We start from the raw sequence: 129,368 nt of genomic DNA on the forward strand, positions 1-129,368 counted from the left end.
CGTGACTTCATCTCAGGTTTTCCTAAGATTAATGAAAGGTTGTGTTAGACATGTTGTAAAGTGCCTTTTTTTGGTAGAAATGACAGTTTTTTTTTTTTTTTACCTCTACATAAATTATTTTTCGTATCAGGGTGAGGGAAGTGCTTTTCTTTTTTTTTTTTAAGTGAAATTGTGTCCAAAATAGAGATGGAATTTTGTAATCTTTTTTTTTGAATATAATGTAGTTTTGGTTCGTACTTCGTAGGATACAGTTTCGTGTAGAAATTTCTATTAGTTAAGTTGCAACTTGCTCAAAAAAAAAAAAAAAAAAGTTGCAACTTGCTCATCACAAAGACATAATTACGTTTGATAGAAATGATATATCTTTTATAGCTACAAACAAGTATTTGACCTCCTATTTGCTTCAAATTTTAATATTATTCAACAAAAATTAGGACTGACTAGTGACTACCCTCCTCGTGTATGGGGCTTTAACCAAAGAAAAAAAGTTTTTAACCTAAAAACGGATTAAGAATTTCATTTTTATGTGAACTAGATAGGATTTCTGATGCATGATTGTATGAATCAAACTATCTTCTTTTGCTGACTTCAAATAAAGTGAAACAACCCACTTTATAAATTAGAGCACAGGAGGAGTTGGGATGCAAGACTTAGGTGGGGCAAATATCTATCTATAGTCAATGGATGTGTTAGACGGTCATCTTAATATGTGGGAAAAGATCTACAAGGAAAGAGCCAATGCTCATATTATTGGTGCATGGAAAATTTTCAATTTTCAAGTTATAGAGACAAAACTTCAATTGACTTTAAATTGGAAAGAAGAACTATGAAATCTTGGTGTATGGGGCCTAATACAAAACTAAAACAATATTTAAAAAAAAAAAAAGATCAATTATTGTGTTATCTAACCCTAGCTCAAATTCTTGGAACCAAATTGCAATGGCCTCCCCTATTATTCCTCTAGAATCATTTGCCAGACCCTGGTTGACAAATTACTACCATGTGTATCTTTGTGCCAAAATCTGCATTGGAATGTCAAACTGATTGCACCTTGAGATGGGCATGCCACTCATTTTCAGATAAACAAAGAGGATGATTTTACACACAAAAAAAAAAAAAGAACCACCTATTTGAAATATTAAGAGAAGTAACAACTAGTGGACTAGTACTACTTTTTTTGTTGATAATTCCGAGAATATACACATAATGAACTCCAAACTTTATGACAAGTATTAAAGGAACTTCTTTATCTTCATCCACCATGAACTACCATACCACCTGGTTTACAGAAGATAAGGGTTCTTTACCATATCAAAATGCCACTCTTCTCTTTTCACTCAGCAGATTTGCCTTTCGTGGAATAAAAGCAGGAGAAGCAACTTGTTAAGAAGCCACTTCTTTTCCTGCATCACATTCAAGAAACAATATGACTAGTTTAGTATTCATGCTGTATATGTAAATATTTGGTGCGAAAACAGAAACAAAACATATCAATACAATTTTTTTTTGTAACGAAATGAAAATGCAATTATTAATGGCACTTCCAAAATCTTTTTTTTTTAATCATGTAGTACCTTGTTGTGAAAAATAAGACAGTAGAAGCGATAATTACTAGTATTAACTTAGCAACAATTACCATATTTTCTTACTAGGTGCTTGCCTTGTACGTTTGTTTGTTCATATCTGTGCCTCAACCAAAAAATTGTAATCAAATACTCGAAAATTTTCAAATAAAGTATACGCCTGGAACTATTCCCACCAGCAACTGCTAAATTTATTCTTTCCAAGGCAGTAGTTGTTGTTTGTTCTGTTCTGCTCTGTTCTGTTTCCATATAGGACCCAACAATACTTGAATACAAAGGATGCTACAGAAAATCATTATTAGATTGTCTTATGTGCACCAACTGGATCATACCTTTCATGGCACAATTTTGTCATTCTCCAAAAGAATTAACAAGTGAGCAATGGATAGCCAGAATATCAGATTTTCTTGTCTTCTCCTTGGCTCTAAACTTCAAATTATAATCATATACCCCAATCCAATTAATCCACTATTCAATTGTCCATATGCCCCAATCCAATTAGCTTAGAAACAAACTATTCTGGCTGCTTTACTTGACATTAATGTTAAACCAGAATATGATAAAATGTACATTCATACCATGCTTTTTGTTCTAATCAAGATCAAATTTTGGATTTAACACCTATGCTCAAACATTGTTAGAGCAGTTCTTATATGCGCTGACATAACCTAAATTACATAAGAGCATAGAATTTCTAAATTAATTTCAAGAACTTGAAGGAAAAGCTAACAGATTCAAAGGCATGAAGGAAAAGGGAGAAAAAATCAGGAAAATTTTACCTGCCACTGTTGCTGCGACTACTGCTGCTGCTGCTACCACTACTTCCAGTGCTTCCACCATTGCTGCTTGTTCTACCACTTTCACTCCCACTGGAGCTTGAAAATTTTTTCTTCCACCAATCTTTATCCACACTTTTTGATGTTTTATCAGGGACCTCTGGCTTAGGAGAAACTTTGGCAAGAGTATTGGTCATCAGATTCTTCTTCTTTCTTGATTTGAAAGAAAGTGGAAAAACCATCTTCAGAAACAAATCCCTGTTTTCCATACTTTTACTTCTCAGAATCTGTGCTTTTTTCTCACTGTTCTTGCTTTCTTGCCTTCTTATTGAGTTCACTTTCTGATTCAAAACCTGAAGACGATCATCATAATTTTTCTGCCCAAGTAAATATGATTCTTCTTTAGGACTTTCTATTCGGGGATGTTCGACAAGATCTTTTAAAGACAGTTCATAGCAAGATTCAGGCATGTTCTTGACCATTTCCATGAGTTCCCTTTGTCCTCTGGCTATGGCCTGTGTTCTTGAAGTTGGAGATAGTGACCAATAAGTATTGGAATTACAGCGAGAATTCAATGGACTTGTCGGTGGACTACTCTTCCACAGAGGTGGTGATTGAACCCCTGATTCATCTTCTGAATTTTGAGGCCTGAATTGAACTCCATCACCATTCAAATTCCAATAGTTCTGATAGTTTCCCCCTGTTTTTCTTGCTCTTGCACCAAAGCTCCCTGACCTCCAACTACCATTTCTATCATTTATGCTTCTGAAGGGATCAAACGCCTGATGAGGGTTGTCATCAGACTCAGTTCTTGGATCAAGCATGGTTATCTTGGAGGAAGATTATGGGTTGAAAAGAAGGGGAGCAAGAAGCAATCCAGGAAGGAAATGACAAAAAGAAATGGGGGAAATGAAAATGAGCCGTGTGAATAGAGTTTGGTGCGGTTGCATTGTCATCAATGAGTCTTGGTCCATTGTCCCTTTCCTTTTAATAACAACAATATTTTCCTTCTCGTGGCTAATTTGCTTTTAGGCTCCAAAAAAGTCAAGCCTTTCTAGATGGCTGGACACAGAGCCGTGCTTTTCCCCAAAATTTCTCGTGCTTGTCTCTCTTGAGCATTTACTTCTAATTTCCCATTTCAAATGGAAGCAAAGAAGTTGGCCGTCCCTTTCATGATTTTGTTGAGGAAACTTACAGAAAATCTGTGTCAAGAAAAATTATGATATCGGGTTTTCTGTTTTGAAGAAAATGATGACAATGATACAACGTTTTTGAATGTACTCAAGCTCACAATTAATTCTGAATTTATCAAATTCCATACGTGTTACTTAATTAGTGATACAAGTTTCTATGCGGAATATTGGTACATCTAGCATAGCCCATCTTCTTAGATCTGGGATGTCTCTCTTTCAACGAGCCTTAAATTGCCCCATGCATTAACTGATTCGAAGATCATAAATTCACTGAAATGCATGCTAGAAGATTTGAATAGAACCAGTAGGACAGGAATAAAGATGGGACCAAATTAAAGTTAATTACAAGTTTGAATTAATGACCAAGAAATTGACAAGTGAAAGAGCTTGCTGCGATCTAATTATGATGGTTTGTTTAAGTGGTGTGGAGTGTTGGGGACTGGTTGAATGGCTGACAATATTACTTTTTCATGTAAAAAGCCATAATTTGCTGGCTAATCAAATAATTGTAGGTCTTGTTATTGTTTGCTTTGGAAGTTGATTATGAAAAATGATTATAAAGAATAATCAGAATCAGTAAAAACTACTCCTTGATAGATTATGAATTTTGACTTTTTTTATTGTTAAAAAAAATATAATATAAGTACAAAAGCAAGCGAGAACATAAAAAAAAAAATTAATTATTCAAAATCAAGATCTACAATCAATCAATCGACAATAAACCGTGCAGTATCACATCTCATTATTTGAAAAAAAAAAAAGAAAAAATTTTAGTATCACACTAAACATGGACAGAAGTAGAGATACAAAAAAATGTATTCTTCAGTTAAATGGAAGTATGCTGTTTGTAATTCTATGTCAAACATCAAAGTTTGGAGATTATGCAGAACTTTTAGGCCTTTGGTCATTTAGTCCGGTAATGTAGTCTTTCTAGTCAACAAAAAGCTAAAGCATCTTTATCGAAAATATCACAAGGCTGTCGAGAACTACCTTTAGTAATTTGGCAGATTGAATATGGAGATAAATAATAAAGAAATTTTCGACTTTTATTTTTTTTAAAAATTTTATAACATTTGTTCGACTTGGTAATGGGATGGTAGTCCGGGTATTCTGTACCTATTTGAAGATGCAAGTGATCATGAGTTTCACTCATGGTGGTCTCCTCCTTTTCTTAAGGATTAACCCAAAAATGTAACCCACCCAAAACTCCCCCCACCCCCCCCCCCCAACAAAAAAAAAAAAAAAGAAAGAAATAGGGATACTAGTTGTTGGATTTAACATAACCTAATTTGGTAAATCAGAGGAATATTTTGAAGAAATAGTTTTACATTCTCATGACTGCAAAAGTCCTTTTTTCTAATTTGATATGTATATTGTCATGAGATTAATTTTTTGTTCTTTTAAGAACAAGTTAATCTTCCTCTTTTCAAAAAGATAATCAAATGGTATTTTAGGTGGAAATGCGTTTATTAAGAATTGATTAGTATCAACCATTAAGCTCCTAAAAAGATTAAAGCAGCAAAACATGCACTTTATACTTTTTATCAACATGTTGGTAGGTTTGTGGAACTTTATTTAATGTGACTTTTATGGCCTAAGGATTTTGACTATCCTTCCTTGTAGATTCTTGTGAATGTGACCCTTTATTGCAATTGACACGAAATGATGTAGAAAGGCCAAAAAAATAGAAGAATTTCTTTTTCAAAAAAAAAAAGAAGGAAAAAATTTATTTAAAAAAACAAGAAAACTTGAGAACAAAACTTTCCAAACCGCGTTCCTTTCCTTTTTGTCTCAAAAAGATGAAATCGTGGCTCTTGAATTCAATAATACGTAGTTCCCACGTTATTTGGGAGAAAATGAGTAGTTTCAGCATGTCCCTTTTTCCAAGTAAATAGTCATGATTTGACGTTTAGTTTGATAGGTGGGGTTTATTTATCTTAATTACTTTTGTTTTAAATGCCCAACATTCTTGAAATGTTCTTTCTTCGGTAAAGCATTCCAGACCACTGGATCAAGTAAATCAAAAGCAGAAGGAGTATTATTATTTATAGTTTGTAATTTTGAATGAGGGGGTATAGGTTTTTTTTTTTTTTAAGTTTTTTTTTTTTTTTTTTGTAAGCGGGAGGACTCGAACCCGAGACCTCTTGCTTACACTCCCTCCCCCCGTACCACCCAACCCAACCCAACCCTCTCCAGGGGTATAGGTTGAAGAAGAATGAATTATCAACAAAAGACAAAGGACTAAAATATGGCTAATATTAACAGCTGCCTCTCAGGCACACCTGTAGAAGCCATATTTTTCTTGCCCAGACAACTACTAGAAGCCATGCAAATCCTTGTCAAATTTTCTATCTCTTTTGTACCATTTTGATAACGTATTTCTGATAGTATTAATTAATAACAAGTTGGTCATAAACAATTGTTATCAGGGTTTGATTGGCTAATTTACAGGTAAACTAATTAATTACAGCTAGTCAATTCTATTTCTGAATTCTGAATATTGGACAGATTTAATTACTCAAAGTTCTGGGCATCTTATCTTCTTCACGTCTTCTAGATCATCTAGATGGAGAATTGACAATCTTATTGACTACTTGAACAGATTTGAGCACAAAATTATGCGGAATATCTGTACATACACTGGTACATAGGAGTACGCAATTGTCTTCATTGTGAATTTTGCACCATGGAAATTAAAGCTCGATGGGCCCCATAAGAAGTATAGAAGCAATATCATAGTATTTTTGTTCCAATTTTGCTGCCTTTACAAGTCTTGAGGTAGTGATGAACTAGTTTCATGCTTGTTGAGATTACAAGTCTAAAGAGTAGCTTACAAGTTACCAATTTTTGTCAAGGAGAGGTACGATAGTGGCGGTTAATTTAATGAATTAATGTTATATACATTGTTAGTGTAAAGAATTTTAACACATTCAGGTATAGATATATGACACACAGGTAAAAAGTGAATTTAAAATTTGAACAGTAATAACGTGGCATTCATCTAAATCTACTTATTATGTAAAAAAATCTCTATACTGACAGTGTACGTAATTGGATCTCTGTTCTTGTTTTTAATTGGCTAGGTGTTAAATAACATCATTAGAGAATTTCACCTGAATATCTGCTAGTTAATTCTCTCTTTATTGCTTGTTTGTGGATGGTGGATACGAGTAGCAGTATTTCACTCTAAATTTAATATACTGTATAAAAATAAATATGTAATATCCACATTTCCTAACTTTCTCAGCAAGAAATGGTACCATGTAGGCATAGGCTTCCTATGTGTTTATTTATTCTTGTATCATTTAACTAAACGACATACTGAGTATCTATGACGGTGGTTGACAACTCCCAGGATATTTCACTTTCCCCATGACATATGCAATGAAGTTTTAGAAACTTGACTTCAGCCAAATTTGTCATTCTATTGTGAAAATTCACTTGGCAATATAAGGTCAAGAAATTGTTTATATTGTAAAGTCTGCAAACACATTACGTGCACGAAGAATCCTCATGGACTACAACTAATTCCAACAAATCTGAACAGGGCTTTATTTGTCTGAACATGCGAGAAGAAATAGGGGTATCTGTTGGATTCATTGTGACCTAATTTGGTGAATCAAAGAACCTTTGTTTTTTCTTTGTCATATAATAGCTAAATATTCATCTTTTGGTCACAAGTAACTAAATTCTCAGTGGATCGAAATGTGTAACTTGGGATGTATGTTGTCCAAAAAAATATGGATATTTTTATTTTGAGACCAAGTTAATCTTCTTCTTTGCAACTAAAAAAACAAAATGCCTTTTTTTTTTTTAATAAAAAATGACAAATCCCATATACGGAGACGGATACCAACCCTAAATTTTATTGATTATTATGAAAAGATACATGAGGCGGACGTTAACCTAACCTCTAATACAAAGCGGTGTATTTCTTTGTCCACTTGACGGGATCATCCAAATAAATTTATTTACGAATTAATTTTATCTATTTTTAGCTCCTAATTAAAGCAGCATAAATGCACTTTATGCTTTGATTAATCAACACGTTGGTTGCTTTTTTTTTTTTTTGGGAACTTTATTCAATTTGATTTTTGTTGCTTAACGTTTTTAACCATCATAGTTGTGGATTGTTGTGAATGTGACCCTTTATTGCAGGTAGCTTGAAATGATGTTGCTGATCTGTGAATTAATGCGCCTAACAGAAAGACAACAAGCAAGTAGAAGGAAAAATAAAAACTAAGAAAACTTAAGAACAAAACTTTCTAGATTGCATACTTTTCTGAAACAAAAGATGAAGTTATTGTTCATGAATTCGACTCCTACGTTGTCCCCACTTCTATTTGAAGAAAACTAATTTCAGTATGCCTCTTCTTCCTTGTCAATAGTCATGATTTGACATTTAGTTTGATAGTTGGGGCTTATCTTAATTACCTTTGTTTAAATACCCCGGTCTTCAAATGTTTGATACTTTAGTTAAATATTAATAAGGATTAATCTCCTACACTCTGACATATAATTTTAATTTAAATTTAAGATTAAAAATTTTATATATGTGTCACGCATTTAATCATAATAGTATATACACCGTAATGTATATGAAATTAACTCTATTTATAGGGCCTTCCAAGCCATTAGATCAAATAAATCAAACGCAGAAGTACTATTATTAGTTTTAGTTTTTAAATTTGACTAATGGGGTATAGCTTGAAAATTGAATTATCAACACAAGACAAAGGATTAAAATATGTCTAGAGCTGTATGAATAATTAATGTAAACAGCTCACACTCAGGCACACATGTAATACCATATTTTCTTGCCCAAACAACTACTAGAATTCATGCGAATCCTAGTCAAATTTTGTCTTCTGTTTTATACCATTTTATCAAAGTACTTAGCATATCAAGTCCATGTTGGTCTTAAAACGGCTGTAAACAGGGTTTGATTGGCAATTTTACAACTATCCCTATTTCTGAAGTCTGAAAATTTGAATTCTCCTTTTACTACGTTTTTTGTATCTTTGACGCACAAAACCTGCATGCAACAACTCAAAGTTGTGGTTTTCTTCTTCACCTCTTCTACATTTTCCAGATGAAGCGTTGACATCTCATTTGACCACTTGAACGGGGTTGAGCGCAAAAGTGGAATATTTGAACATATACTAGCATGTCGGAGTACTATATGGTTGTCTTCATTGCTGATCTTTGCACCATGAGAGAAAAAAAGAGTCTACCTACAAAAAATGACTCTAAATCACGATATTTCTAAACGATAAATACAAATATGAGAATTTCTAAAATCAAAATGATGGATTATCCATTAATTTGTCTCTATCACCTAAGTAGTATATCGCTCAGTATAGAATTTTTTTTTTAAAAAAAAAAGGCTCGATGAGGTAATTATGAAGTACATCTTGATTCTTGATTTTGAACCCTTTAGAAAGTGTAGAAGCAATATTTGCTGCTTTCTCAAGTGATCATCAAGTTGTGATGAACTACATCTTGATCTTGACAGCAATCAAGCAAGCAAGGGCACGCTCTGATAGATCGCAAAAAATTATTTACTTGCATTATAAACATATTTTTTAAAGCATATTTTTATATTTCAAATCATATTTTTATCTTACATACATCACATCGTAAAAATACTACAATCATTATTCTAAATAATATGTCAATAATCTCCTATCCAAACACACCCATTAATGTTTTGAGACATATTTTGGCGAATTATGTATAGTAAAATCACAATCAAGTTGCATCTACATGACATGTCAGATTGCGCGAGTGGGTTATGGGTGTTCTGATGCTCGTGGCGTGGCATATAGTATTAGAGGGATTGTGAAGAGCCTAATTGTATTTAGTTGGTGTAATACTTATAAACTTTGGTGATTTTTTCTTAAGTTACTGTTCATAATTACAACAAAGCTGCATGAATTAACACCAAATTCTGTAATTCTATTTTCACTCTGGGCAAAATCCCAATGAACCTGTGCTGCTCCAATTTTGATGCATTCCTGGTGAGGTATCTAGCCATCTTATGAGGGATTCATGTAGTCATTGATGTAGAACACCATCTGGGGATCTCTCCCAGGGGACGGATCTCCTGCGCCGAATCGCGAGCCGGATCCCACAACTGCCAAATTCAAGTCTCTGACCTTATTTCGAAACCTTATTCTATTACGAGGAGGGGTTTTGGAGAAGGAGAAATTCTATTCTATTACAAAGGAAGACGTCTCTACTGCTCTTGTGATGTACCTTCCTGCTGACTTATCAAATTACAATAAAATTTGTGACAATGATAGAGATAGGAATCCAATCCCGATCATTGGGGAGGAGTTATAGAGTTCAAACCGTCCGACCCACTATTTGTTCCTGACTTAGATTCGGATCTTGCTCTGAATCCGTTAAGGATGCTAGATGCATTTTTCATTCTATGTTTTTATTTTTAGTTGTATTTTCTTTTCTTTTATAGGGTTTTAGTTGTTCAGACTTTTATTAATATTAATCAAAACACTTTGATTTTTACCAAGTTTTCTTGAGTTCTTTAACGTTTAAGAGTCTTGTTAAATTTTATTTGAAGCATTGATTGTAAATCATCTTTGGGTTTGGGTTACTTTTAGAAATCGTTCCTGTAACACTTGGTATGAAATAAGATCGGAATTGGCTATATAAATTTTTTTTTATTTTTGATATAATAAGAGGAATTTTATCAATAAATAAGAGGAAATTCAGCCAGCAGAGTATACAAACGCAAATATTTTACCCAAAAAAAAAAAAAAAGAAGAAGAGTAAACGAACGCATATCAATTGAAGTATGCAAAAGTGTACATGAAACTCACTAATGACTATACTATTTGGGATAACGGTTTTACTGCGCTTGTATGCCCTTTTCCAATTGTTCATAATTTGTGAAAAAACAAATTGTTCCAAGTTGTCCGACCTTAGGATTCTTTCTAAACAATTTGAAACTAAAATGTCTATAAGCAATATACAATTTACCAATTCTAACAAGGAGATTGGAGTTAATTTGATAAGATCTATGTTCTATTCGCACAAATTTATTTAGTTACGTCATAAATATATTTTTATTAATTACTTTTTATTTCACATACGTCGCATCTCAAGAGAATTGTATCTGTATTTCTGCTAGTTCTCTCTCTCTCCTTTGCTCGGGGATAGTAGATACGAGTTGTTGGATTCCACTCTAAATTGTATTTATCTCATATCAAGTACCATGTTATATCAACATCTCCTAACTTTTCTTCGCAATAAATGATAAAATGTAGGTATTCATTTCCTATCTTTTTATTCTTGTTCATATAACTAAACGACATATTGAGTGTCGGTCATGGTGGTTGGCAACAACAACCAGGATACATCACTTTCCCATGACGCATGCAATGAAGCTTTAGAAACTTGACTTTAAACCAATTTGTCTTTCTATTATGGAAATTAATTAACTTTAACAAGAAAAGGTTGTACAATTGGTTTTTTTTTTTTTTTCTCACTTCTTATATCATTTTTATCCCCGTCATCCATTAAAACAATTCGCAATATTTTACATGCATGATTTGAAATAGTAAATCAATACGATGGTGAAAGATTCTAACCCTTTTGCCTTGAGTAATGTATGTCATAGAGGACTATAATTTAGGAAATTTCTTCAAAAATTTGCAATTTTACATACTGAATTGCAATTCTTCTTCTTCTTCGTACCCCACATATCATCATGGTTTTTTATCCTATTCCTTTTTTTTTTTTTTTTTGGTTATTTTGACCAGAAGGTCTGCAAGGATTTAATTGACTAACAATAGTAGGATGTACTTATTGGGCATGTTTTCTTGTAAATCACGACCTCACGCATAATCTCTCCTGACTTAAAGCTAAACACCATTTTTATTACATAGAATTAGAAGTTTCAAAAGTAACTAAGTTTAAACCCACTATAAAGGAACAGCTAGTGATAGAGTCAGGATCTCATGGCGAGAGAGTACAAGGTAAAAAAATATACTATGGACTATGATTTGAAAGGCCAAATTCTATATTTTTCTTAATGTATCGTCAATATTTAATTTGAAATAGGTCCAAATTTTTGTTAAAGCATGTGATCAATAAAAAAAAAAATCTTACTTTTTTAGGGTCAATATAGAATGAGGAGAGAATAAATAAATGTTAAGAGGATGGATAATCTATGAATAGGAAGGAATTTTGTTAAATCTAAGTGGAGCAATACATGAGAGAATTTTATAAAATTCAAAGGTGAAAATATGGTGCAAACTTAAAAATCTTAAAAAGTTTCAACGTCATTGTGGACTTTATCAAATTTGAGGGGGATTCTATGTGGCTCTGCCACCACCCATAAAAAAAAAATGGTTAATCAGTTGGAAATTTTTAGTTCAAAGAAAACATAATCATAGAAGTCTAAGAGCCCTCCCCTAATCGCTAAACTAATCCCAATAATTATCTTATTCACTCTTTGTCACTGCATAACTTTAATCTCCGCAGGTGCTGAAATATTCTCAAACTTTTCATTCTTGTGATATCCATGGAATAAAAAAAAAAAAAAAAAAAAAAAAACAGATTCAGTATTAACTTCACTAGGGCCTTGTTTGAAAGTCAAGTTTTTTTGCCAAGTTTATCTGCTACAAGTTTTTTAAAAACTTTAGCTACAGTAACTTCAAAAAACTTTTCAAAGTTTTTAAACTATACACTTCAAAATATTAAAAAAAAACACACTTCAAAAATTTTTTTAAAAACTTCTACAATAAGTTACAGTAAAATTTTAGACAGATACCCAAAAAACCCACCTTCCAAACGGAGCCCTGCATAAAATGCACACAAGGAAATTGGGTCTGGGACATTTTATCAAATTTGTTGTGGACAAAAACCTGTTCAGCCCAAAAATAGTCTCCTGTTGGATCAAGACTTGAATCTAGGTTGTAGCCCAAGATAATCTTCAAGTCCAAGAATAATTATCTTCCAATTGAGGAAATTGTTCACTAGATTCAAAGAAGCACAACTTCATCCAGGATGTCAGCAAGATCCATTTAGGCCCATTAAGAGAATCTCCACGAGGTAAATTTTCATTTTTACAAGTTTTTTCTTTTATAATTTTTCTAAAGGAGGAAAAGTGGAATTTAAAAAACAAGAAAAGAAATGGAGGATTTGTCCTAAGACTTCCAAATCCTGAGCCCCTCAACTTTAGTCACTAAACTAAAGTCTCCTCGACTCATGTTAGTGACTTCCATTTTCTCACTAGAATTTTATATTTAGAGAGTTCTCTCTCTAGATTTTATCTCTCTACATAAATTCTTACTTAAACATTACAGCTTTCCCTCACCTTGTAATGGTTAAGCATTCGAGCTTTATTGACTATTCACTTCTGTGGACCATTGGTCTTTCTTTTGGAATCAGCAATTTTGTGAAGTCTGTGTGGCTGTTACCATATCTTTTGCCTACATCTACAAACAAATAAAAGTAAGACAAATTTTGGTAGGATCAAACAGTGCACTTTGGTAGTGGATAGAAATGAACGACGGATAAATAGAGTCGTTGAGTGATTGACTATTTCCTGCAAGCACATATGACCTATCATAATAATGGTTTCGAGTTAATGCCCTACTTTAATTATTATAGAAAAAGAATAAAATTTAAAGGATTTATTTTTAACTAATTAAAGAAGAAAATAGATAATCAAATCTAATAAATAAAAATGAGAAAACAATTGGTAAAAATTTGGGTCTCAGAATTTGATCTAGAGTTTGAGTTAATTATCTAGTTAATTTTTTAACAAATCATGAACGCATCACACAATTGTATTTTAGATTATCTCTCGATACATCTAAAAGTTTGCTTAATTAAATCCTACATATCTCTCGATATCGCAAGTATTCAATCAAACCCTTTAAAAACTTTGGTGATATAAGTGCGTCATACAAATCATAACATGCTCTCGTGATTAGAATAAGTATGTATATCTATCTAGTGTACGGTTGTATATCTCTTCTCATTCAATACAAACCCTAAAAGCATGTTTATGGTGGTCAACTACAAACATGTAATTGAATCAAGATAAATAAATCATGGCAAAAGTTAAAAGTTTAACTAAGATAAATATTCAAAACTCTTTCACAAAACCCTAATCCTAGATATAATTTCGTTCAACATATTCATAATTAAACCAAGAATACAAAGAAAAGATACAAATAAGAAGATAAAAGTAAAGAAAACTTCTCAATTTCCCTTGCTTCGATCTCTGTCTTGATCTTCCTCTTTGATTCTTCCACGGTTCCTCCTTGATCTCTCAAGAAAGGAAGATGTAAAAGGATGAACTAATACTAGCCTAATGGTTTCTCTCCTAAAAAATGACTAAAAGAACCCCTATTTATAGTTTCTTGAAAATATATACTAAACAGGGTAAGAATAAACTTTATTAGACTTGAAAAATTACATTTTCACCCATTTTTCCGATAATGACAGGCCCAATGACTGGCGGTGGTCATTGGACCAAGTTCAAAACACAAAAGAATTTGAAGATGTCTGACACGAAGTTCCTTGCAATGTCCGGTGCCAGTTATGGATCTGTCCGCGGATCGGTACAGATCCGTGCGCATATCACTTTTGAAGCCCAAAAACACCATCAAAGAGACCAAATCAGTTCTTACTCAAAACATGAAAATTGTAACTCTTTGAATTAGCTTTCCAATGCTGAAGAATCAAGTCATTTGGAGTATAGATGTTGAGATATACCTAAAATACCGATACCTGATCGTAAGAGCATCGCGGCACAACTATGCTTCAGTAATTTGAATTTTTGACTATGAAAACATGAGAACCAAACTTTGATGTCTGCATAAGATTTGCAGAGCATTCCCTTAGGTTCAAACTAAATCAAGAATTATGTCAATTCAATTTGTGTAGCTCAAGTTATTGCCAAAATACTAAAACATGTCAATCCTGTCAAATCCCTTTCTTTTGACTTTTTCCTTTTCCATTACTACTTCATGTCACATTTTTAGTCCATTTTCTTTCCAATTAAGCTTTTCACCTATTAGAATAATATAAGAACAAAATTAAGTAGTTTCTACTCAAAATAAAGCCCAAATAACATTGCAACTTATACATATAAATTCACTATATTTTCCACCCTATCATTGAGCTTCTGGAGGAAGTCTATCATTCTACCAAATTAAACTTGAACGGCTTGGCAAATTGGAGGTTCCTGTGGTTGTAGGATACAGATAATGATACCATTCCCCCTTATGAGTCATGACAGGTAATTTGATGGTCTTGCTCTACTGGTTTGCAGCTAATGCAGACAAACTCTGTGCCACATGTGGATAAGGATTCATTGCCAGAAAATTTAACTATAGAATTGTAGATCACCGACGGAAAGATGGATATCATTGTAGCCTGGATTCGAAGAGCTTGCCTTACAGTTTGTTGACATGTGGAGGCATGCATACTCCAGGAAGATCCAGGGGTTCGGTGAACCATGATCAGTTGACCAGGTAAACAGCCGCCATTGCTTGTAGTTGAACGAAAAGCATTATAATTTCAATAGTAATTCCTTTAGCTGTAACTATTTCTCTTCCACCAAAAAATAGAGCATACATAAGGATTATAGCATATAACTCCATTGATTTTTGATCGAATGGCTGACCAAGATTTAAGAAATTATTGCTAATTTGGCTATTTCAATCCTAATCATCAAGTGCATGTTTAACCATGTTGTAGTAAGCACATTGCCTGAGCTGGTGATATACTTTCAGTGCTTGCTCATGTCCAACAAACACTTGCCAGTTTAACAAAGCTACCCCGCAGCCCAGAAGCATAATTAGTATAAAAAGGAAAAAGCAAATTTCTGCTACAAGATAGTTCTTATGCAAATTTCCTTGTCAATCATTAATCAAGTTCCATGATCATTTTGAGGTACTATGTAGGTAGATTAAGTGAAGCCTTGTGACAATTAATAATTCCGCCATCAGAAATAAAATTTAGGCTTTCTCCTTAGGATTTGTGCTTTTGCGCTGTGTACAGCCAACAATATGAATTTCTAACTATATATTATGTGCCACCAAAACCCGCAATATAGACAGATCTTTTTTGCTTCATATAGAATAATGGAGCAAGAAAATTGGACCCTAAGGAAAATTAGAATTACATCAGAAGGAAAAGGCAGGTGGGTATAGAGAGACTTTCTGAACAGTATTGAGGCGAATTCTCAACGTAATCACTGTTTCTCCTCTGCCTTCATTTTGGAAATCCAATGTTTAGTACTAAAACGAGTTGGAACTTATAAACAAAATTTTCAATTAAAATTGATACTTCCATTCAAGAATTATTTCAACAATGGCATTAAAGCCGAAACCAAGATTTGATCTGAATGTTGTTGTACACCGAAGGAACTAAAAGATTAGTCCCTTGAGCTTGATAAAGTGACAGTCTCCATGAACTCCTCATCAGACTCAAGAAGACTCATGTAATGTGGTAAAAGGCATATCTCCAAGTCCATGCTTCCACCTCCTTCGATTCCCGGATATAGGGAAACTTTCCCATCGAACTTGTTTGCATAACCACTTCGAATTGCCACCGCTTTCCCTAGGCCAAATTCATTGCCGTACATGTTGAACCTTGGAGAACTGCCCATCATTATGCTGCAAGGATCAAAGAACTGAGCAAGTTGGTAAATGAAGCGCGATTGCAGCCATGATTCAACCCAGTCACGAACGATTTCATCTGTATGGTTGTGCACTGCCAGATGCAATTTCCAGGCAGACCATCCGAGCCCGCGATCAAGCAACTCACCAGCAGCAGCAGTTGCTCTCACTGTCTGAATACAGTTACCTACATATTCCCGAGGCACAGGCGGATGCAATCTTGTCCTGTTATTGATTGCCAACCGACAGCTTGTTTCCTGATCAGGTGAAAAATTTCGAGTCCTCGTGATGCACCTCCAGACATGAGCTGACAACGCCTGCAATGAAGAAATCTTGGTGGTGTGGGAGGATTCAGCATTTGCTTTAGCTTTCAGTTTAGCCAATGACTCTGATGAGAAATGGAAGACTCTTTCCCTCATTTGGGGTGCTTCATGTCTTCGTACGAATTGATCATGGTGGGTGAATGGAAGGCTAAGTATTGGACCATGCCCCTCAGGAAACCAATGCTTGTGGATAGGTGGTCTGGAGATGGCTATCTTTTGCCCCTTGGCACTGAAGATCTCGGACCATGTGTTGAAGAAATGCCAAAAAGCTGTCCCATCAACAATCATGTGATTGATCGAGCAACCAATAAAGATTCCATCAATTAACCCGGTGACTTGAATGGTCAGCAACGGCCTGGTGTGACCGTCATGGTTGATAGCCCTGTCATGATCAAAGAATGATTGAACAATTTTTGGGACGTCAATTGGCGAAAGAATATCATCGATGGTCGAGTTCAAGGATGCATGAACAAATCTTGCCCCAGGACTATTGTTGCAATCAACATAGATGGAGTAAATTGGGGGATTTTCTTGTTTCAAAGTTGCAAGACGACCAGCTAATGGATAGAAATGATCCAGGGCGAGAGCAAGAGAGTCCTTGAGCTTCTCCAACAGGTCCTCCATCTGGTTTTCACGGTCGAAAGCTGGAGGCTTGGCAAAAAGAAGGCCCTTCTGAATGTAGTTGGCGCAAACCATTGCTAGATCCCACTGTGACAAGTAAATCGGTTGCTTTGCCTCTTCTGGTGTGTTTTTTGGTTTGATAAAACATTGTGAGATATGATGAATCCCAGGAGAACTCATTGCTGCTGCTACTTTAGCCATGTCTTTCTGTAATTAATGGCCCTTTGGTTTTTCCAGCTCTCTTCTCATATTTAAATGGTTGGGCAGGTAAAATCCACTTGGAATTCTCGGTGACATATTTTTCTATGTCAATCCAATGCCACCTATAGTATTGCACCAAATGTCCTGTTATTATTTACACTTTAATTTTCTAATAATTCAACTTGGTTTGGTTTAACATAAGTATAAATAATAACAGGACATTTGGCACACTATTATAGGTGACATTGAATTGACGTAGAAAACATGTTACCGAAGATCCCAAGTGGGTAACATCTGCAGAGTGGTTGGCCGTTGACATGGCCAAGTCTTTGGAAGCAGTTACTTCATTGACTTCAGCACCTTCCTCCGAAATTCAGTTCGTGGACAAACTGCACCGAACAATCAAGTCGCCAACCTTTCGTAAGTCATACGCCACCTATTAATAATAGCCAAATTAATCCCTGGGGGATTTGTTTTGTTTAGCCAAATCTTGTAAATCCTATTAAGTCTTGTATCTTATTAATATGGTAAATATTTCTTTTTGGGAAAAGCAGCAGCAGCGATGAGGCAAGAAGTTACTTAAATCAAAAGCGTTTAAAATTGTTGCCTGGCCAAGGAGGGTCAGTTTGGGGTAGGTAGGTCGGTTGGTGAGGGAACGGAGTCGGCCATCAACTTGTTTGCCCGTTCTTGCCCTAATCTATTCTCAAAACTAGAAGTGGCAAAATGGATATATGGTTGATAAATGGTTTTAGTAAAATGGATAGTGGATCAAATTGATCCAATCCAATTAAAACCATTTAATAAATGGATCTAAATGGATGTCATTTAAATGGATAGTGTAAACCATGATCCATCCATTTATCCATTTGCTCTTCCAAATCCTAAATTTAAGATCCAAATATTTTTTTCTAAAAAATACAGATCCCCAAAGTTTTATCCTTAAATCACCTAAAACCTTTTGGTAATAACAAATGATTGTACTATTACTTTATTTCAGTTCTTCATAAAATTAGTTTAGTTCCAAGAAAATTTAACTGCTGTGGTCAATTTAACCTTTCGTCATTACTTTAAGTATCATTTTGTAAAGTAATGAACAATTAAGAACTTAGCTATATTTTTATAACTTTTGAATGAATTGAATACGGCTTTACAGTGAAAAAAAGTTTACGTTTCCAATTTTTTGCACTCTTGTTCAAGAGTGATGTCTTGAATAAAAGTGGAGTTCTAATAAGAAATCTTATGTTATTTGACAAGTAAAATATTTTCGTCACATGTGCACGTAGTACCTAAACATATATAAAACTCCTTATTATACCATTGATATACAAGTTACCTTATATTACTTAGTAAATTAGGTATATATATATTTTTTGGATAGTTGGGTTGGGTGATAAGGGGAGAGGGATTGAAAGTATGAGGATTTGGAAAAAAAAAAAAAAAAAAAGGTGTCATTACATATCTTAACCAATGTTGCGGGGACACTCGTTAGAAAAATTCTTTTATAATTAAAAGAATTAAAAAAATAAAAATTATTTTGACACTGCATGATGCGTTCTCGCTTTTTCTTTACTTAAGAATATAAATGTTTGCAATCATTACTACATGAGAGTTTAATTAAAAAAAACAAGAGTAGAGACTAAAATATAATTTTGAAAAGTATGGAAGAAGTCTAGGAACTAGAAGCAAATAAAATGTAATTAATGTTATTGGCAACTTGGCATGTGAGGAAGTTATGAAAGAAAGAATAGGTGGTCCCACAAAATTAATTTGACATATGAGGAAGTTATGAAGAAAAGAATAGATGGTCCCACAAGATTTTATCTCACATTTTTATAAATGTGTTTTCTATTTTTTAAGTTAAATGGATGTATATGAATAAGATGGATAATCCATTTAAATCCACCAACATAATTGGATTTAAATGGTTATCCATTTAAAACCATTGAATTTATATGGATAATCCAAATCCATTTAAGGTTGGTTTATATGGATGGATTGGTGGATATGAATCCATTTTGCCACTTCTACTCAAAACTAAAGTGGTATTCCTAATTCTTTTTTGGGTAGGTTTGATTTTTCTGTAGGGATAATTGCAGAAACCTCACCTGAAATTTTTGACAATTGCACTGACCTCCCATGTAGTTTGAAAAATTGCACTGACCTCCCCGAAACTTACTAATCCTTTCTAAATTTTGTCCAAATGATTAAAATATTGTTTTAGGGAGTGAAATTAGAATTTTGTATTAGATTTACCCTTTGTGCTACATGTCCCATGAATGACAAAGTACTACAAATCAATTAACAATTAATAAACTTTAAGGGGTGTAGTTTATGGACAAATACGTATTATCCATTTAAAGTACCGGCTCTTTATAGATATTTTACTTTCAAACATTTAATTTATGATAAATATATCAATGTTTGTAAGTAAAATTCAAAAAGTGTTACAGTAATATTTTTACAAAAAGAAAATCAGTAGATTATCTATTTAATATAAATTAAATATTTTTTTAAAAAAATAGCCCATAAAGTATTAATTCTTTATAGTTTTCATCCATTAGATGAATAAAGTATTGGCTCTTTATTGGTTTTCATCCATAAATTCAAAGATTAAAAATTAAATGCTCATAAAGAGCCAACAGTTTACTTTAGGGATGGTTTCTGCAATTATCCTTTTCTGTATTACCATTTACCACCCACCCGTGCAGGACTTCGTAACAAGTTAGTTCAATTTTCAACATTAAGATTGCTTGACATGTCAATAAAATAACTAACTTGGTCAGACAAATAATGTTAGATAGTAGCTTTTACTATATTCGAGAGTACTATTTTCGATTTTCAAAGTACTTTCTTTTTGTATTTTACGGTACTAATGCTACTATTATTAATGATCTTTTGAATGCTAAACAAAAATTTAACAATTTATTTGACACTATATACTCATCAAATATGTCGTTTACAACAATTTCATCATCATTAATACAATGGTTGGACAAAATCTCATAACACTATCAAGATGGAAGCAGTTTTTATCATATTTAATAATATTTTTATTCAAACAATTGGACAGTATATTTTCAATATATTGGACAATACTACTTTTAGTATTTAATAGTACTAATATCATAGCCTATTGATCTTTTGGACATTTTAAAACTTGAGTTCTTTTTGGCACTTATATTCTATCACAAGGTTGCATTTTATAATTACTTTATGGCCATTAGCACATACCATGGGAGTGGAATATTAACATACTAGTAATTTAAAAAAGACAATTTTTACCATGCCTTATAGTATCTCTATTCAAACAATTAGATAGTAGCTCTTACAATATACAATCCTATTAAATTTTACTTTTCATAATACTTTATTTTTTATTGTTAACGGTACTAATACTGTAGATGAAAGATCTTTTGAACGCTAAAACAAATTTAACAATTGACTTGGCACTAATATACTCATAACATTTATCTCTTACAACTATTTTATGATCACAAAAAATCTTATATCCCATCTTACATAAAAGTCTTTAATTGTCTCTTGCAATTTGGTTTGTACTAACATAATCAATAACTTATAATATAAATTTTTAATGAAAAATAGAATTGCTGGTACCTTCTTATATATGAAATAATACAGCATGAATCTCAGTTTACAGGACTTTCTTTGTAGTCAAGGATATCATGGTATTAAAAAATATAAGTATATTTTTGAACAAACAAATTAGTAGTTATTTTGTTAATTTGATATCTTAGAGGATAAAACACATCTATCATGCAAATTGATAACCATAACCTATTATAGCAGGTTGCCATGTACCTGGGAGGAAATTTACTGTGTAGCAAACTCTACCATGACTAAACAACGCGGCATCCATAAATTGGATTTGCACTGAAGGAATGGTTCCTTTAAAATTACTGAAGAGGCTGTGGAATTTCCCTTGTGTAAAGCAGAGGGGCTGGAACAAAGTGGAAATCCAATCTGATTGTAAACTGATGGTTGATAAGCTCAAGGATAGGAATGCTAAAGACCCAATTACGGGGACTATCTTAGCTGATATACTGATGTTAAGCCAAGGTTTTGATGAATGTTACTTCTCATTTGTTAGAAGAGATGGTAGCTGTGTGTCTCATAAGTTGGCAAAATTTGCCATAAGCTTGTATGATGAAATTTGTTGGAAAGAATCTTTTCCAATATGGCTTACTAGTTTAGCTAAAAAAGATGTAAGAGCACTCCAACAGTGTAATTAGTTTCTGGAAATGGAATATGTTATCGTTTTGAAAAAAAAAAAAAAAAACCCCAGTCTTGAAATGTTTGTTTCTTCAACTAAATGTTAATAAGGATTGGTCATCTATACATCGACACCTAATTTAAATTTGAATTTGAATTTAAAATTTAAAATTTTTCATATTTATCATGTATTTAATTATAATAATGTATACACTGTCGTGCATATAAGATTAATTTTATTTATAAAGCCTTCCAAGCCATTAGATCAAATAAATTAAATGTAGCAGGAGTATTATTAATTTTAGTTTTTAAATTCGACTAATGGGGTATTGGTTGAAAATTGAATTATCAACAAATGACAAAGGATTAAAATATGTCCAAAGTCATCTGAATAATTAATGTAAATTCTACTATGATTCAATATTAACAGCTCACACTCAGGCGCACATTCAGTGCCATATTTTCTTGCTCAAACAACTACTACTATACTAGTATGCATGTCGGAGTACTATACAGTTGTCTTCATTGCTTAATTTTGCACCATGGAAAAATGAAAAGAAAAAAAAAAAAAAAAGCTTGATGAGGTAGTTATGAAGCACATCTTGGTTTTGGGCTAATTTCTTTGTTATTGCTGAAAAAAATATCTCAAAAATGTTGACCTGGCAAAGCAAAATTTTCCTGAAAAGCTTAATCAGCCCAGCAGGCGAAGCAAAATTATTTTTTTAAACTGTTGGGGTTGCCGGCCGGGCTGACTAAGTCCAGTTGCCGGTTGGAAACTTTCCTGAAAAGCTGTCGGGCCGGTTGCAATTTTTTTTTTCTTTTTTATAAGTTAGTCTGCCCGACGGCCAGTTAGGACCTTTCTGACATTCTACTGCCCCAGACTTACAACCAAGGTTTGTAAAATCGGAATCCTACGTAGGATCGATTTTAGTTTCACAGGATTGGATCGTAAGATCGGATCGTAGAATCGTAAGATCCTACCAAAAGCTCTTAATTGCAATTAAAGGTTGCAATTCTTTGATAAATTACAAATATACCACAAATATTTTCATTTATTTGCAAAATGGAGTTTCGCATTTCACAAATTTACAAAAAAATTGTAGGATCGTACGATCCTACGATCCTGCACGATCCTGCACGATCCTGCACGATCCTATGCGATCCTGTAAAAAATTAATATGATTTGCGACTCTACATACGATCCGGATCGATTTTGGTTATCCGGATCGTAGGATCGTACGATCCTACGATCCGGATCGCGATTTTGACAACTATGCTTACAACTAGCTTGCTTCCAATACCAAATGATCAAAGCTAGAAAATTTTTATGGGATAATTTCAAACACCTCCCTTGAGGTTTCTGATGTTTCACTAAGCATCCTCAAATTTAAAAAAATCTCACTTGGTTCCACTGCTTTAAACTTTTTGTAATAGTTAAAATCTATTTCAAAATATAATACTAAAAATCTCATTTTGGGAGAGAGAATATAATTTCATTTTTCAAATTTGCCCTTTTCTTGTGATTTCTTAATTGTCATAATACACGAAATTTATTGCTTAAATTTAATAAATTGATCGATATAGTTCTTTAATGAAATTTTAATATTTGAAAATTTTAATATTTAACATTTTTGTGTCATTGGTTCAGAAAAAATTTAAATTATTTAAAATTATGAATGATTACGGTACTCTTAAAAATAACTTGCAATAATTTATAACCATGAGAATACCTTTTTGGACTAACTTAAAAAAATCAAAACAAGTTTATATATAAATTTTAACATGTTGTATCATTTTAGTTGCCAAGCCGTCGATTTAGACAACAAAAATTAAAAATTCAAAAATATGTAAATGATTTATAAATTAGCTCAAAACACTTTACAATAAAGAAAAATATTGTCTTTGTAACTTGCGAAAACTTCAAAAAAGTTTTAAATATACACTCTTGGCATTTAAAAAAACTATATATTGTTAGCAAAATATATTATTTTGACTGTATTATTTTGATGTGACAAATATAGCTTTGACCATTTGGTATTGGAAGCAAGCTAATTGTACTCTTAGGGGCAATAGGATGTTAGAAAGGTTTCTAACTGCCCGCCGGTGCGCCCTGCAGCCCAACAATTTTTTTTTTTTAAAAGAAAAATTTCATGCGGCTGACAGCCTGGCAGCTTTTCAAGAAAATTCCCAGCTCGCTGCAGGGCCTAGTTAGCTCGGCAACCCAAGTTACCCAACAGTGTTAAAAAAAAAAAAAAAAAAAAGAACCACTTTCCTGTCAGGTCAACATTCTTGCAATATTTTTTTCAGCAATAAACAAAGAAATTATCAACCTAGTAGGCATAGTTTTATACTACTACTTCCCTGTCAGGTCAACATTCTTGCAATATTTTTTTCAGCAATAAACAAAGAAATTATCAACCTAGTAGGCATAGTTTTATACTACTACTTCCCTGTCAGGTCATATTTTTTTTTCAGCAATAAACAAAGGTTTAGAAAATATAGAATCAATATTTGCTGCCTTCTCAAGTGATCATCAAGTGGTGATGAACTACATCTTGATTTTGACAGCAATCAAGCAATTAAGGGCATGTTTTGATAGATTGCAAAAAATTGTTTACTTGTATTATAAACAGATTTTTTAACACATATTTTTATATTTTAAATCATTTTTTCTATCTCTCATTCACATCGTACAAAATGCTATAGTTCCTATCTTAACACACCAAATGTTTTGAGACATATTTTGTCTAATTATGGATAGCAAAATCACAATTAACTTGCCGGTCTGATTACCTTATGAGAGGATCAGTGAGAGTAGCAGATAGGTAGATCGCAAGGAATAAAATTAGGGTTAATACCACTTTGTCCTCCCAAATTTTGGACGATTACCCATTTCAGTCCCTAAATTTCAAAATGGGACACTTAAGTTCCTAAACTTATAAATACCTCCCACTTAAAGAAAATTATTAACAAATCCTGAAAGTCATTGGTGGTTAAAGTGTCCCATTTTATAAGGGTTTAGAGATTTAAGTGTCTCATTTTATAAGTTTAGGGACTTAAGTGGAAGGTATTTATAAGTTTAGAAACTTAAGTATCCCATTTTAAAGTTTTGGGACTGAAGTGGATAATCGTCAAAAGTTTGAAGGGATAAAGTGGAATTAACCCATAAAATTACCCCAAACTTTATAGGTACTCCAACTGACCCCACCTCCTTTTCTTTGAAACAGAAAGGCAAAGGCTCTTTGTTCGAATGCGTGATTGCGTCCGAACGTAATCGACTAGCAAGTGCTCCAGGACTCTATTATGTTTGTACTTTTTTTTTCGGAGGTGATAACTATTGTATAACCCATTTATCATAAGTTAAAGAAGAGGAAAAGTTTAAAGAGACTTTGTATTAAGAGTTAGTAAACACATAGACTTTATTAGATCAAAAGAATGCTTTTATATAACCTTCGAATTTTTTGCTGCAGATGGAACGTGAATCCTCACCTACCACCTAAACAAGGTCGTAAGACCCATAAGCTCATCCTTTCTATCAAGCAAGATTGATTAGGATTTTGAGAAGATAAATTAAGACGTACCTCGTAAGGGACAAAGTGGTTCTCTATTATGTTTGTACTTGATGATGGATAAAGTGACAAACGTAGGTCAGAGCGGAAAGAGGGACCAAGAGCCTCTGTATATCTTACATATAAAAAGCGGGAGTTTAGTTTAGGGATAGTGGCTTTGGTCCCCTATGGACACCTTGAGTGGGTGGACCATTTTGTGAATTCAATTGTGTATGCTATTGGTCAAGGTTAGTTTCAACTCTAACAATGTGAGACACAATATGGTCCATATATTTTTTGTGACTACATTAACCTTATAAGTCAATTATACCTTTTGTTTCTTCTATACTCTGTACTGATTGGGATGATATTGAGTGGGTGGACAATTTTGTGAATTCAATTGTGTATACTATTGGTCAAGGTTAGTTTCAACTCTAATCATGTGAGACAGAATATGGTTCAAATATTTTTTGTGACTATGTTAACCTTTGGATTCGAACCTCTAATGGTGTGCTTAAAGGTAAATATTTTTTACAACTGTTTAATAGTTGCATGAAGTAATATAGATGGTTGAATTGATTTTTTTGTATTAAATTAAAAGTTTAGTATAGAAAAGTCAGTGCTCTGAATATCTTAGTGATTAATTATAAAAAACTGGATCTTATCGGTAGTTACATGTATAAATTGAACTTATATTCCTTAGTTTCCCAAAAAAAGAAAAAAAAAAAGAGACTTGTACTCTTTAGAACAGCTGCTTAAGTGCAATAATTTAGTTATATAAACTGTACTATTTAATGTGTAGCTATGTTTGATTGATGAATAGATTTAATACTTGAAGTTGCACTACTTTAATATTGCTAAATCAATGATCATTAATCTTAATTGATTTCAATTCAAAATTAAATTACATTAATCGAAAGGGGATATGCACAAGTTTGGTGTATGTTTGTGTATCGCTAAAAAGTTTCAGCTTATTCAAGTCAATTTGTATCATCAAATTTCTCTTTTCAATGTTCCTTTGGTTTCTCAACTATGAGATTGCGTCTCCTAGATGGTTGCAACTTGCAATCTGTAATGTGTTAGAAGTAAATACCTTGCACGCAAATAAACCCTCCAATTTATGGATACTTAGGAAGTAAATTAGCTATGGAAATTATAAATTTTCAAATTAGCCGTCTGCTAATAACTTTCTTCCTATTTGGTTTGCTAATAAGTCAGTTTTGTTTGGGCGACAAATGCTATTGAAATATGAGATGCCATTTTAATTATTCTTGGTGATTAGGTTCAATGCCTTGATTGTCTAATTGTTTAGCTTTGGAATCACGTTGGTTTTCCAAGGTATTACTCAAATAACGATACTTTTTCCAAATAGCTCTCGACCAATGATGCAATTGAAAGAATGCACTTCATGAATGCAGTTTTAACAAACAATGCATTCACTAAGTATGACTTTCAGTCTTTGAAAAGAGATTTTAACACTCACTGTTCGGTAATTCTTTTAAAAAATCATTACTCCTTGAAAATTTATTTGGATTTTCAATCCCACATATGAGTATTGTGCATGCAATTTAAATTCTTTCAAAAAAATTTGGAACTATCTTTTGTAAAATGCAATAAAGGTATGTTTATCCTCCACGCCTTTAGTTTTCAAAACTTCCTACTAACTCTCAAATTTGGTACCTAAGTACACTCTTATTGCTTTACAAGCTTCACTAATCTATGAATATTCTGTTCCATTCTTTATATGCACAAATTCTTTTATAGCTTCCATCTGGGCAACATCATGCATGATGGCCCAACAAACTAGTAAATATTAAGATGCCTTCTCATTATGGGTCTTGAGTTATAAATGGACTCAACTTACTAATGGAATGTCATGAAAGAGTCTAGATACCTTAACATAGCTTTTTTTTTTTTTTTTTTTTTTAATTGACGCAGCGGGTATCCGAGCCTTCGGCCCGACTAATCCCACTGCAGACCTACAGAGCCCGTCCAAGGATGCAGATCATGGTAAACCCCGGGACTCGAAACCTAGTGGACATATCTCAAGAGGAACAACAGCACCGCCCGAACTACCTCGAGGGGGCTTCTTAACATAGCTAATTAATGGGATGTAATTTTAATAACATTATACGTCATCATGTAGGCCACATAACTATTCTTACAATTATGAGTTATGACGGGTAATTTTATGGTCTTGACTCTACTGAGCTAATGCAGACAAACTCCGTGCCACAGGAGGATAAGGATTCATCGCCAGAAAATTTAACTATGGAATTGTAGATCACCGACCCAAATGATGGACATTATTTTAACCTGGATTTGATGAGCTTGTCTTATAGTTTGTTGACATGTGGAGGCACGCATACTCCAAGAAGATTCAAGGGTTGATGAGCCATGATCAGTTGACCCGGTAAACAGCAACCAGTGCTTGTGGTTGGACGAAAAGCAGTAACTATTTCTCTTCCACCAAAGATAGAACGGTATATAAAGATTATAGAATATAACTCCATTAATTTTTGATCCAATGGTTGACCAAGATTTAAGAAATTATTACTAATCTGGTTAATTCAATGCTCATCATCAAGTGCATGGTTAATTCAAGCCTATTGCCTGAGCTGGTGATATACTTTCAATGCTTTCTCGTGTCCCACAAACATTCGCCGACCTGTTTAACAAAGCAACCCACAGTACAGAAGCATAATTAATATAAAAAGGACAAGGCAAATTTCTGCTAAAAGATATTAGTTCTTGTGCAAATGTCCTTCTCAATCCTCTTCAGTAGTCATTAATCAAGTGCCGTGTTAGAATATCTTAAACCAAGCGTTATTAGTTTATTTAATTATGCGTGGGTTTGACAAGTTCAATGCTTCCTTTTAGTTCTTAGTAATTGTGTCCAAGCACAAATTTGACTCTAAGTCCGGGGAGTTTCCTTTAATTTTGCTTAAGTCGTTTAAACAATGGTCAACTCTAAGTCCAAATAAGTTTCGATTTACAATTGTTATCTGTTTAGAAAATTTTGCAATCTATAAATACTACTGTTACTTGAAAGGTTGAGTTGAGTCAAGTTGTGAGATGGAGGAAAAGTTTCTAAGTTGATGTTTGTGAGTTATCATAAGCGAAAAATTACGACCTGATATTGTTATCGTTGAGTTTTGAGTTAATAAAATTATTAAGTATTTGTTTGTATGTTATCCTCCTCATCTTCCCACGTATTTTTGTATGTGTTAAAATTGTTTTCGCTGCACTTTTTTTTTTTTTTTTTTTTTTTGCCGCGCCAACAGTTTTGGGGTACTAGAACTATGTAGGTAGATGAAGTGGAGCCTTGTGGCAATGAATAATTCCCCAACCAGAAATGGATTTATCTTTTTGCGCTGCGCACAACCAACAATAGGAATTTCTAACTATATTAGATGCAGCCTAAACACGGACGATAGACAGCTCTTTTATGCCTCATACAGAATAATGCAGCCAGAAATTGGACCCCAAGGAAAATTAGATTTAGATCAGAAGGGAAAGGCAGGTATTGAGGCGAATTCTCAACGTAAATCGCTGTTTCTCCTCTGCCTTCATTTAGGAAATCCAATGTTCAGTACTAAAACGAGTTGGAACTTATAAACAAAATTTTAAATTAAAATTGATACTTCCATTCAAGAATTATTTCAACAAAGGCATCAAGGCAGAAACCAAGATTTGATCTGCATGTTGTTAAACACTGAAGGAACTCCAAGATTAGTCCCTTGAGCTTGATACAGTGACAGCCCCCATGAACTCCTCATCAGACTCAAGAAGACTCATGGAATGTGGTCGAAGGCATATCTCCAAGTCCATGCTTCCACCTCCTTCGACTCCCGGAAACGAGGAAACTTTCCCATCGAACTTGTTTGCATAACCGCTTCGAATTGCCACTGCTTTCCCTAGGCCAAATTCACTGCCATACATGTTGAACCTTGGAGAACTTCCCATCAATACGCTGCAAGGATCAATGAACTCAGCCGCTTGGTAAATGACGGGCGATTGCAGCCATGATTCAACCCAGTTGCGTACGATTTCATCTGTATGGTTGTGCACTGCCAGATGCAATTTCGAGGAAGACCATCCGAGCCCGCGATCAAGCAACTCACCAGCTGCAGCAGTTGCTCTCACCGCCTGAATACAGTTACCTACATATTCCTGAGGCACAGGCGGACATAACCTTGTCCTGTTATTGATTGCCATCATACAGCTTGTTTCCTGATCAGGTGGCAAATTTCGAGTCCTCGTGATGCACCTCCAGACATGAGCTGCCAATGCTTGCAATGAAGAAATCTTGGTAGTGTCGGATTCAGCATTTGCTTTAGCTTTCAGTTTAGCCAATGACTCTGATGAGAAATGGAAAACTCTTTCCCTCATTTGTGGTGCCTCATGTATTCGTACGAATTGATCATGGTGGGTGAATGGAAGGCTAAGAATTGGACCATGTCCCTCAAGAAACCAGCGCTTGTGGATAGGTGGTCTTGAGATCGCTATCTTTTGGCCGTTGGCATTGAAGATCTCGGACCATGTGTTGAAGAAATGCCAATAGGATGTCCCATCAACAATCATATGATTGGCAGAGCAACCCATAAAGATGCCATCAATTAACTCGGTGACTTGAATGGTCAGCAAAGGCCTGGTGTGACCGTCATGGTTGATAGCCCTGTCATGATCAAAGAATGATTGAACAATTTTTGGGACGTCAACTGGTGAAAGAATATCATCGATGGTCGAGTTCAAGGATGCATGAACAAATCTTGCCCCAGGACTATTGTTGCAATCGACATAGATGGAGTAAATTGGGGGATTTTCTTGTTTCAAAGTTGCAAGACGACCAGCTAATGGATAGAAATGATCCAGGGCGAGAGCAAGAGAGTCCTTGAGCTTCTCCAACAGGTCCTCCATCTGGTTTTCACGGTCGAAAGCTGGAGGCTTGGCAAAAAGAAGGCCCTTCTGAATGTAGTTGGCGCAAGCCATTGCTAGATCCCACTGTGACAAGTAAATCGGTTGCTTTGCCTCTTCTGGTGTGTTTTTTGGTTTGATAAAACATTGTGAGATATGTTGAATCCCAGGAGAGCTCATTGCTGCTACTTCAGCTATGTCTTTCTAATGGTTTTTCCAGCCCTTGGAGTAATGGAGTAAATGGCCCTAAAATATGCAGAATGCTTGCCGATTGACAAGTCATTAAAAACCATTATTTTTCTGAGTGCAGCAGTTTCCCCAGAAATTTCTCATTTGTTGACAAACTGCACTAAACAATCAAGTTGCCAGCTTGACCATCTATAAACAAATCTTCGGATACTTTGGACCAAGACAACCAATCTATAAAACTACACACATATATAGTTATTAGGATTTCAAAGAAAACTCGTACTGCAGGAACCATAAAACGTTTAAAATTGTTCCCTGGCCAGGGACCCTCAGTTGGGCTAGGCAGGCTAGTGAGGGACCAGACCCGGTGATAAACGAATGCGTGTCAAACTAAACAACATATTTGGTCTACCCATCATCTATCTTTATCACCTTTTGGCTAAACTACTTGAATACAGGAAGAATGTTTTCTCAATTCTCATATGACTTGGACTATTTGAGTCTAAACGTTGATATTACAATGAACACCCTTTATTTTTTTAATTTACAACAACACACCACCATCCCTTCACAGCTTCCCCACAGTCCTGACAGTGCCTCCTCCCCAAGCATTTACCCAACCCTTATCTCTACAATCTAATCATACCAAACCACGCACGGTTTTATTATTGAAGTGAGCAACAAAAGTCTTCTTGATCAGAATTCAAACATTTATTCATCCAAAAAAAATCTAAAATTTTGTTGTTGGTTTAAGATTCACCTAAATCAATAGCAACTCGATCATTATCAACCAAATGAATAGCAATTCACTAATTAATCATGATCATGGCAGCAGTTTCTCTTTGGTTCCAGTGACAATTATTACTAGCAATAGTACAGAAGCGTGGTCAGTGAAATAAACCCTGAGAAAAATGAACAATAAACAGAAGAGTTGTCGGTACCTGAAGAAGAGAAGAGGAGAGAAGAAATCATAGGCTAAGAAGATACCGAGAAGGGCAACCACCCTTGAAGAAAATCTCCAATCTCTTCGATTTAGCCTTCAGTGGTTTCTTATACCAAATGAATATGCACTTGGAATTCTTGTTAAATGCATCAAGAAAAGGATGGTTGAGGGCCACTTTTAATCACAAACACAAAAAAGTTAAAAATGAGATTGGTTAAAAGAGATTTGGATAGCAAAAAAACTAGAGGTGGAGCTGGGGAGCTGGAGGGACCATGGGAAACTGCGTTTGAGGGAGCAGGAGTAGCCAGCTCTGGGAAGAGAAAACGAATGCCATGTTATTAATTTTTCTTCATTTAAGGAACCAAAGACAGCATTAGAGTGAATACAAATTTTGACACATTTAGCTAGAATAATAAAAGTATATTTGTGCAATTGAATAATCCAAATATGTACCCAAAAATAAAGTGGTATTCCTATTTGGTATTTTGGACTACTAAATTGTGATAAAGCTTAATTTGCCTCAAATTAAAAAAAAAGCAGGTGAAATAAAAAAAAAAGGGTAAAGTACTTAATACCCCTTTGTGGTTTTATAGAATGCCAAATGACATGCCCTAAGGTTTTAAAATAACCACATAACTTCCCATGTGATTTTATGTAAGGTGAAAAATGAACGGAATGTACAATCAATTATATCGTTCATACCAAATGCGCTTTAAAAGGTCGCGTGATAAATCTTAATATCCAAGTAATTTCCTTGTGATTTATATAAATATCCACTTTATCTTCTGTGATTTTTGTATTTATCTGCATAATCCCCTTATACTTTTATGCAAGGTGGTTTAGCTGTCAATTGATTTAGTATTTAAATAATGACACTATTGGTATTTTAACTAACGGCATTACATAGTTATTTTGCGTCAAATTTTCACTTTATATAAAACCATAGGAGGTGAAATGAGCATTTTTAAATGTTAGGGGTCATGTGATAATAGATGAAACCACAGGAGGTTATATGTACTTTATCCTAAAAATAGATAAATAAGAAATAGAAAATTAAGAAGCATACTGAAAATGAAAAAACAAACAAAAAAGTGACATTGTGGTATGGTATTTTCTATTTCTTATTTATTTATTTTTATTTATGATAGGGTGTAATTTTATTATTTATTTTATTATTAATTTCCCCTATTACCTGACTCGATGTGAATTAATTGTTGGATTCTACTCATTTTTAGTATTTTGCATTTATTCAGGAAGTAGAACGATGATAACAGGGGGATACGCGGGGTAATCTAAAATAACCCTGGTAGTGTGTTATTTGGTTAGAATAAGACTCCTCTAATACGTAAGGCAATTGGAAAATTAAATCTTACGGGCGTATCTAGGATTATTTCCTAATTAGAGTAGTAATTAACGGGCGTACCTTAATCACCGACACAATAAGGAGGGGTTGACTGCTATCGCTTGTTTGGTAGTTATAACCTATTTATTGATAAATAATTGGAATTGCCTTTGCTTCGATGATCAATTAAATATACCATTGCTGAAGTTATTTCTTGGTTAGAGCCTTAGTTATCATTCATTTGATTTTAGTTACTTGTTATTTAATTTTTAATAGTTTCTTAGATTTTATTTGAATTTCTTTGATTGTCATCTTCTGCACAAAAACACCCCTTTTATTACCGTGGATTTGAAAAGAAACAATTACTCCCAATCCCTGTGGATTCGACTTTGCTTACCACTATTTACAAAAATTAACTTTAGTTGAGCAGGTTTTTATTATTGCACAGGTTGACAACCTGTCAATTTATCTTTCTTCTTTTTATATTTGGGGCAAATTAAGATTTATTATGATTTTGTAGGGCAAAGTACAATTTTTTAAAATCATCTCTTTCCTATCCAAAGGTAAAAGAAGAAAAGAAATGAAAGGAAAAAAGGGGAAAAAAAATAGTGAAATGGTGAATTAGTCAATTCATTAGTTTTTGTTTCACTTTTTGACATTGATCATTAGTTTCAAATGAAAAACTAATCATAATTTCTTTAGTCCAAAAATTATGAAAGGACTATATATAAATTTTAAAATATAGGAAAATAATGTAACAAAGCACCTAATCACAGGAAGATAAAAGATAATTCACTCTTCTTTTCTTGGGTGCAAAATGGAACTGTAAAGCAACAATGAAGCAATCAACAGCTAAACATAGACCTTGTGGGAATAATAACCTGAAAGGACTGGAAGTCCAGAATCTGAAAACACTGACAAGGATATCATAAGGGAATTGTCTTGGAATACATCCAATTGACAACTGCTTTTCTTTTCCTTTACAGGCTTTTGGAGAGTAGACAGAGAGTTTTTTTTTTTTTTTTTTTCCGAAAGAATGTAGAATGAATGATGAAGGGGCCAGCATATGGCAAAAGCTTCTTGCTACTTGCTACTGCATTGTCTTCAGTGTAATCGAAAGACCAACAAATTCCAAATGCTAACTGCAAGTACTAAGTAAGTTGATGACCCCAACATATGAAACTCACCACATTCTATGCGAGTATTTATCAGTATTTTAGTGTCTCGAGTACCATTGCTACTACTAATAGACCATTAGTAAGACGTCTCTCAAAAACAACTGAAGCTACCATAGCTTTCTTTTCATCACAGATTAGAATAATGCATTAGCACAACTGCTGTTCTGTACTCAGAATAAGGTCTAAATTACTCTCTAGCAGTTCGCAGTTGTTTCACTGATGGATGAAAAAGGATCAAAATCTACATTCTTTTTGTGTGGCATTAAATAGTTTTCATTTGCTTAATGGAAATTTCCAAATGAAATGACACATTTTTGTAACAAAACAAGAAGTCATAGTATTAAGCTGAATACTAACACATATAATCACTCACAAATACAGGCAAAGTCCATCTGGAAAACAAGAATCTTGTCCCTCCAAGCTTTATCAAGAACACAGGATATGAGCCAATTACAAAGTGAAGATATGGCAGAGTAAATCTTCCACCGCCAGTTTAACTTGCAGTAGATAGAGTCACAGACTCTCAAAGTGAAGAAGCACCAATTGAAGCACAAAGGTAGACGAACACCAAGCAGAACAGGTAGAAGGTTGTAGACCAGCTTGCTTGTGGACATTATTGGAGAAGCATACATAAACCAATTGAATCCATCGGTGATCAGCATTCAGCCAGATTTTTTTTTTTTTTTTTGCCTTTGCTGTCATAAATCACAGAGGACAATATTACCCTGGTTACTTGAAAAACAAAATCATTTAACCAGGGCAAATTCAGATGCAAATACATGTAGCGACTCCATCTCACAAGAAAATGGAGTGGGATAAAGGTGGAATTCGTGAGTACCATGCTCAGCATTTTGAAACATTTTCATCCGACATATGACTCTTTTCACCATAATGTGCAAGAAAAAGATTGTTGCAAAGAATATAATCAGTTCCAAGGAACAAAGAAACAACAGATGTAGACTTTTTCTTCCTAATACAATGAAAGAGAGGTAATATTTAGGCTTGGACGAAATTCAAATCTCTGAATATCTGTTTTTGCATTTTGAACACATTTCCATCCTTCTGATCTCCTATGAAAAATGAGCATGCAGTCTCCAAGGTCATCTAAACTTTTTTTTTTTAATCTCAAAATAGAGGTAAAACTTTTCTGATAAGGACTCGTACTATATATCATAAATCGAATCCTATGCCATATGCATGTGTTCTTCCTTGTCGATAATCAAGTAGTATTTGCTAGATTATGATCATGAAGTGTACTCATGTGATACTATTTGTGCACGAATTCTCTCAAAGACAGGGTGCATCGAAATATAGAAGAAAATAAGATAGACAAAAAAAGGCAGAAACAAAGAAACATAAAGTTTATTACCTGCTAATATGAGCAGACATCTAATCCACTTCCTGCAAAGAACTCTATTGTTCCATTCCAGATATTAGGACCATAAGCTCCTCATTTCCAATGTCTCGTTGCTCATCTTCAATTTCCTTGACGGAAACTGCAGCAGATTGGCTACACCAATGTACTTCAATTCTCTCCAATGTACGGATATCCCCAAGACTGGACGGAACTTCCTCCAGTTTTTTACACCTTTGCAATACAAGATGCCTCAGGCAAGGCAAGTGATCGTTGGAAGCTTTCCATTGAGCAATCCATAGGTTGTCAAATTTCAGGTATTTGAGACTCTGAAATTCTCCCTCCGTCATTTCCCAAATTTGTCCATCAAAGGCTCTTGACAGTAACTTCAGAACTTCAAGGTGGGGTAGCTTCCCAATTGTCGATATTTGACTCCATGGTAAGCGAAATTTTGACAGAGTTAATTTTTTGAGATTCAAGGGCAAGTTGAACTCGCAAGGCTGACTAACCATGCCATGATAAAGTATCTTCAGAGACTCAAGGTGAGTTAGAAAATCCAATACAGGAAATTTGGTGAACTTCTTGGAGTAATCCGAAGATTCCACAAAAATGCATCTTAGTTTCCGAAGACTCGGAAACCTTCTCAACATCTTTTCTGTAACACTTCCATATGAAAGAGCTGGAGTGGAAAACGTTTCCATGTTCTCTACTAGCGAAGAACAATCAGATTTATCATTTAGCGAGCTGAAAGCAACACGATCATTTATATGTACACGCCTCAATCTCTTCATATTCAAAAAGGAAGATGGCACCAGAACCTCACCCCTTAATGCCTTCACAAGAAATGTTTCTAAATTCCAGAGCTTGCATATTGATGATGGAACAGATTTGACATCACCTCTAACTGCCAAATACTTCAACTGAACAAGTAGTTCTAGTCCAATGGGAAAGGAATCACCCATGTTGATGCTTTCCACATCTAACACTCTAACAAGTTTAAAATTCTGACAAATGAATGAAATATCATATGGAGTTCTTGGGTATATCTCATTAGAGGCAAAAAACAATAGACTACGAACCTGTCTACCACAAGGTTTCAGCAGACTAAAAAGCTTTCGCTTAGAACAAATGCACAGCCGTCGGTCTTGGTATTCCAGGGGAGTTGATGAAAAGCTGTTATTGGAATCTGCATCATAATCCAGACCCTCGGCCTCACGAGAAGGCGAAAAAAGTTGTTTATACCCATGTATCAGCTGGAAAAAGTTTTCTTCTTTGGCTTTTTTCAAGCACAGCTCCCGTAACAGATCATGAACTCGAAATGATTTCACTTTGCCATTGGACCTTTTTTTTGCCACAATGACTAGGCTCCTAGATACTAATTCTGACAAGCAATACTCTGCAGCATCCTCCAAGCTCTTAGAGTCAGTATTTTGTACAAACCCTTCTGCAATCCATAGGCATGACAATTTCCAGGCTGGAATTTCTGCGTCTTCTGGGAATGCACCAAAATAAAGAAAGCACGACTTCAAATTGTCTGGCAAGTGCTCATAACTCAATCCTAGTGCATGCATGCATCCTCCCTCTGGATCCGCAAAAATATAAGAGCTCAACTTTTCCAAAACTTGCTTCCACCTGTCTGGAGTCTTCTCTGTTCTTGCAAGGAGACCAGCTATCACAACAAGTGAAAGAGGTATCCCTTTGCAATTTTCTGCAATTCTCTCTCCAACTTCCAGCAATGTGTTAGGGCAGTCTACTTCACAGAATACCCTCTTTTGCAATAACTGCCAACTTTCATCCTGAGAAAGTGGACAAAGAGGGAAAGTTTTGCCATCTTCTTTAGCTTGTAAACCCAAATCTTGCTGTCGACTTGTGAACAAAACTCTGCTACCATTCTTATCATCTGGAAATGATTGCCTCATGTCACTCCATGCTCCAATTTCCCACAGATCGTCCATCACAATGAGATATCTTTTCCTTTTCAAAGATTGGTACAACTTTGTAGCTATATCATCATCATCCAGTCTGCGGATCTGATCAGTGATCTCAATAATTTGGCACAAGATATCAAGTAATAACTGTCTCCTCTGATGCTTTTGAGAGATGCAACACCAAGCACGAACATGGAAGTGAGAGGCAACAGAGGGAGAGTTGTACACTTTTTTGGCCAGTGTTGTCTTGCCAAGCCCTGGCATTCCTACAATGGAGATGATATCCATCTTCATTTCTCCTCTTGTTAGAACACCTTTAATCTCCTTCTCCTCATTATTGAAACCTACAACAACTTCATCCAATTCCGGAGTACTAACCGATGAGGGTGCCCGATCTGAGGGCTTGGCGATGTCTTGAACTTCATTGTAATACTTTTCCTGAACACAAATGGCCTTTGCTTTGATAAGCTTAATGTACTCCATGACGGCAGAAAGCCACAGCATGTGATAGGTAAAAGGGCCATCTCTAAGGACAAATGAGTCAATGACCCATTCTGCCTCATAAGCAACTTTGGTAATGCACGTCCAAAGATCTCGAACTTCTGCACGGTCATTTTTTTGCTTCACACTTTTTACGAGGAAAGATTGGAGGAACTCTAATTCCTCGCATACCATTTGAAGATGTTGCTTTGCGAAAGATGCTGCATGATTTGCATCGTGATTCAGCAACTCCCTCAGATTTTGCAAGAGAGAGTTGATAAATCCTAGATCATCAGTCCTGGGAAGATTTGACTGCAATGACTTTACATCTTGGAGATATATCTGTCCCATATGAGCCTTGAAAAGCCCAAATAACTGTAGCACTTCAGATGCAAATGGATGAATTTGCATACCTTTTTGCATCATACTTTCACCAACTGAACAGTTTTGAGATCCTGAATCATTGGCAACAGCGTTGCCTTTCGCCAAATATACATCTACCAAGTCTTCTGTTATTTTGTTGACACGAAGTGGCAGATCGAGAGGTTGTAATTCACTAATTGCAGCTTCTAGATATGTTAAATACAATTTCCTATCCTCCCTGTTCTCGTCATTGTCAGGGATATCCATGAGAAATGCCCTCAATGACCTCAGTCCCTTGTAAAGAATTTCAGTGTCACCCCTCATGGGGAACAACGAATTGGCCTCTTTATTTTTTAGCTCATTCAAATGGATCTCTGATCTAAAGAGCTTAATCTTTTCTAGCAACCAAAAAAGATCAAGATTTATTTTTGTAACCATTTCTTCGTTAAATTTTTTGCCATGAATTGAGTGGATAAGAGATGTAACCTCACTGGCAACCGTTTCAGCTTGTTTTAGGAAAGATTCCCCGTCTTGCTTTGGATTCAACAAAAATGACTTGAAGAATTTCAGCTCCTCATGGATTGCTGCATTTGCATCTCTCATGAGGACAAACAGACTGTCCTCTGAGTGTAGTAGCTCTATCAGAAGTATCTCTGCTTTGACAAGCTTCATCTTTTCAAGCAACTTATCAGCCACATGCTTCATCTCCTTGATCTGGTCCTCTGTCCCTTCATTGAGAAGGTGCTTGTACTCCAAATATCCTGCCTCCCTTGCAATGGTTTTAATATTTGCTGAGATCTGTCCCAAATCTCCTGTGCACTCCTCTTGGAGACCAATCATAAAAGACAGCAGGAATATTAGTTCCTCCTGAATCATTGAAGCTTTATTGTCCGTGAAACTCACAAAGTTTTCCAATAGAAACTTAGCAAAACTCGCAACTTCATCTGTCTTTGCATCATCAGAAGTAGCCAACTTTGAAGCTTTCAGAAGTCCAACATACATCTCCATGAGCTCTAGAGTGTCAGGCATAATCTTCCACACCAGCTCAGAGAGCTTAATGTTCATTCCGCCTGCTACGATTTCATCCATTTCATCAGTCCAGCAACAATAGGACAGAGATGCTGCAGTGGAAGCTGAGAAATGAACATATGACAAAAAAGACTGCATTATCTGGTCTGGAATGCTTTTCTTGGCAGTAATGTCCAGGAAATTTCTGAGGAACCTCAGCTTCTCCTTGAGGACTGGTATTTGTTTCTTCAGAGAAGCAATCAGATCTTCCGAGTCAACAAGATCAGTTAAATTCTCTGCGAGAGAATCAATCAACCCCTTTAGTAATTTTGGATCCAGCGGAATGTTGTGTTGTTGCCGGGACAGCTTCAACAAGCTGCCGTAAGCTTCCCGGATTTCAGGTTGAAAATTTTTGGCCATTTCCAGCATGGCACAAGCTGCTTGGTAAAGTTCTTTACCTGAAAACTTCTCTTGCATGGTACGACAAGCAGAGATAAGATCCTCATTTGCCTTTCCAAATGCATCTTCGAATCTCCCAATGATTGAACTTGATTCAGCCATTATGTCCTTCGATGTTCCAATACAAATAAGAAAAGTTCTCAGGAATCGCAACTCTTTTTCTAGGGCCAAGACCTGATCCCTCAAAAGAGAAGGCAAGCTCCGGTGTTTCAGGGCCCATGCCACACTCATTAAGGGAGTTTCAACACAAGTGAATAAGACATCCATGCCTTGTGTCTCTCTCGAATTAGTTTCTCCAAAGAAATGATAGTTCTCCAAAGGGAGGGAAGGAGACTGGTAAGCTTGATAAACTGATTGCAGCAGAAGTGATCAATTGGATTGTTTCAGGCCTAGAAAGTTACAACTCAAGGATGACATTATTAAAATGGACATTTCAATCAAGATGTTATCCTTACTACCCATTTACTATCATGTGAAGAGCTCTGACTTACATATCTTATTCACCAAAATATTCAGAAGTGGCAGGCCAGAGAACCTGAAGATGGAAATAGAATATTTGGCTTCTACTATTATGACACCATGTGAAAGAAAAGAAAGAAACTTGATTAGTTGCTCAACGTTTTAGCTTTACCATTTTGTCATCGACTTGCAAAGTCAACTTAGTCCAGCTAAAGTTCGGATCAAGGACTCAATAATTCTTATTGTTTTATATTATCTGAAGTATAAAGCTTGAGGAATTCACGGGGACCGACTCCACCATGGTTGAGAAGGTGGATTAGTCCTAGATGCAAACTGGCATAAACAGCGCACGGACACTGGAAATTGCTTGACAACCAAAAATAGTGACCTGTAGCTGTGAATAATGTGCTATTTAACTTTGATTTGACTGAGAACCGAAGTGTCATTTAGCTTCCATCAGATGCTGGCTAAAAAATTTCCTGTGGAAAGAGAAACAAACAAAATTAATTTGATATTCTATCACCAATTCTCTGTCTGTCTTCTTATGTTCTGGTTAAGTTTATGATGACATAATCCCAAATCCAAATACCACTAATTCACATTCTTGAATCTTGAAGATTGCTGGGACATGTAGTCTGAACTGAACCGAGGATATTGCCTTTTAAATTCTTGCACTCAACTTAGGGTTGCCGTGCATTACTTTCGAGGTCCAGCTTTTGTAGATTATTGTGGTGGTTACATTTGGAAACTGAAGGAAACGCAACGAATTTCTTTTGTACAAGTGATGCTAATTGTCGCAAGTACAAGGGCATTTTTTTTTTTTTTCTTTCTTGAGTACATTATTTTGTACATCTGTTACTAACTGTCGAGTTGTGTCATCATTTACTTTGTTCATATCACTTTAGTCATGTATATCGCTTAGAATAGGATTTGCTTGCTAACACAGTCACACACAGTAATATTGAGCAAATTATATATAATCCCTTGTAATTTCATCTATTGTTACGTGACCTTCCTAATGTTTTAAAATGTCTACTTTACCTCTTCATAATTTTATGTAAAGTAGAAATTTGACGGAAAATAACTTCTATAACATCGTTAGTTGAAATACGAATTGTATCCCTATTCAAATACCGAATTGAATAATGACCCAACCACCATACATAAAATCGTAGGGGAATTATTTAATAGTGGACATTCATGCAAATTATAGGGGAGTTAAGTCGATATTATACTGTTCAGGGTGGTTCATTCCATCTATTTTTCATTTTATATAAAATCATAGAGAAATTATATAACTATATTAAAACTTTAGAAGGGTCATCTGCTATTATGCAAGTCACAAGCGGTCACTTGTAACTTGGAGATATGTTTGTCTGCTGTCTTTCTTGTTCAAGAGAATGATTTTCTGAAGCTAGGGTGCAAAAGAATCAATTTGATGGGCACATCATGACGTTTCAAAACTGTCTCAGATTAAATATTGGTAGTTTTGAACTGATCACATGACTGGAATAGAAAGGATTTGATACTTGATCATAGCATTAAAAACTGTCTCGGACTAAACAGAAATTGGAAAGAGATCTTTTGGCATTCCATTAAACATGAAGGACTGACAACTTCACATTTTCACAGAAATTGTAGCAAAAAAATTTCAAGAAAACAAAAACATGAAATTAACAGGCAGGCAACCTTGGGAACCAATAAAGTTCAATGGTAAACAATGAACACTACACAGCCATCAAGCTGCAAAAAGAGAGGAGACTGGCATCAAGTTGTCTAGTCCTTCTCAGAGAACTTAAAGGGAATGGGAGACCATGAAATTATCCAGGTCGCATGTATCGACCAGAGCTACAAGCTCAAGAATTCAGATGTCTCTCAAAAAATCAGAATTACAAGATCTTTTCTGTTATCTCAAATTAAAGGAAGTGATTTCTAAATTACTCACCAGTAGCACAGTTTGTAAACTATACTTGTAGCTTATACGGGTCATTAATGTGTTAATATATAAATAGGTAGCGGTCTATGCCAAATTGTCAACAAACTCAAGGTGGCTTTTATTTATAAAAATGGCAAGTAGCCTACAAAAACCGAGTATGCAACAATTCTACCAATAGACAAAAGATAGAGCAAAACAGGAATGATGATGCTGGTGTCTTAAAACCAATTACTTTATAATAATGTTAGTTGACTTAGGAAACAGCACTTTCTTACTGCTCATGTGGCCAACTGGCCATTGGCCTAAAGGCAGGGAAAATGTCAGTTTTCATCCTTAAACTTTGGATCATGGATACATTTCGTACTCAAATTTTTTAGCATATTACATTTAGCATTTGAACTATCAAGTTTTTTAATCAATTCCATCCTTAAACTGGAAATTAATCAATATGAATGAAAATTGGAGTTGGGAAGAAAGTATTGGAGTTGAGAGAGTGAAAATAGCTATTTTATTTTGTTGAATTTAAATCATGCATGGTTTTTTACTTGAGGGGTTCATGCTTATCACGTGTCCAATTTCTGTTCAAATTGATTAAATTTTTTATTTGAGGATGAAATTAGTCGAAATTTGATAGTTCAACTCAGATACTAAATGTATTACACCAAAAAGTACGAGGATGAAATGCGTTCATGATCCAATGTTTAAGAATTAAAACTAGCATTTTCCCCGCAACGGATCTTCTGTCTCACACTCTGTGCCATTCTCTGTCCTACTTTTAATTATATTGTTATTTCTCCTTCATAAACATCATGTTTTAGTTCTATTTTTGTTTTCTTAAGATCCAATAACTATTAATGCAGTAATACACAAAATTTAACAAACTCAAAAAATCAAAATGCATAAAAAATGAGATTTTTTATGCATTTTCTGCTGTATTTTTTAATTTTCTATTATATATTACTTTTTTGAAACTGTTGTATTTATTTTTTACTGAATTAATAGTTATTAAATCATAAGAAAACAAAAATAGAACTAAAACATGATATTTATGAAGGAGAAATAGCAATATAATTAAAAGTGGACAGAGAATGGCACAGAATGTGAGACAGAAGATCCGTTGCGCATTTCCCCCCCCCCCCTAAAGATCTAGTCCTTTGAGAAGCCGTTTCAAGGATTCACTTTATGGTTGGCACTCTTCGACCATGCTTACCGTAGGAAGTGTGTGGGTGTCGAAACTCGAAAGAATGAAGACGCACAAAATACACAGTCCAATCTCATCAAGTGTGTGGCAGGGAAGCAAGTTGCGTGTTCCAACCCACTGCGGATGCGAGGATTGTGTTTGTGAGCGATTTGTAAAAATTTTTATAAAATAAATTATAATATCGAAGTCATGCCTTAACTCGTGGTAGTGATTGAAGTCAAATCCATTTAAATTTTTTTCTACCCAAAAAAAAGGAAGTAAGTCGCGTAAAACATTTTTCTACCTGAAAAAAGGTGTGCCTCACAAATAGAATGTGTGACTCACTTGCAAAATTAAATTGCCCCAAAAAATTGTGCTATATTTACTGCATTATAAATTGAAAATTGCCTAACATATTCCATTTGTTTTCTGAATGACGAAAATTATTCCCTTTCTCAAACATATAGAGTTCCGAGTCAATTGACGAGGTTTAACATTCATAAATACCTCATTTATTCATTTTGGACCAGACACTCCTCACCTACGACACTTTGGTCGATTAAGGGCCGGAATGATCTGTCAGAGGGACCTCTCGCAAATTGACCTTGTCGTTTTGAAGATTCATTTGTGTGGGATTAGTGCTGTTAATCGAGTTGAGTATTTGGCTGCCGAACTCGACTCAAGCCTGGCGGACGAGTTTTGAAATGTGTTTGGACTCGACTCGTCAAGTGGGACATGTGCAAATTGACCCCAATAAAAGTCTATAATTTTCAATTTTTATGCTTTTGAATTGTGAAATGACATATATACTCTTCTTTATCGAGTCTAATCGAACTACTCGGATAACAAACAAGTCGAATTTACTCGGCTTGTTAATTAAATGAGCATATCTCCAGTTCGAGCTTGACTCGTTTACCACAATTAACCGGCCAAGTTTGAGTCTTATCGAGTCGAGTTCAATTGAGCTTTCGAGCTGCTCGTTCCATTTAATAGCTCTATGCGGGATGTTGTGGAATGGACTTAACGCTTCATCACACGGTACGTCAAGTTTTTTTCCGATTTTCCAATCACTAAGTTCAACGACATCGTTCTGGCCCTGGCTGCTTACTTGACCACGTGGCTTATTCCGGCCCCTTCGTTCTACGCTGCGCGGAGATAACAGTCCTCTGGCAGACGGACCGTTCCCGCCCTTAAGCCCACTTTTGTTTGTTGCACTATACTACAGTGCTATGCAATGTTTTCAGAGTTGAACAGGGCCGGCTGGTTTGACTAATTGGACTGCGAACCGGATATATCACCGGTCCGGTCTAGTGCTAAAGTCACAAGTTAATGAAAAATTGTTAAAAATCGAGCAAACCGTATGAATCATTGAAAACCGTTCCAACTGTAAACCGACGATTTTTAAAATTTTCAAATATTCATTCAAAATTCAAAGCAATAATAGGAAAAGAGCTCCCGAGATTCAAACCCAAGTCTCCACGGTCACAACAAAGGCTTGTTAACTCTGGACTACACTCACGAGACAACCTTTTTTTGTATACAATACTACTTATCTTAAGTTAAAAACTAAAATCTAATTAAACAAAAGGAAACCCTAGCACTAAGACACAGACACCAGGCAACACTTTTTGACTTTTGCTTTACTTATCTTCGATTCTCTGTCTCTGCTTCTTCTCCTGTTTTTTTTTTTTTTCATTTTTTTCTTTGTAACCTTTCCACCTCCAAATCAAATACCCATGACAAAATCTTTCTCAAGCCTCCCCCATTATCATCAAGTTATTATCTTAGCGGATTTATAAGCACGTTGGAAGCTTCAACTTTCATAAGAGTTTTTCCATTTTGGTGAGTATAATTTTTTCCTTTTTAAGATTTGTGTTTTCTATTTCCATTTGCAAATGATTCAGTACAAATATTTGAAAATTTTAATCAAAAGAAAATTTTCAACTAGTCCATGACAGAGATGCCATTTGTCTTGTCATAATTGTATTATCAGTTAGACGTTGCATCAGCTATCAAATTCAAGTGTAGAGTGAAGACCCGTGAAGTACTTAGCATTGAAGTAGCAAAAAAAAACAAAAACAAAAAGGCAGAACCGATAAACCGGCTGGTCGGACTGGTGGTCGAACTGCGAACCGTGCCCCTCTCCAGTTCACTGGCCTATCCAGGTTTAAAAACATTGGTGCTATGACCGGTTTGTGCGAGTTGTTGTTCGTATTCAATATTCAGTTTTACTTTCAATAGTATGATTTTCCAAACTTGAACGAAAGTTAGCAACTAACCTTGCGCCTATATCACGCCATATTACAATTGAGCCATCAATTTTAGGCAACTCGAATTTAATTCACTTTTGTTTCATTCACATAGGGCTGCAAACGAATCGAGCCGCTCGCGAGCCGCTCGAGTCAAGCTCGAGTCGAGCTCGACATTAATCGAGTTTGAGTCGAGCTCGAGCCAGCTCGAGTCAAACTCGAGCTCGAACTCGAGCTCAGAATATTAAGCTCGTTAGCTCGCGAGCCGGCTCGCGAGCTTGAGTATATATATATTTTTTTTTATTTTTATTTTTATTTAATAATAAAATTACGTATATTATATATATATTTTTTTTATTTTTTATTTTCATAGTGAAATTACGGATATATCCTTAATAATTTATTATTTATTCAGAAAAAAATATTATTTTATTTATTTTTTTAAAAAATAAAATAATTTTTTTTTATTTTTTTCGAGCTCGAGCTCGAAAATTACCAACTCGTCGAGCTCGAGCTCGAGCTCGAGCTTGGTAAAATTTAGTCGAGGCTCGGCTCGATTAGCTCAAAACTCGACTCGGCTCGGCTCGTTTGCAGCCCTACATTCACATAATTGGAATTCCATTTTATCCGACAACTAGATATATTTACTTTCTTTCTCCTATTATTTATAACATGTGGTTTTCAAATCCCACTCCCCCAAAGGGCCAATCTAGCCTGTTCAGCTGTCAATCAGTCTACTATTTTGTTCGGGTCTACATTAGTACTCAAGTGATCAAATCTATTTAATTATTTTAACAAGTTTAAAATTTTGTTCAATCTTGACTTTTTTGTTTATCAAACTGAGTTTGAACGAGTTTTTTTTTATTTTATCAAATTTGAATATTATCGAACATAAAATGCTGTTTAATTTTGACATGACTAATTGGCGAACTAAGTTTAAACGAACTCTTATCAAGTCAAATGCGATTTGAGCATCAAGTAATTTAATTCATCTTTTAACTCTAGTTTAAGTTCATCCGCTTCTTCCATTACCTTTAATGTAATTAGTGCCAAATTTACTAAATTTCTTTAATCACATTAAATGACGATTGACATTTCATTATAGCTACCATTAGTATATTCTTCTCTTCATTTATCTGATTATAACTGTATACATGCGGGGTTATAAATGAATTGAACTCTTAATGAATAGTTTGGGCTCGATAGTTTGACTTTGAATAAACTCTATCTTGAAGTTGAATAGATGTTAGGATTCCATTAAAGTATCGAATCAAAATAATTATATACATGCGGAGCTATAAATGAATTAAACTCTTAATGAATAGTTTGGGCTCGATTCGAGATTGATTTTGAACGAGCTCTATCTCGAATTCAAAAAGATGTTAGGATTCCATTAAAGTATCCTTTGACCATGCCTCAATTTTATATTTCAATAAAATATAACTTTAACACGACTCTTTACATAGTCTTTTATAAACAATATTGAATTCCTCTCATGCAACTTAATGTAGTGTGTTAATTTAACATGAAGTAGGTATTAATTTGAGTTTGATGACATGTAATTCTTTTTTTTTCTGAATTATTTAACTTAGTAGGCAGAGGATATTTGATGGATAATCCAAATTTAAAATGAGAGGGAATAGGATTTGGTAAAAGATTTAAATATGCAGATTAACATTTGGTAGAAGAGATTTTTTTAGAATACCCGATCCACTGCCATTTCTAGCGGGCATTGTCCGATGGAACTTTCTCTGGAAGCGAAGATGAAACTAGAGGGGCGACAAGCAATGTCAGTCACCAAAAAACTAATGGAAATTTTGATTCTAACTTTTGTATTTTTGAGATTTTTTTATTGGAATCATTACTGGACCTCACAGAGGTCACTCCTTCAAAACTTTATACTGCATTTTTTCATTTATAAACTGTCTTTCCATCAAAAACATTTTTCATAGCCGCGATTTTATGCATTTTGATTACATCCCATAGCAACTTGACTCAGCTGTATTTATCAGAAAAAAGGATGAAGTTTTAGAGCACCAACTCAAAATCAAATAAGTTAAAAATTCCTACAAAAATTGTAGTTCTAAGCTCAAGAAGGATATAGACAGCCACCAGTTTCCATCTCAGCTTAGTAAAACATGTAAAAATGGAGCCCTAATAGCCCTTTTACTCTGCCAGGTTATTGCTCAGTTCAAATTGACATTTGTTGGCTATCTTTGTTAATGTTGTTGTGAATGAAACAAGGGTTGGGACTTGCCTTTGCGTTGCTTTTGGATTTTAGTCTCCCTGATCATATCATATCAATCTGCAATCAAAGATTAATTGTCATTAGAGATTATCAGATCTTCTAAAGCCAATTTTGTATAATTTCCTGAGTTGGATGGTATATAAAAACCATGCATGAGACAGAGTTGATTGACATAGGCACGATTGTTTAATATGCCAGAACTAGAGTTGACACAAAATTTCCTCATCTTCTTGTTGTCACCTGCAGTTGGCTACTTGGCTTTGTCCTACAAGTTAAAAGAACCTACTATTATTCAGCTTCCTTGCTTGAATGCCTTGAAGATCACTCTTCCTTAAAGAAAGTAAATGGAAAATCATAGAATAGTCTTTGATCAAATCGAATTGGGATTATATTCACTTGGGAAAGACATAGAATATGTGGTGTGAATTTAGGAAATTCCCTGTTTGAAATTTATCGTCTAATAGTCGTTTCCATTGGAAAGTTAGAAATCAACAAAAGAAAGAGTATTGTGTTATTGCCTTCGTCCATACGTCAGCTCAGGCATACAACGTAAGACTCCCGTTGTTCGTGATTTTTCCCCATGATTTGTAAATTCAATTGGTACTTTCAATTCAGAATGCGTGTTTTGGAAGTTTGGCTCTCAAATATTCTAATTGATTCTTTGGAGTCACAATGCAAAGTATGTTCTGGCTTGCTTTTGTGCTTGGCATTATGCTAAAGATGCCAATGTGGCAACGAATTGTCCACCTTAAAATACTAGTAGTAGTTCGTGTGCTTTGCACGTGATTATAATATCTTAAAGAAAGTCCTCAGGGGCTTGGTCTGGTGGTTGAGATTGCTGAAGATGGAGCCTCAGGTCCCTGGTTCGAACCTTGCTGCCAGCAAGTTGCTGAGAGTGGTGAATAGTCTGCGGGGTCCACTTCCTGCGGGACACACCTAAAAAAAAAAATATATATATATATAATATCTTAAAGAAATTAAAATTTTTTATGAAAATTTGATCATCAACATCATAATATAGTATTTTTAAATTTTTTTTATTTTTAAAAATTTATTAAATGAAAAGAGACGAAAAAACATTTCAATGTAGTTGACATGTCTGTTAAGATTGAATTGGAATCATGAATCAAACACTTGTTTATTTATAGCTTGAACTCTAACATATCAAATATTGATAATATCATGTTTTATTAAAATTATTGTATATTCATGATTCTATTGCATATAAACTACAATCACTACAATTTTTCATAAATGAAGAATATAATAAGTTAGAAAAATAAACATACATGTAATTTGAATTCTTTGCATTATGTTAATTCTATTTTTTTTCAATAATGGAGTATAAATGATCTACCACCTAAAGTTTTTTTAGCTTGTACATTCTGACAATTGAAATTTTATAGATAGAGATAATTGAAATTTTTCTATTTTCCTTTTCTTTTATTTATATTTTTAGCACAATCCAATGCGAAGCAAAAGCAATTAGTTTTTTTTTATGATCATGGAATTGGAATGAGAATTGTGGCTAATTAACAATTTTAATATTAATTTTTTGTATGTTGCAATGTTTTATTTTTTAATTGCCAACTTTTAATCCATAACTGCTATCATTATTATCAATTATTGGAATGTACTAACTCTGTCTAATTACAATTGTCATCATAAATGAAATTTACTTAATTTTAAAGCTTTTCATTTCATAACCGCTTCCATTGTTCATTAATATTGCAATACAATAAATATATGTAATCATTAGAAAAATAAGGATATTTTGGGCATAACCAAAAATAATTTGGATATCATTTTCATTTTATCATTCTTCATTTTAAGTTTACTCTTATTATAATTCTTATTTTATCATTGGAGATGACTTCTGACGTGATGGATAGACTTGGTTTGCTCAAACCAATACAAATGAAGCATTACTATATTATTGTCAACAACAATGTTCGTTTTCTCCTAGATATCAGTGATTTGGATGTTGTACTTGGTATTATTTGAGTTGTATTCTAGTTTTTTAATTCATTTCTATTTACTTTATGTCATTTTATAAATAGTTTTCAATTTTTTCAGTTCTTCTTATTTTTATCAGTTGCTATTAATGATAAGAGTAAGTCTTATATATACGGACAGTGTATATACTATCACCATTTGATTCATCACATGCGTGCAAAAGTTGAATTTCAAATTCAAATTTAGCATAGTTGACATTCATCTAACGTTGATAGTGTATACACTCTCACTGTCAGCATAGAAAAGATTAATCCTAATGATAAGAATAAATCTTATATACACTAACAGTATACATACTATTATCACCGTTTGATAATAGTGGTTTGTATGGTACTATTTCAGATTTCTTTTTTCTAGTTTAATACTATTATTCAGTTATAAAAGTGTCATTATTTTTTGTATATTCATATTCCATTGGGTGCAAATAAAAATTCTTTATGTTGGTAAAAAGTGCATAATTGTAAAATTTACTTGTGATATTTGTATAAAGATATACAAATAAATAAGGGTTCCTTTCTCCTTGTATGTTTCTCCATTTTCTAGAGAGTATCTTTTTTTTGACTTTGATTTTTTTTTTTTACAATCTCAACTAATGACTAATGCGAAAATTTTCATGCTTCAATTAAGAAATTTTGATACATATAATATGGAGTCCAAGGGTAGGTAAATAGTTTTAATGAGCACTTTTTAATTATAATTACCAATACTATTAAGACGTAATCAATAATTGGAGTGTTTTATTTCTTTTAATTAGTGCCACATTAAAATGCAATAATTCTAATTAAAAGACATGAGGGTAATTTAGGAATAACAAAAATAAAGATAAAAAAGTGCTTGCACTTACACTCCTCAATACTAAGATTCTTTTTATATAGTAACGTTTTTTGGTCAGTTGCTATTAATGATAATAGTGGTTTGTATTCAGATTTCTTTTTTCTAGTTTAATACTGCTATTTCAGTTATAAAGGTGTCATCATTTTTTGTATATTGAAATTCCATTGGGTGCAACATACAAAATTCTTCATATTGGTAAAAAGTGCATAATTGTAAATTTTGCTTGTGATATGTGTATAAAGATATACAGATAAATAAGGGTTTTTTTTTCCTTGTATGTTTCTCTATTTTCTAGAGAGTATCTATTTTTTGACATTGATTTTTTTTTTTTTACAATCTCAACTAATGACTAATGAGAAATTTTTCATGCTTCAATTAAGAAATTTTGATACGTATATTAGAGGAGATGGAGTCCAAAGGTAGGCAAATAGTTTTTAATAAGCAATTTTCAATTATAATTACCAAAATTATTAAGATGTAATCAATTGGAGTGTTTTATTTCATTTAATTAGTGCTACATTATAATGCAATAATTCTAATTAAAAGACATGAGGGTAATTTAGAAATAACAAAAATTAAGATAAAAAAGTGCTTATACTTACACTCCTCAATACCAAGATTCATGCCTTTTATATAGGGGATAATTTCAGAAACCTCTCCTGAAGTTTCTAACAATTTTATTGAGCTCTCCTAAGGTTTGAAAAATTACACTTACCTCCCTTGATTTGATAGTTTTAGTAACAAAACCTTAAAATAGTATTGACTTGGTCAATTTTTTAAATGAATACCCAAAAATTCCCTTGTGTAATGAGTTTTAATATATTTTTCTATACAATTATAAGATTATTTAGTATAATTATAAGGAAAAGTTGCCAAATTTTTCATGTCCATATCTACTATTTGACAAATAAATATAATAATAATTTATTACTATGATATGATACTTTTGATGATATTTTATTATGGATTTAGATTTATAAGATAGAAAAGAAAACATTGAAATAATTCATTTAGAGTTATGAATTTTTGGAGTAATGGCATTATCATAATTTAGTAGTGTTTTTGGGCTATTTTTTTATGATTTATTGTTCATTTTAATACCAAAAAATAAAAAACAAAGATCAATAAAAACATTGGATTACATATAAAATTAACTCGTCAAAAAAAAAAATCACTTGTTTGAATAGAAACTAGAGGCAATAGTGATAGTTCTATAATTTTATTGGCGAAAAATTAAAAAAGGGAATAAGAAGGAAAAAGAATGAAAAAATAATTTTAAAACTTATTCTAAATATAAGCATACCAAATAAAGGGAATTTTATTAAAATATTTAAGGGTAAAATTGTCATTTTAAATAACAAGGGAGGTATGTGTAATTTTTCAAATATCAGGGGAGCTCAGTGAAATTGTCAGAAACCTCAAGGGAGGTTTCTGAAATTATCCCTTTATATGGTAATGATAATGATAATGATAATGATTAACTATGTCGTCAATTCGACGTGGCTTACACTGAATATCTAAGAACTGTTGCTGGTCTTTCAATATATACTTTCTTATTTGGAATTCTAAGTATAAAACTATTAACGTCTAAACTTCGTTTTCGAATTAGTGGGAAAACACAGCTAATGATCGAGATTGCAAACAAGAGGGTTCATTAGAAGATGGCTTCCAGTTCCAGTTCTAGTTTTGATGTCCTTGAATCAGCAATCAATGAGCTTGATCAGCAGTTGAGAAGTAACGTTTTGCAAATTTCAGGCTGGTTTTCCCTTCTGAATAATCATCTACACGACCTGCACTTTTTCGCATATCTGAGAACCATCTTGATTTGCATTCACAAGTCAAGTGATACGGATGAAGTTGCGAAAATTTTAGGATCCCTCCCGGTGAAAGTTGAAGCTGCATTTCAGGAGATTGCGGGGGATCTCAACGTTGCGTCTCAGAAGAAGTACATCCCAGAATGTCCTTCGAAACTACACGATGTTTTGCATCAGTCAAGAGTAAAAGTGAAGCTTTTCAAGCATCAAATTGAAGAAGCTCTTGGCCATCTGTCTGGCTGCTCCCTTGTGTTGCATTCTGCCTCTCTTGATTATGCTCTTTGGTTTAATTTCATCTTTTCTATAGAAGGGATGCTGCACGAAATCAGCAGTGTTACTGATTCTATTGAAGAACAGAAAACAATCGGTCTTTTGAAACGTGACATGAAGCATCTCCAACACTTCTTGCATGGAGTACTGGATTTTGAGTATGGCTTCCCTAGCGATCCAAAGGTTAACAGTTTCTTGACTCATCTCACATCTGTAGCTGTTTGCATTGCAAATTGGTCTCTGCAATACTGGATCATAAAGCGGGACTCAATCGAAAAAAAGTCTTCAATAGTTCAGCTTCAGGATTTGCTAAGGAGGATTTATCCTACTACCCCAGAAGTTCTAGAATTGAACCTCAATTTCCTCAGAGCTCTCAACAAAATTTGCAATGGACCAGATGAATATTTTGCAGAATCCTTTCTCTTTTTTCTTTTGGCAATAAGAGATCCCTATCTTGGCAATCTCTTTGTTGAGGAAAGGAGAGATGACATTCTCATGGAGCTAAGTTCCAAATCAAACCAGCAGTACAATATTTTCATAGGATTACGGTCCTTGATAATCTATTGCATCAGCACCAATGAGCCAGAAGAACACAATGAGGATGTGCAAATAATCTTGTATGAAATCAAAGCGCTCCTCATAGAGGCAGGGCTTTTCTTTCCATCTGAAAGTGACCATCCATCTTCAGAGTGGCAGGAAAAAATTTGCCTTCTCCAGTCAGAGATATTCCTCAAGCAGCAACTAAAAGGAAGCACAATCTTTGTTGAGGGTCAATTTGAAGACCTTAAAGAAGTTCTGACTAACCTGAATTATCAGAGCTCTGCACTCATTGTAGAAGTTTACAGAGAGATATCATCTCTTTATCAATCTGTTCGGCAAAATGGCACTACAGAAGCCAAGGCAAGGATTTCTCTTTTTACTTTGCTTTCAAGGATTCTACTTTTCAAGGTAAATTCATCTTGTATGGAGTTACTGAAAGATAATGAATGCTCTACTTTTCTTAAAAAAGATCATATTCAAACCCTTCTTGAGGGGTTAAAATGGTTTGCAACATGTGTCACAAATGATCAACTGGACAATCCAGAGAATGTGGAGCTCATCCTCACAGGCATTGAAGCAGTTTCTACAAGAGTAAGATGCCTCCATCACACATTTCTTCGTGACAGAATCACAGAAGAGATGATCAATAAAACTATCCTTTCATTTTCTGAATTGCTAGATAATTTGATGCTTATCAAGCCAGAGCTTAGGAAGGTCCATCCCCAAATTCAAAGGTCTAATTTCCCTAAGATTTGTGGAATGGGGTTTATCGATGATCTCATAGGAAGCACACAGGAGCTGCTCAAACATGACCCTGATTCAATTGCCCTTGTGAAGCATCAGATTGAAGAGATTCACTCTGGCCTAACATTTTTGAGATCTTTCTTCATGGATATTACAGAGCCATCTGAGGGGCATGATGCACTGAAAGATCTTGGTACAAGCATAACAGATGTGGCATGTGAGGTGGAATATGTCATAGATTTCATTGAGGTAGGAACTGGTATTAATTGGAAACATGTGCTATGGCTTTATGATCTGCTTGAAGAGATTAGGCTTATTAAGATGATGGTCACCAATTCTTACGAGAAATTAACTTGTTATGCCATGACACAAAGTGCCAATCAGATTTCAAGGCAAATTGTATCACAGTTTGGTATGACAGAAATAAATGAAGAGGTGGTAGTCCTGAATGATCAAGCAGAAAATGTAATAGTTCGACTGATGAGAGGAACCTTACAGCGAGATGTTGTCTCTATTGTTGGCATGCCAGGAATTGGCAAGACAACATTGGCCAAGAAAGTTTACAATGATCCTAATGTTGCATATCACTTCCATATCCGTGCCTGGTGCTCTGTTTCGCAAGGATACCAAAAAAGGAACGTACTACTTGACATTCTAGGCAACATCAGCATCAGTGGGCTTATGGATAACATGCATCATATGAGGATTGAGGATTTAGAAGTAAAGTTGTATCAGCACTTGAAGCAAAAAAGATACCTGATAGTCATGGATGATGTGTGGGGCACTGAGTCATGGAGTGATTTGCAAAGTTCACTACCAAATGATGGAAATGGCAGTAGGATCTTGATAACAAGTCGTCTACATGATGTGGCCTTAAAAGTTAAACCTGATAGTGATCCTCTTTGTCTTCGTCTACTTTCTGAAGATGAAAGTTGGAAGTTGTTACGGATGAAGATACTTCATGGAGGCTGCAGCGAGGAACTGCAAGAAGTTGGCAAGAAAATTGCTAAGAGGTGTGAAGGTCTACCCCTTGCAATTGTGGCCGTAGCTGGTCTTCTGGCAAGGACAGAAAAGAACCAAGATCGGTGGGAAAGAATTGCAGAAAGCTTAAGCTCAAAGATCAATGATGATCCACAAAGTCGGTGCAAGGACATCTTACAGCTAAGCTACAATCACTTACCAGATAGATTGAAAGCGTGTTTTCTGTACATGGGAGCTTTTGTGATAGACAAAGATATTCCAGTAAGGAAGTTGACAAGGCTATGGATTGCCGAAGGTTTCATACAGGGTACTAAGAGCTTGGAAGATATTGCAGAAGCGTACTTGATGGATCTCATTGGCCGAAACCTGGTAATGCTTTCCAAAAGAAGATCCATGGGAGGGGTCAAAACATGTCGTGTTCATGATATTCTACACGACTTCTGCTTGGCAAAAGCAACTGAAGAGAACTTTCTACAATTAATTGCCAGGTATGATGAGCCATATGCTGTGTCTGATGATTCAGATTATGGTGCTGATTCTTATGATTATTATCATCCAAATCCTGTAACGTATGAGAGACATCGATTGTTCTTCTGCTTGAACAGAAAGCATTTTGTGAAGTCGAGACCTTCCAGCTCGTGTGCCCGTTCTCTAATACTCTTTCCTACCTGTGATACATACCCAAGACATCCCTATGATATCTCATTCATTGCTCTCCATTTCAAACTTCTTAGGGTGTTGGATTTGGAAAACATTAATATGGGTGTTTGCTTTCCCACCGGAATAGAGTTACTAATTCAATTGACATATCTTGCTGTTAGTGGTGATATTGACTCTGTACCACAATCCATTGCAGACCTCTGGAAACTAGAAACCCTTATTGTGAAGGGATTGAAAGATGAGAAGATCATACTGCCTGATACTATCTGGTGCATGGTAAAGTTAAGGCATGTTGTTGTAAACAATCATGTTATTTTCATCTCCCAAGATGACAAGCTTGGAGTTTCCTCTCAGTTAGATAACTTGGTCACATTTTCCACTCTATCCTTTTCTTCTGGGAAAGATACAGGGATGATCCTACAAAGGCTACCAAATCTCCGCAAATTGGGATGCATTTTTATGGAATCCCGGGATTCTTTAAGCGTGAAGTTTCCAGAATTGGACACTCTAACGCGGCTGGAGTCATTGAAAATGGTGTACATTGGTAGACCTCTAACTTCGATTGAATTTAATCTCCCTTTAAATCTTAAAAAACTGACTCTCTCAAATTTTCGCCTACCATGGGATCACATTTCTGCCATTGGGAAGAGGTTACAGAATCTTGAGGTTCTCAAATTGCTTTCTAGAGCCTTTGAGGGGCAGACTTGGGATATGAGGGAAGGGGAGTTCATCAAACTCAAATACTTAATGTTAGACACTCTGAGTATTGCCCAGTGGAATGCCACCAGTGATCACCTTCCCAACCTTGAGCAACTGGTGCTCAGAAACTGTAAGAAGCTTGAGGAAGTCCCTTTTTCTCTGGGAGAGATCACGACGCTGCAAATGATTGAAGTGCAATCATGTAAGAAATCTACTGAGGAATCTGCAATAAGAATTGGAAAAGAAGGATGGATTGAGGGGCTCAAGATTATTGTCAATCAAAGCATTCATGTTTGAGATCATCATAATGGTTGATCATCCTTTGTTTTAACCAACTGCTGGCAATGTGAGTATACTATCAGTTTCTTCTACAACAGACTCATTTTTATTGAATACACAAATCTTTCCTTTTGTTTGTATGCAGCACTCTTCAACAGGCTACTCTGTATAGAAGAAAACTTCTTTTGTTTCATTTCTCTTTGAAGAAGGTACAATGTAATTTTGTGATGAATAAATGTAGATTATCAATGCGAATTCAGCGTCAAAGCAAATGTTGTTCTTTACAATGGAGAGTATCAATGCGAATCGTCTCACTTCCATTACATTTTTAGGGTGACACCAGATATAGTAAAGGTAAACTAAATCAAAAGAACAGATACAGCTCAATTGTTTGAGACACTCCTTCCAATATTGTATGGTTATTCTTGTTGTTTCTGTGCATATAAAAGAAACTCCTATAAACTCTTGAGTAAACCATTACCTGCAAAAATGGTTTCACATATATTTCCACATTAATGAAAGAAGACATCTAAACAGATGGTCAAAGAATGGAAAATACTAGCAATACTTTGCAGAAGTTGACAAGGAGAATAACCCAAAAACTGTGAGGCTTCAATTGAAGACAATTCCACTTCAAAGATGCAGTACTCTCTGATTTCTCTAGTCCTTAGTCCTCCAACAGGGCTGGAATTGCAATGAAATGGAAAATGTACGATACATAAAATGCAGCTAATCTACGTAGGATACAACAACATATAGGTGAAGCGTCTTATCAACTAAATTACATTTCATTGTCTATATAGTTAAATTCAAAAATATTTGATCAAGAAAGGAACATCCAAAATTTTATCTTACCCGCATTGATTTTATATATATATTTATTGTAGGAGGAGACTCCAAGCTTTAGGTAAATCATTTTATTTAACGTTGCAAATCATTTCGTAGAATTTTTTTTTTTAATTCTTAGAACTAATTAACCGCTTTATTTTTTTTTAAAAAAAAATTGAATTTCTTCCAGCATTCCGCGAATTCCTTCCTCTTTTTTCCGAGGCATGAGCTGATGAACGCAGCCTCCTTCCTCAACCATGTCCTGCGAAACGCCACTTCAACCACCGGCCACCGCAAACCACCGCAATCGACCAACGCCAAGAACTTAACTGCCGCTATCCTCAACCATCTCCGGTTGGGGCGCATTTCAAAAGCCGTTTCCATCCTCTTCTCTTCCCCTGTGCCCCTTGACTTTTCTCTATACGCTCGTCTCTTCCAACTTTGTGCATCTAGCAGAGCCATTGTCGAAGCCCGGAAAGTAGAATCGCATTTGGTCACTTTCACTCCGAACCCGCCAACTTTTTTGCTCAATAGAGCGATTGAGACTTATGGAAAATGCGGGTGTCTGGCTGATGCGAGAGAACTCTTTGATGAAATGCCTAGTAGGGATGGAGGGTCCTGGAATGCAATGATAACTGCGTATTCCCATAATGGGTGTCCTGGAAAAGCATTGGATTTGTTTAGTCATATGCACAAGTCTGGGATTTATGCAAGTGAAGTGACATTTTCGAGCGTTTTCGGTTCATGTGCTTCTGTTTTGGCTCTTTGGCTGGCAAAGCAAGTTCATGGGCTTATTGTGAAATATGGGTTTTGTGGGAATGTGATTTTGGAGAGTTCACTAGTTCATGTGTACGGGAAGTGTGGGATGATGAGTGAGTCGAGGAGAATGTTTGACGAGATTGAGAATCCAAATAGTGTTTCGTGGAATGTAATTGTAAGGAGGTATCTTGAGATGAAAGAGGGAGAGCAGGCAGTGTTGATGTTTTCCAAGATGGTTAGGGCGAAGGTAAGGCCATTGAATCACACTGTTTCTAATGCTCTTGTTGCTTGTTCTAGTATACATGGACTTAAAGAGGGGGTTCAAATTCATGGATATGCAATAAAGATTAATCTTGAGGTGGATGAGATTGTTTCAAGCTCCCTCATTGATATGTACGCAAAATGTGGAGATATGGAAAGTGCTTCACTGATGTTTAAGCTGCCCTCTTCAAAAAACTTGATTGCTTGGACAGCTATGGTGTCAGGGTATGGAATGAGTGGGAAAATCAGGGAAGCTAGAGAGCTTTTCGATGAGATGCCAGAAAGGAGTATGGTATCATGGAATGCAATGCTATCGGGGTACACTCACTTCTCTAAGTGGAATGAAGCATTGGATTTTCTGAGTTTGATGCTCAAAGAGACTAGAGCAGTTGATCATGTCACTCTTGGATTAGTCCTGAAGGTATCTTCTGCCATTATGGATATTGAATTGGGGAAACAGGTTCATGGGTACGTCTACAGGCATGGTTTTTACTGCAATCTACTGGTTAGTAACGCACTTCTTGACATGTATGGGAAATGTGGAAATTTGAGGTGTGCTAGAGTTTGGTTTTATGCAATAAGTCATTTACGAGATGAGGTTTCTTGGAATAATCTTTTAACTAGCTATGCACGTCATGAATTGAGTGAAGAAACCATGACAATGTTTTGGAACATGCTAGGAGAGACCATGCCAAGTAACTTTACATTTGCAACCCTCTTGGCTGCTTGTGCAAATATTTTTGCACTTGAACCGGGTAAACAAATCCATGGGTTTATGATTAGGAATGATTACGAGATGGATATTGTGATTACTGGAGCTTTAGTTGACATGTACTCCAAATGTCGATGCATTGATTATGCTCTAGCGGTTTTCAAAGTGGCAGATTTGAGTGATGTAATTCTCTGGAATTCTATGATACTGGGTTGTTTTCATAACAGAAGATATGAAAAGGTACTTGAATTGTTCAAGTTGATGGAGAATGAAGGCATAAAGCCAGACCATGTCACTATCCAAGGCATCCTGCTTGCATGCATCGCTGAAGGCTGCGTGGAGTTGGGCAGGCAGTATTTTGATTCAATGACTGATAAGTATTGTATAATACCAAGGTTGGAGCATTATCAGTCTATGATTGAGCTGCATGGTCGCAGCGGATGGATGGATGAACTCGAGGATTTTATCAAGAAGATGCCATTTGAACCGACTGAAGCAATGCTGATCAGAATCTTTGATCTCTGCCAAGAACAAAAGCACTTTAAGTTGGGAGAATGGGCAGCTGATCAGCTTAACAGATTGAATCCCAGAGTCCCATTCCAAATTGGTACAGCCGACAGCACCTGACTTTTAAGTCACTAAGTTTTGTACATTTCATGTAAATGCGGAATTATTCTTTTCTTACCAGGAAATGTAAGATATAGGAAGAGAGCTTATTGACATACATTATTATTTTTTCTTCATCTTTTTGGTACCCATAATGTTATTACTTCTTGGAAATTTTGTGCAATATACAAAATCTGCATGTTGGATTTATTACTCCTGCTGTTGTTTTTCTCTCAGCTTCAACTTGTTGGAATATACACATATATAGACCCTAGAAGCTAAAAAAGGCTATCCTGAGCAATTGGAATAACCGGGTTCATTGATATTCCTGATATAATAGATGCTATTACAAATACAATCATACTCAATTCAATGGAATTGCTTGATCTTAAAGGAGATGATCTATAATATCGTACGTGAGAGGCTATTTCTTGATTTTAATGGGGCTTCTTGTAAGCGTTATTTCTATTTGCTATTATCTAAAAATAATCAAGTTATTAATGATTCGTCGAAATAAGAAAGAATTCATATTGCTACAGAAAATTCCATTTATGGGGATTTCAATCGAGATGCCTACGGATTTGTTCTCGCCTTTTGAATCGATTGGAAAGACATATCGATGTTTCTGATGGTTGTACTTTACACTTGAGAGGCATGTGCCAGACAGGAGAAGAATAAGAGTTTATTTTCACAAAAAAATTAAAAAAAAGGGTTAACAACAAAAAAACCCCTATAATATAGCTATCATACAGAAAAGCCCCTTGAGATTTCATATCATACGCGTCGATACTCCATGGTTTGAATTATTCTGAAAGTTGACAGAAATCGTCAAATTTACGGCGTTTGTCTTCAACACACTAGAAAGGCGCGTGTTTCTTGCGGGAAATAGATTTCTACCACAAACTTTCACCTGATCTGCCTACTTTACCCTTCACACTTTAACGAAAAGAGAACTTGTTCTGATCTTCGGCACCTCTGGTCCTAAGCACCCCCCGTCTCCAGGCTTAAGGCAACAGGAAGACAGAAAGCCACACTTGCACACGACACTTGATCGTTTCTTTCCGACTTGGTGCTTTCAGTCCTGTCGAAAGATGTTTTTTGATGTTAGGAAATTGGCTTAAATTCTTTTAGGTAGATTTCTTATTTTGTGTGGAAGTAACTAGTTTCCTAATTGGTTTTAGTTACTTGAAGTAGTAGCCAAGAAATTCTATTTAGTTTAGGAAATAGTATTGGTTTCCAATTGTTATTTGGTTTTTTGGCAGTAATGTTCCCTATAAATAGATGGGTTGACATACCATACAAGTAGACAAAAGAGACGCACAAGGGACACAAGGGGCATCATGTAGCCTCATACATGGGGTGTGAGAGAGGGTTCTTGGGAGATGAGAGATGGTATACAAGGGTTGGACTTGGGTTCAAGTTGTATTCTTGTATAGGGCTTTCCTCTCCTAATAAAGAACAGGTTTCTCTCCGTGGATGTAGGCTCAATGGTGGAGCCGAACCACGTTAAATATTGTGTGTCGTTTATCTTTCATGCTTGTGACTTGTTTGCTCATTAAATTGTTGTGCACTTGATGTCTCAATAGTTGTTTATTCCGCGTTTGGATCCCAACATTTGACTTCTTTGGGCTCCAAGTTAAAATGGAGAGCCTTTTTCACTGATTTGATTGGTGGTTGAAGGCCTACTACAGACTTTTTTTCTTTCTTGCGCACTCCCATGGTCAAGCTCTGGATGAAGCTCGCGCTCGGCCCCTCGGTGACCTTTTCTGTTTCATTAAGGAGACTTGTCAACGATGGTGGTTCGCAAAGTGACTTCGTAACCTTTCTCTTTAACGACAAGTGTCACTACCCTCCTGGTCCACACTGGATCTGGCGGAGCGATGTCAGAAAATCACTCGTCTTGGTGAGGCACGACTCGGAGGAAGAGATCGATCCAGCTTTTAGGGAAGTAAGGGAGAGGAACGGATAGAAAGAGCTCGTTCAGGGGTAGTGGGGAAGTGGAACAGCTGTGTTGGTTCAATCGGGAAATGGCTGATCACGCTTGCGGGTTTCAGATTCAAGTAGCTCGTTGCTACACGATTAGTCAAGTTAAGAGAGAAAAGCGGAAGTCCTTCCAATCAAGCAAGCGACCAATTAACTAATTCTGCGCCCTTTTTCTTTTTTCTTCTTTTTTCGCACAGCTTTAGCCTTCGACCAGCTTTTTATTTCTTTCTCTCTCTCTCTTCGTTGGTTTTGACAGAATGAAAGTGCAAAACTACTTCTGCAATTTTCGCTTATATCAAAAGGGTATTTTCATCTTTTCACTCAGCTCCGTCTATTTTAACGATTTCCGTCGACTTTTCAGAATAATTCAAACCATAGGGTACCGACACGTATGATATGAAACCTCAAAGGGCTTTTCTGTATGATAGCTATATTACAGGAGGCTTTTATATTGTTAACCCTAAAAAAAATAAAAATAATCATATAGTATTTTTTCCCCCCGTTTAGAAACGGGGCGGGGGAACCCGAGGAGTTGGGGCCAGTGGTAAGCGGCTGGTAATGCGAGTAGGACGACCAAGGTTCGATCCTCACTGCGCTCCTGCGATAACTCCAGAGCCAGGCCTTCATCTTCGAGTAAGAGTCAAACTCTGCGGGCGCTCCCCGGACCGAATCCGGATTAGTCCGAAAGGGATACCGGGTGGTTAGACCCAAAAAAAAAGAAACGGGGCAGGGGAGTATACCCCCGCCCCATCCCCCGCCCCGCCACCCGCCAAAAAAAAAGTTATATATATAATTATATATAATATGTAATTTAATTAGTTATAAACTTATGATAATGATATTATTAGTTAAACGTATTATATAATGTATATTAGTGTGTGTAATATAATTGATATTATCAATTATACGAATAATTAGACATGTCTACTAATAGAATTTATTAATTAGTTATACTAAATTTACTAATACATTTATACTAAGTTTCTAATTACACTTAATAGAATAACACTTTTTTCTCAAAAAAAGCACAAACACAATAATGAATTAGTGATTGTATTTGTACCAAAAGTGAAAACTTAATTATTTTAGTTGTATTTATTTCATCATGTTAGATTGTATTCAAATAACTTTTGTTTGATTATTTTTATGAGTTTCAATTGTAAAATTACAATGAATAATAACTTGATGATGTATTAATATTTTAGTACTTGATTATTTATTAAAATTTAACTATAATAAAATTTTATTTACCCCGCAAGAAAAATTTTATTAATCCCGCGAGGACACCCGCGAAAGAAGCGGGGCAGGGCGGGGGGAATTAATAGGCAACGGGACGGGGGTTGGGGCGGGGTCCCGCCCCGTTGCCATCCCTAGTTTTAAAAAACATTTCCATGGAAACTTTATAAAACAACTATCCTGCTTCTTAGAACATTTTCTTGGAAAAATAAAGAAATGGACCTTATCTTTCTTTTGTATTTTTTCCTCCTTTGGACAAGTGGCTAGCCTAGACACCCACTGAAACAGTTGGGCTTTGCCTCCTGCCGGTTCAATGCCAGTTTCATAATCCGTTCCCTCCTGTTCTCACCCACCTCTGCCTATTTTACCGCCAAATTTGAAATTTACATCGGGTATCAATGGACCTTGATTTACAATCTTGTGCTCGAATCCTCAGCTCTTTCAAGGCCCACCACCACATCCTACAAGGGAGACAATTGCACCTCCTTTTCCTCAAAAGGGGTCTCCTCAATGCTGCTGTAAACATGACGAATCGCCTTCTCCAAATGTATGCGAGGTGCGGCCAGATATCCGATGCTCGGAAACTGTTTGATGAAATGGGTGAGAGAAATACTTTCTCTTGGAACACTTTACTAGAGGGATATGTGAAACATGGAAGAGTAAAGGACTCGTTGGACTTGTTTTACTTGATGCCAGATAAAAACGACTTCTCTTGGAATTTAATGATTCCAGGCCTTGTAAAAGCCAGGGAGTTACATGTTGCGTGTGGACTGCTTAATGTGATGCCGAGGAAAAATGGGATAGTTTTGAATTCTTTGATGCATGGTTATGTAAGAAATGGGTGCCCATATAGTGCTTTAATGTTGTTTAGAGATTACTTGAAACTGGAACTTGGTGAAGGTGTATGTCGGGATAATTTTGTTTTGGCAACAGCTATTAGTGCTTGTGCAGATTTGGGAAGTTTGGATTATGGGAAACAGATTCACACCCATATTATTGTCAGTTTTGTGGAACGTGATTCGGTATTGGGGAGTTCACTTGTTAATATGTATGCAAAGTGTGGTCAGTTGGACACTGCAAGCCAGTTGCTGCATAAAATGCAACATGTAGATGACTTCTCTCTTTCTGCACTTATATCAGGATATGCGAATTGTGGCAGGATAGATGATGCGAGAAAAATCTTTGAACTTAAAACTGATCCATGCATTGTACTATGGAACTCTTTAATTGCAGGTTATATTGCCAATGATGAAGAAACAGAAGCAATTTCGTTATTCTTAGAGATGCGGAAGGAAGGAGTTTCAGGAGATTTTTCTACTTTTACCAGTATTTTGAGTGCCTGCAGTAATACTGGAATTGTTAAATATTGTCAACAATTGCATTCTGACGTATGTAAGTTGGGGTTCATTGATGATCTAATAGTTGCCAGTGCTCTTGTTGACACATATTCCAAGTGTCAAAGCCCACATGATGCTTGTGCTTTATCTGATGAACTCAATGTGCATGACACAGTCTTGCTGAATTCTATGATTACTATCTATTCTAATTGTGGGAGAATTGAAGATGCAAAAAGGATTTTTCTGACCATGCCTGATAAAAGCTTAATCTCATGGAACTCCATTATAGTAGGTCTAAGTCAAAATGGTTGTCCAATTGAAGCTTTAAATCTCTTTAGCAAGATGAATAGGATCAATTTAAGTATGGACAAATTTAGCCTTGCTAGTGTCATTAGTGCTTGTGCCAGCATTTCATCTGTAGAATTTGGTGAACAGGTGTTTGCTAGAGCTACTATTGTTGGCCTTGATCTTAATCAAACTGTTTCATCCTCCCTTATTGATTTTTACTGCAAGTGTGGTTTTGTTGAAAGTGGTCAGAAAATCTTTGACCAAACCAAAAAAGATGATGTAGTTTTGTGGAATTCTCTGTTGATGGGTTATGCGACAAACGGTTATGCAATTCAAACTCTGAATGTATTTTATCAGATGACATCTGCTGATATGGTACCAACATATATCACATTTATAGGAGTATTATCTGCTTGTAATCATTGTGGATTGGCAGAGGAGGCACAGAAATGGTTTGATGCAATGAAGGATACCTACCACATAGATCCTGGAATAGAACACTACTCCTGCATGATAGATCTTTTTGCACGGTCTGGTTGCCTTGAAGAAGCTGTAAGTATCATTGAAGAGATGCCATTTAAGGCAGATGCAAGCATGTGGTCATCAATTCTTAGAGGATGTTTGGCTCATGAGGATAGATCTCTGGGGAAAAAAGTAGTTGACCGAGTTATGGTGCTTGATCCTGAAAACTCAGTTGGATTTGTGCAGCTATCAAATATATTTGCCACATCTGATGACTGGGAAAGGTCTGCCCTTGTCAGAAAGCTAATGAAAGATAACAAAATCCAAAAGAATCCTGGCCTAAGTTGGGGTGGTACTTAGTGGGAAATACCATATGCCACTGCATTTTGAGGTAAGGTACTTCATCTTTGTTGAAACCACGAGAGGGTGATCTAAATGAACAACTATCAGCCAAACGAAAAGAAACAGAAAATTTATCTTTAGAGTTTTATCTTAAAAAGAGGAAAGTATAGCATTAATCAATCAAACCACACATTCTATTTGACTACAACCTGCTGTTCATAGAACCATATCCTTGCTTTGTTCTATGTCTCTCTGTATGTTGCCAACTACAAAGCTTGCTGCATTTTATTATAGACTTATTATTCTCAGTGGTATCTATCTATATTTTGTCAAACTGATATCTTGCGTTGTGCAGAAAACACTTGGGCTAATATTAATGTTTTGAGATTGTTTGGAGTTGCAAAGCTTTAGCATTCTGAGCCTAGGTCTGCCCCTTCTATGTAGTTTCCAGTCCCCATAAAACTGCTGTTTTATCTCAGTAATAGTAATATGCTTGCTAACCCTTCATATTCTTCTGGATGCTGTAGGAGGCTGAATGTGAAACTAACTCCTTCTGGCCTAAGATGATGCCAAAATACATATGGCTGTGCCAAACACAACAGGTCAGGTATAACGTAGTCTACTTTTGGTCTATAGTAGTTTTCTGCTTACAGTAACAGATTTAATTTCCACATGATGGCCAGAATGATGTTTTCCAACAAATAAGTTAATAGACAGACAAAACTGCATAGTAAATCTAACATTTTGTTGTAGAAGGTCATTGTTGGAGTTACAATTTGCTTTCACCTGATTGTCTCAAGTAAATATAACTGTAGTTGGGAATGCTGTTTGAAATGTAACATATGGGGATACCCATTTGGAAGCTTCCCATCTTATTTTGATGCATCTTTATATTGTCACAGTCAGAAGTTTTTTTCCTAATTTTTTGCATTTTCTTAACTTGATCTTTGTTTTCTTTGATAAACTTTGCAGTTGATTGCCTCTTGCAGTTCCGGGCTCCGTTTACTCCGCCTTCTTTCTGCCAGATAGCATAATCAATCTTACTCTGTGAAATCTCTCTTTATTTCCCCTCCCTCTCTCTACCTGTCTGTTCCGACTGGTTTATGATAGCTTTCTCTTCTTTGTATCCTTGCCTGTCTCCACTTTCTTATGCAAGTTTCTTTGATTATTTCCTCCAAATTCCAACAGAGTTTGACACTGAGTATGGTCAAGTTACTATGATGCCTATGGCTCTTCAGATTCTGTTTCCTTTTTTCATTTGTAGTGCCTGATGGAACTTGCATCTGTTGTGAAAGCATTGTTTCTTTCTTTTCAGGCATGTGAACTTTGATCTACTCTGCAGTAAGGAGCAGAAAGATACACCTAGGTCGTGAACTATCCAAATTATCTAAACGCAGCTGTATGTCCTGGAATCCCCCTATTTTGCAGTTTCAGTTTCCATTATCTTCTATTTTAGGTTGCGGGCAAGAAAGAATACACGTAGAAATGATGTGTTATCCTAATTAGGTTGTCCTAATGATTGAGTGCTTTTACTCGTCAAAATCTTTTGACACCTAAGGCTTTTCCTGGCCAGGTTTATGGTTCCTCCCTCCTCTCACCTTCAGTTCACAAGATTTCTCAAAGGTCTGAATCTCATCAGAGGTTTGGTGCAGGCGACAACACGCACAACGTTGGCATTAATCCAAATGCAGTGGCGGATCGGGCAATGAATCCATTTTGGGCATTTTCATTTCTTTATCTTTATCCACGCCCGAGTTAGGACCAAGACTGTCTTTGCTACTAGCTTGGCAAAGGCAAGATAGTACGATACTGAGATGACCGATTGCAAACAATTTCCTTTCCATGCATTTGGTTAATGCTAATGCTTGGGAAATTTCCAAGGCAGTTCTAGTCAGCAGATACCATAGAATATAGATACGAAATGTGGATAGGTTCTTTATTGTCATCACATTTCATCAAGCTATATGCTGAAGTAGGAGGTTTTTTCTTTAGGTAAAGAGCATGAATCTGAGAACAGTAGCTGTATGTGCAGCGGAATCTTGCTTAAAGATGTTGTTGGCTTTTTGTGTCCCAACTATTTTGCTCATTCAACTTTCTCATTTCTTGAGACTCGTAGTATATTGACTGCCCTCGCAATGTCAACCTTGAATAGTTAACAAATTGGACACACCAGTAGAAATTTATTTCATGTATCTTGCACCAATAACTTGTTCATGGAATTAGCTTTATATAAACAATCATTTGTTTAAACTTTAGAGATAAATATGTACTTATATGTGTCGTAAAGTTTCAAGAAGAAGTTGGTGGCGATGATTGTTAAGACTTGCACGAGATAGTCAATGATTGAATTTTTAACTACTTGGTTGAAGTATGAAACGTATTATTACTACCTTAGATTTTTGGTAAATTAGCATACGAGTGCACGAATAAATATTATAAGAGTGCCTAGTACCTTTGAAATTCACTTGCCTTATTATACGATATTCTTTCTTTCGTTTGGATTAGCTGTTTTTGTGGATGTTTTTGAAATATTTTACTGTACCAATGTAGGTGAAAAATTTTTACTGTAGATAAAGTTATTTTTCGAGATTATTTTTGGTGTTTTTGATATTTTTAAGATTGTTTTTATTTGTATATTATTGTAACATTATTCATAAAAAACGGAGAACAAACTTCAGGTTACATTTTGGAAAATTTACCCTTAACCAAAAAAGAAAAAAAAAAAAAGGATCGGAGCAGTAAATATATAGTAAATAAAAACTTTTCCCTCCATCTCTATCATTTTTGTATTTGAATTAAGAATAAAAATACCAAACACGAAAAAATACTCAACTAACAGTGAACCGGGATCAAAATGGTTTCAGAATTTCCTTTAGCTTTTCTTTCTTGATTGTAGTATTCTTTCCATCTTTTGGGGCAAAAGCCCAAAAATCCTTGATGCTTTGCCCCTTTTTTGCATGTACCTTTTGTTACAAAGGCTTTGTCGTCATAGACCAATCCACACATATTCACTTTCTTTTTACACTAAACTGATTGATCAGTGTTTAAGATGGAAAAGACCCAATTTTGCAAAATCCATTCATGCCCAGCTGATAAAACTTGGTTTTAATGGCACTTTTCTGGGAAATCGTTGCGTTGATATGTATAGCAAAGCTGGCCTTTTTAGTTATGCTTTGAAAGTGTTCGATGATATAGCTGATAGGAATGTCTATTCTTGGAATATATGCTTGAAAGCGTATGTACAACATGGTGATTTTGAGAAGGCGCGTTTAATATTTGATAAAATGCCTGAAAGAGATGTTGTGAGCTGGAATTCAATGATTTCAGGGTATGTGTCATGTGGTTTCTCAGAGCAAGCGTTGGAGTTGTTTCTTGATATGCAGAAAAATGGTGTGAGGCCGAGTGGGTTTACGTTTTCGATTTTGATCTCGTCTGTTGAGTGTGTCTTTGTTGGTAAGCAAATACATTGCAGTATGTTGAGAAATGGTGTCGATTTTTCCAATGTGGTGGTTGGCAATTCTTTGATTGATATGTATGGGAAGGTTGGCGTTGTGGAATATGCTCTTAGTGTGTTTTGGAGTATGAAGGAGTTGGATGTCATATCCTGGAACTCATTGATCTCGGCTTGCTGTAAATCAGGTTATGAAGAATTAGCAATTGACGTGTTCTGTTGGATGAGATATCAAGGATATGCATCAGATGAGTTTACCGTGTCGAGAGTGATTTCAGCCTGTTCTGGCTCGCGGAATTTGGAAAAGGGTAAACCAATTTTATGTCTTTGTATAAAGATGGGGTTTTTCTCGAATACTATTCTTTCAAGTGCTGCTATTGACTATTTATCTAAATGCAACAGAATGGAGGACTCGGTGCATATATTTGAAGAATCTAGTATTTGGGATTCAGCTCTTTGCAATTCCATGATTTCAGCATATGCACAGCATGGTTTAGAAGAGAAAGCATTTGGGCTTTTTGTCGATTCAATTAGGGAGAATATTAGGCCCACTGAGTTCACTCTTAGCTCTGTTCTCAATTGTGCTTCAGCCTTCTTAGCGTTGGAGCAGGGAAGTCAAGTCCATTCTTTAGTGATCAAATCAGGGTTTGAATCAGATTCTATTGTTTCCAGTTCACTTGTAGACATGTACTTTAGATTTGGATTAGTTGATGCTGCCCTGGGGATCTTTGCTACCATGGTTGTGAAAGATCTAATAGCTTGGAATACTGTAATAATGGGATTGGCTCATAATGGAAAATTTCTTGAATCTATTGGCCTTTTCAAGCAACTAAAATCTAGGGGACTAGAGCCAGATAAGATTACATTTTCTGGTGCTCTATTGGCATGCAGATACGGTGGATTGCTTGAAGAAGGAATGGCTATATTTTCTTTAATGGAAAAGGATTATGGAATTGCACCCAGGGATGAACATTATGCTTGTGTTGTGGACTTGATGAGTCGAGCAGGTAAACTTAAAGAAGCAATAGCTATAATGGTAGTTATGCCCCATCCACCCAATGCTCTGATGTGGGAATCAATACTTTGTGCTTGTAGAATTTATGGAGATTTGAAACTTGTTGAAAAAGTTGCAGAGAGAATGATTGATTTGAAAATAGAGTCATTATTGTCTTGTTCACTGTTGGCTCAAGTGTACGAGCACAATGGTAGATGGGAGAGCCTAGTTAGAGTAAGGAGGTTTATGAAGCAGAAATATGAAGTGTTTGATTCTAGTTGGGTTGGATTTGGAGGCAACTTATTTGCTTTTAAAACAAACGAAACATTTCACCAAGGTGGTGAGGATGTCTATTCATTGTTGAGATTATTGACCCTGGAGATGCATGATCAAGTTTACCTATGACAGCACTTTTTTGGGTGTAAATTGGAAGAGCAGGTTGTAAGTAGAACAGAAGCATGGAGCAACGTGCATTTTTGCACCAGAGTTATCCTTTTACCGAGAATCTATTAAGCATACACATATTTTGAAGTGGAGGAGTTGCTATTGCGTTTGCTTATACTTTCAACGAACCTGGATACATCAGCGTTTTAACTTGTGCTTTGAATGAGAACAGCCTCAATATCTTAGATATGGAACAAGACCAAAGAATGGTCAAAACAAGCAACTGAATTTTTCCCTATTAGCATGAAGACTGTCTCATATTCCTTAATTGTTCTTGAGTTGAAGAGACACCTCAACATATATTCATTTTGGGACATTTCTGCTGCTATTTCTTGGATGACAGTAAGTTCAATTGTTCTGATATTCTCAACAAGGAATCCTGTTTTGATGACTCAGAGGATCTAAGCCAGGAAACTTTCCTACTCATGTTCATCCTGCAAGGTCAGTGTTTCCACTGGCGATATGGAAGCTCCTTGGTAAGCCCTATGATATCAGCAAAGCTACTCAACTACTTGTTAGATAATGGTTACTCGGTAGTAACAGTCTTGACCGAATTAATGGTTTATACTTGTATTAAACATGCCAGTGTAGATAATGTCAATCCTTTATGTTAAAAAAGATCTATGGTCATTGCTTATGCTATTCTTTTTTGTGTGCTAGGAACAGATATTTAAAATGTAATCAAAATTTTGCTCTATAATTATCAGAAATACTGATAGTTCTCCTCCAACTTCCATGGAGATCAGTGTTTTTGTTCTAACAAATAATAAGTTGAAAGTTGGAATCAGAAGAAAAGGTATGTTTCAACCAGCCTTATAATTCAGAAAGGAAAAACTGAATAGCCAGTTACAAGTAACCGAGAAGATAATGGCCACAATCATTAAATTAACTGAACTAAATATTTATTGATAAACAGAAATTAGCTGTTAAATCGGACTGAGTCAAGAAGTTGAAACTTGAAAGACTAGATTTGCTATTTGGCTTTTGGCTGAAAGGAATTTGATCCTTGTCTGTGAGAATGCATGAAGCATATGTAGGACAATAATTTCACCGCTGGGCAGATAAGTTCAATGATCCTATGAGGCCAAACGATGATAGTGACACGTAATATTTGACCCCCCAGAAAATGAAGATGGATAAACTCTTCATCCCTATCTTCACGAGTGTCGGTAGAGAAAATGGACTTGTAAAGCCCCTGTTCCTGAGGGATCGTTTCACTCATGAAATGACACGGGATTGGATTATTAATCCTATGTCATTCCATGTTTGATATTTTATAGAAGGGATGATACGTTTCACGAGTTAATCCCCTGTACCGGGGATAAATTAATTTATCGGGAAAGGTGGTATGAATTATTTCGGGATGAGGAAGTAGGTAGGATGATGACAATTTAGACTAGAGGTGTCAAAATGGGTGATTTGGGCGGGTTTGGGTTGGGTAAAATGGGTAATGGGTATAAGTGAGTCAACTCATTTATACCCATTTAATTAGATGGGTATAAATGGGTAAGTCAAAAAATGAATTGGGTAACCTAATTACCCATTTATAACTCATTTATTTTAACTTTTTGCAAACTCATTTAAATTCATTTTTGCAAACTAAGTTATCAATTTATACCACTCTTTGTACCCATCATTAGTTTTAAATATTTACTTATAATGTTCAATAAACTTAATTACCAATTTTTCGGGATGAGGAAGTAGGTAGGATGATGACAATTTAGACTTATTTGTTCCTGCTAATAAAATAATGCTTTATTCTAATAATTGGATAAACTTACCCTCTAGCTATAATAATATTTAAATTTTGGGGTAATTAATAGCATAATAAAGTTTTGGACAAATCTGCCCATACTAGTAAAAATTGAGTTTTGGACTAATTTGTCCATATCAATGATATACAATAACTTTGGACTAATTTGCCCATGCAATTAACAAAACTAATTTTTGTACTCTTTTGCCCATATTAATGACATAACTAAAATTTTGGACAAATTTGCCCCTTCTAATTAAAATTTTATGTTTTGAATTAATTTGCCCATTTTAATGAAATAACTAAAATTTTGACTAATTTACCCCCATTATTGATAAAATTAATATTTTGATTAATTTGCCCCTACTAAATGCTTTGATGGATTTACCCCTACTAAAAACTGAGTTTGGGCTTACTAAAAGTCAATTTATATCCCTAATTGTAGGTCTATCAAAGAGGGGTAATTTTAGTTTATAAATAAATAAAATACCACCTCATCCTATCTCCAACTAAATGCAAGTTGACATTATTTTGTAAAACATCCAATCTGACATAAAACTAACCAAACACAAGAGTACTTATCCAGAGATGACTCGATTCAGGATGAATATTCAAGAATAAATAAGTCCTTCTCGTCCAATTCGTGAACCGAACGCACACTAAGGTGTTTAGGTTACCTTATGAATTTGTTGTCTGTGAATTGAATCTAAAATTCAGCAGTTAAGATCATCAACCCCCTTGTCTATGTGACATTGACCACCGTTCAGATCTATTGTATCTATTAAATTGTAAATTTGTAATTTTTAGAGCATGTTTAACTTGCCATTAGGGCAGTGATGTAATCAATCTGTTAATGAAATTTTCTTTTATAAAAAAATAAACAAATAAATATCTCTCACGCTTTTATCCAAAAAAAAGATTGAAACGAATGACAAATTTAAATTTTTTTTTAAAACCAAAAGACAAGAAAAATTAGCACATATGCTAATCCAGCCTGGCCCCATTCTCTTTTTTTGGGCCTAAGAGGACAAGAGAATCATCAAGTCAAGTCGAAATCATAATGTGGCATAATATTAACCTTTCAATTGAAACTTGCGCACAGGAAAAATTGGGGACCTAAAGTAAAAATCTTCTTTCCCTATAACACAATTCTGGCCTGATTTCATTTGTATTTGCGGTTAAGGAGTCCTTTGCTCAAATATAGTCAGGAATTGAAGATTTACCTTAATTTTTTTTTTGATAATAAAAATAAAATAATTTCATTAATCAGGAGATCGAATCTGCAACAAGTGCAGGACAAATAAAAGATGGAGGAGAGTCTCTCCATATACAAGAGTCTGCAAGATTAATAGCATACTTGGCATAGTTATGAGCTGGAACATTAAACGACCTAGGAATCCATGAAACTTCCCAACACATGAAATCTTGACATAAGACAATGGTATCATCAATCAACAAGCCACATGATGAATCGTCAGATTCCAAACACTCTAGCATTTTGATGACTTTTTGTGAATCTCCTTCCAAAACGATCTTATTGAAACCCAAAGATTGCAGTAGCTGAGTAGCATGTTTGGCCGCATATGATTCAACCACATTTGGTTCCAATATCCCAAGAATTTTCTTGGAGAGGCCAGCAATGAAACTTCTTTTATCATCCCGGATAATGACACCAACCCCTGATGATTTATCCTCCAGAAACACAGCTCTATCAAAGTTCGCCTTAACAAAAGCTGCTTTGGGTCGTGTCCAATGACCTATCGATAACCTTGATTGGGGAGAGGCAAGTGTATGGCACTTATCTTTGGAGTTTGCTTCATGGAATTGATTTAGGAATGCTATGGATAGGGAGACCAAGCTCAGAGGATCTCTGTAGGGCCCATCAAAGGTTGCTCCATTCCGATTATTCCATAAATTCCAAAGAATAACCCCCGCCAATTCCATCTCTTTGCTTGATAGTCGCAAAAGTTGGTTGGGAAGCCAAGACGTAATCTGATCAGCCGATTGCAGTTGAATTTTCTGGCTTAAGAAACTAAGCGCCCACGTTTGCACCGCTACAGGACAAGTTAAGAAGGTATGATCCACATCATCAATTGGAGCGAGACATAACGGGCAAGAGGTATCTAAATGGAGCCCTTTAGTATTGAGTTTTGTGCTGGTTGGCAGTATATCCTTACATGCCCTCCATAAGAAAATTTTAATTTTCTCAGGAAGCTTCACCCAAACACTTTGCTTTAAAGCACTACTACTTGATGGCAAATTCTCCCAATTAGAAAATCGCTGCTTGATCAAGTGATATGCACTCTTCACAGTAAAAGATCTATTCTTTGAAAAGTGCCAGATGAGCTTATCCCTATTGTGAGAGTCTCCAATTGGGATGCTTTGAATTAATTCAGTCTCCTCAGGCCAAAAAATTTCCTGCAATAAGTCAACTCGCCAAGTCTTTCACTCCCAGTCTATTAGGGAATCAACTGTGGAATTCTCGGGCAATGCAGTAGACCGCGACACGATCTTAAAAGTAAATGGCCGTGGAAGCCACCTATCTGACCAGATTTTGATAGACTGGCCAGAACCAACTCGCCATCTGCTTCCTGCCTCAATATACTTCCTGACCTCACATAGTCCGCGCCAAGACCAGGAAGGCCGCGATCCTTCCTGAGCTTGGAAGAAATCAGTATTGGAAAAGTATTTAGCTTTATATACCCGATGAAGAAGGCTAGATGGTTGTGTAGCAATGCGCCACGCTTGCTTAGATAACAATGCGAGATTAAAAGTTTTAAGCTGCCTAAAGCCCATTCCTCCATCTTCCTTTCGGTTGTAAAGTTTATCCCAACTAACCCAGTGAATCGGCCTAGCCTTATTTCCATCACCCCACCAAAAATTGCTCATCATTGATTGGATATCCATTAGCAAAGAATCTGGAAATTTGAAACAAGACATCGAATATGTGGGAATTGCCTGAACAACTGCTTTCAGCAACACTTCCTTTCCCCCTTTTGATAACCGTTGTTCATTCCATCCTTGAATTCGTTGCCAAATTCTATCCTTGATAGAAGAGAATACCTCACGCTTGGAGCATCCAATAATGGTGGGAAGACCAAGATATTTCTCATGTGCAACCACTTCTTTAATATTTAGAAATTGAGTGATATCTTGTCGGGTTGAGAAATCTGTGTTACTACTGAAAACCACAGCTGATTTCTGAAGATTTATCACTTGCCCAGAAGCTTCCTTATATAGTTGCAAGATATCCTGAATATGTCGAGCTTCCTGTAGGGTCGCTTTGCCAAATAACAAAGTATCGTCTGCAAATAATAAATGAGAAAGCTTAGGGCCACTCTGACTTATTCGTACTCCTGACAATTTACCACACGCCTCTGCTTCTTGCAATAGACAGGAAAAAGCCTCTGCACATATAAGAAATAAATACGGAGAAATTGGATCGCCTTGTCTAATGCTCCGCTGTAGTCGTAGATAACCAAATTGAACACCATTCAGCTGAAAAGAATAAGAAACAGTAGAGAAACAACTGGAAATAAGATCAACAAACTGTTAGGAGAATATTAGTATTCTTATAGATAATAAATTAGTAAGGGTATTCTTGTAAATAGTCTGTTAGGTTTGTATTCCTATAAATACTAGTTGGTCACTCATAATACGGTGACTAGATGTTTTCCTCCCAAGATACCTGTTGACATGGTATCAGAGCAAAAGTCCTAGGGTTAGGGTTAAATATCTAGCAAAAGTTTTAGCCATCGAGACTGTTCACGCGATACTGTTCATCGCGACTGTTCACGCGGGGGGGCACTGTTCATCGGGGGTACTGTTCACGCGACGTTGTTCACTGTTCACGGCACTGTTCACGAGGCGCTGTTCACTGTTCACGGCACTGTTCATGCGCTGTTCATCTCGAGTTTTGACCCTTCGTTTGGTTTGGAGTGCTATTCGCTATGGCTGAAAATCTATCAAAAGGTATTGTGACGTCTACTAATATTATGCCAATGGTGATGCCTCAAATCACAAATTGGAAGTTGAATGACACTAATTATCAACAGTGGTCAAAAGCCGTTAAGATTTATCTGACAGGCTTAGGAAAGCAACGATATCTCACAGATGACTCTCCTACGGAGGACAATAAGAAACTAATGTGGATTCAAGAGGATGCCCAAATTCTTGGAGCAATATGGAATTCTATGGAGCCACGAATTGCCTACATGTGTTCTCATTGTGAGACAACAAAAGAAGTTTGGGATTATGTCTGGTTATTATACTGTAGTAATCTTTCACGGATGTATGATATTTTTTTGGAGTATTTTCAGTTGCAACAAGATAACAAGACAGTAACTGAATACATTGCTGATCTTAAGTGAGTATCAGAAGAATTAAATGCCGTAATGCCTCTCTCAAGTGATATTACAGTTATGCAGAGGCAAAGAGAACAAATGCTTGTGCTCAAATTCTTGGCCGGTCTCAAGCCAGAATTTGAACCAATCAAATTTCAAATTTTAGCAGGTGAACAATTACCATCCTTTGCAGAGACGTATGCTCAGGTCTTACGTTCTGCATCTAAGGACACTGCACAGGGTGATGGTGCTCTAATTAATGACAAATCTGCTTTAATTGCTAACAATGGTCGGATAGAGCAACTTAACTTGGGACGTGGCTCTCGTGGAGGAAGAAGTAAGGAGGTCGTGGGGGTCGTGGAGGTCGAGGCACCCGTGAGTGCACTCATTGTGGTTTGAAAAATCACATTCATGATACTTGTTGGGATTTACATGGAAAATCACCTCGGTTTGCTAATGCAGTTACCATTGACCAAGCTGAATCAAGTTCTTCAGCACAAGGATCCCAGAAGACTTTTACCATATCCGAGGAAGATTATGTCAAATTTCTGCAGTACCAAACTGTAAATCACGCATCTCTTCCCTCTGCTTCTTTAACACAAAAAGGTAATACTATGGCTTGTCTCTCCACTTCCAAAAATTTTGACTCATGGATCATTGATTCCGGAGCTACTGATCATATGTCAAGTACCTCTAGAAATTTTTCTAATTTTCAAGAGTCTACTTCCTTTTCTCATGTTATTTTAGCTGATGGATCTACAACTAAAGTTAAGGACTAGGCACTGTAGAAATTAACACATCTCTTCCTCTGTCTTCTGTTCTTTACGTACCCAATTTGCCTTTTAATCTAATGTCCGTTAGTAAGCTTACCAAATTTTTACAGTGTTCAGTTATTTTTCTCCTGATTTTGTTGTTATTCAGGATTTGAAGACAAAGAGGACGATTGGTGGAGGACGTGAGCATAATGGTCTTTATTTTCTTAACTCTAATGGTCCGATTGCGTGCCTTGCTACTGTTTCTCCTCTTGAAATTCACTGTCGTTTGGGTCATCCGTCTCTACAAAATTTGAAGAAGTTGGTTCCTACCTTGAGCCAGTTGTTTTCATTAGAATGTGAGTCTTGTCAATTAGGAAAGCATCATCGTGTTCCTTTTGCCCCTAGGGTCAATAAACGGGTTTCGAAACCCTTTTTGTTAGTTTATTCTGATGTTTGGGGTCCTAGTCGAGTCACTTCAAAGTTAGGTTTTAAATATTTTGTAATGTTTGTTGATGATTTTTCCAGAGTTACATGGTTTTATTTAATGAAAAATCGTTCAGAATTATATTCCATTTTTTGTGCATTTGTTACAGAAATAAAGAATCAATTTGGTGTGTCTGTACATATATTTCGCAGTGATAATGCGAAAGAATATTTTTCCACTCCTTTTGATACCTTTATGACTAAGTCCAGTATCTTTCATCAGTCCTCTTGTCCTCACACTCCACAACAGAATGGAGTTGTCGAAAGAAAAATTGGACATTTAATTGAAGTTGCTCGGACACTTTTGTTGCACATGAATGTGTCCAAACAATTTTGGAGTGATGCAGTTCTAACTGCATGTTATTTAATTAATCGCATGCCATCCAATATTCTTGAAAGCCGATTACCTCACTCCATTCTTTTTTCTCATGAACATGTGTTTAAATTGCCTCCTCGTATTTTTGGATGTGTGTGCTTTGTTCATCAGCTTGCTCCCGGAGTGGATAAATTAGATTCTCGTGCTATTAAGTGTATTTTCTTAGGATACACACGAGTGCAAAAAGGGTATAGATGTTACAGTCCAGTTTTAAATCGATTTTTTACTTGTGCTGATGTTACTTTCTTTGAATCCACTCCATATTTTATCAAACAAAGTATGTCTTGTGAGTTAGACCAGTGTCCCTCTTTTTTCTCTCCTGTTTTACCAGTCTCTTTCCCTTTATTACCTGAGTTCTCTAGTTCACCAGATTCCATAACTCGATTATCTCGTTCTCATCTTCAAGTTTACTCTCGTCGTTCCATGGTTAAGAAAGTTCCTGATATGCCACGCACTTCACCAATTAACTCTCAATCTTCAAATCCAGGTATGACGCCCTCCTCTGAGTTAGATCTTCCTATTGCTTTACGCAAAGGTAAGAGACATTGTACTTCACATCCTATTTCTAATTTTGTTTCTTATTCTCATCTCTCTATGTCATATTCTTCTTTTGTTGCTTCCCTTGATTCTATCTCCATTCCTAAGTCTATTACCTATGCTCTTAATCATCCTGGTTGGAGATTAGTTATGCAAGAAGAGATGTCTGCTTTGGAACAAAATGGTACTTGGGATCTTGTTCCTCGTCCTTCAGGTAAGCCTGTTGTTGGTTGTAAATGGGTGTACACTATAAAAGTGCAGCCTAATGGTTCTATTGATAGATTGAAGGCTCGTCTGGTAACTAGAAAATTTACTCAGGTGTATGGAGTAGACTACTTAGAAATATTTTCTCCTGTTGCAAAGATTACCTCTGTTCGTCTTCTTATCTCTTTGGCAGCAACTTATAATTGGCCATTGCATCAGTTGGATGTGAAAAATGCATTTCTGCATGGAGATTTGGAAGAAGAGGTATATATGGAACAACCTTCTGGATTTTTTGTTCAGGGGGAGAATCCGCGGTTGGTTTGTCGTTTGAAAAAATCCTTATATGGATTAAAACAGTCTCCGAGGGCTTGGTTTGGCAGGTTTAGTAGTGTTGTCATGGAGTTCGGTCTAACAAGATGTGGAGTAGATCACTCTGTATTTTATCAGCATTCTAATGCTGGTAAAATTTTATTAGTTGTTTATGTGGATGACATTGTGATTACAGGTGATGATGTTGTGGGGATCCAGAAACTTAAATCCAATCTGCAGGTAAATTTTCAGACAAAGGATTTAGGTCATCTATAGTATTTTCTGGGTATTGAGGTAGTTCGGTCTAAATATGGGATTTATTTATGTCAAAGAAAATATGTACTCGATATGTTGAGTGAAGTTGGAATGTTAGATTGCCGACCTGTGGATACTCCTATGGATCCCAATGTGAAATTAGCAGGAGATCAATGTGCATTACTTGATGATCCTAAGCAATATCGAAAACTTGTGGGTAAATTAAATTATCTCATTGTAACGAAACCTGACATTTCGTTTGCAGTGAGTGTTGTGAGTCAATTTCTTGACACCCCTCGTACTAGTCATTGGGATGCTGTTATACGGATTCTCAGGTATCTTAAGAGTGCTCCTGGAAAAGGGTTGCTGTATCAAAATCATGGACACACTGATATTGAAGGATATTGATGCAAATTGGGCTGGTTCTGTCTCAGATCGAAGATCGACTACAGGATATTGTGTGTTTGTTGGTGGTAATTTAGTGTCGTGGAAGAGTAAGAAGCAAACAGTTGTATCCAGATCAAGTGCAGAATCTGAATACCGTGCTATGGCTCACACTGTGTGTGAGTTGGTTTGGTTGAAGAGCATGTTACTGGAACTTGGGTTTGAGCATAAACAGCCTATGAATTTAGTGTGTGATAATCAGACGGCTGTTCATATTGCGTCTAATCCAATGTTTCATGAAAGGACAAAACATATTGAAGTTGATTGTCATTTCATTCGAGAGAAATTGTTTGACGGGGTCATCAAGGCATCTCATGTACCGTCTGTAGATCAATTGGCTGATGTGTTTACCAAAAGTTTAGGGGGGTCTAGGGTGAAATACATTTGTAACAAGTTGGGTGCTTATGATATATATGCTCCAACTTGAGGGGGAGTGTTAGGAGAATATTAGTATTATTATAGATAATAAATTAGTAAGTGTATTCTTGTAAATAATCTGTTAGGTTTGTATTCCTATAAATACTAGTTGGTCACTCATAATACGGTGACTAAATGTTTTCCTCCCAAGATACCTGTTGACACAAACAAAGGATGAAAACCTAAAGCCAACATCATTCCTTTCAGAAAAGGCCACTCAACCCTATCAAATGCTTTGCTCATGTCCAATTTAATAGACATGGATCCCTCCCTGCCTGCCGACTTTGATTTAAGAGAGTGGTTAACTTCGTAAGCAATCAGGATATTATCTGTAATAAGACGACCAGGAACAAAAGCAGACTGAAAGGGTGAGAGAATTACTGAAAGAACTTTATTTAATCTATTGGCTATAACCTTAGAAGCTAATCTATAAATTATATTACATAGACTAATCGGATGAAATTGAGTGATATTAGATGGGCATTGGCATTTTGGGATAAGCACAATGTAAGTGAAATTCAATTGATTATCAAAATGCCCGTTGTTCAGGAATTCAAGAACACATTTCACTACATCCTGACTAACAATATGCCAAAATTTCTGATAAAATATTGGGGACAAGCCATCAGGACCGGGAGATTTAAAAGGATGCATTTGATTTAAAGCTTGTGTTACCTCAGAGGTTGAGTAAGTTCGCAGAAGCGAATCATTCATTCGTCTAGATACCTTGGGGTGCACTCTTTGCAAAACTGCATCAATTATCTCAGGAGATGGCTTTGAACTGGAAAAAATAGATCCAAAATGGTCCAAGATAATGTGCTCCAGATCATCATGGGAGTTACACCACACACACACACGCATCAAATAGACATATACATGTGTTTAAACAAAATGTATTCACACACACACGCATATATATATATATATATATTTTTTTAGGGTTTCCCTCACACACATAATTAGTGAGAAATGAAAATTCATTTTTTGAAATGTGAGGGATGGAGAAATTCATTTTGTGAAATGCGAGGGATGAAAAAAATCATTTTATAAAATGTGAGGGACGAAAAAATTTATTTTATAAAATGTGGAGGACTATAGATCAGATTATATAAAATATAATTTGATAAATTTACCCTTAAAAAATGATCATGTGCCTTACACATGATGGATTCCGGCCAAAAAATGATCGAAAACCTAATTAGGGACTAAATTTGATCGATGTGAATATGTAAGGGACATAAAATTATACTTTTAAAAGTGAGAGACGAAAAAAGTTATTTTACAAATGTGAAGGACGTTTTGGATGATTTTCCCTATTTATAACAAATGAAAAACAAAAGCAAAAGGTATGAAGGTTTATTCTAACTAGACAAAATACAGTATTTTTTTTTTAAATATCAAAAGTTAAAATTTGGAAATTTGTTTAAAGTTTTTGCAAGTTACAAAAATAATATCTTCTTTACTGTAAAATGTTTTGAGTTAATTTAAGAAATTTTACATATTTAAATCTTTTACATATTTTTAAATTTTGTAATTTTTTTTCCCAATCAGTGGTTCGAAAAGTAAAGTGATATAACAAGCTAAAAATTACATATAAACTTATTTGTACTGTTTTTAATCTGGTGCAAAAAGATATTCTCATGGTTTGAAATGAGTTTTAAATATCATAGAAAGTTTAAAATAGAGGAGTTAAGTGAGATTTTTCAAAGTTTAATGTGCCAAATAAAGTTGTCCGAAATCTCAGGGAGGTTTCTAAAATTATCCCAAGACAAAATCCACGTTTTCAAATGCTGAATTACTTTACGTGGTGAGTTGCGTTTAGCTTTGCACAATGTCAGATTTGGCATCATACTAAAACTCATGAACCACTAAACCTTTTTTTGCTTGTTTTTGGTTAGATAACAGCTACGTTTATATATTTGTTCAATCAACACATTTCCCCAAACGTGCCAAATCAATTTGGTTAGATGTACACTAGGATTGGTTCATCTGCTCTCCTTTTTAGCTGCCTGTGTCCAGTTTGTTCCCTTAACCCCTTTAAGCTGATAGCGATGGTTGCGTGTCAATAATATGTCATGAATATATCTCTACGAAAACCGCCAAAACCATGATGGGATGGACACAGGAACACTCTGAGCAATAATTCTTGGACAGCCTTATTTTTGGCAAAAACCAGTTATCACTAGCACAAATCTCATTCTACTGTAATCACTACTAATTCCATCTTCATACATAGCTGTTTTCTTGAGTTACTTTTCTGAGTTTCAATGGCGTTTTGGTTGTCAAAATCAAGAAGCATTAGCAGTCTTCTGGGGAAAAGAATCGGTCTCTTGACAATTCTTCATGAAAGAAATAAAGGGTCATTCTTGCATTCAAGAAGGGATGCAGTTTTCAGGTACAAAAATTCGCCTGAATTCTCTACCAAGTCAGCCACCTTTTCCGCCACAGGCCGACGGTTCAAGTCCTCAAAAACTGGGGAACAAGTAGAATTGCCATCCTCCGATGAAGATGATGATGAAAATCAAGTAAGATTAATTTTTGTTTAGAATTCATAATTTTACTATTCTTGGAGCTCTTGCATGGCTTTCTCCAGTTCTTGTGATAATGATTTAGCATCAGTTAAGGTCTATGAACACAAGGTTTCATATTCGCGTAAAACTATATCATGTTTAATTAACGCTGGTGGCCTCCTGGGGATGGTGTCAGTGGCACCCAATTGAGTGGCAGAGACAATTTTTGTGTGTTATTTAGCTTTTTCTGTTTTACTTCTTTCTAGTAATTTTGTGAAAAAAAAATGAAAAAGAATTTATGGATTTAGCTCTGGATAATTCCAATAGTGGATAATAAGCTGCTAAGCTTCTCTTGTACTTTAGGAAATGGACACCAGTGTGCTTTGCAATTCAATGTGGCTAGAAATTTGAAATGAATTGTAAGCTACATCTGTAAGGTTTACCTCTATGCCTGTATTGGATTTCTTGAAGAATCAATCTATGCAAGCATAAAAAAGATATATCCTAGGTGGGATATGAAAGAATTAAAAAAAGAAAAGGAACAATATGGAAGTCAAAGATTTAGTAAGTTGGAACAGGGGTTAAAAAATGCAGAAGATGTTAAGATGACGACAAATTAAGTGATTAATCAACCTCTGCAACTAATGATTGATTATTAAGTACTATATCTCACAAGTTTCTATTTAAGTCTTAGATCTTTTCTACAATGGTCTAGCTCGATATCAATGACAGGTAGAGGAGAGGAATTTTCACCTTTTGTTATGAGATGAAAAAAATTTAGCCATTGCAGTTGCTTGTAAACAAGAGCTATGTTTTTAAGTAGTAAGGCTGTGTCTCATTATCTAAATCCTTGCAGGCTCACAAGAATGGTGGTTATGTGGAATAAATTAGCTGGTCTAGGTAGCCAAAAACTAAGGAAAATTATAAAAGCAAAAAAGAAAAGAAGAGATCTGGATAGACTTGACTACTTCATACCCCTTAGAAACTTGCTGGACATGATAAGATAAACTTGATTGTACTTAGCAATAAGTGACACATGTGGCTGGCCTCTTTTAACAGGTCCTCATATTCCTGCCCCTCCTTTTGTACACACTGTTGATGTATCTATCCATCTCATCTCGTGTTTCTCTCCTGTAAACCGCACTACATTCCAGGAATCATGAAACTGCCTCCTCTAGGCTATGTACCAGTACTTATTATTTGGGGTAAATTACGTATAATTCCCCTGTGGTTTCGTCTATTAGCACATGACCCCTCTAACGTTTCAAAATATTCACTTCACTCTCCTATGGTTTTATGTAAAATGGAAACTTGACAGAAAATAGCCTATGTAACGTCCTTAGTTGAAATAACCAATAGTGCCTTTATTTAAATGTTAAATCAATCAACGACTTAACCATCATGGAACTGCCTACTCTAGGCTATGTAATAGTACTTACTCCCTCCGTCCCATTTATTTAGTCATGTTTGGAGAATCCAACCTTGTAAGAATAGTGCTTTGATTGTAATGTTTGTGCTTCTCTTTTCAATTTTACCCCCACAAATTCAAAATTTAAATTTGAATAGTAACATGCATATGATTAAAAAGAAGGTCTGTATTGGAAAGAGAGACTAAAAGGTGTTTTGACTTTTCTAACATGACAATTGTTTTGGGACATCTCAAAATGGAAAGTATGACACTTTCAATGGGACAGGAGTATTATTTATGAGGGACTTGGTAGAGTTACAGTCATTAATGGTCCAGTGTTTTGCGGTTGGTGTATTTTTTCTAGCAATTGGTGTACAATCATACTACGTTGTTGTACTTGCAGCATTATGTTTGTGTAAACAAACTCCTATACAAGAAAAAGAATATCATCACATTCATGAACCCGAAGTCTTTTTATAAATTATTGGCGTACACAACTTGACCAGCCTCATAACTGTAGCTGCTACAAGTTAGCTTCGTACCACAAAAGCAAAATTTTTCATTTTATACTCTAAATTCACGAAAGAACATTTCATGATGGGAAGTAAAGGTTTGAATGTGGCTGTCAACTGTCCATGCTTTTCTAATTTGGTCGCCAAGAGACCTATGGAGCCTAGGAATATGCAAGATTCAAATACTAACTTAGAAGGCATTAAAACCAACAAAAAACAAAACTAGTATCCTTAGTGTAAAAACTTTTCAATTTCCCATAGAGTGATCAAAACTGTTTTTTTTTTTAAATAAATAAATAAATAAAAGTCTCCGCATGATGCTAATTATTCATGTATACTGTTGTTATTTTTGGTTGTGTAGCCATAAAGTTTGCCAAGACATCACCACCTGAAAATCAACCTATAACCTACAATTAAGCGGTAGTTGTCTCTTTGTGTGCTCAAGCACTACAATAAGCCCATTCTACTCCAAAGTAGCAAGCATGATTCGCAAGAAGTGAAAAAAAAGTGCAGAGACTGTAATAAGGTGAAAATGTTGGCAATGGATAATGAGATTACCTGGATTGTAAACAGCCAATTATGCTTTATTGCTGATGACCATAATGATGACAATGAGCTGGTTGGAGAATAACTTTCTGATATTGTTGCTATTCATAATTGGGCCAAGGATGCTTATGCAAATAATTTCATTGGTCAGATTACTTAATCGCCAGTACCTGGTTTCTTTTGCCCTGCTTATAGAGAAAATTGCTGGATTGGACCTGAGAAACATAAAAAATTTGACCTCACTCATTACAGCTTTGTTTCATTTGAAGATGACGAAATGGAAAGGCTTTAGTTTGGGAACAGTTTGTTTGTTTTTTTTTAATTATTAAGGTTGGAGATTATGAAAGACAATAAAGAATAATGCTGATCCAGCAATCCTCATGGCATAAGAACAAGTTCATGTTGTCAGTGAAGTTATTAGAACTAGCTGATGATGACACTAATTTATCTCATCATCATTTTTACACTTCTGGACTCCAGAAATATGCATAATTTGAGAAATAAAAGGATTATTGCTGTCTCGTGATTTAAGGAACCCACAAGAACTGTAATAAATTTTGAATACGATAATAATATATTTGAGACAAGCCTTGGTTATGGTCCAAGTATAATTTTTTTCAGCTCATTACTCTGGATAAAATAGGCTGTAGATTTTCCTGGAGGAAGGGTTGCATTCACTTCCCGGATGAATTTCACCTCTGAGTCATCTGGCAAGAGGATACCATGTTTTCGCGTCCTTGATGACAATGGCTACCCCATTGCAGGCAGCATATTTGAGCAGGTAATTGTTTTATTTGGATTTAGAATCCTTGTTTGAATTGTGTATTTATTCTGCCAAGTCTAAACTCTAAATGTTACAGAATTCTCTACTTATATTGCCTCTGATTAATTCTTGAAAGGTAAAATTTCCAGTATGATTTCAAAAGGAAACTAGTATTGATGTGAGGTTTTATTTTGGTCTAGAGATCGAGACTCAATATACTTATGTTAAGTTGATGTTCACAATCTAATTCCTGAGATAACATACACCAGGTGAACAAAGAAATTGCGGTTAGAATGTATAGTGGAATGGTTACCCTTCAAATAATGGACACAATATTATACGAGACGCAGAGGCAGGGAAGAATATCCTTCTATCTCACCTCAACTGGAGAAGAGGCCATTAACTTAGCATCAGCAGCTGCACTTAGCCCTGATGATGTTGTATTACCCCAGGTAAGCAATAAGCTACAAGCCAACGAAGATATTTTGGAAAGATGAAAGATTTATACAGTAGCATAGAGATGCATACAATTTATAATCTTTATGGGAAGGGGGGTGAGGTGGGGAAGAAAAGGGATAATGGATCATGAAGAAACCAAAAGAGTGAAAGGTAAAAGTTTGAGTCATACCTGAACTGATATGTCCGGCTTGTGAAACTGACCAGAGCAGAAGTGTTTAATATGAGAAATGTTTTTGTAAATGATCTCCAGGATGCTGTCAAGCAGTTTTTTATTTTTTAGGTCAGCTTTCAGTTTCTGCTAGAACAAATATTCTCAAGCTTGCTGCACTAATGTTGGCTTGTTTGGCCGTATAATGATGAAAGAACCCTGGCAAGATTCTTCGAAAGGGAGGAGGAGTTCCATGCTATTGACAATGTTTTCCTTAGGTTGATACTTCGTGTGGCACACTTCTCAGCAACTGGCCATTTTACAACCAACTGGCTAACTTTTACTCTTGTATTGCTAAAATAGGTTTGGACTAAAGCGACTTTCTAGTAGAATGACTAAAATGTAAATATCTCATCTATTGCAGTACCGGGAACCTGGAGTACTTTTATGGCGTGGATTCACCTTACAAGAATTTGCCAACCAATGTTTTGGGAATGAGGCTGATTATGGAAAAGGCAGACAAATGCCAATACATTATGGATCTCAAAAACACAATTATTTCACTGTCTCATCACCCATTGCGTAAGTACTAAATTTGATGCACAAACCTTACATGCCTTGTACAATAACCAATTCAAGAACATCATCTCAGAGGATCTCTGTCATTCCCTCTTCCTCAGTACACAGCTTCCTCAGGCAGCCGGTGTGGCTTATTCTTTAAAAATGGATAAAAAGGATGCTTGTGTTGTCACTTATATGGGGGATGGTGGCACCAGTGAGGTAATCATAGAGAGCTGTCCATCTTCTAAGAGACACTATTTTCACATCACTTCCTTGAAAGCATTCACTTTAAGAATCTCCATTTTTCTGTTAGTTTCCCCTGTTCTTTCTTTGTGCAAAGGCAACTTGTTTAGAGGTCTGATGGTTCAATTTTGTGGCAGGGGGATTTCCATGCTGCTTTGAACTTTGCAGCAGTTACGGAAGTTCCTGTGATTTTTATCTGCCGCAACAATGGGTGGGCAATTAGCACTCCTATTACAGAACAGTTCCGAAGTAATTCTTATCCATTTTTTGACCTCCTTTCGTACTTTTAGCATTACAGTGGCTTTCAAAATTTTGGTTTCCAGAGTACTATGTTGTCAATGGTAATCGACATTGAAAATGAATATGAGAAGGCATGCTATGAGCTTTCATGAATTTTGCACACGTTCTTACTTTTGTTGAACATCGACATTTAGAATTTTACTTCCGTTTCATATTATAACTGGCAGGTGATGGTGTAGTTGTCCGGGGTCAAGCTTATGGCATCAGAAGTATTCGTGTAGATGGAAATGATGCTCTAGCTGTCTATAATTCAGTACGTACAGCACGTCAAACGGCCATTAATGAACAGAGACCAATTTTGATCGAGGTGAAGACATACGTCTGGTTGATTAATGTCTTGGCCAATCTGTTAGTCCCTGGAAAGTAACTAAAAGATTAATATATCCATACCATTGACATATAATTTATCTGGATGGTTATTCAACCTGTAGGCTCTTACATATCGGGTTGGGCATCACTCTACATCCGATGATTCTACCAAATATCGAGCAGTGGATGAAATTGAACACTGGAAAACAGCTCAGAACCCTGTAGCCAGATTTAGGAAATGGGTACAGGGAAATGGCTGGTGGACTGATGAATATGAATCTGAATTTCGCAGCAACATCAGGAAGCAGGTTGAGTAAAATTGCACATGTTTCTTTTATAGCTCTTCAGTTAATATGCTACTGCAATAGCCGTTCAGATGAAAAAGTTTTGTTGCTCGACCTTCTGTTGCAGCTTATGGAAGCAATTCAACTGGCAGCTCGCAAGGAGAAGCCTCCAATTGCAAACCTTTTTACGGATGTGTATGAGGAAAATGCTCCTAATCTTGTAGAGCAAGAGAGATCACTTGGAGAAACTATCAAGAAACACCCACAGGACTACCCTTCTGATGTGCCCTTATAGAAGATTATTCTGCCTCTTTTTCTGCAAATGTTATTGTGGCTTTGGGGTGTCGGAAACGAACTCTGAAGCTGTAATTTACATGTCTGTAACCATGCACAGTAAACTTAACTCTTGTACATGAAAATAGAAAATATTGCATATGGAGAAGCAATTATCCAAATAGATTAGCTATTTTTTGGGGTGTTTTTGAAAAAATTTACTGTAACAGAGTTTTTAGAGTATATTTTGAAATATTTTTAGAAAATATTTTGAAATATTAAAGAATAGTAGAGCTTTTAAAATATATTTTGGAATTTTTTTAAACATTAAAAAAAATTTAGACTACTTTTTAGAGTACTTTTTAAAAAAAATTTATAGTTTTTGAAAAACTAAAGGATCCAAACTTAGGAATTATATGGATTAATCTTTCATATATTGAGACTGTATAAACTGTCAACATATATTATCATGGTATTGAATGAATGACAATTATATAAAATTTGAATTTGAAATTTAATTTTTACACGTTCATTATATATCCAACGATGATAATATATAATATGCTGTGAATCTATATAAGATTTACTTTTCTTTTATCACCAAGACAAAATCCTCTTTTTCTCCCCTGTTGTTGGAGTTTCATTTTTTTGGACAAGGGACAGGGACGGTTGCAGGTGCAACCGTTCCTGGCAGTTATGTGCATTTTGCACATTGTATAATTTTATTTATATATGGTGTAAATTACTTTCAATAATATGTAACTTTAAAACAAAATTTTATGAGCTTCATGCATGTTGTTAAAATCGAGATATAAGATAAAATTTGAATCATATAATTTTTTTGACCAAATCTTGATCATAAATTGTCGATGGACGGGTCCTTCTAATGACCGTCCCTGCCCCGTATCCCATTTTCTTGCCTCTTGTCGGAGTTTCAGAGGAGACAGTTGTCAACATGGGATTTTGTTCTTGTCTTCAAGTGCTATTCCTCAATCGAATTCTAAATCCATTCGTGGACGGCAACCGCTTCCCGCCATAGGCATTCGAATATCCTCCAGCATATCTCCTGTTTAACAATGATCAAACCAACTTCGAACAAAAATACATATTGATTCAGCCAAAGTTCTTGAAGAACCCATTAAAAAGTAATTAGTCTAGTATACCATTGGCTAAACGCTCACTCTCAATCCCATTTTTGGCCATGCAATTGCACGATTCCATTATATGTAGCATGTATAGAAGCTTTCTAGTATTGATGGGCGAAGTAGCACTATACAAGAAGAAGACGAAGCAATTCTTGGGTGAGAAATGTCATCAACTTCTTCAACTTTGACTATGGAGTCCATTAAGGATCATCCCTTAATGCCTGCAAGAGTTGTTGTAGCATATGATGCCACGAAAGATCGAACAGAAATAGAGTTTAGCCATACTATTCACAGTATCAGATCAAGGGGCGATATTCTTCATGGAGGGGATACGCTTATGTTTCTTGGAGTTTTATCAAAAGTTCCTCATCCTAGTAAGCATCTTGATATTAGTGTGTTATAAGTTTTGATTCCATTTAATTTCATTTTTTTCTAACTGATTTTGGAGAAACAGTTGAGTTTTGAATTTGTGGGGATCTAGTCATTTCATACTTTCTGCAATTGTAAGTCTGCTGCTTGAATCAGAATGACAATTGACTGCAATTGAACTTCATAAAGGTCTCTGGAGATGCATGTCATCAAATGAAATTACCAATTTGTGTTTGATGGTTTTGAAATTCAAGTAACAGGTATCAAGAAAGGATCCGAGAGGCAAAAGTAGGTAGCTTGAACACTGAACTGGGAAACTGAGTACTATCTTGTATCTAGTAGTTATATTTAATGTATTCATGCATGCAATTGGAGGAGATGGTTTCAAACAAGTCATAGTTATGTACCCAAGAGAGCATCTTGGAATGACAGATTTTCGAGAGAGAGAGAGAGAGAGAGAGAGAGAGACCACATTGGAACAGTTCTTGTGTTTTCAAGTATTTAGAAGTGTATATGATGGTTTTTAGCACAATCTGCACTCAATGGCTGGTAGTTTTGTGGTTTTCCGATGCAATATCTTCCACCAAAGAAAAGGATGGATTGCAGCTGACGCTTCATTTAGTATAGTGATGGTAGAATTTGGAGGGGCTGCTTCATTTGATAGTTAATTTGTGTATACAACAGCCATGCTACATTTTTTTGTGTATCATCCAACAATGGGACAAAAAAAAACCAAAACGACAAGTTGCAAGGCTTTCAAACATTAAGGAATGTAATATATCCAATTTATTTGGGGAATGAAGGCTGTATTTTAGCTCTCACAACAATTAGGAAAATTGCCTTGCATTTGTAATTATCCATTCAGTATTCATATGTATATATCTGGTAAGTGTTGGACTTTCATTGTTGTAAAGTGTGAAGAACACATCAGCTACAATACCATGTGGAATTAAACAACTACCAAAGCTGCAGAATGTATCCCAAATTAGGGAAATACTTCTAAACTAATCATCACTTAAATCTGAAATTTCATCACTGAATTTGATAGCAAACGGAAGACAATGAATTTCTTTATAGATGACAAACAATAAACAGACTGTGATTTATGAGAGGAAACCACTTGGACTGACTATGTGCTGCTACTTTTCTGTTTTTCTGTTCTTGAAACTTACTATTATTTTTTATGTGTTTACCCAGTGGGATATCAGATGCAAGCACGCCCAGAGTCCATGCTTGGAATTACACACGTGCGTCTAGTGGAAGAAGAGGTCTCAAACAAGGTTGATTTTTGTGTAAGATTGCTCCAGAAAAGTGCGGAAGAATATGATAGTGAAGGGGTAATATGCTCATAACAGCTTTCCTTTTCACCTGGTGCATAACTTCTCTATGGCCAAGTTACTCCTGCTACCTTAGTTGCAGAATGGTAGCAAATGGTTGATGGACTCTTGGAATTGTTGATCAATGAAACTAAAGCACTCTAAACTTTTGAGTAATAAAAGAAGGAAAGAACTATAGAGGAAAATTTTGAAATGTTTGAAGAGAAAAATCCAAATGAAATTTCTGATGCCTATGATATATGCAGTTAAGATCCGGCTTTTTTTTTTTAGCCATAAGTTGATTTAATGTGCTTCGTAATGTTCATAATGTTTAATGTGTAAAGATGAAACAAATTCTTGTTCTTAAGCACTGACAATACTTTACATTAATTTCCCTTTGTCCGTGCATTTCCGTTTCGATTTTGTAGCTAATCTGATAATCCATGATTTGAGAACACTACAGTTTCAGGTGAAGAACCTTTCTGACAGGTCTAAAAACATGCTTTTGTCTGTACGTGAGATGTGTTTTGGAGTATTATGTCAAGTTTCTCTAGATATGTGGATATGGTATTCAAGCAATAACATATTGTTGAGCTTTAGGAATTTAGTGGCACTATCTGCAGGTCCTGGGGGCATTAATTTGCTGTTTAAGTTTGCCCTCAAATCTAGGTTGATTAAAGGAGTCATTTATCTAACCTGAAAGAGTTAGGTAGCAGACTACTGTTTGTTGATTTTCACCTTGTAGATTGAGGGCTATTCCCATCTTATCGTCCCCCAAAAAGCGGTTAATCTGCCCTGTTTTTTTGATGCATTGGTCATATTTCTTGTGAATTGATCTCTCAGGCATCTGTTTTATGGCCTAGAGTCTCCCGGCATCTGTTTGATAACATAGAATCTTTGCAGCGTTGGAAAGTCTTCACCCTAGAAGCTCCTTTTGTATTGGTAGAAGCTCCTTGAGTTTCAATATTCAAAATGCAAAACAGTGATATACTACTATTTGTCACATTGCAATAGTAGAATCAAATTGCAGTATTGATTGCAATAAACTTCAAAGAATGTTAACTGCGCCTACTTGGCTAGTTCAAACTGTTTTATCAGTGTTATTTTTTGAATTGTTCATTTTGGTCTTTTAGTTTCCCATTTTCTACCATCAAGTGAGTTTCTTTTGTTGTTTATGTAGGTTGACATTGAAGTCAAGATTACTGCTGGGACTCCCACAAGGAAAGTTGTTTTACAGGAGGTTATTACATCCAATGCAACTTGGGTTATACTTGATAGGTAGTTTGTCTTACTGATATATATCTAGTAGATGTAATTTAGTTGTTGCGCATTTGATGTCAGTTGCGATCAGATACCAAATGCGGAGCGCTACATCTTTAAATCTGTTACAATGTGCTCAAAAGAGAAGAATGGAAAAGGATGGAGAGGACACAAGGAAGAAAATCTGATGTGTTCCTAATTCCAGGAAGCTAATCTAGTCAAAAGTCTGTACAATAGTAGATCTATGTAACTAAAACTTGTCATAAACTGTATCTTTGCTCCTGTTTTCCAGTGTCAGAAGTAATGTATAACATTTTTTGTCATCTACTGAAGTTAAGGAGACATGATTCCAGGGTTTAGCATTATCTGGTGGTGTACCTTATGGATTGGAAGCTTCCATTCTTCATTCAAATGGCAAAATAATTGATTGACAAAGTTGGGCACTCTATTGGTGCTATAAAGCTTTCAAATGCTCAAATGAACTTGGTGTAGATCACTTAATGTAATGTTTGTACAGGAAATGTCTGAATTCTGAAGCAGAAATGCACTTCATCGACTAAATATGGTTGCATGATAGCATAGGAAAGGGATTTAACTGCAATAATAAGAATAGAATAACAATTCTAGAGAATGAATATGTCTTAAAATGCTCATATATTTAGCTAAAATGGTTATACTTACTTTCGTGGGTGATGATTGTTTATCTCTTATTAGGCAATGAAATGAACTTTCACAAGTTTGCAAATTGGTAGTCAAGAAGGCAGAACCAGCCTTTATGGACATATTATTTCCCTAATAACTCTATTTTTTTGGCATTATTTCTGTATTTGCTAAAATATCATATGACAGGAATTGAAGATAAACTGTTTTAGTATTTCTTACATGTTCCTCCTCATTTTATAACATATACAATCTTGGCAGGCATCTAAGACGAGATTTGAGGTTTTACCTTAAGCAAATACCCTGCAAGGTTGCAATCATCGAAGATAACTTGTCCATGGTGGTTGTGAGACCATCCACTATTAGTGACACAGATAAAGTGGAGCCAAACTTGTTTATTTCCCTGGCAAAAAATGTCCCTCTGTTGGCTGCTCCAAATGAAGAGAACAATGAGCAATTTATTATGTCTTGCAAAAGTTACTCCCCCTCCATGGGATCCTTGGAAAACTCTGATAGGATAAAAAGCAACTTGCTACCTGCTCTGAAGTACAACCCTCAGGATCATAACATATCCTCGCATCACGAACTTGGCCCAAATTCTGAAGATAAATCAGGTAGAGAGCATAATTACTGTAATCTCATGTCAAAGTCTCCAAATTTAGGAGCTACATGCAACATTATATTTCATATGATTTGGAAATTTTTTAAATTGAAAATTACTGCCTCTTTGACAGCTTGCCCCTTGTTCTCATCTGATGGGGCTTAAAGTCCATTTTTTTTATTTGAAACTTGACAGTCCAAAAGAAATTGTTTTTAACTTTTTTTGCGAACCAATTATAAAAGAAAGCGTTTGTTTCATATGCATATTGCTTCTTCTATGTTTTGTGCTCAAATTGTGGGCGCTTTTACTAAAACTCTAGCCATGAACATCTTTTTCTTTGGCTTTTTTGTTTGTAATAAGTTAACAATGTAAACAGGAAGGCATGCCAAAGGAGGAAGCAAGCCTCCAATTTCTCCACAAGTAATTGAGAAATTACGAAGAAAGCCTAGCGGGCAGAGATCCAATGATACACCTGTTCTTTGCATTGGTTGTGGAATGAAAACGAAGCCAGATATTAAAGATTCAATGAAGTTCAGTTTTTCTGAGATACAGCTCGCAACAGATGACTTTTCAAAGGATAATTTACTAGGAGAAGGCGGTTATGGTCATGTATATAAAGGTCGACTAAAGGATGGGCAGTTCATTGCTGCCAAGCTGAGGAAAGAAGCAAGCACCCAAGGATTTGCAGAATTTCTTTCAGAAATATATGTGCTAAGCTTTGCACGTCACAAGAACATAGTGATGCTGCTAGGCTACTGTTGCAAGGAGAACCTTAATATCTTGGTCTATGAGTATATTTGCAACAAGTCTCTTGAATGGCATCTTTTTGGTAAGTTGATATAGAAAATTTTTGGCACTCTATCTAGCTACATTCCTCATCTAAATGTTAAATCCAAACTCCTTTTTTATGCTGTTCAATGCTGTTATGGTGGCACAGATAATGAAGGAGATGTCCTCGAGTGGCATAGAAGACATTCTATTGCCATTGGAACAGCAAAAGGGTTGCGTTTTCTTCATGAAGAATGTCGTGGAAGTCCCATCGTTCATTGTGACATGAGGCCAAGCAATATACTGCTCACCCATGACTTTGTTCCTATGGTAAAATTTCTGCAGTTTACTTATGTCAAATAACTTTGCCAGCTTTGGAGGTACTAGAGCTCCACCATTGCTTTTTGATTGAAAACTTACATAAAGTATTACATTAAGGGTTTGTAGTACCTGTGCCCTGCATTCATATGAATGAGTATTAATTATTGAGTTAATCATGTGAAAGCAAAAGATCTTTGAACTGTTAAATACCATGATAATCACTTGCTAGCTGAATTATTCACTGCTTGCTGTCTCGCTTCCAGGCCTGATGTATACTTAAATGAAATCTTTAATCAGTGGAAATTCAGTTTTTTAGTTGTGTGAATCATATAGATCTCTTATAATAAAAACATAAGAGTGTATATTTGTTGGATCACAGTTGCTGAACAACCTAATCTCTGTGCTTCCTTTATATGCAATTTACTATTTGACAAACTAAATTTTGTCAATATTGACCTAATGTTCATTCCATACTTTAGCATTATGCTCCAGGACCTCTGATTATTCCATTCATAATTCAGTCTTTATTGAATCTTCACTATCTTGAAGAAGTTTGTTTAATTATACTGCAGTTTATGCTACACTCTCTAATTCTTTCCCTTTTTCTTTTGTGCAGTAGAATGGCATGCAATATTCACATGTAGAATAGTAGCATTTGCATGTAGTTAGTTCACTTATTCATGTTTCTTTCCTATGTTTGGAAATCAGATTGCTCTTAGCACTTCTGCTTGGAGTTCATATGTCTTAAAATTTTTGGAGAACAGTGTTTGGACTCCTTTTCAACTGTCAGGAAACATGAGGATAATGCATGTCGCTTTTCCTTCCCTAAACAGCTAGGTGACTTTGGCCTTGCAAAACGGAGAACAGATGAAGGAAATATGCACAAAAGAATTTTGGGAACACTTGGGTGAGTATATTGATCTTATGGTACATGTCAGTGCAGCTGCCGTACTCTTTCATGCAGATTAATTCGAGGTGCTTTGCTTAATACAGGTATCTTGCACCAGAATATGCTGAGAATGGTATTGTTTCTGTGAAAACAGATGTATACTCGTTTGGTATTATCCTGATACAACTTATGTCGGGACGCAAGGTTGTTGATTCAAATAGACTAGACCAGCAACATTCCCTAAGACAGTGGGTAGGTGGCCTGATTGACTCAATTGCTCCCAACAATACAGTTTGTGTTTGTTAACCTGCAATTTCTTTATCTTTTCCAAGAAAATAGCTATTTCTATAAGCCTCTTCATAACTATTTTTAACCTGCATTTTCTTCTCCATAATGCATTTTAGGCAATACCGCTGATCCAGAGGCTTGCACTACATGAGCTCGTTGATCCTCGCATTCAAGACTTTTATGACACATATGAACTGTATCTCATGGTTCGAGCAGCCTATTTGTGTGTGCAAACTAACCCTGAGATGCGCCCAACAATGGGAGAGGTAATTGCTAATCGATGCCTTTCAGTATCTTGTTCATCATATCTAGGAGTTGTTGCACCGGTTCAAGCTACTTTGCAAATGGTCGTACAAATTTGGTTAACAAATGTGTTTTGCTTGAAAATCTTTATATCTATCAATGGAATGCTATGACTTATTTTCATGGTCAGCCGTTAAACGTTCTGCCTTCTCTAACCATATGCAAATTTAACTGCAGGTTTTACGTCTTCTAGAAGGTGAAAGTGATCATCTTAATCAATTAGCAGATCAATTTGTACCCCATTTCAGTAAATAATGAAGCATGACAAATCATGCCTCAGCTACTGGTATTGAATGTCCTAAATATTTTAAGACTCAGATTTTAAATCCTACCATTTGGTGCAAGTCTATTGTACATAGCAGCTTGGTTTATTTTAGTATTATCTCCATGGTGTCTCAATGCTGCAATTTTGGCTCCTCACAGCTTTCCCAATAGAAGTGCTGAGTCAAGATGATTGGATTGCAAGTTAAGTGATCACTTAACTGTTTCTCAAGAACTGTTAATGCATGTTAAATCAAATAAATCTGTTCCCTTCCATTTCAGTGCAAAAAGACATGATGGCAGCTTCAGTGCTGTAATGCCCTTTCTGTACTCAAAAGGGTGTCGTATGCAGCCTTCATTACTCAAATATCTACTATTCTGGTTTCTCTGTCTCTTTGTCTGTTATTTTCTCCTGGTTTAGATGCTTGGTCACAATGGCTAAAGCATGGAACTCCCACTCCTTTGTAGAAATGTTCAATTGCATTGTTATAGCTTTATCATGAGTGCGAAGATTCACAGTATACGTTTTGTGAGTGTGACTGTTTAAGTGCTCAGACAGTCCTTTTTTTTTTTTTTTTTTTTTGGTTGGTTGAGTTGCAATTTGCATTAAAAAGTGTACCTTAAGGTGCTTGGATTAAATTTGTGAGTTCTGAGTTTTTGACACTTTCTAAACTGTGTTTAACTAATTCCACATATTTAGTTCAGCTAGCAAAAACTATCTCTGCTACTGTGGCATACTGGCATTGTATTTTCATTAACATTTGATCATGTCCAGTTATTAACTTTCATTCCATTGTTTTAAAAATTTTCTTCCTGTAAAGTTTTGTCTTTCATGGTCACCGGCCGGGCCAAAAACCGGGACACATTGGCGGCCCTGTGATTGAATGATTAATGTGTTTATAATTGGGCCTACAACTCGGTTCAACTTTCAAGATGTTTATTTGACGCTTAGGTAAAGATAATTTATAGGATTAATCTTCTATGCGTTGACACTACGTAAATATTGATTCATGCAAATTAATTTTAATTTAATTTAAAATTCAAGTTTTACACGTCCATGCATCCGACCCCTAACACATACTGTATAAGGTTAATCCTAATCTGTATTGATAAAATTTAAAGTATATAACATATAGGAAATGATATTAGTACTTCTCAAGAAATTTCATCTAATGCAAAAGAAGGGAAGGAGTACCTGAGACTTTTAAGAAGTGCTAACAGTCATTTTCGTAATACATGGATAAAGGATTAAAGAACTTCACAAATATGGATTCGCACAAAGAAAGATAATAAACATTCATCTTTTATTACAATATATAATGCATGAACAATGATAGGTGGCCTAAATACTTTTTGTCATCTTTTTGAACTTTCACTTTTATCCTTACAAAAATTAATTTTTATCCTAATCCTCTAATCACATTTTATCGATATAACTATTCATAACCGCCCTAAGTATTGAAACTACCAAATTACTATATATAACCACACAAACCAAAATTCTTTCATCAAAATTTTATACAAATTTTTTGTATGTAACAAACAAAACTTATACAAAATTGATTCATTTTAATTGTTTCCTAATTATACACACATTACCAGTCCTGATAAATGCTCAAGGCATAACTACTTGGAGCTGTAGGAATGTCATTGCGTAATGCCCAAGGCAAGTCATTCCCAAAGCACAGAAATTCAAGATGGGTCTACTTTTGCTAGGGTAAATTTTTCTGATTAGGAAATGCAAGACAAGAGAAAACTTAAATTGATTTATTTGTTTCATCTGGTAACTGGTTTACCTTTCTAATTAAATCAACCCTGCTTGAGCCATTTTCCAAAAAATTCTTGCAAGTAAAATTATTATTTCACTTGCATTAATTACAAACACAATTTCCGATCACATTTTTATCTTTTCAACTCTCCCACTTTGATAGGCTTGTTTTTCATTTTCACCCGTCCCAAATTATAATCTACTTTTCAATTAAAGAATGTAGTTAACTTGTAAGTTCTCTAAAATGCCCTTATTTAATATAGATTGTTATTGAAGATAATCTAACTTATTTAATATAAGGCTAATTAGTCATACTCCATTTAATATAAGGATATTTTATAGGAAGATAGTGAGTTAAATTTTTTCTTCCAAAAAAGTTAGCTAACTTTTCTTAAACCGTGTAAAAAAAAAATAAAAACCAAAACTATCAAAATGAGACTTAGGCTCCGTTTGATAACACTGAATCTGAATTCTGAATTCTGAATTCTGAATACTGAATACTGAAATAATTAATTTACTAAATTTTAAGCACTGAAAAGAGATATATGAATGTCTGAATCTTAATGCTGAATCTATTTATACTATTTGATAAATATTCATAACTTAATGCTTAATAAGCTAAATTGTACAATTTTGTCCTTCTATCTTTTAATCCAAAAAGGAAATAGAACCTATGATTTAATTAACTTAAAATTGTTAGGTATGAAAATGACAATGATTGTGAAGAGCAATGCATACAATGACAATGTTTCTTTGTGTGGGAAAAGGGTATAGTTTCATCGTTTTGATAATGGAAAAACGAGCTTTTAATACTCCAAAAGCACGTTCAATTACATTTCTCAATCTTGCATGTGCTTGGTTAAAGCGTTCTTCTTTTGATCTTGGACGAAAAATATTTCGAAAATCAGACAACCAATATCTATATATTTCGATATGGTGTCATAAAGCCACGTGTGTGTGGATAAGTTGCATCACATAAATAATATTTATCTGCACAAAAAATATATATATCAAAATATAAATGTTTGTGGATGGAAATTACTGCAAAAAAATACTATTGTTAAAAAAAATTTTGAATAAAGAATATCAAGTTGTTTTGTTTAATTAGATAAGGATTTTGAATAGAGAATATTAGGTTGTTTAATTAGATAAGGATTTTGAATGTAATTAACAAACAGGGATATATTTGGTAGATAAGATAAAGTAGTTGAAGTAAATCTCTTGATTCTTATCAAATTAAGCATTCAGCTACGATTCTTGTGCTGAAAAAAATACATACAAATTCAGCACCACTTAATAAATTCAGCAGGTGAATTTTTATTTATCAAACACCCACAACATCTGAATGTCTGAATGAATTCAGTTTCAGCACTTTTTTATGTTATCAAACAGGCACTTAGGGGGTATCTTTTTTTTTTTCTTTTTTTAATGTGCAGATGTTTGCAATTTTAATATGAAACTCTTGGTATTGAATATGTTTAAACGTGTTTTTGGGTTCAATATATAGTCTCCAAAAAACACACTATATATAGTTGCTTTTCAAAGTATAACATTGAACATCCTAAACTAACATTATTTAAAAGTTAATACATAAAATTACATGTTGATCATTAAGTGATGACTTTTTAGTGAAATACTATAAAACTTTTCAACTCATTTAGCCATTTTTAAGGCTGGTTGATGCCCCATGAACACTAGCTAGGAAAATAAAGTGCCATCAACTCAAAACTTTTAGTGTTAGTTTGGACCAACAGAAATGGTATCTTATGCCATCTCCATAGTCCCCACTAGGACGCTAATCAGTCCTTTACCTCAAGTTCTTCACCAAACGTTTTGCTGTTACGTTTTCTTTCATTTCCCTCCGGAGGGAGCAATGGATCAGTATCTTTTTGGCTTTTTAAGTACCCTTATCATCAATTGCGTAAGCACTGCCACTTCTAAAGAACAATATTGGAGAATGAAGAAATTTTCTGCAGAAGAAAAATAAAGAAGAAGTTTCCATTGCGCCATCTTTCTAACATATTCACTGAAGTAGAAATTACAGTCAGTTTTGGAACCTTTTTTTTTTTTTCATCAAATATAATCATAGTAAATTTACAACCAAAAGATGCTTATGTTAAACATACTTTTTTCTATTACATTAATTATACATTTCCTTCCTTGATTTTGACTTTAATCACCATTAAGAGCTAAAGCCAGCTTTCGAAATTATATATAGTTCTCTTATGGAGAAACTTATAAATTATCTGCCACACAAATTTCACGTCAACAACGACAGATTTTATTTTATTTTTTCAAAAGAAATGATCCATACACAACAACTATCCAACACGCATGGCATTTGGTTACATTTGGGAGTTGCAGCATCACGAAGAATTGCAGAGTAGAAAGTGCTTAGATTCTGTATCATGCTTGGTTCGGTGGATCTCTATACTCTACCGTTCATTATTTTGTTGACATTTTCAAGGGACCCATGGAGTCTATTAGAATTTACATGCGGTCGTAGTCATCTTCCACTCACCATTTCTGTCTCAGATGCTCTCCATTAACATAAAAAGTGACCATAGATATCAAGAACTAATTAGGCTTCATGAATTGTGTTTTTCAAAAAAAAAAGAAAAAAGAAAAAGTTACTAGATACATAAGACTGTAGTATATAACATTTTTTAGGAAGCATATATGTGCCATATATAAAAGTTTGATGCCCTTTACGGTGTTGCATTGTTAGTTCTTTCTTCTTCTTTTTATTTTTATTTTTTTGCCTTTATTATAAAGGATAAAATGGATTTATTCTCTAACAAAATTATAAAACAACAATTTTACTATAACTTTGGATCTTCCCATATTTTTACGTTCAATTTCTCCTTGTTTATCCACTATATTCGACACACATTTCTTCAATTTTTCTTTATTAACATCACCCAAGTTAAGCCCATGCACTTGTTTCCCCTCTAATACTTCACTTTTATAAGAGAATTAATATTACAAATATTTTTATTCTAATTAGTTATACACACATCTGAGTGTGCCTTAATCACTATTATGTATAACAAGAAAAGAATTATTGAACATGTTTGAACTAATTCTTGACAAGAAATTTCAGAAAAGTAATGCACTACCCATCCTTTAGCTTTAGATACTTTTATTCGTATTTTCCTCATTCAGAGTTTTAATTGTTGTTTATATTCTTAATTAGGCTTGCTATAACAATTGAAACCTAGAAATTGGAACATTCGATTTGTTTTCTTAGGGTTTGGGTGCATGTATGGTGGAAGTTGGACCAGTTTTGAGTGCTTCAACTTTTAAATATAATATGGCATATCCATTATTATCCTCTTTAGTTCTCTTCGTGCAAGGCATTAATAGTGCATATCATGCAAGCAAACTTTTCTTGCTGCAAAAGAACGATGAAACTTAGCAATCTTTGTGATTGACTCACGTTGAAAGCAGCATCTTACATTTCCACTGTTTTGCATATGTAGCTTTAAGAAATATTCTTTAATTATCTTACATTTCAACCAAGAGTTTCAGAATATACAGTATACACTGTCATTTTTTATACATGTCATATATATACAAAAGTTGATATTAGAATCAAATTTGGATTAAGTAATATGCATTAAAATGTGAAGATGTATACTGTCAATATAAACAACATTAATCCTTCAACAAATCCTATCATAGTTCCCCCCCCCCTCCTCCTTTTATTTTTAATCTATGGTCTTACTGTAGTTTTATTTTTTTATTTTTAAAATTTTTTATTAAGGCACAATCCTACAATACTTTAAGTTTAGGGATTTGGATTATGAGTGGAATTAAGATGAATGTTAGTCTTATAACTCATTTTAGAGTTACGGATAATTCTGGTTCACGCATGCTTTCAATTCTTAAACTACTGAAAAATGCAATTTGTTTTAATCCCCAATAAAAAGAATATGCTGGTTGGGAATGAATGATTTAAAGAAAGATTTGAAACCAAGTTGGCTATTTGATTTGGAATAATGTGTCCCTTCAAGGTGCGGTTAGAATGGATTTGAAAGATGCACAAAAACAAAAGGGTTTGGAATCAACTCCTTAGAAAAGTTGAAATCCCCTTGACTTTCAATTAAGATATGGGAAGATGTTGCATTTCTCTTTTGGGTATTTTATCTCAAATTATAATTCAATGTTTGATGGAGAAATAAATGTTTTAGAATCTTATATTGTAAGATATTCTATTACTTAAGTTATGGATAACTATCGTCATTAAATATATATCGTCCAGTTATTTTATATAAATTGATGAAATGGTTCCATGTAAAAGATCATGGAATTTCTCTTAGATTTGATTTTTAATAGCATTACAATTGATACAAATATTCTTGGGGATTTGGCTGAGGATTTGAAATTACAATCTACCAAGATAGGGTCTGTTTGGTAGTCAAATTTTTGGATCTGTATTTGATAGATTAGTTTTTTTTTTTTTTTTTTTTTTTTTACAAATTTGTCTATAACAATTCTTCAAAAACATCCTAAAATTTTTAAAATATACACCCCAGAATATTTAAAAACACGCCTAAAGTTTTTTCTTTCTTATTCTTCTTCCTCCTCTACCATCTGAACCCATCATTGCCGACATTTCCATTGCTAGCGCTAACATTGCCTTCCCCCTCGCTTTTTTTTTTTTTTGCTCTTTCTCTCGCTTCCTCTCCTCCTCCCTCTTTCTGCTTCTCTTCCCTTCTTCTTCCTCCTTCTTCTGCCGCCCATCTCTACTTCCTTCCCTCCCTTCCCCTTCTCTTTCTCCTTCCCCCATCTCTCCTTCCACTTCTCCTTCCCACAAATCGTGACAAATTTATTCCAGATTTGGCAGGAGAGGGAGGCAAGAGTCATAGGGGATGTAGTGAGGAGAAGGTGAAGGAATGAGAGGAAAAAGAGAGAGACCGGTACAAGAAACGTGGAGAAGGGGATGAGAGCGAGAGGACAGGAGAGGAGGAGAAAGGGAAAAAGAAAGGAAGAAAGAGAGGCAGAGAAAGAAGACATAAAAAATGGGAGGCAGAAGGGGTGGCACAGGCGGTGGCAGTTGGAGCAACGACAGTGATAGGGAGGAGGAAGAAGAGGGAAAAAAATAAAAATAAAAATAAAAAATTCAATTTCTCCACAAAATTTTTTTTTACAAATTCTACAATAAATTGCAATAAAATTTTATACAAAGATCCAAAAACCACTTTATCCAGACAGATGTTTCTTATCATCCTTGTTTGCTGCAAGGGTTGCACCACATGATGTGTCTTATGATTAGATAGCAGATCCTGCAATAATCATTTGAAATTCCAATGACCAAGGAATCATAAATGTCACCAATTTATTTGTTCAATCTTCTTTAATGTTCCCCTATTGAGTTCAAGAGCTACAGGGGATTTTCATTTTTTTTTTTTTCTAGCTTCAAAGTTTTTCTAGCTGCAAAGTTCAATCATTGGAATTGGAGGGATACATCATGGTATGAAAAATACCTGGAGATCTAACTGATACAAGCTTAAGAAAGCAACAACTTCAGTGGCTGCCAGAGGTTATGCCCGTGAAATGATTATGGATCTTAAAGAAAGGGACAAATGAAAACCTTAACGGCTGACGGAAAAGAGAAGAACTAATTGAATTAGACAGAATAGAAAGATCTGAAGATTCCTTTAAAGTTTCAACTACAATTCTGAAATATTGCATTTTGTTAATGATGTAATTGAGTTCCCACTTCAATTGGTGGTTAATTACTCTCTTGCTCCTCTTAGCTTTTGGTCCACAATGGGAAACAAAGAGGATGCAAGCCGTATATAGTGACAGACAACATAAAAAACATGCTATCCATATATATAGTGGTAAAAATATCTGTTCATTTACAGAGAAGTTTGAAAGTATATATATATATATATATATATATATATATATATATATATATATATAATTTTAGTGAATACTATCTTTGAGCCAAACTTTTAATTGTATACACAATTTATATACTATTCACTTTCATTTCTTTTTATTTTTTTATTTTTTGGCTATTTTTCGTATACTTGAGCATGAAAAATGAATGATTGTTAATAAAATGATTTTAGAAGTCAAAATTCAAAAGGGCCTTTATAGGATTAAATTATCTTTTTCTCATGAAATTAGATTTTTAGTCTCTGACTTGGTCTGACGTGTTATTAAAAAAAAATAATCAGACTTAATTAAGGGAGGTGTGTGATATTTTCTAAACCTTCAGAAACCTTAGCTGAGACTTTTGAAATTATCCCAAAATTGAAATACCAGTTAGGATAAATAAAGTCAACCAATCCAAGAGAAGGTGGAGTTGGAAGATAAAAGAAAGATATTATTGTAAGTAAAATGTCCTGATCAAGAACCAAATTCCCTCTTTTTTTAAACTAATGACTAATGATGATGAATCTTCACCATTCTCAGTGCTTCAAACCCAACCACGCCACCACTACTACTCTATCTCTCAAGAATCTAAGAATTCTATAGAGATTGAGAGGGACCAGCTTCAGTGCTCTTCCTACCTTAGAAGTCAGGCTATCTTATTATATAGAAGTATAATTCTGTAGAGGCTGCAATGCATTTTGGCTCCGACTTCTCTACCAGAAAGAAGGTCAGGTAACTGTATAAACTGCAACACAAACTCCCACACACACACACACTCAAAGACTACCCTGTATTTTGTTCTATTCTTTCTATTGATAGAGCAAATGGTAAAATTATGTGTGGTTTGCTTTCCTTTAGATATATTCAGCTGTAGTTCAGAACTGTTAAATTTTTGTTCTCAGAGGCTTTCCTTGTGCATGCATTGGTTTCTGTGTCAAAGTTACTTTATTTTCATTTTGAACTTGCTATTTTTGGTTGCAAAAGAACAGCAAGTGTAATGGCCTTACTGTTAGTACTGATTAATGGAGTAACAGGATTTTGGAAGAGGTTTCTGCTTTTTTTTCCTACTTTTTTGTTTTGTTTGTTGGGAGAGGGGGGTGGGGAGCTACATCAATATACTCTGGAGCTGATAATGTGATTGGCTTTTTCTGGAACTTCTACTAACCAGATATTGCTGCCCCAATGAGTAGTCAAAGTTCTGTGATGCGAAGCTGATGAAGCTGATGCTTGGTCTTATTGTTTTCTGAGCTTTGATGTTTTGCAAAAGTACTTGATTTTAAGGTGGAAATACAGCTTCAAATTCAAGCCACATCCTTGCATAATTTTTGACGACCCCATGCACTAAATCCTTCAATATCTTGTTGCAATTTAAGAGAATTCCTTATTTTTTTTTTCTTTCATTGTTCACTATAGCATCAGTTATTCTTCCCAACTCAATTGTCAAAAAGAATTAATCTTTCCCTAGTGCGAGGCATGACAGTTTCGTCTTAAAACCTTAATATGCTTGCAAGCCCTTTAGTGTTGGTAGGCAATTGCTAAAATTCAAGACAGTCTAATGTGGTTGTGGTTTTCAGTTAGCACTTAGCAGGCCCTCTTGAGAGAAATGAAAGTTTGCGCAACTCCTCTTCAGGGGAGCTTTAAAGATTAGATGTTGATGCTAGTTGATGATATGAAGTTCCGTCTGAGTCTCTCAAGTTCATAAAAAAGGTAAACCTTATCCCTGAATTAAGATGCAGTTTTTGCACTAGCAAGCGAGAGAAAAGGCTTAACTGTCAGATGCAAGCATCCTGAATTTTGATTCCTTTCCTTTCTTCAGCTTTTGCATGGTGATTTTCTTGGTTGCACTGGTGCTTGCCTTTTCTTGCTCTCTTTCATTAATAGGAGATATAATTCCGAAACATTTGCTGACAATGTCTAATAGGAAAGCTTTTTCATCTTGATTGCACTTTCTGCTTGAATTCCTTGCATGAATGTACAAATCATGTTAAATTTCAACTGGGCTAGAGGGTGAGCCTCTGATTCCAGTAGCAAATGATTGGGTTCCTAATATGTCATAACATTTATTCTGGTCATAATGCAGATAAAGCAAGAGAAGCATCTGTATTGATTACAAAGCTGAATATTTTTTATGGCTAGGGATGGATGGCCTTATTTTGATCCTGAATATGAAACTTTAAGCATAAGAATAAACCCCCCAAGGTGTGTCTGGCAGTTTATATTCACATATGATCATTCCTTTTGGTAGTTCACTTCCTCTGCTCTACTTTTGCTGATACTTGTATTATTTTCCTGACTTATCTACAATCCTGATTTCAGTGTGGCTGTTGATAACACTAGTTGCAAGGACTGCACTCTAGTCAAGGTAGTTTTTTCTCTCTCTTAACACCTTTCTTCTGTGGTACTCTGTTGTCCAAATGCCGAAATTATTTTCAGATTACTTCCTTCGACTGTATGCTATCTTCTCCAAATTTCATGGCTAACAATTCTTGTCAGCAGTATTGGCTTGCAGTTGATTTTAACCATACTTTTACTACTAGACCAATCAAAGTACTGGTTCATTTGTTTTGAGTATGTCTACATTTCTTACTTGTACCTTTGTGTTTAAGTGTATGTAGATGTATGTAATCTGTAAAATTCATGCAAAAGACCAATGATATTCCAGACTTCGAAGTCCCATAGGTTTGGCCTTTCTGCAGAAAAAACTAGGGAGGTAAGAGACCCTATTAATGATGAGTAGTGTGTTACGCTCTTGGATGTGCTCCAAAAGCAAGATACACCCGCTCTTCGAACTTAATGAGAATGAAGATTGGATAATTTCATGAATTCCAAGTACCCTTTGAAAGAATGCTGTCACATATATAAGATAAACATTAACTGTACAAATGCTTCATGCTTTACTGTGCGCAGTCTAGCTTTTGGAACTAACCCATGAAACATTTATTAGTATTTTATCTATGTGATTATAACAGATGTTAATCCAGTAATTGTGCTGATGTGATGCAATAGGTAACTGGAGCTCCCTGTCTATTACTTGGGTTGGTAGTTGATTCAAATGTAGTGCTGTAATAAAATGCTTCTGTGCAAACAAGAAAAATTAGCAGACACTATTCTTACTCTTGAGGTTTTGTCAAAGGCTAGAACAAAATGAAGACTTCTCCTTTTTGCTTACTTGCAAAATAGAAATGGACTATAGAAGAAAAAAGAATCTTAAGATGATTGTAGTCACACACTCAGTTTATTGAAATGTAACCCAAAAAGGTGGGGAAAGAGTTCATCAAAGTATGAAAATTAAAATTGTTGCCAATATTTTTCAGTGAAACAGTATATGAAAATAGGGTTGGGACTAAAGTCTCCTGGACCATTGCTCATGAATGGCAGTTCTTTACATTTATTGGCTCCTGGCCCTCCTCAATTGCTTTTACAGCCTGGTTATAGTTCTCATATAACGCACCCTTTTAGATGAGTAAAAGTATAAACTATCCTGAAAAGAAGCCTTAAACAATTACCTGCATACAACCCTGTTTCAAATGCTTTTATATAGGATTTCATTGAACAACAGTATCTCTGGTGTAATATTGGTAGAATTGCAGGTGCTTCTCCATCTTCCATAATCCAATTCAAAATTGTCTTAATTAATGGATAGGTTGACAGTCTAAACAAACCAGGAATACTGTTGGAAGTGGTGCAAATCCTGTCTGACCTAGATCTGATTATCACTAAAGCATACATATTATCTGATGGTGGGTGGTTCATGGATGGTATGTCAATCATCTATTTTGATATTTCCTTCACTTCTATGGGTTGCACAGAAATTACCCCCTGCTTTCTGTCAGCTTCTATGTCGACATAATATGTCTGGTCTCTTTCATTTTTGTCTTCCCTTGTCTGTGGTTCATTACTATCAGTAAGCTCTCAAATTGTGCAGAGTGGTTTACATATAGCTCCAAATGATGAAATGCCAACATATTGGTCCAAAAACATTAGTTTTCACCGAAAACAAAACATGTGTTGGTTTTGATGTGAGTCTTCCTATTGATGTCTGTCCAATTTCCTACTCAAACTGCTTTTTCTCTAGATTGTTGCTATGTCAAGTTTTTTGGTTTTCTAAAACCCCAGAACTTGAATATGATAACTTTTATGTGAATTTTTTTATTCCTTCTACTGTTCTTTTTATGTATAACTAAATGAACCTAAAACCAGAGCTCAGTGCTTTTCAAGTTTCATCACTAACTCTTAGTCACCTGGAAACATAAAGAATTAATGCACTTTAGGGGGGAAAAATTGTCAGCTGTTGCCTTCTAGCTTTGTTTCTCCTTGACATTTGCTTCTGTTCATGGTCTTACACAATAAAGAATGCTTGGGCCCATCACGCAAGTTCAATAAATAGTTTCAACACGAACTAGACCTCTCCTCTGTGTGTTGTTTGTGAACCAATGGATGCTGATATGAGATCATTCTTGACAGTGTTCCATGTTACTGACCAACATGGAAATAAGATTACAGAGAGCAATACCATTGAACATATTGAGAAGGTATGGTCTTTTATTTCATTCTCTCGTGCTTTGGATTTTGAACTAAAGGGATAATTAACTAGCTTGGTTGACCAGGGAGCCTAGCGAAACTTGTTTAACCTCAACAGTTGAACAGCTATTGCTATATCATTTGACATGCAATGAAGCAGAGCCAGGTTATTCAGGGCTGCCTCATCTCCTCACTTGGAAAACAGAAAGGAACTGAGTAGTACTAAACTATTATTGGATATGGTAGACTACGTTTAGAAAATAAAGCAAAAGGAAAGAAGAAAAATTTAAGTACTTACTGCACTGAATGAACTGCAGTTTAGAGTTAATGCACGGTAAAGATTCCTACTGAAGGCTGGACTTCATTTTCTTTATGCACATTGGACCATATAAAGTGTCATAGCTCATCAAATTGTCTCACCTGTTGGAGATTTGAGTGCATTCACTTCTTTATTATAGAAAATCCCAGACATGACCTTCTGCAGCAGAGATAAACTGAGGAAAAACATGAGTGAAAGGCATTTGTGTTAGAAACGCGAAGACTTGGACAATAATTCAGAATTTGGAAACAAAAACTTTTTCTTTATGTTGTTGATATGTCATTAAATATGTGATCATAGGCTCTAGGACCTAAAGGCCACACAGCAGATGTATTGAAGACTTGGCAAGGGAAGCAGGTGGGGGTGCACTCCAGTGGTGATCACACAGCTATTGAGCTCACTGGGAGGGACCGACCGGGTCTCTTATCTGAGATTTTTGCTGTCCTTGCTAATCTTCACTTCAATGTCATTGCTGCTGAAGTTTGGACACATAACAGGAGAATAGCGTGTCTTCTTTATGTCAATGATGATTCAACATGCCGTGCTGTGGATGATCCCTCTCGGTTATCTACCATGGGAGTTCAGCTCAATAACATTCTCCGCGGGTGTGAAGATGATAGAAATGTAGCTCGTACTAATTTCTCTGCAAGTGTCACCCATGTTGATCGACGACTCCACCAGATGTTATTTGCTGATAGGGACTATGAAGGTGGTTGCTTGTCAACTGAGGCTGGGTATCCCCCTTCATTCACACCAAAAATAACAATAGATCGGTGTGTGGAGAAGGGATACTCAGTGGTCACTGTAAATTGCAAAGACAGGTCAAAGCTAATGTTTGACATTGTGTGCACACTTACAGATATGCAGTATGTGGTTTTCCATGCCACTATTACATCTGATGGCCCCTATGCATCACAGGTAAAAGCACAGTTTTTACTTTGAAGGATATCCTACAGTTAATTGTCTTAATATAATAAGGTTTAAGAAAGAAGATTTTCTTTAGGAACAGTTTACCATCATGATAAGCATGGTTTCTGACAAATTATTTTGCACAGGGATTGTCTATAAGTTGATTTTGAGTGCATTGGCATAAATGGAAGTGAAATTCTGGAGAAAAAGGGATGTTGGATTTAATAAATCCAGTAAGAATATAATTAGTCAATTTAAAAATGTTCACTTATATCTTGATTGAGCTTTCCAACTTCATGCATGACATGATTTACGCATTGAATTTGTTCAGTTGAGATTGTTTACATGTGTCTACTTGAGTAGCTTTTTTTCTTTTGTCCATTGCCTGTGATTTGACTTCAATTTTTTTCTTCCCTTTTTTTCCAGGTAATGTCACTCAGGTTCATTTGCATTCTTAGTGGTATTTCAGTTATTAACTATTGTGACGGCTCCAAATTACAGTTCATTTCTTGACACTACATGTTGCTTTTACTTTCGTGTTGAACATCTCTACTCATTTAATCTCTGGAGCATGTCTGAGTAATTCCTCTGGGCTTTACTGAAAAAGAATATTCTGACTATTTTGGACCTGCAGGAATATTATATTCGCCACATGGATGGCTGTACTCTTGACACTGAAGGAGAAAAGCAAAGGGTTATCAAATGTCTTGAAGCTGCAATCAGACGGAGAGTAAGTGAGGTGAGTGATATTTACTTTAGTTCTGTTTTTACATAAAAGACAGATGAGAATCAGTGCAATCTGTTGTGGTCTGTCCTCATGATTCACGGTTAATTTCATTGAGTAGGCAATAATCTCTATTGAATTCTCTCTCTCTCTCTCTCTGAGAGTTCAAATGAGGCTCCAATTGATGGATGCCTCAGGAAACAAAACATGCTCTGGGTGTTAGTCCATTGCTTCTGAGAAACTGGTCCTCTTATGGCTTGGTTTGATGGTGAATCTTTGAGGTCAACTCTTGATTCCATCTAGAATGTAGAGGTTGCCCTTGCCCAATTTTCATAACCATTTCTGGAGACAAATTTAAAGCTTACATGATCAAACATGTTGTTGATTGTAACTAGAGATGTTATTTTCTTAAAAGGAGAAGACATATTAGGGAGAAAGAAGTTTAGCAGACAAACTTAGCCTTTTTTTTTCCTCCTGTTGACCTACTATCCATGTGTATTTGGGCTGCACAGATGTCTGCATTCAATTGCAATCATCGAAACATCTTTTCTGCCAGCAAAAATAGGATTGCGCATATTTCATGATATGACGTATGGTGTTGTATACAAATATGACATGGAAGTCTATCCAATTTTGAAGCCCATTTGTCATTGTGTATAAGCTGTGCCCAAAGAAACATTAGCTCACAAAAAAGATCCACATTAGGAAAATTACTTGTTTTCAAGCAACCGGTGAATTCAAATGTAGCATTAAGTTTCCTGAAACTTCTTCTTTTCTTGGACAAAGCCACCTTGGGGTGGTGGCCAGCTTGGCATGGATTCACACCTATTTTAGTAGACTACAACAAGGAGACCAGCTTGTATTTTTGGCCTACATGCAGGACCTAATCCTGGAGCTATGTGCGAAGGACCGAGTTGGCCTGCTTTCTGAGGTAACAAGAGTTCTTCGAGAAAATGGACTGTCTGTTACAAGAGCAGGAGTCACGACGGTCGGCGAGCAAGCAATGCATGTATTCTACGTTAGAGATGCTTCAGGTGATCCTGTAGACATGAAGACAATAGAAGGCCTACGGAAAGAAATTGGACAGACCATGATGCTTAATGTGAAGAAAGTCCAAACATGTGTCAAAGCACCTGAATCAAGCAGCTGGTCTAAGACAAGCTTTTCCTTTGGCAGTTTGCTGGGAAAATTCCGCAACTGAACTCTTTCCATGTACATAAACCTGCAGCATCAGGTTTGTCACAGGGTTGTTTTTTGTATGGCTATTGGTGTTCAAGTAAGATCAGTTTGCGAAGATCTTTAAAACCAATGCATCTTTTTCACTTATGTGAAGTAAATTTTTCTTTCTTGGGTGCACATTTGATGTTGAACTGATCTTTAAGCCAAGTAAAACTGTTTTTAAAGGAAAAGAAATATGTCTTTCAACGATTGTTGATAAGATTTCCAGCTCATTCGACTCTTTACATACATTAGCTGATTGTTTGCTGGATGGATGTTCATCAATGATCTTTTGGCTTCTTGTGCATAGCAGGATCTTTTGGTCTAATATTAAAACTGTTATGCAAAGATGATAGCATAATTTACATTTTCCAGTGATATTTTGTCAAAACAATATAGTTTCCAACTTGCATATTTCACAATACTACGATTCACTTGTACAAATTTTAAGCTCAAGTACTAAGGTATTTCCAAAAGCTCATTACTATTAAGTAAAATGTATCAATGACCATAGATTCCATTCCAAAAGATAATATTTGTGTGATCTAAAAATGTGTACTCCTAAATTGCTACTTGCATCATTAGCCATTTGGTCTGCTTCTGTTGCTCTTCTGCAAACCACAGTGATCCACATTGTACAGAAAATCATGTGGAAATGAGAAAGTCTAATGACTGATTGCATCATTGGCTAACTTGTCAGGCATGGATGATTGCTTATAGTTGTGGTCATTCTAATTACAGTTTTATAGTGCAGCATTGAACAAGAATTTAGAAAGCAAATTCAGGCAGAACTGAAAGATAATTTGCCAGTTCCATGCTAGAGATCAATCATATAAATGAAGCTAGTGTTCAAGACACACTTAATGCGTGTGCAACTAACAAAGAGAAAAAAATTTTCTAGAATTTTCAAAGTATATTTGATGAAATCACTTTTAGGAGAACTAATTTTATATCTTATGTAACAATAGATATGTAGAAAATTCAACAAAACAAAAATGGCAGATATGTGTTGGTTCTATTCACCTTTACCATGAAAATGGTACAAACTCCCGTATCATATATTAGAATTTACCATACACACTGATTTTCTTGGTTCGTCACTTAGATGATTTCAAGGACAAGTTAAAAAGAACCCATATTTTTGCAGGAAATGACCTTTTATCAGCATTTGTATTTTGCAAAGATGACTGAGCTAGATTTTCTGACAGAGAACACTAAGCAGAAAAACTTCTAGCCTCTTGTTTTATCTGAAGTGATTTGCTTATGCAATTTTAAAATCTAGATTTAACTGTATTTAGATCAATCCTACATGATAGCACAACCTATCCACGCCTATATCTCAACTATGCAAGTACATGTATCTATATTAATCCATTTGCAAGGGCATTGTAATAAACATTCTGTGAAAAATGAAGAACAAAGAATAACAGGGAAAACACAATAAACATATGACGACCCTAATTTCACTTTTAAAATAAAAAATCTAAAAATGCCTACCACGTACCTTCACTATTAGCATGGATTCGCTAAACACTTGAGAAACTTGGGAAGGAACTTCCAATGTCACCTCTGCATCAATAAGAGGTGAAGCCTACTTACTTGTACCAATGAATTATTTTTACAACATACATTCAATGATGAAAAGCACATGAAACTTTTCATGAAGCTTGAAAAGCACCTAATAATACATTATCCTTTATACAAGAAGATAGACAGTAGCATGAGCTGATACAGATTGCTCAATTGCTGCTGCAATGCTCCATCACCAGTTTAAAACGATCTGTGTCAGCTGATAGTCATTTTGCTATGAAAAAGGCTGGACAGGTCAAAATTTTAAAAGACCACCAATCTGGGCAAGTCAGTAACAACCCCATCCGCTACAATCTACAAAGGGGTCAATCCAGGAAGCAAACGCATGCATTCCTTTTACCATCCCTTCCTCAAAACTGCATATTCACTTGCTAAACTTGAGCTACTAACTGATTCCTACCACCCCAAGTATACTAAAGCATCATCTAGCATTTTGTGGCCCTCCAGACACACGGTTTCGGCCTTTACTTCTTCGTGAAGATGAAAGGTTAGCAGCCACAGAGTTGCCTAAAACCCCTAAACTGCTAGCTCCCATTAGCTTCAGCTGTAGACTTTTAAACAAGTACAATAATTTACTCCGTGTTCCTCCAGTCACCTGCAGCAGTTTTTGTGCCTGTTCCCGAGACAACACTGTATATAGCTGCACTTGGTGGTTTAGTAAATCTTGATACTGGTTATCTGCTTCGTTCTCATTGGATACTTCTGTGTTGCAGTTGTCACTGGGCTTTCCAAAGCTAACTCTCAGTAGTCCAAGTGATTTTGGGTCTTCATGAAATGGATCAAATACAAATAAGAACTCCCCAGATACTAGATCGGGCTTCTTGAATAGATCTGACAAAGTTTCATTGTTGGGACCAAAACTGCTGTGAATCCTCCCGGGATTACTTTGCCGACCCTTTGTGGCTATTAATATACTTGAAGCTTCTCTTAAGCCACTAAGATAGGCACCATGCATGGTGGCTGGATGTTGCCGAATTGTAGCTTCACCAGCAAAATATAGCCGACCACCCACACTTTCTGCAAGTATATCATAATCACTGCCAGATGACTCTACTCGGACATGAGAATATGAACCATAAGAAAGGGGATCACTGCCCCATCTTGTACATATGGATTGTATGGGATTAGGCACATCAATGCCCTTTGGGCCATATATACCTGTAAAATAGGCATGCAATCAAATGAAAAGGACACTCAACAGAAGCACAGTGAAGATAGAAAAGAAACTACAGAATAGTGAGAGGGAAAAAAAGTATATCAGACATATTATTACCTCTAAGAATGTTTAAAACATGATGAAGCATAGTTGATGGATCAGCATATTCAAATGAATGTGCAGCTTCCCCAGCCACCAGTGCAACAAGTACTGGACCACCAGAAACAGTATGGTAACTGTAAAATAAGAAAAATTCTCCTCGTCTTTGGCTGGACTCATTCAGACAGCCAAACGTATCCACATCCTCCCCCCAAAAGACATGAGGAAATAAAATGGCAACCTTATTTAGCAATCCAAAGCCTAGTCTTTCTATTGCAGCAAGTTTCCTTTGAGGCAAATCTGGTTCAAATGTTATTGTTCTCTTCTTCAGGACTCCCAGCGGAACAGTACATAGGACCATATCTGCTTGAAACACTTGGTCTCCGGCAACAACTTCAACACCATCATGTCTGTACCTAATGGTCTGAACGGTCTTTCCATAAAAGATTGGAACCCCTTTACACAGAGCTCTTATCAGTCTCCAATTTCCACCTGCAAGAAAGCAATGATCACCACCCATTTCATAAGGATCATCCTGATCCCAGTAAGCAGCAGAAAGTTTTGAAAGGCATCCAGCGTTTGCATACTCTAAATTTGCAAAATGCCAATCAAGGAGTTGTCTTTCCTCCGTGCTTCTAGCAACAGCATACAATTGTCTGAGTTTCTCCAAGACTGAACCTAAGGAAATTTGGTTAGCAAATCCACCCATTATCTTTCTTAATTGGGTTACTTTGTCAAGTAACTTATTGAAGATTAGTTCAACACTAGAATCAGCTTCCTTGTCAACAGGTGCCCCATCAGGCTTGTACAAGGGGCAGTTATCTCTAACCTTGTGAAGAGGGATTGACAGCTGCCTAGCCAAAACTCCTAATGGATTGGCATGGATACCAGTTATCACACTTCCACCAAGGTCTACAGCAGCATATGCGCTCTTGTTACCCATTTTTTGAGTATATACTCTTCCCCCAGGCCGGCTCCTACCTTCAAGGACAATCACCTTAAATCCAAATGACATGAGCTGCCTAGCCGCAGATAACCCTGCAAGTCCAGCACCAACAATTATTACAGACCCCTCAGTTGCATCCTCTGAAACTGGAGAAAAGGACTCTGAAACCCCAAAATTTATATATCCATTATACAAAAGGAAGTCATAAGCAGAACTCATCAAATGCTCATACTCGCTACTAACGGTCTCCCTTATTTGTGCTTTTGACAGCCATGTCCGAACATTAGCCCTCCATCTCGAGAGTATATGGTTCCTCACAACAATGTAGTCATTTTGCTCTTTGCCACCCAACTCACTTACAACCCCTGCTTGGATCTCCTGAGGAAGCAAATCATCAATTGGAAATCCCAGAGATAAAGCAATCATGGCCTCTGTTTCAGTTTCTTTCTCCAATTCCTCCTTGGTTCTCTTCCTTTTCTTTGATTCACCACCTATATGTTTCTCAATTAAATCATCCATCAAACTTTCGTCATAATTTTTTACCGCTGTTCTAGTCCTCTTCGGCCTCTTCGAAACTGAACCATCGGAAACTGGGGTTGTCATCATTGTTTTCACTACTTTAACACAACTTAACACCCAAATGCAAAGGTGCCAAGCCTATAAACCCCTTATTAATCCTAGCTCAATTTTCCTCGGGAGATACTGAGCTACGAAACTAAACTAACTTTAATCAGAAGGGAATTTCCTTTAACAACTTTACGCCCAAAGCCATTAGTGTTTTCGCCAACTCTTTCCACTTCTTGGTTATGCCCAATTACAACACTTCAGCTACAATCACCACGAAACCAAAATCCGGTAGAAAACCAGCACTGGAATTTCAAGTTTTAACTAAAGACCTCCGTATCAATGCCTGAAAAATCACAACGTAGAATCAAGAAAACTATGTTTTTTACCACCAAAGTTATCACTTACATCAATTTAGTCAACAAATCCAAATTAAAAAATTAGTTGAATTTTGGTACTAAATTTCAAAAATTTTTACAACATTTCGACCCAAAAGCATCCAGGAGACAAAATTTAAATGGACTGTCAGGTTCTTGAAGGATAAGAATAGGTGAAAAACTTACCCGTTGGACTAAATTTGGCCGTTGAATTAGGAACTTAATTTCTTGAAAGGGTTTTCATGGGAATTAGGGTTTTTTCAGGTGAGCGCCAAGGCGGAAACCGGAAATTGGATAAGTGTTGGTGAGTTAACTCGGGGGCTTTGTAAAGTGTTTCATGTGGAGGGAATTACAAGTATTATGGGCTTTAACGGGTTTACACCTGAAGTAGAGGCCAGGCCCATTTTTTTCTTACTGGTGGAATTCTCACACCAAACGGGCTGACAAAATTGAGGTAAGAGGTCCAAAACGGTTTTGAGGCTGGGCTTTGTGATTGTTTTCTGAGAAATTAAATGCTGCAAACAAGTGGAGTTAAATCAAATCGAATTTTAGTCTAATTGAACTAAAATTCGACGAAATCTCAATGTAAAGTTCGTTCTCGAACTCGACTTTAAATTCGAATCTAGTCAAGTTTGAATTCGAATCTACTCAAACTTAAAACATAAAAAATAATTATTTCATTTTAAAAAAATAAAATACTAATTTTTCGTTAACAAAATATTAGGAATATATGTATTTTTACTATTAAAATAAAGATAATGTGTGTGTGTGTATATGTAATTTTATATATATATATATATATATATATATATATATATATATATATATATATATATATATATATATATATATATATATATATATATATATATATATATATATATAATCAAGTTGGCTTGCAAGTTAACGAATTGAGTTTCTCTATGCTCACCCTTGACTTGGCCGGTTCAATCTCGGTATGAGCTCGATATTGACTCAATCGACTTACGAGCGGTTTAATTCATTTGCAACTCTATTTATGACGGTTCTAATAAGTTGAAACCACATCACATAATTTGTTAAATAATTATTCTTGTAATTTTTTTTCAAATAATCTTCCACCCAAATGCAATGCCTACCACGAAGGGGTCGAATTTCTTGAGGATTGCATTCTCCAATTGTTTTAGTTTTCATCGGCATATTTATATCCTCACGAAATGTGACATTTTCGAATTGTTTTAATTTTCAATCTAGACATGGATGCGGTCTGCATCTTTTCGCATACAAGATTGATATTGTTGTGATAGGCAGTCAATTTTTTTGGCCAAAAAATGGAGTTTCAGCATCAAAAAAAAAGGGTAAAATACATATAACTCTCCTGTAGTTCCGTCTATTATCACGTGACTCCCTTGATGCTTCAAAATGTTCACTTTACCCTCTTATAGTTTTATGTAAATTGGAACCTTGACAAAAAAAAAAAAAAAACCTATGTAACGTCGTTAATTTAAATATCAATAATGCTCTTACTTAAATGCTAGATCAATCGATGACTTAACTACCTTATATAAAACAAGAGGGATTACGTGGATAAATACAAAAATCACAAGGGGATAAAGTTAATATTTATACAAACCATAAGGGATTTACACGGAAATTAAGATTTTACCAAATGTGCTTTTAGAGCGTGTTTGGTAAAAACATCGTAACTGATTATGCATTCCGGCCATTTTGCACGTTATACAAAATCATGGGGAAGTTATGTGGCTATTTTGAAACTTTAGGAGGGTCATCTATCATTAAGTGAAATCACAAGGGGTTATAAATAATGTACCCTAAAAGAATGAAAAATGAAGGGAAAAAACCACTTTGCCATCTATTCAGTTTTTTTTTTCTTTTTTTTTTGTTGCTTAATTTAGAAAAAAAAATCAAATTACAGAATCAACAATCAAAGTGCATAACCAAATGTCATGCAGCCTTCCAATTTATGTTGCTGTCAATTTTCTTAGATATGTTGATTAATAACCTTTGGATTGCATATGAGACAATACGATTTTCACACATACAGATTTTTTAGCCAAAATGCGATGCATTGTAAAAGAAATGTACATCATTAGTATTTGTTTATTTTGGTTAACTGCAAATTTTAGTATAAAACTAGGGCTTAAGGACAGCGCATCGCGCAGGAGAAAGGTACCTGTTCGGTGCATTATGGATTCCTTGAATCAAAGATGAGTAATTTGTATATCTTTGTGAATGAATCAAATTAAGTACACAAATGCAATACTACAAAGAATAATTAACTGAGAGAAAAAGATTAATAGATAACCAAATATAAGCTAACCCATTATTCATTATCTGTAGTTTTGGCAGTTTAGTAAAAGAGGAATGGCATTTGACTCGAAGAAAGAAGTTGACTCCGTTGCTTTTCTTGGATAATTTCCCCCAATCAGAGGAAAGGTTACCACAGGGCTATAACGAAATAGAAGACAAGCAAAGCAAGAGAGCCTTTTCCCGTTCCGGTTTAATAAAAGATATGTTTTTCATAGTCATTTTACCAATTACCACATTAGCTATAGAATGTTTCAAACAATTGTTTAAACTTTTTTTTTTTTGGTTATAATGATAGCATTTGTATAACCTACTCTAAGAGGATGTCAGAGGAAGCCACAATTAAATGATCAGGTGGAAGATAAGAGTTGATCTCTTACTCCGACCAAAACTTAAATGTCTTGGTGATACTAACAACTCAAGAGATTGTTGGTTTCAAAGTTCTATTTAAAAGAAACCTGAAGAATCTATTGAATCATAGTCAAACATCTCTGATGCATTTTTTTTTAAATAAAAATCCTCCAAAAATATAATCCAAAATTTTTTTTAAACTTCTTACAATAGAAATAAACCTAAAAGCAAGATAACAATGGGGGCGCATCATTGATCACCGCCACCACGTTGCTCATCAACTACAAGTTCGTGTATGGTTGAAGGTGGCTGCAATCGCTTAACACCTTGCTCATCTGGTGCACAAAAAACATCATTCACAGTTCTTTTTTTTTTAGCCAATGCAGTCATTAACGCGTTATTTATTCTTTAACTTTTTATTTTAGCGGAGTTTTTGTTCTAATATACCGCGTGTTAGGCTTAATAACCGGATTCATCCTATCCGTTGAAGGACTAGGAAAAGAAACCGGACAAACCATGATGCTTAATGTGAAGAAAGACCGAAGATGTGTTAAAAGACCTCAATCAAGTGGATGGCCTAAGACATGCTGATCCTTTGGCAGTTTGCAGGGAAAATTATTTCATAATTGAACTCTTTTGCCGTACACAAATCTGCTGTTTCAGCTATTGTCGGACATGGGGTGCTACTGGATCTTTGATTGACGACAGCTCGAGAATTTCTAGACATCATTTTCACTTATGTCAGGTAAAGTTTTCTTAGTCAGGAATAATATTTTGAGATTGGACTGATCTCTGGGCTACGATAAATGGTTTCTGTACAAGACTAGAACATGTGTATTGACGACACTACAGTTGATAGGGTTTCCAAGCTCCATTTGGCTGTATACCAGACTATAGAGGCGTCCCTGCATTTGGCTGTATACGCAATGGACAGAAGTTCTCTAGCTAGTCATCTTATGGCTCTTTATCTATACTCTATAGCTTTATTTTTGACCTAATATTACAATCGTTATCCAATCATGAAGCATTATTTACACTACTGTTCTTTGTTTAATGAAAAGCCATCATGTATATTTACTTGGTGGATGGTTGATTTCATGAAGTTTTTGTGTTGAGTGTCGGGAGAAGTAAAATAGAAAGTGAGCAGTTACAAATTTAATGGGTAAATTACATTTTACTCCCCTATGATTTTGTATTTTGTACATGACCCCTCTATAGTTTCAAAAGCTATACATAACCTCCTCATGGTTTGGATTAAAGTGTCAAAATTACGGAAATGATCATTTGTAACTGAATTTTTAAAAATATTGAAATTACCCTTATTTAAAAATTAAAATGGTTGAAATGACCAAAATATATAAATATAATATATATAACGCACTAATCTTGTATGATTTTATGTTTTATCATATAACCTCCTTATTATATAATACTTTACCATATAACCCCCTTATGATTTTCAAAATATACGCATAACCCCCATGTAGTTAATGAATAATTTGCAACTTTACATAACGGTATTTTTGACATTTATTTTGATATTTTAATTCAAACCATGAGAAGTTATGCATAGCTTTTGAAACTATATGGGAGTTAGGTACAAAAACACTAAATCACAAGGGGGTAAAGTGTAATTAAAAGAAAGGCAATTATGAAATCATATAAATGTGACACAAATTTTGATTCCGTAAACGTTATACAAAACAATTAGTTTGGCAAGTGCATATTTTTTAAGAGAAAATCGTTCAAAACGTCCCTCACATTTTGCAAAATAACTTTTTTCGTCCCTCGCTTTTAAAAATGTAATTTTACGTCCCTTACAAATTCACATTGGTCAAATTTGGTCCCTATTTAGGTTTCCGACTAGTTTTTTGTCGGAATTCACCACGTGCCTTGCACGTGATCATAGTTTAAGGGCAAATTTGTCAAATCAAATTTTATCTAATTCGATTCATAATCTCTCACATTTCATAAAATAAATTTTTTAATCCCTTACATTTCATAAAATGAATTTTTTCATCCTTCACATTTTTCAAAATGAATTTTTTCACCTTTTATTGATCATGTGTGTGAATAATTTTTTTTTAAATCCATGTATATATTTATTTGATTTCACCTGAACAGTACGAATAGCATGTGAAATCAAATAGAGATATATTACACACTATTCGTATTGCTCAAGTGAAATCAAATAGATATATACATGGGTTTAAAAAAATTGTTAGTTTTTCACTTATATTCATTTTCTTTTACTCGAAATTTGAAAATAAAGAAGACATTCAATCCTAAATATTATCAAGTATTTATATCAAATTAAATTTGGATAGAAAAAGTAAACAAAAGAAAAGTATGACAAAAAGAAAAAAGTGATTGGCACTTTCAAATTTTAACACAATCACAAGGCAAGCAATTCAACTGTTGGTCTTAAAAGTGTCGAGTAGAAATTTCATATTTAAACTGAAATTTGTTAGTACAATTATAAAATTCGAGTTAGGACCCATTAATTAGATAACCTTATTATACAACTCACTCAATAAATTATTATCAAAAGAAAAATGTCACAAATATTGAATAGATTCAAATGGTGAAATCATATAAATATATACAAGGGTTTCAAACAAAATTATGAGTTTTAAACCCCTATATATATATATATATATATATATATATATATATATATATATATATATATATATATCTATTGAATAGCATGCGTATAACTACGATTAGCATGTTTAGATGACATCCAATATAGATAAATTACATGTTATTCATACTGTTCAGGTAAAATCAAATAGACATATATGTGGGTTTATAGAAAAAAAACTATTCGTATACATGATGAATGAGGGATGAAAAAAATTCATTTTGAAAAATATGAGAGTTGGAAAAATTCATTATTTCAAATGTGAGGAACGAAACAACTCATTTTGTAAAATGTTAAGGATGAAAAAATTCATTTTGTGAAATGTGAGGGACAATGAATCAGATTTTGTAAAAATTTGATTTGACAATTTTGCTCTTAAAAAATGATCACATGCAAGTCACGTGGTGGATTCCGGTCAAAAACTAATCGGAAACTTAGGTAGGGACCAAATTTGGTTAATGTGAATTTATAAGGGACGTAAAATTACACTTTTAAAAGTGATGGACGAAAAAAGTCATCTTGTAAAATATGAGGGACGTTTTGAACGATTTTCCCATTTCTTAATGTTTCCATTTACTTCTACACGTTTGATATTCAAGTTATGTGTCGTGTAGAGTTTCAAAAGTTCAATTTCGTGGGGAGTTGAGAAATTTAGTGACTGATTACATCTTTGCCTAACTTCTCAATGATGGATGGATCCTTATAATTGTAGTCATTTTCATGACGGTCTATCATGCACCATTAAATATTTAAATTGGGGGATTTAGAAGTCAAATCCTGGCGGAATTTAAAGATAAGCCAAAAATAGAGTTCGCCACTAACGCCTTTTATATGAAGTGAAGGTGACAATTGCTTTGTCTTGATGACATTTATCGTTCTATATTCAACAAGTACCATCACATTATCCTTAACATCCAAAACACACACAAAATGTATGTCTAGTGTATCTATATATCGTAAGTATTCCTTTCGTCTCAACTTTGTCGTACACTCTGACCCTACATATAGTTTGATAAATATCTGATATTTGAGTAGACTCGATTTTTAAAAATTCAATAGTTTAAATTGTAACGCACCATTTTATCCAGTGACATGGCATCATTTGGACCTTTCGATCTTTGAAAATCGAGTATACCTAAGTTTTGACCTCGATAAATTAGTGCTTTACTTAGTTATTACTTCGATATGTATGCATTGACGTGAAGGGGTTTCATCCAATTCGAGCATTAATGATGATCTTCTAAGCATGATACTGGACCTAGTGGTTAATGGACATTGTATATCGGATTTAAAAAAAAAAAAAAAAAAAAAAAGAGATTTGACAACAAATTGGTGGAAAAGTGACAAAGAAATATGGTTAAAAAAGATGAAAATTAATGTCCCATGCCTTTTCGCAACAAATTCTGGCAGCATACTTTTAAGAGAAATCACATATTTGCTCCACTATATTGTGGACACCTCAGTTTCTGATACCTCATTCTTTATTGGTCTGTATATAAGTGTGTAGACATTTTTAATTATGCTTGCACCTTTCATGTCATAGCACCCTTCATGTTAACGTATTTGACCCCTAAATCACTCTCAAGGCAATCAATTAGAAGATGGAGGCAACTAAACAAACTTAAGACGAGTAGAAAAGATAAGGAATCGAATGAAACCAAACAAGATAAGAGTAAAGCGGTATTTCTCCAAAACACAGCAGAATAGATTGAAGTTTTCTTGGAAACGCAAGCTGATCCATCTGCTTCAGTAAATTCAATGCTGCTTTTGTTTTTCCCTTTGATTTTCAAACTCAAGTGGGATCACTCAGTCCAATGACAAGGAATGCACTCTGGAAATTACCAATACCTTCAATGGCTTTTGTATGAAATGACCTTTTGTATTTTGCAGAGATGACTAATATGGCTTTGTTGACAGAGAAAACTAGGCAAAAACACTTCGACCCACTTGTTTTATCTGATAAAGCCAAAGCCATGAATATATATCCAAAATTGAAGTGGCTGTCACAATTTAACTAGATCCAAGATTGTAGTCTAATACTTCATCAATCCTAGATAATAACACAAACCTACCTGCCCCTATATCTCAGTCATGCATGCATGCATAGCAAGAACATTCATGGAAAACGAACAAGAGCAGAAAAACACAATATGTATGTGTGTTTATAATACTACAGAAAAGCATGAAAAAAAAGGTTTGTTTTATTGATGACCTTGGTTTTTTCCCAAAAAAAAAAAAGATTATGCGGATTGTTGTACACAACTTTCCCTTTTTGATTTTGTATATGTTAGAAACTAAAGCCAATTACACCCAACTTTTAACTCAAAAAAAAAAAAGAAAAAGCTTTTAGGCTGTAATGTTTCCCTGTTTTAGCCTAACATGCTTGAAGAGACTTGGACTGGCTGGTCAAAGCAGTTCAGGGCATACACATGCTCATGCCAAACTTTATTTTCAATTGTTTTGAAAATAACTCAACCGTAAGTTTTAACTCATTGCTGTTTAAAAAGGAATATAAGATGTCATTGCTTCTCCACCACTTGTTCATTTTTTCAAATGCATGCCATTTAGGATTGGGGTGACATAATCATTGCTTTGATTTAGCCCAGGCCCTATTCTCACCTTTAAAAGTAAGAATCCAAAAAATGCCTTGCATACTCAATATTTAGCATCGCTGATCACTTGAGAAACTTAGGAAGGACCTTCATTATCACCTTTGCTTCCACAGCAGGTGAAGCCTGCTTACCTAATTACTTTTCAATAATGAGTTATTTTGCAGTATGTGTACAATGATGAAAAAGCACATGGAAATTTTTATAAAGGTTGAAAATTGTTAGGAAATTGGTTTAATTTCTTTTAGATAGGTTTCTTGTTTTGTGTGGAAGTAACTAGTTTTCTAATTGATTTTAGTTACTTGAAATAGTAGTCAAGGAATTTCCTATTTTGTTTAGGATTAGAAGTTATATCCTAATCTGCATAAGTCTAGAAATTAGAATTGATTTCCTGTTGTAATTTAGGTTTTGACCAAATAATGATCCCTATAAATAGGCGGGTTGGCATATTACAAAGAGATACACAAGGACACACAAGAGGCGACATGTAGCCTTATACATGGGTAGGGATGTACGCGAGCCGAGCTACTCGCGAGTAGCTCGCGAATAGCTCGGTCAACGACTCGACTCGAACTCGGGTTGACCGAGTTTGAGCCGAGTTTCGAGTAGCTCGAATGAAAATCGAGTCGAGTTTCGAGTCAAAATAGCCCAGCTCGAGTCGAGTCGAGTAGCTCGACGAGCCGGAGTTATTTAAATAATATATTTATAATTTAAATAATATATATATTATAATTATAAAATAACCATTATGGGTATAAGTTATATGAAATTTACAATATATCCTTCTTAATAATAAAATCCTATAATGGCAAAAAAGTAATAACATAATTGTAAAAAGACCTAAAATGAAAAAAAATTTCGAGTCTCGAGTATCGAGTCAAGCCTCGAGCCTAAAGGAAATTTTTCGAGTCGAGTCTCGAGTATCGATTTTTTGGGCTCGCTCGAGCTCGAGCTCGAGCTCGAGCTCGAGCTTTGGTGTATATGAGTCGAGTCGAGCTCGAGTATAGCAATACTCGAGCTCAACTCGGCTCGATTACACCCCTATACATGGGTGATGAGAAAGTGCTCTTAAGAGATGAGAGATGGTATACAAGATTTGGGTTTGAGTTCAAGTTATATTCTTGTATAGGGTTTTTCTCTCATAATAAAGAACAAGCTTCTCTCCGTGGATGTAAGCTCAATAGTGGAGCTGAACCACGTTAAATATTGTGTGTCGTTTATCTTTCATATTTGTGATTTGTTTATCATTAAATTATTGTATCCTTGATATCTCTAATAGTTGTTTATTCCACCCTCGTATCCTAACAAAAATCAGCTATGAGAAACATGCTTGTGCCCAAGCCCAACAATCATGAAGCTGATCAACATCTTTCTGATTAAGCACATGTCCACTAGCAAAGGATGTTAGCTCGACACTAAGAAAGAGAACAAGCTAAACAAATGAGCAAATTGCTGCCCCGGAACATTTTGCTGTAAGGATAAAACCATAACTAGCTTGGTTGTCCTTGATTATGTAGTACAGAGTAAAAAAAATACATTTTTCACCATAATTAGCTTATTCCACAATCTGTCAGAATTTCTAAAGGAAACTCATAATTCTATAGATTTTAATCATTCAAACATAGGTAAATGTTTTTGTTCAATCATGGTATAAATTAAGGATTGATCTTATATATATTGATAATATATATGCATTGTTACTATTTGATACATGACAACTAATCTAAATTTGAATTTAAAATCCAATTCTGCATATATATTATCCATCCAACTATAATAGCATATATACAGTGTCAATATATGTAAAAAATGAAGAGAAAATCGTTCAAAACATTCATTACATTTCATCAAATAAATTTTTTCATCCTTCACTTTTAAAATAGTAATTTTACATCCCTTATAAAATCAAGTCAATAAAACTTGATCCCTACATTGGTTTTCGATCACTTTTCACTTTGAATCCATCATGTAACCTACAAATTGTCAATTTTTTTAATAAAAAAGTTAGATCACATTTGTAGTTAACAAAATGAATAGATCCAAATTCAGTTTTGCTCGTTAAAAAAGGATTAACTCCACTTTACACCCCAAAACTTGTATGACTTTCTCACTTTGCATACTAAACTTCAATTTTGGACACTTTGCACTTTAAACACTCTTAATTTTGGACATTGTGCACTCTAAACTCTTGAGTTTGTCCTTTTTAATCCAATCAATAATTGTTTTCCTAAAATTAATGAGATAAAGTGCAGTGAAAATTAATGACAATGTACTATTATTTTATTCCAACTACGATCCTTTAGTTTTTTTTAACCATTTTTAGCACATTATCATTATTTATATGGTTTCAATTACTAACATTATTAGCAAAATTGACAAGATAAAAAAATGGTGCAAATTAATGATATTGTATTATTTTATGTTTGCTAAGATATCCTAGCATTTTTAGATTACTTTTGGCACATTATCATTGAAGTGTTGGGTCATCTATGTTATTAATTTTGCAAAAGTTGCCATTGACTGGATTGAAATAGGATAAATTTAAGAATTTAGGGTATAGAGTATCTAAAACTAAGAGTTTATGGTGCAAAGTGTCCAAAATTGAAATTTCGGGTGCAAAGTGAGAAATTGATACAAGTTGAAGGATGCAAAGTGGAGTTTGTTCGTTATAAAATAAGATATGATTTGAACCATATTCATTTATTTTTTTTCCTAAAAAGTGGGATTAGGCCTAATCTATATTCATTTTTATCACTAGAAATGTGTGATCTAACTTTTTGTACGTAAAAAATAGCTACATGTAGGTCACGTGGTGATTTCAAGATAAAAAGTGGTCAAAATCTAGGTTAAGATCAAGATTTTGTAAGGGATGTAAAATCATTATTTTAAAAGTGAAGGACAAAAAAGTTCATTTGGTGAAATGTTAGCAATGTTTTAAATGTTTTTTTTCCTAAATTAGCTCATAAATTAATTATACGACTTATGTTCTATAATTATGAGAGCCAGGTTTTCAAGGAAAGGGCATGGTTGTCCGATTCAATGCATTTGAGTTAGACGCCCCGGGGAAGCTAACTAATAGCAGGGCTTCCAACAAGTAGCATAGTCGCCAAGATTAAACCAATATGATGTATTTTATTTTTTTCCAATATGCTCATGAAATAAAGGGAAAAACATTGAAGACACAGGAGCACAAGCATACCGTAGGCAAATACCCAATTATATATAGTTAAATTTGCAATTTCTATTAAACTTAAATTGTTTACTTTACGTTCTTCTATAGAGGGGGAAAAAAGAATTTCAAGTTCCCATTGATCAGGATGCAGTATATGTAATAAATGAATAGCTAGCTGGAACTTTCACAGCGCTGATTTTTGGCTAGTGAACTTATACTAATTGAATTTACACCATTTTTGTATTCAACTAGCTTTTCCCTTGATATTGCACGTTCAAACAATTGTGAAAGAATGATATTAGGATGCGGCAAAAAGCAGTTTAAATTTTCCTATGTTATTATCAATGAGATTAATACTCTAAAAGCAAACAGCATATGCTTTCTTGGACATCCCAAATGTCAATGCAAGGCAATGTTGGAAACCCCTATACGAACAAGGGCTCGATTAATACGTTCATATGTTGGCATAAAGGACAGTCATTCACTAAACAACAAGTTGATATGATTAACAAATTTAAATGACAGAGCGTTTATTGAAATGTAGCTTGTCTTTATCCTGACAAAGTACTTTGGGGGATCAAGAATGCATCTAGACATGAAGCAGACAAAGATTCATAAGCACTACTGCAGATTTGAGATGAGGGTTTTCCTTTTACATATTTTATGGTTGAAAGGAACCATGTTTCCTGTCGCCATCATGCACGGAGATATAAGACATAAAGATATGATAGAAAACGCCAAGTTTTGCTAGGCATGGAAGCCAACAAGATGATATGGAGTACCCAAAGATACGTTTACTAGCTATATAGCTAGTATAGTGCCCACCATTGCCTAAATTGTGCAAGGAAAAGATAATACACAGCATTGTTTTTGGACCCACCACTCATGCATTTTAATGCTCCAATCAAAGATGCTGGAAACAACTCGTTTTGGCTGTTGTATTGACAAAAATTTGTTGTTCATGTCGCACTTTGGAATTTGGATCAAGATTTTCCCCCTCTTTTATTAATTTCGTAAGCATTTTCAAGAAGTTTGGTATATACATGTAAACCACAAGGAGATTTATGTAAGATAAAGGGATGTGATCAGCTTCACATCTGATTCATTCTTTTGTTCATGCCAGAGGTGGAAGATTTCGCAGTTTATACTCCAAAGTCCAAAGTACTTTAATACAACAAGTATTAGCTTCTAAAACCTGACCAATATTTAAAAGTAACAGTATTAGCTTGACCAATATATTCATGCCAAAAATCATTGACCATCTCAACTCTTCGGGATGATTTTATTCTTAAAAGAATGTATAGCAAATTAGTCACCAAAGGGACACAAATTATATGTACCATCTCCTACAACTGGATATGTGTGCTAGAACCAATTTTTCATGAAAAGATATTGTACATTTTAAGAGAAATTTAGACCTTCAATAGCTAACCCACTGGCGCCAGCGGTAAGAACATGACTAAGTAATTATGGCCCATGAAGGCTTAGTACTGGGGCTAAAAGATTCGAATGAGTTAAGGGTATAATGGCTGATGCCTTGTATGTATATGCAGTGAAACTGCAAAAAAGGAAAGAGACCAAAGTTGATCAATATTTTTTGAACGGATCTAGAAAATCCTCCCAATCATTTGAACCTAATTAAATGGAGCGCTGTACAAGTTGCTCTCATGCTTTTTTGTTTTGGGAGAGAAAATCTTACACGCTGAGGAATATTAGACATAAATGAGTTAGTAATAAACAACGAAACGCAGTCTAGTTAATAAGACGTTTCACCTGTAACCGATAGATTACAGATTTAAGTCATTAAGGGGTAAGTAAGGAATGACTATTGATCCTTTTAAAAAAAGAAAAAAAAAATAGAAAATTGTCTAGGTTATCTTGACCATTCAGGCTCCCTCGACTATCTTCTTGATCGC

General features: G+C 35.2%; 12 protein-coding genes across 27 annotated transcripts; 7 read left to right on the top strand and 5 right to left on the bottom strand.

Moving 5' to 3' along the window:
* Positions 1–1,027: 1,027 nt before the first annotated feature.
* Positions 1,028–3,313, bottom strand: LOC113713465 (uncharacterized). Its single transcript, XM_027237191.2, has 2 exons — positions 2,363–3,313; positions 1,028–1,403 (listed from the first exon to the last, which is right to left on the bottom strand). Exons 1-2 carry the CDS (start codon positions 3,181–3,183, stop codon positions 1,334–1,336), a joined length of 891 nt encoding a protein of 296 aa, XP_027092992.1. The 5' UTR covers positions 3,184–3,313; the 3' UTR covers positions 1,028–1,333.
* Positions 3,314–15,862: 12,549 nt separating this feature from the next.
* LOC113713664 (uncharacterized acetyltransferase At3g50280-like) lies at positions 15,863–17,386 on the bottom strand. Its single transcript, XM_027237443.2, has one exon. The coding sequence runs from the start codon at positions 17,357–17,359 to the stop codon at positions 15,971–15,973; it is 1,389 nt and encodes a 462-aa protein (XP_027093244.1). The 5' UTR covers positions 17,360–17,386; the 3' UTR covers positions 15,863–15,970.
* An 11,287-nt stretch (positions 17,387–28,673) lies between these two features.
* On the bottom strand, positions 28,674–31,563 carry LOC113714759 (uncharacterized acetyltransferase At3g50280). 2 transcript variants are annotated; one of them, XM_027238817.2, is made up of 2 exons: positions 31,185–31,563; positions 28,674–30,317 (listed from the first exon to the last, which is right to left on the bottom strand). In XM_027238817.2, exon 2 carries the CDS (start codon positions 30,232–30,234, stop codon positions 28,870–28,872), a length of 1,365 nt encoding a protein of 454 aa, XP_027094618.1. In that variant the 5' UTR covers positions 30,235–30,317; positions 31,185–31,563; the 3' UTR covers positions 28,674–28,869. The 2 variants fall into 2 exon arrangements, with proteins under 2 accessions (XP_027094618.1, XP_027094617.1); XM_027238816.2 differs by having other exon boundaries at positions 28,674–30,482.
* Positions 31,564–35,119: 3,556 nt separating this feature from the next.
* Positions 35,120–39,565, bottom strand: LOC113714758 (putative late blight resistance protein homolog R1B-17). The gene has a single exon (XM_072068834.1). It carries the CDS (start codon positions 39,563–39,565, stop codon positions 35,120–35,122), a length of 4,446 nt encoding a protein of 1,481 aa, XP_071924935.1.
* A 12,316-nt stretch (positions 39,566–51,881) lies between these two features.
* LOC113713842 (putative late blight resistance protein homolog R1A-4) lies at positions 51,882–56,225 on the top strand. The gene has a single exon (XM_072068835.1). The coding sequence runs from the start codon at positions 51,882–51,884 to the stop codon at positions 56,223–56,225; it is 4,344 nt and encodes a 1,447-aa protein (XP_071924936.1).
* A 995-nt stretch (positions 56,226–57,220) lies between these two features.
* LOC113714332 (pentatricopeptide repeat-containing protein At3g26540-like) lies at positions 57,221–59,586 on the top strand. The gene has a single exon (XM_027238134.2). The coding sequence runs from the start codon at positions 57,268–57,270 to the stop codon at positions 59,392–59,394; it is 2,127 nt and encodes a 708-aa protein (XP_027093935.1). The 5' UTR covers positions 57,221–57,267; the 3' UTR covers positions 59,395–59,586.
* A 3,166-nt stretch (positions 59,587–62,752) lies between these two features.
* LOC113714994 (putative pentatricopeptide repeat-containing protein At1g77010, mitochondrial) lies at positions 62,753–67,095 on the top strand. Of its 8 annotated transcripts, none has more exons than XM_072069426.1 (6): positions 62,753–65,070; positions 65,377–65,446; positions 65,549–65,628; positions 65,994–66,068; positions 66,337–66,420; positions 66,595–67,095. In XM_072069426.1, exon 1 carries the CDS (start codon positions 62,991–62,993, stop codon positions 65,037–65,039), a length of 2,049 nt encoding a protein of 682 aa, XP_071925527.1. In that variant the 5' UTR covers positions 62,753–62,990; the 3' UTR covers positions 65,040–65,070; positions 65,377–65,446; positions 65,549–65,628; positions 65,994–66,068; positions 66,337–66,420; positions 66,595–67,095. The 8 variants fall into 8 exon arrangements, with proteins under 8 accessions (XP_071925527.1, XP_071925526.1, XP_027094939.1 ...); XM_072069425.1 differs by having other exon boundaries at positions 65,549–65,623; XM_027239138.2 differs by having other exon boundaries at positions 65,994–66,420.
* Positions 67,096–67,694: 599 nt separating this feature from the next.
* LOC113714315 (pentatricopeptide repeat-containing protein At1g43980, mitochondrial-like) lies at positions 67,695–70,547 on the top strand. The gene has a single exon (XM_027238102.2). It carries the CDS (start codon positions 67,979–67,981, stop codon positions 69,869–69,871), a length of 1,893 nt encoding a protein of 630 aa, XP_027093903.1. The 5' UTR covers positions 67,695–67,978; the 3' UTR covers positions 69,872–70,547.
* Positions 70,548–81,578: 11,031 nt separating this feature from the next.
* On the top strand, positions 81,579–88,295 carry LOC113715036 (2-oxoisovalerate dehydrogenase subunit alpha 1, mitochondrial-like). Of its 3 annotated transcripts, none has more exons than XR_011822528.1 (9): positions 81,579–82,311; positions 85,406–85,543; positions 85,795–85,977; positions 86,557–86,714; positions 86,813–86,912; positions 87,074–87,185; positions 87,404–87,584; positions 87,668–87,853; positions 87,957–88,152. XR_011822528.1 is itself a non-coding variant. In XM_027239185.2 (9 exons), exons 1-9 carry the CDS (start codon positions 82,054–82,056, stop codon positions 88,122–88,124), a joined length of 1,443 nt encoding a protein of 480 aa, XP_027094986.1. In that variant the 5' UTR covers positions 81,583–82,053; the 3' UTR covers positions 88,125–88,295. The 3 variants fall into 3 exon arrangements, 2 of the variants coding, with proteins under 2 accessions (XP_027094986.1, XP_027094987.1); XM_027239185.2 differs by having other exon boundaries at positions 81,583–82,311; positions 87,404–87,543; positions 87,957–88,295; XM_027239186.2 differs by having other exon boundaries at positions 82,173–82,311; positions 85,384–85,543; positions 87,404–87,543; positions 87,957–88,295.
* An 809-nt stretch (positions 88,296–89,104) lies between these two features.
* LOC113714343 (serine/threonine-protein kinase PBS1-like) lies at positions 89,105–96,559 on the top strand. 3 transcript variants are annotated; one of them, XM_072068223.1, is made up of 11 exons: positions 89,264–89,621; positions 90,814–90,953; positions 92,113–92,210; positions 93,114–93,466; positions 93,830–94,282; positions 94,391–94,551; positions 95,376–95,449; positions 95,536–95,683; positions 95,836–95,985; positions 96,200–96,308; positions 96,446–96,559. In XM_072068223.1, the coding sequence occupies exons 1-10, from the start codon at positions 89,411–89,413 to the stop codon at positions 96,275–96,277; spliced, it is 1,866 nt and encodes a 621-aa protein (XP_071924324.1). In that variant the 5' UTR covers positions 89,264–89,410; the 3' UTR covers positions 96,278–96,308; positions 96,446–96,559. The 3 variants fall into 3 exon arrangements, with proteins under 3 accessions (XP_027093946.1, XP_071924324.1, XP_071924325.1); XM_027238145.2 differs by lacking the exon at positions 96,446–96,559 and having other exon boundaries at positions 89,105–89,621; positions 96,200–96,398; XM_072068224.1 differs by lacking the exons at positions 96,200–96,308; positions 96,446–96,559 and having other exon boundaries at positions 95,586–95,683; positions 95,836–95,976.
* Positions 96,560–104,405: 7,846 nt separating this feature from the next.
* LOC113714744 (ACT domain-containing protein ACR3-like) lies at positions 104,406–111,867 on the top strand. 4 transcript variants are annotated; one of them, XM_072069311.1, is made up of 9 exons: positions 104,406–104,675; positions 105,518–105,650; positions 106,024–106,142; positions 106,260–106,305; positions 107,587–107,701; positions 108,408–108,475; positions 109,084–109,701; positions 110,327–110,431; positions 111,297–111,867. In XM_072069311.1, the coding sequence occupies exons 3-9, from the start codon at positions 106,072–106,074 to the stop codon at positions 111,615–111,617; spliced, it is 1,344 nt and encodes a 447-aa protein (XP_071925412.1). In that variant the 5' UTR covers positions 104,406–104,675; positions 105,518–105,650; positions 106,024–106,071; the 3' UTR covers positions 111,618–111,867. The 4 variants fall into 4 exon arrangements, with proteins under 4 accessions (XP_071925412.1, XP_027094588.2, XP_027094589.2 ...); XM_027238787.2 differs by having other exon boundaries at positions 104,406–104,670; XM_027238788.2 differs by lacking the exon at positions 104,406–104,675 and adding an exon at positions 105,029–105,224.
* A 1,310-nt stretch (positions 111,868–113,177) lies between these two features.
* On the bottom strand, positions 113,178–116,692 carry LOC113713407 (lysine-specific histone demethylase 1 homolog 2). Its single transcript, XM_027237130.2, has 3 exons — positions 116,553–116,692; positions 114,498–116,335; positions 113,178–114,382 (listed from the first exon to the last, which is right to left on the bottom strand). The coding sequence occupies exons 2-3, from the start codon at positions 116,029–116,031 to the stop codon at positions 113,646–113,648; spliced, it is 2,271 nt and encodes a 756-aa protein (XP_027092931.1). The 5' UTR covers positions 116,032–116,335; positions 116,553–116,692; the 3' UTR covers positions 113,178–113,645.
* Between the last annotated feature and the right edge of the window lie 12,676 nt (positions 116,693–129,368).

Source organism: Coffea arabica, chromosome 10c (assembly GCF_036785885.1).
Source record: "Coffea arabica cultivar ET-39 chromosome 10c, Coffea Arabica ET-39 HiFi, whole genome shotgun sequence".
In the NCBI taxonomy this organism is placed as follows: domain Eukaryota; kingdom Viridiplantae; phylum Streptophyta; class Magnoliopsida; order Gentianales; family Rubiaceae; genus Coffea; species Coffea arabica.

Excerpts from the sequence above, each read along its gene's own strand:
- LOC113714332 (XM_027238134.2), top strand. The coding sequence starts at position 57,268 with ATGAACGCAGCCTCCTTCCTCAACCATGTCCTGCGAAACGCCACTTCA.
- LOC113714758 (XM_072068834.1), bottom strand. The coding sequence starts at position 39,565 with ATGGATGTCTTATTCACTTGTGTTGAAACTCCCTTAATGAGTGTGGCA.
- LOC113714744 (XM_072069311.1), top strand. The coding sequence starts at position 106,072 with ATGGCTAGGGATGGATGGCCTTATTTTGATCCTGAATATGAAACTTTA. Across the intron at positions 107,702-108,407 it reads TGGTGGGTGGTTCATGGATG|TGTTCCATGTTACTGACCAA; the intron begins GTATGTCAATCA and ends CATTCTTGACAG. Across the intron at positions 109,702-110,326 it reads ATGGCCCCTATGCATCACAG|GAATATTATATTCGCCACAT; the intron begins GTAAAAGCACAG and ends TTGGACCTGCAG.
- LOC113715036 (XM_027239185.2), top strand. The coding sequence starts at position 82,054 with ATGGCGTTTTGGTTGTCAAAATCAAGAAGCATTAGCAGTCTTCTGGGG. Across the intron at positions 85,544-85,794 it reads CAGGCAGCATATTTGAGCAG|GTGAACAAAGAAATTGCGGT; the intron begins GTAATTGTTTTA and ends AACATACACCAG. Across the intron at positions 87,544-87,667 it reads AGAGACCAATTTTGATCGAG|GCTCTTACATATCGGGTTGG; the intron begins GTGAAGACATAC and ends TTCAACCTGTAG.
- LOC113714343 (XM_027238145.2), top strand. The coding sequence starts at position 89,411 with ATGTCATCAACTTCTTCAACTTTGACTATGGAGTCCATTAAGGATCAT. Across the intron at positions 90,954-92,112 it reads AAGAATATGATAGTGAAGGG|GTTGACATTGAAGTCAAGAT; the intron begins GTAATATGCTCA and ends TTGTTTATGTAG. Across the intron at positions 95,986-96,199 it reads TGCGCCCAACAATGGGAGAG|GTTTTACGTCTTCTAGAAGG; the intron begins GTAATTGCTAAT and ends ATTTAACTGCAG.
- LOC113713842 (XM_072068835.1), top strand. The coding sequence starts at position 51,882 with ATGGCTTCCAGTTCCAGTTCTAGTTTTGATGTCCTTGAATCAGCAATC.
- LOC113714759 (XM_027238817.2), bottom strand. The coding sequence starts at position 30,234 with ATGAGCTCTCCTGGGATTCAACATATCTCACAATGTTTTATCAAACCA.
- LOC113713465 (XM_027237191.2), bottom strand. The coding sequence starts at position 3,183 with ATGCTTGATCCAAGAACTGAGTCTGATGACAACCCTCATCAGGCGTTT. Across the intron at positions 1,404-2,362 it reads AGTCGCAGCAACAGTGGCAG|GAAAAGAAGTGGCTTCTTAA; the intron begins GTAAAATTTTCC and ends AATGTGATGCAG.
- LOC113714315 (XM_027238102.2), top strand. The coding sequence starts at position 67,979 with ATGTACCTTTTGTTACAAAGGCTTTGTCGTCATAGACCAATCCACACA.
- LOC113713664 (XM_027237443.2), bottom strand. The coding sequence starts at position 17,359 with ATGGCTAAAGTAGCAGCAGCAATGAGTTCTCCTGGGATTCATCATATC.
- LOC113713407 (XM_027237130.2), bottom strand. The coding sequence starts at position 116,031 with ATGATGACAACCCCAGTTTCCGATGGTTCAGTTTCGAAGAGGCCGAAG. Across the intron at positions 114,383-114,497 it reads TGTTTTAAACATTCTTAGAG|GTATATATGGCCCAAAGGGC; the intron begins GTAATAATATGT and ends CCTATTTTACAG.
- LOC113714994 (XM_027239138.2), top strand. The coding sequence starts at position 62,991 with ATGGACCTTGATTTACAATCTTGTGCTCGAATCCTCAGCTCTTTCAAG.